At 47.6% G+C, this 144,179-nt stretch overlaps 1 protein-coding gene across 1 annotated transcript; it reads left to right on the top strand.

Moving 5' to 3' along the window:
* The first annotated feature begins 79,493 nt into the window (after positions 1 to 79,493).
* Positions 79,494 to 138,164, top strand: APCDD1L (APC down-regulated 1 like). Its single transcript, XM_054467548.2, has 4 exons — positions 79,494 to 80,758; positions 125,797 to 125,935; positions 128,930 to 129,482; positions 135,054 to 138,164. The coding sequence occupies exons 1-4, from the start codon at positions 80,710 to 80,712 to the stop codon at positions 135,816 to 135,818; spliced, it is 1,506 nt and encodes a 501-aa protein (XP_054323523.1). The 5' UTR covers positions 79,494 to 80,709; the 3' UTR covers positions 135,819 to 138,164.
* Positions 138,165 to 144,179: the final 6,015 nt, after the last annotated feature.

The raw sequence follows: 144,179 nt of genomic DNA, 5'->3' as shown, positions 1-144,179 counted from the left end.
GCATGGATCCAGTGGGTGCGAAAGCTGAAAAAATAAAAGCTGGCAGTGTCCTTTTGTTCTCCCTGAATAAAAGCAGAGAATTGCTGACTGACAACAACAATAACAACACCACTCCTCGCTCCTGCAAGACACCGAGTGTGTCTGACAAGCAGATTGGCTGCTTCAGGACAAAGTCAAGGCTGTCCTTCCCAGAACCTGCTGCCGACCAGCCTGGGGCCGAGCCAGCAGCCCGGGCTCGGGCAGCACAGCCCTTTGCGCTGTTCCCATTGGGCACCCCACTGCCAGGAGAAGGTTCCTTCCTCCTCACAACAACCTCCCGCAGGAAGAGTTTTCCCACCAGCCTGATCTGCCAAACCCATCCTGGAAATATGAACTCCATAGCTTATATATTGGAGAAAACGACCGAATCTACACTCCTTTGGGGAATTTGCAAAGCGTGTTGGCATAGCAAAGGCTCTGAGAAGTCCTGTCAGAGGGAAACCTGTTTAACTTTGTTGAACACCATCATTTCCCAAATTATTCCACAGGAAGCACCGCCCCCCGCTCCCAGTCCCTTTTTAACATTTCTCAAATAACACCTGTGAATGTCTGGCAGAACTGCTAATCCATGGAATATGCTTTAGAAAATGCCAGCCATGGAACATAACCTCTCCAAGACCATTTGAGCTACAGAAAAGACCAGAGCTCACTCTTCGTCTCCTATCCATTCATTCATTCATCACACACATGTTGACTCCATCCATCCATCCATCCATCCCTTCTTCATCCTTCCATCATTCATTCATCAACACAGGTTCTCAAAGCCAAGCACCGCACAGGAGCAGAGGCAAACCTGAGTGCCTCTCTGTTTTTGCCAAGCTTCCCAGGTGGCAGGGAAGATAAGAAATGCCCCCGGGTTACAGAATATAAAAGGCGCCTACATGGCGTTCCTGGATGTCAAAGGCCCAACTTCCAAAGATGTTTTTCGAAAATTATTAAGGAGATGACAATTTTGAAAGACTACTAAAAAGTGTCAACATGTAGGCAGTCAAGAACAAGCTTCCCCAGTGTGAAGAAGAAGGCTGGAAGGAAGTAGAAGGCTGAAGGGTGGAGGGGGTGGGACCTTAGCTGTCTCTTCATTCCCACACTGTGGTCCGGAGTTGGTTTTGTGCCTGGCACTGCAGTAAGACCTGCATCTACCCCTGTGCCTCCTTCATTCAGCAAACATCTAGAAGGTACTTCCCATGAGCCAGGTGCTGGGGACACCATGGTAAACATGACCTCGCTTGCATCCAGATGACCCGAGAGACCGAATCTCCCCCAGTAACCCTCAAGGAGGGCTCACGGCTGCCAGAGTGAGGCTGAGAGGCTTGCTCCAAGCCACAAAGCTAGAAGACAGAGCTGAGACTACAATGCAGGTCCCCCTGGCTCCCAAGCCTGTTCTCTGTCTGTTTAACCAGGGGGCAAAGAGACAATTGGTTTGAAGCACCACCAATCCCACTAGGAAATCAATGACATGCCCAAGAAAAAATGACGTTTGCAGTGGGCAAGCTAAATGCTGTGGTGGATGCAAAGGTGGAAAAGCAGGTACGGTGAGGGAGACAGAGAAGACTGCAGGGACAGGGGCTCATCTCCTGATGTGCCATCTTCCCTCATCTCACCCCGGGGCCCACTCATTTCATCACTGTCCACCCCTCCCAGCGCACTGACTGCTAATGAGTGCCATCCAGCCAGCAGCCCCCTCTGTCCTCCTGGCTCTTCAAAGGGAAGCTTTGAGCAGCTCTAGGCGAGACCCTTGTTCTTCACTGGTTTCTCTGCCTCCTTTTTCACATAGCCGCCGTGGCTTTGTCACTCTGGAAGTGCACAGGGTGGAAGGTGGTGCTGCGGGCAGTTTCTGCTGCTGTTAGCTGCTGGCCGGTGCCGTTAAACCAGCAGACAGGGCTCGAATCAGGACAGTGGCTCCACCATGGCCCCAGAGATGCCAGCTCAGCCCAGGTAGCCACAGTTTGCATCCTCACGCCTACTGCTCCTCCAGCAGCCCTGGAAGCATAGTGGAAAACGTGCCCTGTGGTGTCACAGCTTGGCATTAGTTTTGCAAATGGAGTTTGTATTCGTTTCCTCTTGCTGATGTAACAAATTTCCACAAACCGGATGGCCTAAAGCAGTACAAATTCCTTTTCTGACAGTTCCAGAAGTCAGAAATCCTGAACTAAGATGTCCACAAGGCCACTTTCCTTGGGGACGCTCTAGGGGAGAATCCATCTCCTTGCCGTTCCCAGCTTCCAGAGGTCCCTGCATTCCTCAGCTGCTGGCCCCTTCCTCCACCTTTGGAGTCGGCAGTGTCAACCCTGACAGAATCTACTTTTCTGATTGTGACCTCCTGCCTCCTTCACATTAGCATGGCGCTGAGCCCACCAGATCATCCAAATGATCCCTGTCTCAACATTCAGATGACATCTGAGAGCCTCTTTTGCCCTGTAAGATGACACATTCACAGGCTCCGGATGTTACCTGTGGACGTCACTGGGGTTCCATTACCTAGACAACTACAGAGTCTCCGCTTCAGGCCTCTGGACCTGTCTGGCATCTCTGTCTGACTGCTGTGGACACTAACAGGGTCTGGGGGTCTGGAGGGCTGCAGGCTGACAGTGGGGTGCCTTGGAAAGTGAGAGAGGAAGCTGCACCTTGCTCTCCAGCCCCCACACAGTACATGGAGAGCTCCTCCTGGCCACGAAGCACTGAATCAGTCCACCTGGTTGTGCTGGCCTTGGTCTCAGTTTCTCATGTACAAATGAGGCTCGTAATAGCACCTACCTCGAGTGGCTGTTGGGAGGATGGAATGATGCAAGCTCAGGGAGTGGTAGAAGCACAATTCAAGTCGGGTGAATGAACAAGTTGTTCTATGCTAAGTGCTTATTGCAGGCTGGAGCACAGCACTTCCTTTGCAAGCCTCTCTGTCCTCCTCTGTAAAATGGGTGTACTCCCTGCAGCCCCCCACTTCAGAGGGCTGCTGGAGTTCCACAACCACAGACATTGCAGAGGTGTGGAAGCAAGGCCCCTTGATGAGCACGAAGTGTGAGTGCTGGCTGTGATAGCACAGCCGGAGAAGCCCAGCCCTTTCTTCATTTCCTGAACCACCACCAAAGCCCATCCTTAGCCCTTAATGACAACAGCCACAGCACAGCTGATGGTCGTTTTTGAGCCTTTGATAATTTGCCCTGTGCTGGGCACTTGGCTAAGCACTTTACAAAACATCTCAGTTCTCGGCCCAGCCTGGGAGGGGTGGCAGTGTCTTCCCCTTTTCCCACACAAGGGTATCAGGGGTGAAGAGACACAGCAGTGAAGTGACCCACCTGGGATTTCAGTGCAAGTTGCTTCGAGTTCCAAGCCTTTGGTTTTAATGCATATTTAATGCTCCAGCTTAGCGCGGTGACCAGCAGCTGCCTGGCACAGGTACAACTCATTCATTCATATATTCATTCACTCATTCATTCCACACATAGTTAGTGAAAGCTACTATTGAAAGCTAGGGTCTGGGTTTGCACAGTAGTCATTAACTTTTGGAGGGAATGGGGGAAGGGAGTGCGACAATTAAAACCTGCAAAGTGCCTACTAAGCTCTCAGCATCAAGATGCCAGGTGCTGTGAGCACCCTGCGTTGGGCACCGGGGTCGCTGACCCATTTTACAGATGAAGATGTGTTCCTTCCAATAACAGTAACCACAGCAACTGAGCACATGGAGGCACTGGCAAGGGATATGCCTTGCCCCGTGGCCCATGCTGAGAGCCAGGGTTTCTGCCCAGCTCTCTTTTCTTTCCACCTCCACGAAGACATCCCACGGACGCCTCGGGCAGCTCTGCGGGCCATTTCTGCCCCTTTCCAGACTCAAGCTGCATAAACACTGCGGGCTCCCAAAGACCAATCGATTCTGTCCACAGCCCTTTGCCTAGCAACCCAGGCGGAACAGATTGTCTCTTGCAGGCTGTGTTGATTCTCTGGCTGCCCAGAAACCTGCTCTCTCATTCATCTTCTCTCTCTCTCTCTCTCTTTCTCTCTCTTGTCCCAATAGTCTCAACTGGCATCTTTTTGTAAAAAAGAAATCACCCTTTTTTTCCACCAGGCTTGGACCCTTCTTGCTGTATTTCTCTTCCAGTGTTACTGTGAGACAAAGCTAGGCCTCACGCACCTCTCCAGGGAGATACCGTCAGATTGAAGGGTTTGTCCCCAGGGCTTTGGGCAGTTTTTCATCTATTCACTCGTCCCATAGACACTTTTTGCACACTGGCTCTGTATTCAGCATCTGCTAGGCACTGGGGCTATGGTACAAACCAGGAGGACAGGATCCCCAGCTCCACAGTTTACAGCTCTGGGCAGGGAGGGCGATTTGACGCCAGTCCCCAGAGCTCCAAATGCTTTCTCTTGGCCTCAGGATGAGCACATGTAGACAAAGAGCTCAGAGCTGAGCCCTACAGTTAGCTCCACAGATGTTCTGCCATGCAGCAAGGGCCTCTGGAGTGTCTTGGACCTCATTCCCCTACCCTACCAGTAGTCCTGGGGCATATGGGAATTGTGCCCTGAAGTTTAGAGAGGTTAAGTAATTCGCCTGAGGCCACACAGCTAGTACATGGTAATGCTGAGACTCCATGCCAGGTTGCCCAATTCCAGAAGCTCCTGGTCTTATTATACCACTTGGTATATGGCCCACAGCTGACCCAGAGAGGAAAGACTTGGGTCCTGCCACAGTCCAGGGACCAAACAAGTCAGGAGACCCGGAACAGAGGGGCTGTTTGGCAACAGAGAGACCCCAAAAGGTTCAAAGTAAAAGGTGGGTGATGGCCCTCCAGGTGGCAAGAGGGAGCTGAGTAGGGTTGCGATGTGAGCACTAGACAACAATCACAGGGGTGCCCATCACGAGGCTGGACATCGCTGCTGAGAGTGCTCCCGCCCAGTCTGTGCTGCCAGGGCAAAGCCACAAGCTAACAGGACCCTCACCACCCGCCTCTGCCACAGCTTCTGTTTCCACATCTATTTCTCAAACAGAATTCAAGGTAAAAACAATTCAATGGAGGTCACTGTTTTTTGAAGAAAGTTACCACTCAATGTGAAGATCCATCAAAAATGTTTTTTAAAATATGAAAAACATCTTTTAAAGACACCTAATCTTTGACCCAGCCCTTCTGCTTCCAAGAATTGGTTCTAAAGAAATCATTGTCGACGTTCCCAAGGGCCCATAAACAGGGATATTCATTGCGGCATTGTTTACAATAATGAAAAATTGGAAACAACTTAAACGTCCCAAGGAAAATAGGTTAAACAAATGAGAATACATTCATACAATGTAATACTGTGCAGGCAGTAAAAATGGTGGCATAGGAGGCTCATATTTATTGACAAGGAACAGTGATTATAATGAATTGTCAGGGGAAAGCAGAAAATCATGAAACAGTACGTTTAGAAGAATCTCATTTTCATATAAAATAGATAGCGTATAGAAGATAGATAATTGACAGATAAGTGATAGGAAAAGATAGATAATAGATTATTATTTATTTATTTTATTTATTTTTTTGAGATGGAGTCTCACTCTGTCGCTTAGGCTGGAGTGCAGTGGTATGATCTCGGCTCACTGCAAGCTCCACCTCCCGGGTTCAAGTGATTCTTCTGCCTCAGCATCCTGAGTAGCTGGGATTACAGGCACATGCCACCACGCCTGGCTAATTTTCGTATTTTTAGTAGAGATGGGTTTCACCATGTAGTCCAGGCTGGTCTTGAACTCCTGGCCTCAAGTGATCTGCCTGCTTCGGCCTCCCAAAGTGCTGGGATTATAGGCATGAGCCACTGCACCCGGCCTGGATAATAGATTATTGGTATATGATAGAGAGATAGAAACATAGGTGACAGATGGATGACAGTAGGTAGATGGTAGATAGACAGATAAATGATAGGTAGATAAAGGGTAGATAGACAGTACATAGATGACAGGTAGAGGATTGATATATAAATGATAGATAATAGGTGACTGATAGATGATAGAAAGATAAATAGATGGTAGATAAATCAATGATAGATGGTAGACAGAGTAGATAGATGATAGATGATTGATAGATACATGATAGATAATAGATAACTGACAGACGATAGAGAGATAGAAAGATAGATGGTAGACAGTAGATAGATGGTAGATAGAGAAATGATGGAGAGATGGTAGATAGGAGATAGATGATTGATAGATGATAGATAATAGATGATGGAAAGGTGATAGATAGATAGATGGAAATTCAAAAAATATTTATTGTGCCTCTCCTCTGCACCAGGCACTGTCCTGTCCTATGTCTCGAGGATACAGCTCTCATGGAGCTTACATTCTCGTAGAGAGATTTTCTAGAGAGATTTTATTATCTGTGCCAGGATAGCAGAATCTTTGGAGTGCACGTTCTGAGAGACACTGACTGAACTATTTTCTAGAGAAATGCTGTGAGGTCTGGGATGGGCTCCCGACCATGTGGGCCGAGAAGACCCCGGCATGGCAGGTATGGATGGCTGTCACAGATAGGTGCTGGTGCAGGGAGCCTCGTCGGACGATTCCATCTCCTTTTACATATGTTTAAGACTTTCTGAAATAAACATGGGGACAAGCTGGGCAGGGGGAGATGACCTCCGGAGTGAGACTCTCCGGTTTCCAACATGGCCCCCAACTTTGTGAGCTGGGTGAGTGCTTAGCTCTTCCTGGTGCCCGTGTCCCTCTTTCAGAGCTGTGGTGGAGACACAGCCACAGCCCTCAGTGAATGGGGGCTGGAATGTTGTGCCCATTAGTGTAGCAAAAGCCAAGAACATAAGCATGGCTGCTGTGCAAGGAGTTCGGGTGATTTTGATTTGTGACCTGTACCTTCAATGTTGTTGTCAATGACCACGAATAATTTGGATAATACATTGTAACTGGGAGTGAAATGATGCTTGTCCCAGATCCTCCGTTCCCCCCACCATCCCACCATACACACTCAGAGTAGCTGCCCGGGGAGGTCCAGGATGGGGTGAGGAGCGGGAGGGCTTCAGCAAGAGGTCCTTCTCCATGTCTACAGCCCGAGGGGAGACGTGGACCGGGGCATGGCCAGAGCCCAGCCCGGGGGCAGCACTTGGTCCCTCAAACCTTCCAACCTCACTCAGCAAGCACCTACTGGCCTGGGGTCTGGGCATGGAAAGACTGGAGACCCAGTTGCCTCCCAGGCTGGTGGCTTACAAGTGAACTGATAGGTGCAGTGTCCCAAGAATGGCTGTGACGGGCACATTGGGAGCCACAGAGGCATCTGCTGCAGACTCCAGGCCTGGGGAGGTGGGGTTGTTGACGGTGTGGGCTTTGGAGTCCAAAGACCCACATCTGAATTCCAAATGCCAACTTTCTGTTTACTCTCTGTGACCTTGGCCATAGAGGCTCTTCCCAGAGCTCCAGCCCACAGCCCACCATGCAGCACAGTATCCCAAGGATGCTCTATGTGTGGATGTGGGGGGTGGTCCTCCCTGGAGGTGCTCCAGGGTGACCGCCATCTCTGGGCAGATAACTATGCACACCATGCCGCCTCCTACTACCTCCTCTTGGAGCACCGCCATGCATACATAGAATCAACGCTCTGACAAGTCCTGCAGCACAGCCAGCTGTCTAACTTTGCTTAAGGCTGCATTTAATACTTGGCCTGAGGCATCACTGTCTATAGTTGAGTCCCCAGAAGCAAGCCCTGAGATGAGAATGGTGGGAGAGTGCTTTGGGAGGCAGCCCTTATGGAAGGGACCAGAAGGGGAGTGGGAAACGGGCCTGGGAGAGGAAGGGGGATGAGCAAGAAGGCTGTAACAAACCAAGTTCCATGGAGAGCAGCATTGGCTCGCCACTGTGGCGGGCTCTGGAAACACTCCCATCAGGGCAAGGGAGCTGAGGTATTTATACCCTCACACCCACATTCCCTAGTTATTGGTTAAAGCTGCCCCAAGGCAGGGGATGTGAATTTCCAGACACTTCCTGCTCATCATGTTGGCAGACGAAATCAATTCTGGAAGCATGAGAGCAGCCTTTAGCAAAGAGACCCAGGTGCAGGATCCTGGGAGTGAAAGCTCCCGGGAACAGATATGGAAGTGCTAAAGGGACTTGAGACATGAGTGGAGCACGGGCAGTGTCAAAGCTCTGACAAGTCCTGCAGGACAGGCAGCTTTCGAACTTGGATTAATCCAGCTCATCTGGCCACCATTCCTCTTCTGTTCAGCCTCTATCAACCACTTCTGGAAGGAATATTCCACAGTACAGGCACGCAGGTTTTTGTGGACAACACAATCTGCTCTCCTTTATTTTTAACTTTTCGGTTTATGCTAATATTATCTGCTCCACTGCGAGTGCCTTACAGGCAGAAATGATGACCTCTTCCTTCCTTCTCGTGTCCTCCAGGCCTGACTCCCCCGCAGAGGAGAAGCAAAACAATCTCTTAGAAGCAAATGAATCAATTCACCATTTCTTGAAGCTGCAGAGTTCTATAGCTGGCTTAGGGCAGGTGGGAAAAGAAGAACTCTTCTCCCATTGGAAAATGTAAGGCATACATAAATTTAATGAAGTACAAACTTTCTGTACAGATGGAGCATAAACAAATGATGTCACTAGATCCACCAGCCATTCATTCAAGCTGTGGACAGAGCCCAGTGGCCGCAGCACCGGACAACTGAGTGCTTGGGGAGGCTTGGCCCTGACAGCCCCTGCACAGCCCAAATCAGTTGGCAGGTCACAGAGGTGAGGCCACCAAGGGCTTCTGACCCTTATGGCCCTCCCAGGGCTACCCTCCTTGAGTCCATCCTTCTGGTCAACCAGCTTGGGAGCCTTAGTGAGTGGCAGGGTTGTTGCTAGAGAGAAAGCCCTGGAGTCTTCTCTGCTCTAATGACTTAAAATAAAGTCCAAACTCCTCACCAGGCTCCCTGGATTCCACAGGATTTGGCCCCTGCCTGCATTTCCCACCTCGCCGCCGTCTTCTCTACCCCTGGGTCAGCTCACTCCAGCATCCGTTCTGTTCCTTGAAACCACCGAACTCATTCCTGCCTCAGGGCCTTGGCACTGGCCACTCCTCTACCTGGAAGGCTGCGTCTCAGCTTTCCTGGCTAGCTCCTTCTTGTCATTTGGGCTCCAACATCCCCGCCTGGGGTGGCCTTCTCAACCAGCACTCCCACCCCCTCACAACCTAGCCTCTCAAGCTCATTTATTTTCTTCTTAACACTTTCATTTTCTGACATTCTTTTTGTTCATTTGTTTCCTTAAACAAAGCCTGGAATGTGGCCTCCAAGAGAGCAGGGACTGCATCTGTCTTTGCTCACGACTGTATCCCTTGATACCAAGAACAAAGTAAGTGCTCAACAAACACTTGGAAGGAAGGAAGGAAAGAAGGGAGGGAGGAAGGAAGGAAGGAAGAAAAGAAGGGAGGGAGGGAGGGAGGGAGGAGAGAGGGAAGAAAGGAGGAGGGAAGAAAGGAGGAGGGAAGGAAGGGAGGAGGGACAGGAGGGAGGGAGGGAGGAAGGGAGGGAAGAAGGGAGGGAGGGAGGAGAGAGGATAGAAGGGAGGAGGGAAGGAAGGGAGGAGGGAAGGTAGGGAGGGAGAAGAGAGGAAGGACAGATGGGCGGATGGATCATACCTCCTGTGACCTTGCCTCCATTGAATGATGTGAGCTTCTTGGGTGAGCCAGGGATAAGGAGTTGAAATTGTAAAAACGATCTATATTGGTGTGTATATGTGTGTGTGTTCCCCAAAAGTACAGAACCATAGCAAAGATGAAGTTCTTACAATATGCCAGGTACCATTCTGAGCGTTTTTGATATGCTTTAATAACTCAAATAATCAACAACCCTCTTAAGTAGGTGTTACTGTCCACCCACTGCACAGATGAGGAAGCTGAAGCTCAGAGAGGTTGGGTATCTTGCCTGAGGTCACACAGCCCAGGGCAGCCTACTGCATTGCCAGCAGGGCAGACTGCCCTCGGCACCTGTACCCTAACCTGCTTACGCTGCCTGGCACCAGGATGGCCCAGCCATGGCTCCTCCACACGGGTGCCTCCGCCACTGCCACACTTTGAGACTCTGAGCTGGCAAGTGCAAGGCCTACATTCATAGCTCAGTGACTAGGAGTGAGCTATTTTATACATCTCTGGGGACCTGTGAAAGGTGAGCAGCCCCCCAGAGCTCGCTGATGCACCGGGCCACAACTCTGGCATCATTTCTGCAGGGTTTTATGACCTGGCGTGTGGACTGCATCTGTGGCACTGTGGAGGTGTGAGGCCTGCATGGTTTGTAAAAGAGAAGGACAAGGAAAGGCCAGCTCGAGTGGGCACATGTTGAACCATGACATGGGGCAACCGTGGGAAGGAATGAATTCCCAGGAGGGTGGGGGGCATCACCCCACTTTCTTCAGCAGCTCGACCCCTCTGAGGGCTGCGTGGTCGTCCACCTGTGCTAGGCTCCTGGTCCCAGCACATGGGGCCAAGCCCCCAGACACAGCACTCCAAGGGTTAAGCCCCTTCCCAGCTGCTCCCACCGCCCCCCTCCCGCTCCACTGGGGTAATGAGGGAAATGTCAGCAGAAGCGATTGCTGGGAGCCCTACAGAGAAACTGCCCTATTGAATTTTTTAAATTAAATCTATTTATAATTTATACCCTGCCTGCTTCAAAAAAGGATTTGAGGTGGTTTACGATAAACGACACATAAACTGGAAAGGCTGTTAAATAGAAAGAGAAAAATCAAGAACACCACACAGAAGGAGGGGGAGAAAAGCTCCCAAATCCCCGGGTTTAGGGAAACGGTAACAGATTAGATACGAATTAGATACGATAGTTTGGCTCCCTGCGTCCTGGCAGCTGAGGCAAAAAGGGAAATCATCACAATGGGCCATGTAACTCTGCCTGGGTGACTCGCGGAAACTCAACACACTTTCACAGTGACAAGCAGGCAGCCTCACTGGCTGCGGGGAGAGGTACAGGGCATCTGGCTCTGCAGTCGGCTGACTGCCCCTTCCCAAACATTTCTACACTGCCCCTCGGTCATTTCCAGCAAATGGACGCCACCCCCCGGCCCTGCTGGCCCCAGCCTTTCCTCCTCACTGTTGGTATCATCTTCCAGATCCTGGGTCAGTCCTTAAAGGGAATACTGCCCAGCACCCAGTCCCCCTTCTTCTGAAAAGCAACCCAATTTTACCATTCTCACCCGCTCACAGCACACACACTTTGGATCTTTATTAGTCCATTTTCATGCTGCTGATAAAGACATACCTAAGACTGGGTAATTGATAAAGAGGTTTAATGGACTCAGTTCCATGTGGCTGGGAAGGCCTCACAATCATGGTGGAAGGTGAAAGACACGTCTTACATGGCAGCAGACAAGAGACAATGAGAGCCAAATGAAAGGGGAAACCCCTTATCAAACCATCAGATCTTGTGAGGCTTATTCACTACTACAAGAACAGTATGGGGGAAACTGCCCCCATGATTCAAATATCTCCTACTGGGTCCCTCCCACAACATGTAGGAATTATGGGAACTACAATTCAAGATGAGATTTGGGTGGGGACACAGCCAAACCATATCAGATCACACTCCCTGACCCCCGGCTCTGGGAACGGGCATATGACCCAAGACAGTCCAATCAAATTCAACCCCAGGACTTCCACGGAAACTTTTAACAAAGTGATCTCTGCCCAGGGGCTTGCTGACCTGAGGAACGCAGGCAACGAGCTGCTTCCAGCCATATTTCCACCACTTGGGGAGAGACTGACTGAGAATGAGGCTAACATAGAAGAAAGCAGAACAGAGAGAAGGCAAAGGGAGCCAAGCCCTGATGACATCACTTGAGTGCCTGGATTCAACCATTCCTGAAACCATCATTCCTGGTCTTTTCTGGTTAAGGAGCCAACAGTGTCCCTCTTCCTAGCATACACCTACTTGAGTTGGGTTCTATTTCTTTGTAAACAAAAGCAACCTGGCTAACCTACACTTTCCATTTCCACCGCTTTGAGACCTCTCCATCCCATATTCTGCCATCAACTTGGTTTCAGCTAAACGTCCCAGTGGGCCACCTATCTGTCCCCCAACCCCAGGCCTCTTGGCTCTTTGGCCTTTTGCCCAATGACCCTCCTTTCCCTGTTCCTCCACTTCTCATCCCCTCACTCCCTTTGCTACTCATTGGATCCTGAATTGCTTCATCTTGCAGCCTCCAAATCCCCCCTCTCTCTCTGTCTTGTCTCTCTCTCTTTCTCTCTCTCTCTTTCTCTCTCTCCATAGCCTCCTTCTTCCTTTGCTTCCAGGAAACATGCTTTTTCACCTCAAGAGACCCCCTGACCCTGACTCTTCCACTTTCTCCCAATTCATCAGCTCCACTTTGGCCTTCCTTCTCTCTAAACTGAGCCCCATGGAAATGATGTGACACATGACAATTCAGCTCACGCACCATACCCTGCCTGGTACTAAGCATGTGCCACACATCGTCTCATATGGTTCTCATCACAAGCCTAAGAGTAAGAGTTCTTCTTGTCCTCGGTTCACAGGGGAGGAGCCTGAGGACTGGGGAGGTGGAGGCAGCCGAGGCCACATGGCTGAGCAAGCAGCAGGGCTGAGATTTGATGCAGGGGGTCTGGCTCCCCAGCCAGCACCTTGTTCTCTTGTCCCACCCTATATCTCCCGTGAGCCTTCATCTCTGAAATGTCCCATAATCATCTCTTCTGTACATGGGTGTCAGGACACACCTGGGAAGCTGAACAATCGCACGGACTGGCCTGTTTCTAACTTGCAAGGTGATGCTTGAGCACTCCACCTCTCCAACCTCTCCACAGCCAGCCCCTTGAGCAATACTGAGCACTTTGCTATTCCTCCCGTCTCTTTACTCCCATAGTTGCCTCTTTCTGGAAGACTCTTTTCTTCCTTCTTACCTGACTAATTCCTACTCCTTTAAATGTATGAGATCAAATTAAGGCCGGGCATGGTGGCTCACGCCTGTAATCCCAGCACTGTGGCAGGCCGAGGCGGTCGGATCACCTGAGGTCAGGAATTCAAGACCATCCTGGCCAACATGGTGAAACCCCATCTCTACTAAAAATAGAAAAATTAGCCAGGTCTGGTGGCGGGAGCCTATAATCCCAGCTACTCGGGAGGCTGAGGCAGGAAGATTGCTTGAATCTGGGAGGTGGAGGTTGCAGTGGGCCGAGATGGCACCACTGCACTCCAGCCTGGGTGACAGAATGAGACTCCATCTCAAAAACAAAACAAAAAACACATTAAAATGACAAGGCAGTGGCACTCTGCACCCATGAGATTGGCAAGGAGCTGTCAATGTCGATAATACCTGGTGTGGACAAAGAAGAGTGGGGAAGACATCTCACTGCTTCTTTCTGGGGTCATACATCCCACTAGCCGTCATGGAGCAGTGTAACAAAATCCAGGAAAACTTGAAACGTGTACTTACTGCAGCCCAGCAGTTGTGGGTCCACAGAGGTATCCCAGAGAAGCATTCGAGTGGGTGCCCGAAGAATCAGAAGCTCCAGCTTAGCGGTTCCTCCCCCAGGCAAGTTTGGGGAGCCCCACCATCAGCCTCCCAGCAACTGTGCCCCCTCCTGCTGCCACAGGAGGCTCCTCCCTCTCTGCTCCTAGCAAGACAGTTTACCTGCCCATTCACAGCCATGGTTCTCCACACACCCCACCAGGGCCCTGGGGTTGCCTCCATTTTGCATTGGCTTTCCTGGCCTCTGGTTCCAGAGGGGCACTTGAAAAATATTAATGCCCCAAGTTGGAAAACTCTGGAGACAGATGAGGGGCCTCTGCATCAAAGCCAGACCACCCTCCTCAACAGGGACCAATAACTTGGAGCTGGAAGTGAGTTGCGTTCAGGAAATAAGCGTGATGTTGGATCCAAGCTGCCAATTAGCCTGCAGTCCCGGCCCCTGCTGGCGGGCCTGTTTGCTCAAGGTGATGGTTGGCTTGTGGAGGCTGTGAGCTTTTTATGTGCCAACCTGCGCCCTCTTGGCCCCTTCACTGGGCCATTTAGCCATCTAAATCAAGACATCTCAGTCCACAGTGACTGTTAGGTATTCACGCGCGGGGCCGCCTTTCCTCCCCTTGTAATCTAAATCTAATTTATTGGCCCAGGGACATAGGGAGCAGCCTACGCACGTAGCTGGTGTGCAGTGAAGAATATAATATACAACCTTCCGGTGTAATAAGGCTCTTTATAGAAGATATTATGTAGGGTCTGGCTTGGAGCACCAACGAAGCCGTGATTAATTCCTGCCTGGAAAATATCCACGTTGCAGCCCTCAGAAGGCTCCGTGGGGACGGGAAGGGGGCCTGGCATCTCTGAATTCTCACGCTGGTTTTAGATCTGGGTGGTTTACAAGATTAGATGTGCTTAAGCTCCCTGAGGGCAGGAGCCCTGTTTTATGGGCACCACATACCCGTCCAGCCATGATGAAAGGTGTTCAATAAACTCTCGCTAAATTAATCTGGATGGAATTAAAGTGAAAAGTTATTCTTTATGCACTATGACTTTGAGGGCTGGCTTCCTCAGCCGATGAGGAATGGTGCCCACCTGCTTCTAAAGCCCTGCTAAGCAAGCTGGCACCTCACTGAATTGCTGTTGCCAGTTGGCCAGAGACAAACTCTTGATTTGTTGGGGCTTCAGTTTCCACTTATGTGCTGTGGGACAGTGGTGTCCCCAGGGTGAGAGTAAGGGCCACTCAGAGGACATTCATGCAACATTCATGGTACTCACTGCCAGGTGCCCATCTTCCCTGCCAAACACTCAGGGGCACACACCTGACTCAGTCATTCACTCATTCATTCATTCACTCAACAAATATCACATCTCCTTGATTCTAAGGTGCACAGTTTTTTTTACATCACGTGTCTGAAACCAGGACGTCCCGTAACATTGACATCCATGGCATACGCCAAAGTCATAAACCGAGGTCCGTAGCCCAAATTCTACCTATCACCTGTGTTTATAAATAAAGTTTTATTGAAATGCAACCACGCCCATTGGTTTATGGACAGTCTCTGGCTGACTGCATGGCAGCAGCGGGGTTAAGGGTTCCAGCAGAGATAGCACGGCCGCAAAGCCAGGAGTACTGATACCCTGGTCCTTGAGATCACCTGGTGGTTAAGTCCCTGCAGTGGGATCTGTCAGGGTGGTGGTTACAACCAGTACGGTGGCTTCAGGCACAGGCAGGGCTGGATTTCAATCCTACTTCCACCTCCCACCAGCTACCTATCCTCTGGCAAGCTACTGTCTGAGTCCCAGGCTCCGAATCTGTAAATGGGGATGTGGAGAAGAGGAAATAAAAGCATAGACAGGAAGCACTGAGTATGGCGCCTGGCACGTGGGAAGCAGTCAGCATGGCAGTCGTCTCCTCTATTATTATTATTATTACTATTGTTTATTATTATTAATGCAGGCCAGGCACTGGGCTGTAAGGGGTGGGGAGAGAAAGCGTGAACAAAACCACCTCTCTGCTTACACGGTGAACTTGACAACCCAGAGCACAAGACAGGGAAGCAGGAAAGTGAAATACGGAGAGGTAGATCCCGTGTAGAGGATCCCAGGGGCGGCCACTGACCCAGCTGACAGGTAAGTCAGGGAGGGCTTCTTGGAGGAGGTGAGGTCTGCACTCAAATTGAGGGATTCCTAGGGAGGAGCCAGTGTTTGAGCTGAGGGTAGGGGTCTTGAGAACATGCCAGTCCTGGGTTTCAATCCCCATTCCAGTGCTTCCTGGCTGTGCAATCTGAACTAAGTCCCTTATCCACTCTGTACTTCTGTTTCCTCAATTATAAAACACAGGTGACCACTACAACGATGACAGCTTCTGCTACTACTAGGAATAAGAATAACAATGCCTCCCTCCTGAGAGGGCTCAGCAGCAGTTACTGCACAAACAGCTATCTGTCATTTTGTATTTGCCTGGCTCTGGGGACAAAGGAGGAAACAGACATATGCCTCGTCTTCAGGAAGGGAAAAAGAGCAAATAAATGAGTAAAGAAATGCACAATCATACGTTTGGGTAAATGCTCTGAAGAACAGACGGAGTACGGTGATAGAGTGTGGGGGAGGCAGGATGGGGTGGGATTGAAGACAACAGATGAGGGTGTGAAAACACTCGGAATGGTGCTGGGCACAAGCGGCAGGTTTAGCTCGGCGGTGCCCTTGTCTACCACCCCCTGCCTCCGAGCCCTGGAGAGCGAGTCCAGCTTGGTCCCTTACACTCGTTCATCGTATCGCTCCCACTGACCAGAGGTGCCAAACCAGCAGCTCAAGAGTGATGTCCCCCGCACAGACAAATTTCATTTGTCTTGCTTGCAAATTGTTTTCATTTCAGAAGTTTGACTTCACCGCTAAAATTTAAAATCAGGAGAGAGCTCATAAAAACCCCCAATTTCCAGCTTTTGCCTAAAAAATGGGAAGATCTGGCCATTCTGGACCTCTTTCTCTCCTGGCATGAGCAATCTAGTTTGCCACACTCCCCACCCTTCCCTTATCTCACACACCTGTCTGGCGCCCCTCATTTATATTAACTACTTACCTGGCCCCTTTAGGTCCCTGAGTTTGCAGCCCCTACACCAGATGCTGGAAACTCCACCGGAGCTGACCTGTGCTGGGTACGCCCCATGGCCACTCACATCCACGTCCGCACTTCTCTACTTTCTCTGGGCCCCAGGAGGCCACTCCGTATGGACCATTAGCAGGCCCCTATGCCTTCTGGCCAGAAGAGGCACCTGCGGGAGACCTGGGGGGATTTAGTCTCCTGGCTGTCTTCTGGCCGGATGGCACTGGCTCCGGGTTGCTTTGCTAAAGGCCGCAGCCCCTCCAAACACTCCTGCCATGGAGCCACCTTCCCAGGGCTTTGGCCATGGCTCCACCCCTGCCTTATGTCCCTGGAGTGGGAACTGCTCCCCCCGTGATCAGTCCTCCGGGACTGCACCATCCCTTCAATGCTTTTTCTAAGTCCTACCCACATCTGCACACCTTTAATCAAATCTCCTCAAACAACGCCACTCCTCCCTGGCCTCTGATCGCGGCCCACCAGCCCCGGGATGGGGTACACGTAAGATTGGGCGCGTGGGCGGTGCTCAGCACACGGGGCGGAATGAAGGGATGGACTGCTGCAACCATGCTGTCTGGGTTTCTCCTAAGACTGTGTCCTCCATCAAGGAGCTAGTCACCTATAAACCTGAGCCCTCACCAACAATCCCCCCACCACCTCAGACTCAGGGCGGGGTCCCTAGAAACGTCTCCTATCCAAGAAATTGCATCCTTCCTTTCCCCAAATTCGCTGGACCACTTTAAATGCACGTCTCATCTGCTCTGAGAGTGCGTAAACAAAGCCCGTTTTCAATCATGTCGGGGACATGGTGCCAGCCCTCATTACCAGGTCTCCAGGAGGGAATTACAGCTGGCATTAGTGTTTCAGCACGGTCACAGAAAGCCCGTGGCAGGCGCAGGCAACGTCGTGGCCTGCCTTGTGCAGCCTTTGCTAACAAGCTATCACAGAGGCAGTGAGGCCTGGCCGCCTAGCCTGGATGAACAATTTCCTACACTTTTGAGGACAGAAATAGATAAAAGAGCACCCCCCTTCCCCTGAAGCCCCCTGGGTGTCAGGTGTCCGCCGAGCCTTGTTCCCCAGCCAGTGCTGTGTCCTCCCAGAGGCCGAGCAGCCTTTAAGCAAGTCATGGTGGTGATAAACCTCGGCGTGTCCAGTGCCTACTGCATAGGGTTTGGTGCGAGTTGTCTCCATTTTACAGAAGGACTGAGGCTGGAGTCCACACGGCTCACTCCGAATCACAGAGCTATCCAGAGGAAGATCAGCGGTTGAGACTCCCCAGCCTGCAACTGTGACCCACGCTGGCGATGATTCCCTTGACACCTGAGGGAACCAGCCCAGAACTGCCTGGCAGGGCCTCTGGGAGCTTGGGGCTCTTCTTGGAGACCCTGCCTGTCCCACTGATGCTGACGAAGAGGCCAGACTGTAAGGCGGTGAGGCGTGAAGCTCAATACCCATCCACGGGTCACACAAGCCATCTGCAGATATCTGCTTCCATGAGGCTCCTTGGCTGGCCTTGGGGAGTTGATGGAGGTAGAGACGAGGGCAGCCTGGTGTGGGGCGAGATGAAATTCCGACACTAAATAACCCAAGCAGAGCAGCTGCTCCATTTCTGCAGGAGCAGGATGTGAAATGAAGCATGAGCTCGGGGACGGCTCCTCCAAGGCGCCTTGTGAAGGACATTAACCACGCTGGAGCCCATGCACTCGTCCCCACACAGCACACTATTGAGCACATACTAAATGCTAGCCTGTGCTAGGTGCTGGGACTAGAGACAAGCAGACAGAGGCCCTGCCCTCAGAAAGCTCTCAGTTGAGCAAGGGAGCGCGGACAATAAAGATAAGGTCTTGTCCATGCCAGGGCGACCTGTGCATGATAAAGGTTGTGATGGCCGAACCTGGTGTTCCAAGCTCCAGAAGGAGACAGTCCAAGATGCACATCCCAAACAGCAAACACGCCTTAGAGAAAGCAAAGGGAATGCCACTCTTTCACTGGCGTCTTTTGATAGACAACAGTAAAAGCAGCATCCAAGGGAGCCCAATTCACAACACAGAAAAACATTTTTTACACCCTATTTTCTCCTCTCCCCCAACTCTGCCATCCCGCATTTCCCCGAGACTCTTATTTGCTTAAACTCCATCCCCAAAACTCACTCTTGCCCCAGCACTCCACAGCTCTTTCTTTTTCCTCTTTACTTTCTCTCCTAGCTCTTTCTGTTTCCTCTTTACTTTCTCTCCTAGCTCTTTTTTTTTTTTTTTTTTTTGAGATGCAGTCTCACTCTGTCACCCAGGCTGGAGTGCAGTGGCATGATCTCGGCTCCCTGCAACCTCCGCCTCCCTAGTTCCAGCAATTCTCCTGCCCCAGCCTCCTGAGTAGCTGGGACTATAGGCGTGCGCCACCACCTCTAGCTAATTTTTGTATTTTTTAGTAGAGATGGGATTTCACCATATTGGCCAGGCTGGTCTCGAACTCCTGACCTCGTGATCTGCCCACCTCGGCCTCCCAAAGTGCTGGGATTACAGGCGTGAGCCACCACACCCAGCCTTCCCCTAGTTCTTTTAAATGTAGGTTTGCAGGTTCTCCCCAAGGAAAGGAAGGGGCACCTCTCTCCTCCTTGCCCCTTTCTCAGCTCATGCTGTGAACCTTGGCTTGTAGGAGGTAGCCATGCAGCTCAGTTTACCTGGCCAGTCCTGGCATGCACCTGGTGCCCTGACAAAATGTTTAATAGCTCCTCCTCTCACTCCCCAAAATGCCCCAGTTTGATCAATAAATTATATAGTCCCTCTATCAGTATATCACCTCCTGGTGAGGCGCATCACCTCCATATATGTCTCCTGATATCATCCTCTTTCAAGACAGCCTACTCTTCCTCCCTCAGGGGGCTTCTTACTTTGAAATTTATTGTTTTGTTTGAGGGCAGGAAATCTGTTTCCTTTTTCACCTACACTGGGACCTACACAGTGCTTGGGACATTGTAACCACTAAATACATATTAGTGGGTGGGTGGATGGATGGATGGATGGATGGATGGATGGATGGATGGATGGAGAGATAGATGGAGGAAGGGAATGAGGGAGGGAGAGAAAGATAAGTGGCAGGATGGTGAGTGGTGAGATGGATGTGTGGTGGGAGAAATGGTAGAAGGGATAGATAAACGAATGGGTTTTAGGGAAACCAGTCAGGAAGCTAGTACAGTCATCCAAGGAAGACAAGGTGGTGACCTGGGAGGAGTTGAAGATGGAGATAAGTGGGCGATTTTGACACGTCTTCTGGAGATGGACTCAAATGGACTTGGCCATGCTCGGTGAAGAATAGACATGAACTCAGGCTTCCTGCTTGGATCCTGACCACAGCCTTCACTCCCCAAGCACCTTACCTGAGAGGTAAAATCCCTGCTGTTGCTGTTTCTTGAGGTAGCAGCTTACTGTCATGAAAATAGTTTCAGGGGCAAACTGGAATGAGTGACCCACACCAGTTCCAGGAAGCAGGACCTGTGGGCTGGAAGAGGCAGGCCTCCGGAACGGCCTCCACCGGCCTTGCAGGCGTCTCTCAATCACACCTCCGTAAAAGCACAAGAACCCTTGCTGGTTAATAAAGAGTCCTTAAAACCCTCCAAAGGTGGAACACCACTCCCATGACACATCATCAAAAGTTAAATGGAAAATCTGGGATCCCATCTATCAGCACAGAGCTCAAGCACCTTCTGTTCGGAGTGAAGTGAGCGGCCACTCTGAGCTTCAGTTTGCTTCTGTGTAATACAGAGATCATAGCAGTACCTGTCTCCCTAACTGGTTGGAAGATAATGTGAGAACATGGTCACATAAGGCTCCGAGCAGTGCCTCCCCGACCCGTGTGGCGACTGCTGTTTGTGCTGGGGCTTTATACACACATTTAAGGACATATTTATTTTATTCCCATAACCAGCCTCCAGGCCGGTCTTTCTCTTTCCAGTTTGCTGATGAGGAAACTTATACTTGGAGCACCCCAGCCTCTCTCCAGTTTTGTGCAGCCAGCGGAAGTGGTCACTGTAGGCCCCACATGGATGGGCCAGGTTGCTGTGCCCAGCCCGAACAGAATCCAGTGTGTTTTACTTTCTGTGTTGATCCAGGACAGGAGCCAGCACACTTTTCCTGCAAAAGACCAAACAGTAAACGTTTTCGGCTTTGTAAGCCGTACAGTCTCCGTGGTAACTATCAAACCCTGCCCTTGTCCCACAGAAGCAGCCATGAGCAAGACATCCACAAATGAGCGTGGGTGCATTCCAATAAAACTTTATCTACAAAAACAAGCCCAGGCCAACCCCTGCTCTAGCACAGAGAATGAAAATTCTTTAGGTGTACATTTTGCTTCAGATATCAGTTGTCAGGTTTGTATGCATCCAAGGGTTAGAAGTGGGCAGTGAAAGCAGCCCAGGTCCCAGTGTTTTCTGTGAGAAGGCGTATAGGGAATTCCTCCCTGACATTTCTCCTGGGGAGGATGCTGAAGTGGGTTTTCTGGTTGACTGTTAAGCTCTCCAAATTGCTATGTCCGTAGAGATATTTTCTTCCTTCCCTCTCTCAGCATCTTTTAGGAAGCACAAACCACTCTTTCTTTGTTGGTGGGCGGTAAAGGCAGCAGGCCAGGGGACTGAGAGGTCACCTCCCAGAATTACTCAGTGGCCACCATCTTGGAACCACTTTCTCCTGGGAATACATAGATGATGTGAATAAACGTGATTTTCAGTAGGAAGAAAGTTCAAATGTGTTCTCTAAAGGGGCATGTTACTTCTGGATGCCAACTTGCTTCTTAGAAATGTTTCTTCTGGCTGGGCATGGTGGCTCACACCTCTAAATTCCAGCACTTTGGGAGGCCAAGGCAGGTGGATCGCCTGAGATCAGGAGTTCAAGACCAGCCTGGCCAACATGGTGAAACCCCGTCTCTACTAAAAATGCAAAAATTAGCCAGGTGTGGTGGTGGGTGCCTGTAATCCCAGCTACTCAAGAGGCTGAGACAGGAGAATCACTTGAACCCAGGAGGCGGAGGCTGCAGTGAGCCAAGATTGTGCCACCACACTCCAGCCTGAGTGAGTGACAGAGCTAGACTCCATCTAAAAAAAAAAAAAAAAAAAAATGTTTTTTCCAGAAGGTAGGGCTAGGGGGTGGTGAGGCTGTGACTAAACCTTAGGTCTTCTGTCTTCTTTCCACTGAACTAGTGGCTTCCAAAGCCATCATGCATAGGTAGCAGGAAGGAATGGGGTGGAGGAGGGGAGCTGAAAACGGATTTTTTGGAACTCTGGGCACATTTATAACAGAATTGTAACTGTATAATGTTATGGTATCACTTAGCTGACATGTCTACTTTGGAATGTTTATAACTACCGTAAATCAAGAGGCCACCAAGCCAGGGCAGCGGCCACACGTAGACATTCCAAGGAAAAAGTATAAAATAAATAAAATAATCACACAGTATCAACATTCCATTCCCAGCTAGAAAACGGAAAATGTAACTGCCCCTGCAAAAATGCAAGCGCCCAGAGATGAATGTGCTCGGAGCCGAGGCAGCTGGGGCCTCCTCACGAGTGCTCAATAAAGATGTCAAGTGGGAAAAGGTTAGGAAGTCAGTAAGAACAAAATGTTTGACCCAATCGAGCAGTCCTGCCCTGCTACCTTGGTTTGCAAGACCCTAACATCGGCATTCCTCCTTATGGTCTATGGGCGGCTGTGATTTTCTGCGTTGCGGGGGCATAGTCAGAACAGTTTTTGTGACTTCCCTCTTTATGACTTCTGTCCAACCTACATTATCTAAAGAAAAATAAAGGTTTGTTATCCCCAAGGCATAAAATTCTATGGATTTACAAACTGTTGGATTTCTGACCTTAGTGATTGTTTTTGGGCTTAAACTACTTTTCTTTCTTGACCAGTGGCTTGTAAAGTACACATCAAAATGAATTCTGGCTAGATAAACATCTGGTCATTAAAACTGTGCAGGTCTTTGGTTTGAAGGCAGCCGCCGTAGCATTCTTAGGACACCTGGTACTTTTCTTCACTCCAGACTCTGGGTGCATGACAGCAGAGGCACAGCCATGAATCCTAAAACTGTAGGGGGTTTTTTTGTGTTTTTTTAAGTGGTAGCAAAACTCTTTTGAGCCGTCTGTCTTGTCTTAGAGCCTTTGAGGTATGTACAAGCTTGGGTAATAAAAACTACCAAAAGTTAAAAATTAATAACCACAGGGACTCATCACATCTTGGAGGACTTTGAAGCAGTCTTTCTTTCTCCCAGGAGAGGATCTTTGCTTTCTGACAGCACTGGAAGAAGATGACCCAGTCATTTCCCCTAAAATTAAGAAGACTGTTCTGAGGTATTTTGTAGACATTCCACTTTTGTCTTTTTGAGTTTAATGTTTCTTTGTTCATCGAATGAGGAAAATGGACAAACTCTGGATTCTTCAGAGCTTGGATTTGGGGTAGGGAAATGCATTTTTTTCCTCTGATGGCCTGAAAAAAGGTTTAGAAAATTTAAAGTTACTAAAGCCCCCAAACCCACAAAAAAGAGAATTTCCAAGGAGGGCGGTGAGAGTGGCAGAGACAGGGCACATCCCAACCATTTCAGCCTATAGGTGAGCTGAGCTTCCTTCCCCCTGGACCTTAATTTGAGAAGAAAAAAAGAAAAAAGTCTTCAATCTCATGATCTAGAATTCATATTTTTAGCCCAGGACAGAAATGCAAAGGATAAGTGTGACTATTCGACCAAGTCTCCCGTCTTTCTTGGTGCTTTTCAAACCACGCTGGTTCTGAGAGTTCTTTCCGCATCTCTGTGGGCTTGGGTTGTAAATGCCTGGCTCCTGGGACTGTCAGTGGCCGGCGGGGGGTGGGGGAGGGGGGCTGGGGTCTGACTGATGACCCTTACCCTTGGGGCTTCTCAAATGAGGGTTCCATCCACGATCAGCAGACGGCAGGGCTCTCTCCCCTCTGGCCCTCCCCTGAACGCTTTGCTCCCTGTCCACGAACGGGAAAGAAAGTATGCCTGCCGAGCACTCCATTTCCAAACAGAACAGGCAGGGATGTCGCTTGCAGAATTCCAAATGTTGGTATTTGTATTACTGGATCATAATTACATTTCACAAAAATTACTGCAAAGAAAAAGAAATGACTGCTCCCTAGAAGTGAGATTTATTGTCCGTTTCTGTCCTTTGCCTGCCTCCTCGCATGGCCTCATCTCTCACTGGGTCTCTGGTGATTTATTATTTCGGGGACCCCAGAGGGGACACAGCACTACCTTTCTGTAAAGGTCATGCGGTGAAAGCAGGCTTTATCCGGGTCAGAAATTGCCCTCAGACACCAAGGGGAAACCCTGGATGAAGTTAATCAACATCCACCCCATGGCAGGTCAGTGAGCCCACGCCGGGCGGGAGAAGATTGACCTCGTGGTGGTCGGATCTTTGCACCACCTACTCCTCTCCAGATGAAGACACTGATGTTTTCATATCATTTGTGGTTCTGATCTGATCTCCCCTCCCAGAAGAAAGCCTAAAAACTTAATGCTCTATGGAATGAAGCTTTAAAAAAAAAGTCATTTCGCTTAGGCCTTTGTTTTTCTCCCATAGATGAGGGGAGGGGGGACCTCACATTTCTCCATAGCCAGCCCCTGATCTGCAAGCTGAGGTCCCAGGGGTGCCCAAGTGGGTGTTCAGGGCCTGTTTAGCATGACCACCACGTGGCCAAATGGCAACTCCGACTTGCCCCGCGCTTCCGGTTACCAGGCAAGTGTCCTAAGGCCACCAAGGCACCTGCAGGGGTTGTCTGAGGTGACACTTCTAAGCTTTGGCAGCCTTGAAACCCACTGCCATACCAGCCATATCTGTGAGGCGACTACATGACCTTGGAGGAGGGAGGGAGTTTCATACACACTGCGACGGCCAGGACCCACATGCACACGCTTCATGTTAACCAGCCCACAGCACTACAGGGAGCATCTGCAGGAAGACTTTATTCCGAGTCAGAGGGCCCCCAACCCCCCCAAACTTCCCTTTTTCTCCAGTTAAAGGGACACAACCAGGTGGATAGAGCTGCCCAGGAAAAGCCTCTTACGCAATGACAGGAGGGAAGTGGTGTGAGCAGTAGAGGGTTCTTGCAAATCGTCCTTAATTCCATTAATAAATGCCCACAAACCCCAAACGCAGCGTTGCCCCTTCCTCGGCTTAGGAAAAAGAGTTAAGAAAGATCATCAGCAGAAATGTGCTGGCCTGTGTGGGTCTGGGTCTGGGACTGGGTACCTGGGGCCGGGGCTGGCAGCCTTTCATGGAACTCAGCTGGAGGCCCCAACCCCCGGGCACCCTGGATGAAGCTCTCCTGCGGCTCCCAGCGCCCCAACGGCATGGGCAGAGGAACACGCCGGGATCAGTACAATTATGGTGACTGACTGTCTGCAGCTCGATATTAATCTTTCAAAAAGGCTCTGCTTTGTAGGGAAGGTATTAGGTGGCTCTGACAACTTCTTAAAAACGTTCCTCTTTCTTTACAGAATGTCAAGTGAGATTTCAAGGGGGAATACTTCATAACCGAGGTATGTTTTCCTTAGGGCAATAAACCACTATTGAATTTACACGCCTGCCCCCCAGACCTCTGGATTTCTAGCCAAAACCTTCATCTGTTTTTCAGAAAGAAAAAAAAAAAAAAAGGTTGGGGGAGGTGTTTTCTTCAAATGCAGGGAAGGCCTCTCCTGGGTGGCAGAAGGAAAGTTAGGCAAACTTTATAAATCTAGCGGGAGAGCTGTTTTTGGCAGTGCTGGAAAGTGGAGTGGTGTTTTTCTATCGGCCTCTCTTAAAACATCACCAAGTGGGCCCCCCGACGGCCCCGGTGTGCGGAGGGGTGGGTGGGCACCCATGTGTGGAGGAGGCAGGCTGGCTCTGGCTCTGGACGGCCACCATCCTGTCTAAGCCCCCACAAGGAGGGTAGGGTGGGACAGGGTGGGACTGTATGAGGAGGGAATGCTGGAGTTAAGTAAGGAGCAACAGCTGCAGTCCTGGGGAACAAAACGAGGCAGGCCCCAGTGGATTTCTCAACTGTGTGGGAGTCATTGGCAAAGGGAGGTGTCCACACACCCCCAGCTCGACCCCCTCCTGCAGCAGCACCAGCAGGGAGACCCCACAAGTGCGGCAAGCTCGGTGCAGAGATGACCCCCATCCATGGCTGGTGGCCAGGAGGGTGGCAGGTGAGGGCTTTCTGGGGGAGGAACGGATATCTTGGGAGACCACAGCTGTGCAGCTGGGAGGAACAGCCAGGGGCCGGCGCCTGCTTTCTGCTGAGCAGTGGGACTTGCCCAAGGTCACAAAGTGAGTTAGGAAGAAATAATCAGCTCCTGGCTCTGGCCCTAACAAGCAGAATCCTATAAAAAAAAAAGAAGAAAATGACTCTGGGGATTTGAACAAAGAAGCCAGGCTATAAATCCACTCTCCACACAGCTGCCGGTTGATCTTCCTAAAATGCAAATCGGATGCGGCCCCACGGCCCCGAGATGCCCTTCAGAGGCATCCCAGGACCCTCGGGAGAAAGACCTGAATCCTTATCCATGGCCACAGGGCCAGATGGTTCTCGGCCCCAGACATCTGGACCCACTGCCAACCCCGCTATGTCTATACCCCAGGCATGAGGCCCCCTTGGAGTTCTCTGTTTTTGTCTGTCTCTCTCCGTCTCTCTCTCTCTCTCTCTCTGTTTCTCTCAGCCAGTAACTCATTTATTTATGCAAAAAAGATTTCTCAAGCCTGGCCTTGATACCTGGCCTCATGCTGAACACCCAGGATACGATGGTGCACACAGAGTCCCTGTCCTCATGGGGCTTCCAGTGACGTGAGGGAGGACATTCACCAAATCATCACACACATATTTTAAATGTAAATGTATGGGCCAGTGCAGAAAGGTGCAGGGGAACTGAAGGGCATGGTAAGAAGAGGCCCTTCTTTAGAAAGGGGTGGGGGAGATCTCTGGGAGCCGCAGGGTGGCTACAGGAGGCAGGAGGCGCAGGTGAGTCCGAGCCTGGAGCCTGAGGAAGATGGCCCCAGTCCAAGGGGAACAGTGCAGAGCAAGGCATGATGTCTCCCGGTATCCAGGCTCCCGGCCTTCCCCGCCGTGGGTGCCACCCACTGCCCCACTTGACACTCGCCTTCCCAACAGCCCTAAGGCTCAAGTCTAGGCTGGGGCTGTGAGACATGATGGACCATGACAGGTCACAGGCGCCAAGCCCTTCGAGGGCAGCTGCCCCTCTTCCCTGCCCCCTTCATTCCCTCCACAACCCGTGAGGCAGGTGCTGGGAAACTGAGGACAGGAGAAGCTCAGAAACGTGCCCAAAGTTACAAATCTAGTAAACAGCAGAGCTGGGATTTGAACTGGAGGGTGTGGGGCTTCTGAGGCTTCTTTCCCCGCCCTCTCCTGCCTTTCATCCCTGCATCCCAGCACCTGTGCACTGGCCAGCCCACAACACTGGAGAGAATGAGAGGAAGCGAATGAATGAATGAGCCACTGAGGAAATACAGTCGGCTCACACTTCTCTGGGTGATGGCTGGGCCTCTGTTCACAGGGCCCGTGGTGTCCCCAGGCTGAGAGGTGGAGACGGAGTCTCCCGGAGGGGCAGCAAGGAAGCGGATGCAGTCAAAGCCGTAGAAGAAACAGTGTCTTAGCTAATTGCCTGGCCTCCTGAGAAGTCGCACAGACACGACCAGCCCGGTGGTTGAGCTCTGCACTGAAGAAGAAATGTTGATCAGCTCTTAGGGATATGAAAGGATGCCCTGAAACCCACTGACAGGCTCAACAGAGGCATGGGCTGGTATTGATCTGGACGAAATCTATTGTTTTGGAGGAGGGCATAGTTAGAGGAAAGACAATGTGTTAAGACTGTAAATTTGGGGGTGAGGAATGCATGAATAGGAAGAGAAATTGGCGGAGAATGGAGAATACACATCTTCACCCGTCAAGAGCAAGGCAAGCCAGGACCCAGCCAGGTTTGACCAAATGAGCTGGGTGCTAAAAGGCTCCATGCCCAGGTGCATGGGGTGTTCAGTGCTGCCAGAACGCAAATAGCCACAGGTAGATGGAGGCCCCACAACTAGAGGCAGGGCCCTCTGAGGTCCAGCCAGCCTCCCCTGCAGGATGGAATGAAGCCAGGCACAGGAACAGGGGCGGCTTCACGGGCACATGGCTATGCAGCCACACAGTGCCCCATGCTGAGCAGAGGCCCACATTTGGTTTAATATTTTTTGAAGGAGCAACCTTGCATTTTTATTTTGCACTCAGCCCTGCAAGTTCTGTAGCCAGTCCTGCTTGGGAGGAAAAGGCAGTGGACAAGGAGGACATCTCCAGGGATGGATGACAACGGTGTGCTCAGGCATATGTGGGTTCTGCCACCTGCTTTATGCCTTCCCGCTGCAGCCATGGGACGAAGATTCACTGGGTGTGCGTGATTTCACATTGCCTCGCCAACTCACTGCGAAGGGGGAGCACCTGGGAGACAGTGAGGCACATCTGCCCGTAGCTTGGGTCACCTGTCTAAACTTAATACTAGTCGTGGCCACTTAATCTCAGTGAGGAAGGCTGAGTCCCCTCAAAGGTAAGCAGAGAGGCAGAAAATAGCATGGGGCTTCAGAGGACCCCTTATCTCCTGGGAAAGGCAGAACGCCCCTGGACAACAGCAGGAAAGCTGGAAAATCCATCCTTTGTCCACTGCCTGAGCTTGGAGCCTTACCCTGCCCCTCCTGCAAAGGAAGGTAGCTGAGATCTCACGTCGAATGGCCAATAGTCGGCACAGCCTCCATTGCGTGAGCTGCTTGCGTCCCAAGATCACTGGCATGAGTTCCCTAGCCAGGGCACTTGGGCATGGTGCCTTCCAGTGCCCACTCACATGATCAAACCCAATGCTTGCCCTGGCATTCAAGGCCCTGCATAATCTAGCACCGCATTCATCTTCCAGCTAGCACTCTCCCCTCGTCCCCCAGGTCATCACTGGGCTGGTCCCCTTGAGCACTTCTCACTGGGCTTGTGGCTTTTCTCTACTGGCCAGAACCTCCAGGTTGGGATCTTGTTCCACCTCCTCTGGGAAGCCTACCTGCCCCCGCAGCTCTCTCCCCCACCCTCCCCCTGTTCGTTTCTGTCTGTGGGCAACATAGTGTCAACTTCTGAATTCCCTTCATGCTGTCAGCTCCATGATCAAAGAACACACTGGAGTCAAAACTACTTGAATCCCAGCGCTGTGCCAGAGCTGACGACCAGTGGTAAATGAGAGTGACAGTCCCTCCCCAGCAGACAAAATGAGGTAATGCTGGCAAAAGGCATAAAGAAATGAAGGTAAGACAACAGTAAGAATGATAGTCAGTGTCCTTGCTGGTATGAAAAGCATAGCAGATCAAAGGCACCATTAAAGAAAGGCAGCTACAGGCCAGGCACAGTGGCTAACGCCTGTAATCCTAGCACTTTGGGAGGCCGAGGCGGGCGGATCACGAGGTCAGGAGATCGAGACCGCTCTGGCTAACACGGTGAAACCCCGTCTCTACTAAAAATACAAAAAATTAGCTGGGCATGGTGGCGGGTGCCTGTAGTCCCAGCTACTCAGGAGGCTGAGGCAGGAGAATGGCGTGAACCTGGGAGGCGGAGCTTGCAGTGAGCCAAGATCGCACCACTGCACTCCAGCCTGGGAGACAGAGCGAGACTCCATCTCAATAAATAAATAAATAAATAAAGGCAGCTACAGCCGGTGCAGTGGCTCACGCCTGTAATCCCAGCACTTTGGGAAGCTAGGGTGGGTGGATCACCTGAGGTCAGGAGTTCAAGACAAGCCTGGCCAACATGGCAAAACCCCATCTCTACAAAAAGACAAAAATTAGCCAGGCATGGTGGCGTGTGCCTGTAATCCCAGCTACTCAGGAGGCTGAGGCACGAGAATCACTTGAACCAGGGAGGCAGAGGTTGCAGTGAGCCAAGATCACGACACTGCACTCCAGCCTGGGTAACAGAGTGAGACTCCATCTCAAAGAAAAAGAACAAGAAAGGCAGCAGCTATAGATAGAAACATTGACAAAAAATTATTCTGACAGCCTGCTGTCAGACAAGCTAGAAAAACTGCCTAAACTGGACACAAGCACATAAAAAGACACAGCAACCTGAGACCATGAAAGACCAACACAGCCATAGACCCTGAAGGGACCAGTGTGGCCACAGCAGACCCACAAGTACAATGGAGTTTATGACCAGCAGTTCTCTAACTGCCTTCCATAGTGGCGCGTACACCATGCAGGATGCTGAGTCAAATGACAAGAATATATTTAGCTTGTTAAGAAACTGCTGACTTCTTTTCCAACCAGCAATGTAGGAAAACTCCAGCCCTTGGCCAGGCATGCTGGCTCATGCCTGTAATCCTAGCACTTTGGGAGGCCAAGGCGGGTGGATCACCTGAGGTCAGGAGGTCAGGAGTTCGAGACCAGCCTGGACAACATGGTGAAACCCTATCTCTACTAAAAATACAAAAATTAGCCGGGTGTGGTGGTGCATACCTGTAATCCCAGCTATTCGGGAGGCTGAGGTGGGAGAATTGCTTGAACCCAGGAGGCAAAGGTTGCAGTGAGCTAAGATTGCACCACTGCACTCCAGCCTGGGCAACAGAGCAAGACTCTGTCTCAAAAAAAAAAAAAAAAAAAGAAAAGAAAATTCCAGTCCTTCCACATCCTCGCCAACACTTAGTGTTGTCTATCTTTTTAATTTTAGCCATTCCGGCAAGCACAGTGGTATCTCATTGTGCCTTTAATATTCATTTTCCTGATGATTAATGATGCCAAACAACTTTACATGAATCGTTTATTACTAATTAGCTATCCATATGTCTTTTTTGGTAGAATGTCTTTTCAAATCCTTTGCCCATTTTAAATATGGGTTATTTGTCTTTTTATTACTGAATAGTATAAGTTACTTATATATTCGATATAAAAGTCCTTTACAGAAATGTGCATTCAAATATGTTCCCCCACTCTGTGTCTTGTCTTTTGGTTTTCTTAACCATGTCAGCAGTCCTTTTTTTTCCCCCAAAAAGTTCCTTCATGCCCCTTTTTAATCAGTCCCCTTTCTCCACCCCCTATGTGTTTACCTTTTCTGGAATGTAAATATCATGTAAATGGAGTCATACATTTTGTAGCCTTATAAGCCCAGCTTCATTCATTCATCATAATACTTTTCATATTCATCGGAGTTGTGTGTATCAGCCTTTCATTCCTCTCTAACATTGAGTAGTTCCAGTAGGAATTCCATCATATGGCTGTGGCACGGTTTCTTTACCCATCCATCAGCTGATGGATATTTGGGTTGTTTCCAGTTTTTTGCGATTATAAATAAAGCCACTGTAAACATCCACATATATGTTTTTGTGCACATATGTTTTCATTTCCTTTGGGTAAGTACATAGAAGTGGGATGCTAGGTGTTATGGTAGATATATATTTAACTTTATAAGAAACTGCCAGGCCAGGGCGCAGTGGCTCACACCTGTAATCCCAGCACTTTGGGAGGCCAAGGCAGGAGAATTTCTTGAGGCCAGGAGTTCAGGACCAGCCTGGGCAACGTGGCAAAACCCTGTCTCTACAAAAAATACACACACACACATACAATTAGCCAGGTGCAGTGGTGCATGCCTGTAGTCTCAGGTACTTGGGGGGCTGAGGAGGAAGGATTCCATGAGCCCTGGAGGTCAAGGCTGCAAAAAGAAGAAAAAAAAAAAAAAACTACCAAACTACTTTCCAAAATGGCTGCATCATTCAGCCTTCCCATCCACAACGTAGCTGAGGTCGAGTGGCTCTGCCTACTCACCAGCACTTGATAATGTCAGGGTTTTTGTTTCCATTTTTAAGCTATGATCTATCTTGGTGACTAGTCCACATATGCTCTAAAAGGAAGTGTGTTCTGCTGCTGTTGGGTGGAATGATACTTAAAATGTTCATTAAACCAAGTTGGTTGATAACATTGATCAGGTCTTTTACATCTTTACGGATTTTCTTTCTACGTTTATCAATCCAGGGATGTTGAAATTTCCAACTGTATTGTTAGATTTGTCTATTTCTCATTCCAGTTCGGTTGTTTTTGTTTCAAGTATTTTGAATCTCTGTTATTTATATGCATACATTTAGGAATGTTATGTCTCCTTGTGAATTGACCCCTTCATCATTATAGAATTTCTCTTTTTAACTCTGATAATATTTCTTGTTTTTAATCCTCCTTGATTAATACAGCCACTCCGAGCCCACTTTTAATTAGTGTTTGCATAGTATATCTTCTCCTATCATTGAACTTTATATCTTCATAGTTACTATGGGTTTCTTGAAGATAGCATATCTTGTTTTTACACCCAATTTGATCATGTCTGTCTTTTATAATTGGAGTGTTCTGAGTATTTGTATTTAATGTTACTGATATGATTGGATTTATAGCTACCCTCTTGCTAATGGTATAAAGCATTTTAATGATTCCATTTCATTTCCACTGTCAACTCAGAAATTAGACCTCTTGTTTAATTTTACTTTTACAAAATTGCATCTTTAATTACATAGTCTTCCTTCAAATAATATTACGCTACTTTCGTACAATGTAGGAAATAATAGATTTCCATTTTGCCCTCTCATTCTTCCTGCCTCTGTGGTCATACCTTTCACTTGTTATACATCCCACTTCACATTGCTATTGTTTATGTTTTAAACAGCCAAATCTGTTTTAAATTAATTTAAAAATGAAAAAGCATATTTACGTACATATTTGTTATTCTTTCCTTTCTTTTGTAGATCTAAATTTCTATCTGGCATTATTTTCTTTCTGCTCTAAGAACTTCCTTTAATGCTTCTTGTGGTGCCAGGTTTCTTCTGACAGATTCTATCACCTTTTTTTTCTTGTCAAAAAAAGTCATTATTTGGCTCTCACCTGCAAAATATCTTTGATAGGTATAGAATTCTAGGTTGACAAGTTTTTTTTTTTTCTTTCAGAACTTTGACAATGTCATTCCACTGTCTCCTGGCTTACATTTTCCCTCTGGCTATATAAAAATTTTTCTCTTCATCACTGGTTTTCAGTAATTCAACTAGGCTTTATGTTACTGTGTGGTATGGTGTGGGTGTGTGTGTGAATCTTGTTTGTGGCTAGTTGAGCCTCTTGGATCTTAGGGTTTATAGCATTCAACAAATTTGGAAAATATTCAATCAGTATTTCTTCTCATTTCTTTTCCTGCCTTCTCCCCCCACTTCTTACCTTGAGACTCAAACTACACATGTTTGATACTGTCCCACAGGTCACTGAAAGTCTATTCATTTTTTTTTTAGTCTTGTTTTTTCTGTTTCATTTTGAATCATTTCTATTGCTATGTCTTAACATTCACTTCTCCTTTCACCCTATTTCCAAATCTGCTGTTAATCCCATTATATTTTTCATTTCTCATATTGTAGTTTTCTTCTCTGGAAATTCCATTTGGTGCTTTTTATCTCCTAAATTCCTCTCTTCGCTATGTTTATGTTTTAAAAATAATTGAATATGCATTTAATAATTGTTTTAATGTCCTCGTTTGCTAATTCTATCATCCTTGTCATTTCTGACTGTTTCTCTTGACTGATTGTCTCACATTGTTCAACTTAACATATTGAGTAATTTTTGTTTGGATGCTGAACATTATGATAATTACATTACACATCCCACTACACATTGCTTTTGTTTCTGTTTTAAATGGCCAGATCTATTTTAAATTAATTTAAAAATTAAAAATATCATATTTACATGCATATTTGTTATTGTTATTCTTTCATTTCTTTTGTAGATCTAAATTTCTATCTGGCATCATTTTCTTTCTGCTCTAAGAACATTTAGACACTTCAATGTTGAGTGTCTAAAATTTTGTTGTCTTCCTTTAGAGTGTTGGGCTTTGCTTTGGTAGGCAGATAATTATAAAATAAAGACTTTTGGGGGCAAAAACTTTTTCAGACAAATCAAACTGGTGGTTCAGTTTGACCCTTTGGAGACTTGTTTATAATCTTGGTTCGGGTGGGTCTAATGTAGCACTTACTGTAGGAATAATTTAGGCCCACTACTAAGGTATGGCTCTTCTGGTTTCTCTAGTGAATGCTCTCATTGATCTATAAGGACTCCTCATTCTGGTTAATCTGAACTCAAATGCCTCTGTATCTTTTGCTTGGACCACACAAGTCTCCTAACTGATCGTGGCCCTGGCCCAGCTTTGCCTTTCTGTACTGCAGCCAGGGTGAGCCTTCAAACACCTAGGACTGGCCATGTCATCCCCCAGTTAAAACCCTTATGAGACTTCCTGTCACCACTCGGGGAAACAAAAAAGGCAGAAGGGACAGATACAATATTTGACCTTCATGATCTGTCTTATCTACCCCTCCACATCACGTCTCATACTTGATCATCCACTGGCATCAAGCAACTTGCAGCCTCCAAACTCCCATGTGACTGCAGACCTCTGTGCCTGCACCCAGGCTGTCCTTGCTGCACCACGAAACACAGATGTGCCTCTGAGGAAGTAGAGTGTGTGCTGGCGTTTCCAAAACCATTTGGAGTGAGAAAAGATCAGATAAATGATGGAGGTTAGAATTCGCAACCAGAGAGCCCGAGACATCTTCTCTTCCCTGGATCACTCCCCTAGTGTTCATGGGTCCGGAGTTGTTTGCCCATCACTGGAGAAGACCTTCGGTCAGCAGTGCAGCCATGGGTCCTCATTTGGCCCCTGCCAGTACACAGTATACATCTGTGACTTGGCTATCCAGAGAAGTCTGACCCCCCAGGAGCTGGTGTCAGGGCCTGGGAAACAGCATTTTGACAAGCACTCTGATTTTGATGTGTACCAAAGTGAGAGAACAGCCATTCTCTCTGTTACAGGCAAGGACTCTGGAGCCAGGCCTGGCTTCTGGTGCCAGCTTTCAGGTCACCTTGCCCTTCCTGGTCTCAGGGCCTTACTCTGTACAATGGGCTCATGCCTCCTCTGGAAGGTGGTAAAGTGTAGAGCCCAGGTCCAGCAGGCTTTCAACCCAGCCCACCCCTCTCTCTTCCCTTTTGACTCTTCCCAAGGCACATTTGCTCTGGCCTCCATGGCTGTCTCTTCCCTATCAGGGGCTAGCAGGGGCTTCCTTGCCAGCTCGCAGGAAGCAGTCAACAGCAATCACTGCACAGATGCTTCATATATTCCGTGAGGCGGATGGGGTGTCTTGCTTTGTGGCAACACGTGGACCGAGCTCACACAGCAATTTAAGGAAATCAGGTTGATAGTCCCGCTCTGATAATGCAAGCAAAGGCCTGATCTAGGAGCAGATTGTAGGTGGGCCAGCCCCTATACCCTCTCCCTGTACCAGCGAGGAAGAGGAGAGCCGTTTAAGGCAGCGTGGGCCGTGTGCTCATGTGCAGAACTGGAAACCCTCCCTGCCTGCTGTGTCCTGCTGCTGTTCTACTGCTTTAGAAAAAGCCATCCAATGAAATCAATATGACCTGTGGCAGGGGTTGACCTTCCCAGCCCTGGCGAAGGTTCCAGATGACCGGACAGGTTCCTGGCAAATCAGAATTTCTCCTGCACCCAGTGAGGGCAGGTTTGGAGATGAAAAAGCCATAAACTACTGTGATCCCTTCAAAAAAATGAGGCGATGCGCTCAAGTGATGCCAGCTGTGAAGCAGTCTTGAGGGGTGGCTGAACTGCTCTTCCTTGGAAGCCTCAGGGTTGCGAGCCACACAGATGGCCTGAAAGTTTACGGGGTGGAGGCAGGGGACTTCATCACACAACCCTTGGACTCCAGGGAACTTTTCCTCGAAGCAAATGATAACTTAATGAGGTGAAAAACTTGAGCGGTTTTGAAATTCAAGCACAAGGGTTGCCCCCATCCCCTCTTCACCTCTCCCCACCCTCATTGAGCCAAGGGCACTTCCACGGGTCTATGAGGGTTACTGCCCAGCGGTTGATGCTTAATTCAGCCACTATGGAGGGCTGGCCATGGGGGTTGGGAGGCCGTGGAGAACAGCAACAGAGGTGGATTTCTCCTGAATGACGGCAGCGGCCGGCCACATGGCTGTGACTCAGGTCCAGTTTCTCCCTCTCCGCCTCTTGCCTTGGATAAACTCCATGCAGGCGACACCAGAGTGATTACCTGGCTGCCATTTGAAGGCGCTGTGACCTGTAAGGAGCCACTCAAACCGTAAGTCAACATTTATTTGTAAGGAGCCACATTCTGCACATCCAGAAAAGGCGAATTTTCCAGATGAGAAGGACCTTGAAGATTTTCTACTCTGGCAGTTTCCATCCTCACTGCTGAGTGCCACTTTTGTTCTTTTCCCCACCAGGCCTCATGTTTTCAAAGATTTTGTCGCCCAAACTGCCTTTGTTAAGTAACAATTTGTTTTCCAATTGTTTAATTAATCAAAGATATAAATAACTGCCAACCTGAGCTTTTAATCAGTCTAGGGGGTAGAGAGGCCAAAAGCTGATACTTATTAAGCACCTGCCACGCACCAGCCGCTGCCCCCGCACCCTTCACGCTGTCCTCCCACAACCCCTCCATGCCAGGACATGGAGGGACAAAGAAGCAGGTCTCCTTCACCAAAGTCACACGGGCAGCCAGAGGCAAAGCCAGGACCAGCTCCTGAGTCTGCCCAGTGCTGAAGGTCCACTCTTTCTACAGCTGGCTACCACCTTTTGTCTTGCCACCCTGGGGTGATGCAATTCCAGCCCAAGGCAAAGGAAAGGCATTTATATCCGCCTGAAATACTGAAAATGCCTCCTGTGTTGAGCCAAGACTCTTTCCACTGCAGACAACAGAAGCCCGACTCAAATGGACTCGGATAAAACAAAGGATGTGGGGCTGGTTGGCTCACATAACTGGAGTCCAAGGTGGGTCAAGCTTCAGGCATGGTTGGATCCGGGAGTTCACACAGAGCTGTGCACTCTCCCCTCCATCCTGCTATCGCTTGACTCTGGTTCTGCTTCTCTTTGCCTTGGTCTCCATTCTCCCCTGCTTCAGATTTCCCCCACCAAGTCCAGATATATATGCAACTGCCTCCATGATAGCTAAGATGCATCTTTCACACAACATGGCCGCAACAGAATTCTTTGGCTTTCCCTGTCCCCAAACCTGTTTCTCCCCGACCTTCCTGCAGCCCAGGAGTAGAGCCACATCTCCCAGCTACTCAAGCCCCGTTTGGAGTGGTCCTTCTTTCTCCTCTTTCTCCCACATCTCCCAGCTACTCAAGCCCCATTTGGAGTGGTCCTTCTTTCTCCTCTTTCTCCCACAGCCACATTCAATCCAGCAGTAGGTCCTGCCGGCTCCACCTCCACACCAGATCCCCAACCCTCCGCTTCCCTCCAGCTCCTGGCTGCTCCACCCCTGATCTGGTCCCTCCATGACTGTGCCAGCCCCTCACAGTTCTCCCAGCTTCTGCACTCACCCCAACACCCTCCCTCCACTCAGCAGCCAGAGCAAGGATTTCAAAATGAAACACAAAATCACTCACCTACCTAAACCTTCCCCTTGCTTTTCACTGCACTTAAAATAAAACTGAAACTCCTTCCTGTGGCCACAGGCCCCAGTGGTTGGACCCCTGCCCACCTTACCAGTGACTTTCTTTACCACTCCCCATCTTGCTCAACAGCCTCTATCTGCACTGGCCTTTCTGTCTCTCAAAATATGTCACCTCCTGTTAACCTCGGGGTCTTGTCACCAGCTTTACCTCCCTAGCTCTTACTTCACCTGGCTCCTTCTTGCCATTCATCTGAGTTCAAATGTCGCGTCCTTAGGAAGCCTGTCCTGACCACCCTGTCTAAAACTGTCTTCCAGCACATCAGCCTATCGCCCCCAAGTATTTAGCACGGTGTGTCATTGTCTTATTTACTTATTTGGCACTTACTGTCTGTCTTCCCCCATTAGAATGTAACCTCTAGGGGCAGGGTGCCTGGCTGGTGGGCCAGCCCCTATACCCCAAGCTCAGGACCCGGGTCCCCCTACGTAGCCCACAGCCATGTTGAGTGTTGAGCACACTGCCCTATTAGGCAAACAGGTGGTTTCTCTGCAGAGCCCCAAGGATCTCATCTCTTTCTGATTATGTATAGAGATCTTGCCAGCTCTGTTGCCCTGTGGTAGAATATCCTGGGAAGTCAGCATCTGGGGCCACAGGTGAATGGTGCTTAATACTGGACAGTGGTTACTTTTCAGCCCCAGTGCAGCCAAGGACAAGTTCTCAGGGCCTCATCTGTGGGCACTGTGAAGCAAAACACATTTCAGCCTCTGATTCTAAATGGAACTAAATGTTTCTGAAGCCAGCACCTAAGGAAAGGCATGCCGATGGAAGAATTAAGCCTCGTTAGGGATGTTCTTGCCAGTAATGTGGCAGCTGAACAGCAGCCTTTTATCGGTGCTGTAGTCGCTACTCAGCCAGGCAGAGACTCAAAGAAGGGGGGCAGGATGGCTCCCCCAGCATGCCCTTGTCGAACCTCTGGCCCTCTGCTCTCACTGGTCCCCTGCTGGGATCCCTGGTCTCCAGCTTCCAGGGTTTAATGTCCAAATCCCTTTTCCCGGGAAAAATGCCCTCAAGGACTCACCTAAGGAGAGGAGCTTTCCCCGTTTCTTAGCTTCTAGAATTTCATTTTCTCAAAGACAAAAATCACTTTTCACCCAGAAATCTGGTTATTTGTGTATGGGAGGTAGTCTTATATTAGACTAGAAGCTCCCTGAAAACATCTAGTCTTGGGTCTGCCAAAGTCCTAGTATTGTGTACAGGGTATGGAAAGCCTGGATGGCTGCCTGCTTATATGTACAGATGATAGGTATATGGATGGATGGATGGATGGATGGATGGATAGATGGATGGATGAGTGAATGGATGGATGGATGGATGGCAGACTGAATGAATAAACAGATGATTATTTGAACAAGTGGTTGGATATGTAGTTGATTGGATGAATGGATGGTTGCTCACTGCCATTTTTAAAGCTGTTCTTGATGACAACAAAGGTAAAAGGGTAATCATATCAGGTTAAAGCATTGTATCCCAAACCGATTTCCACAAAATCCCCTGCCTATAAGATGTACCTTAAAATAAGCACTCATCCTTAAGTAGATTTGAGAAAGGCTACATACTTTAGCCTCCTTACGGGGTGGTCATAATGCCCATTAGCATGTTAGCCCTGAGAATTCCTTCAAAGAGGGAATGTGTTTGGCTCAAGGTATTTTGTTCAATGTTGGCTTCTTGTCTTCATAATGAACTCATCACAGAGCATCCCTCATCCAAGCTCTTTTAAACTGGTTAATATTCCAAACAGGTGAATGAGATGGTGAAGACCCCAGGCTGGGTAGCTGGATGTCTGCTAAGTGGAGATCGGGGCTGGGCAAGAGGAAGGCACTGGCTTCTGCCCATCTTCCTCCTTCCCTGTACCAAGGCTGGCAGGGGGAGGTGGTTGTCTCACTTTCCTGAGCTTTCACGACCCAAGACTGAGTCATCCCACTTTATTTTCCCTTTGTTACATTGGCAAGCATTCAGACGGTGTTAGCTGTAGCTATGACACAATGCCGCAATAATAAAATACTGCCTATTCTCCTTGGAACAAGAGGTCAGGAGGAATCTGATCATTTTTCCTGAAGAAATCATCTTACATTTCAAACTAAAGATTCTCCAACCTCTTCAATGACTACAGAATACAAAATCTTAAGATGCAAAGACATAGAAATAGAAGAAGTCTACCTGTTGGCCCCTTCCCTACTCCCATGAAGGGGGAGAGGTGGGCTCTATAGACCCTCTTGGGGCAAGGTCTACACTGTGGATCTTGTTGGGGACCATTCCTGGTGCAAAAGTGAAGCTGGCCTCCCAGCTCTTTCTGCCTCCCTTTCAGAATGTTTCCCCTGCTTCCATCCCTCCTGAGGCAGGAACCTTCTGCTGACTTCTGGAATGCCCCAGAGGCCTCAGCACATGCCACCCTTTCTGTCTAGCACGCCTTTCCCACGCTTGCAGGGCAGCCTCTGGGCCTCCTGTGGAGTCAGCTCAGCTGCCCTCCAAAGCCCAGTACCTCTCACCACCCTTGTCTGCTTCCCTCTTTCTCTCATGGAGTGGATTCCAATCTGGAGTTGTTATATCTGTCTATTGCTTTCTCCTTGCAGACTATGCAGTCACAGCGGACAGGCAGGGTTCACCATCCTCACCGGTCCCTGACACAGTGCCTGGCACGTGGTGTGTGCTTAGTAAAGATTCGCTGAACTAGTGACTCCCAAAGAGTGGCATTTTCAGGCATAATCGCAGGGCTATATGTTTTAAGTGGTGCCACCATCACCTCTCAGAAATCTACCAGCCCATAGTACCATTCAGGTCATTCATGAGGCTGGATGAAGTCTTTGGAGTGATAACCTATCTTTCTTCTTTCCTTCCTTCTAACCAGCCGTGGAGCTGGTAGATCTGAACATTTATTCCAGAAAGAATCTTGCTTCTCTCCTGAGAAAGAAAACGCCTCTTGCAAGAGCCAAGATGAACAGCTAGAGCAGAATGCTGCACTCGGGTCTTCCCTCTGAAATACCCCAGCACGCAGCATGGGCTTCCAGTGACACTGTCCAGAGCCCACTGCATTATCCTAGGAAGAGAAGGGCCACACTGGGTTGTGGCCTCAGGGCCTGTGGTTGCAGATATTTTAGTTCTATGGTTTAGACGCTGAAGCCTCATCCCACTCCTGTGACCGATCCCCACTGCCCAGTGGGTGACGTCACACTTGGAGAAGCCTGCTCTGTAATCAGACCCTCTCGTGGGGCCGGATGGAGACATTTCAGAATTCTCTCTTGCTACTTCAAAGCCTTGGGGCTCCCCTCACCCCTTCCTTAATTAGAAAATAACAGAGGGAGTCAGTTACACAATTTCAACAGCATAATCCTTTTCTGCTTGTGGCTTTGCTCTCACTCCTTGGAGAATCCATTGTTAGCTTCCAAAGACCCTAAAGCAATGAGCAGTTCCCTAACTTCCAGTAAAATCTTGCCCCAGGAAAAGTCTACCTTGTGCGTGCCTGACAGACAGGGGTGGTGGAGGAGCTGCGAACCGTGATGCTTCTTCCGGCTGCCTCTGCTTTCCGAACTAGCCGCACATCCTGCCATCAGCCACTCTGCAAGTCAGATTGTTCTCTGGATACACGGTCCCCAATCCCAACTCTGAGCCTTTGCACATACTGCTTCCATTCCCAGAATGAGCTTCCACCCTTAGTGAACTCAAGGACTCCTACACATCCACCAAAACCCAGCCTCAATATCCCCCTTCCAAGAAGCCTTCCCTGACTGCCCCAGCAGATTCTGGCATCCTTCTCTGGGCTTCCACAGCCCAATGTGCATAGGCCAAATTGTCCTCCAGCCCAGCAATGTGGCAAGATCATCTGTACAACCCCTGCATCAGGCCACATCTTAGGGGTTCCTGGAACATCATGGGCACCACCAGCTCCTACTCCCCTCTGGCCGTGCACGGCATTTGGAGTTTTGGGATTAAGACCTGAATTTGGCACTGATTCCCTGCCCAACTCTAGGCAAGCCACTCCACTTATTGGGCCCCTGAATTTTTTACCAGTAAAATGAGGGACATGAATCTGCCTCACAGGACTGTGATGGGGGTTGAGAGAAACTCTGAGTGTGGAAGTAAGGAAGAAGGGGCACCTTCACCTTTTTAATAATGAATCAAATAAGAGGCTAGTTATTCCTGCTATCTCTCCCTTTCTTCCTGTTCTCTTCCCATCTCCTCTGATCCTTTCCACTCCCTGCATCAAACAAATGGGTTCTGTGGGAAAATTTCACCAGTCCACCAAGAGAAGCACTGGTTTGAAATCCCCAAAGCCACATGGCTGTGAGGGTTGAGCCTCCCTCTGGGTGAGGCTCTGCTGGAGTTAGCAACAGAGTCGCTGCACCGTTTCACCACTCTGTTAAGACCCAATCGATCTCTCCAGCAAAACCTCCTGCAACAGCAAAACTGTGGCAAACAGATTATAGGAGGATTAATCACCCCTGCCCCCGCACTCCCACAGCATTTTGTACCTACCTCCTCTAAGTACAGTTAATCAAACGATGTACAGAGGGCCTCCCCCACCCCCAGGGTGACTTCGCTTTGTGCTGTAAGACACCACTCAGGCGTTACCTCTGGGGGAACCTCTGCCAGGCCCCCTCTCCTGGGCACCTGCTCAGGGCCAGCCAAGCTCCTCCGCAACCCCCATTGTCACACTGTCTCATTGGCCTTGTCTGTTAATGTCTCTGTACTCCTGGGGGCGTAGGTGTCCAGGTATCAGGGTGCTGTGGCTTGGAGACCAGTTTCACAGCTTCTCCAGGGCCTCCTAGAACTACTCAAGAGACTTGTATTGGAAAATTCAAGTCCAGGAACACTATGTTTCTTGAACCCCAGAGGCATTTACAGAAGAACTGAGCCTTCTGTGGAGAATATGAGATACTTCATTGACCCTCTCTGAGCCTCAGTTTCCTCATCTGCTCAGTGAGGGCCATGACTCTCTGCCTCACAGGGTCCATATGAGCTGTTGTATGTAAAGCCCAAACATAGGGCCTGGCCCCTCTGAAAGCTCAAAAAAATCCGAGGGAATCTTGTCGCTGTTATCAAAACAAACGCACATCCAAGCATTCCATGGGACAAAACAGGAGTCCCAGTGGGGGAAGAGAGAAAGCTATTCTATTCTGATGGATGAAATACAGTAGCATTCAACTATTACCATCATTTTAAGGGGAGTGAGAGAGGGATAAAGAGCTAAAGAAGTAGTTGCCCTTGGGGGGAATTTCCATAGCTCAGACCCTCACTAACACTTGAGTTGGATTCCCCTCCAGTGGAAGGTTATCAGCAGGGAGCCCGTGGCAGCGTTCACCCCATGTGACCAATGAGGAATCTGAAGACCAGAAAGGGCCTGCCCTGAAAGGGAATGGAACCCTGACGCAGGCCACAGTGCAGAAGGACCTTGAAAACACGGCGCTAAGTGAGAAAAGCCGGACGCAAAACGCTGCATCCCCTATGAGTCCATTCAAAGGAAATGTCCAGAACAGGCAAATCTGTAGAGACAAAGCAGACAGAGACTGCTCAGGGCTAGAGGGAACAGGGGGATAGGGGATGATTGCTAAAGGGTAAGGGGTTTCTTTTTTGAGGTGATGAAAATGTTCCAAAATGGACAGTGGTGATGGTTACACAACTCTGTGAATACACTAAGAACTTTTGAGTTCTACACTTCAAATAGTTGCATTGTGTGGAACGTGGATTGTATCTCAATAAAGCCTTTTTAAAAAGAAAGATAGGCCGGGCGCAGTGGCTCAAACCTGTAATCCCAGCACTCTGGAGGCTGAGGCGGGCAGATCAGCTGAGGTCAGGAGTTTGAGACCAGCCTGGCCAACATGGTAAAACCCGTCTCTACTGAAAATACAAAAATTAGCTGGGGGTGGTGGTGTGTGCCTATAATCCCAGCTACCCAGGAGGCTGAGGCAGGAGAATCACTTGAATCGAGGAGGCAGAGGTTGCAGTGAGCTGAGATCGAGCCACTGCACTTCAGCCTGGGTGACAGAGTGAGACTCTGCCTCAAATAAATAAATAAATAAATAAATAAAAGGAAGGGCATTTGCTCAAGTTCAAACAGGCAAAACGTCTGATAGGCAGGACTCAGTCCCAATCCACCTATCCTCATTCATGCCCCTGGTGCCTGTCCTCCAGCTCCAGTCCTATTTCTTCAGCCCCCAGACTTCACAAACAACTCTCAGGTCTGAGCACTTGGAGAACCTCTATCCCGAGAACACAACCCAACTCCCCACAGCTCTCACCCCACCGGGCCCTGTTTCCAAAAGTGTGAGTCAATGATCCGTTTTCTGATCACATCCACAGTCTGCGGCTGTGAGTTTCCAATGGATGGTACATTCTAGAAGCTCCCCCCCCCCGCCCCACCTCTGTGAGCACTAGCTTATCTGATCTGGCGCAGACAACTATAAATAAACAGTTAGAGACTGCCCTGTCTGATGAGCCATTTTCTGAGATCATATGAACTTGCTTTTAAGTAGCAGCTTTTCACAGATCGGTTGCTATGAGGCACTTTATTAAAAACCACCCATTTGCAGCTAAAATCCAGCTCCAACCAAATCCAATTTTCGTATCTACTGCTTTTTTAGACATAATGATCAGGACATCGTTTCTGTTTCTATGGGGAAGAATGGATTCAAAGGGCTGTTTTTCTGTGTGTTTTCTCTTTCCTAACAAGCAAGTAGACTATGCATGTTTAAGGCTGCTGTGTGCCATGGCCCTGGAGACCTTCAATAGAGACCAAATATTTATGCTTTGTTAGCGCATACAGACTTCCCCGGTAATGCTGATTAGTGCTAGAGGCTTATCCAACCAAGGTCAGGGGCTTGTGCCCCCCTAAACCGGGCCCATTAGCTTCTCTTAGAAGTAAAGCTTCTGCTTCATTGCTGCCTGGCTGCAGCCCGCACACCAGCCCCTCTCCCGCTAACAAATATTACTGATCATGCTGGAGATTGAATGAAAGACAATGATGGGCGGATGGTGCTGTGTACTGGGGCCAAAACAAAGAACATGCCCTTTTCATAATGGGTCCTCCCCAGGACCTTTGTATCATTCAACCTTTTTAGAAGCCCAGAGACAACATGCATGGTGGTGAGAGTCAGGGACTCAGCATCCCCCAGGATGGACTCTTGCTGGGCTCAGGCAGCCCCTGGCTGGGTGATGGCGGGTGTGGCTTTCAGAGCCTCCATGGCTTCATCTCCACTGAGGGTGAGAGCAGGCCTGTTTCAGAGGATTGGGGCAGGGGTAAAAAAGGGAACAGGCACAGAGCACTCAGCACAGTGTTTGGCACAGAATAGACGCTCAATCCACAGCCGCCACATGGTGACGATAATGATTACTAATACATTTCCAAGGTGGCCTATGTTTATTGAGTGTCTTTTCAGCACTTCGTTTTTCAGTCATCATTAGGTTGAATAATATGCAATTCACTTTAAAATTCGTTAAGAGGGTAGATCTCATGTTGAGTGTTCTTACCATAATAAAATAAAAAAGAACTGATTGGAGTTGGAAGCTATTTCTTGGAAGACTTCTGTTTATCAAATCTTCCCTCTGATCTTTCTCCCCTATCTCCTGGGTTTGAATACAGGCACACTCATTTAATAAATATTTGTAGAGACCTACTGTGCAACAAACCCTGCAGGGAAAGGGGAAATTCAAATGAGCAGGATCCAGACCATGCCCTGGGAACCCCAGCAGCTACTCAAAGAATCAGACAGAAACCGAATCCCGAGACCAAATATATGTATAGCCAGAATGTACATTGAGCAGGTCCACAGGAAGGGAAGTGGGGAAGGAAGGAGAGGCCCCTGCAGAAGAACAAAGGCTTACACCATAGAGAAGAGTTGTCCATGGGGACAAGTGAGGGGACGGATGCATGGCAGGAGAAGCAGATGACAAGAAGTCCGGGGGTGGAACTGGAGCTCAGATGTGAAACCCGGAGTTAGAGAGCAGGGGGCCACTGTGATCTGCAAATGATGGGAGGGGATGCTCAGTCAGGTAGTGTGGGCCACTAGGGAAGAGCTAACAGGAGCTCCACATGTAAGGGAATGAGGAGGAAGTACTAGGGAGGGCAGCATCCCGGGACAGGGATCCTTCCAGAGGGGACCCTAAACTCCATATGCAGAAGGTCAAGGGAGCTCTCCCTGCAGGCTTCATTGCCATATGCCAATTCCATTACTCACTCTGTGTTTTGTAGGGGTGGCTTGTGCTAGTCCTGATGTTTTCCTGTAGGGAGCCCTTACGGTTCTCTACACCCCTTCCTACCAACCAGCACCAGCACCTGGGCCCCTTGCAACAACCTTCTCCCAGAAAGTGGCCTCTGGACTTCAGTGTTTGGGGGAGGGGGTTGGAGGGATGATAGCTCACTACTTAAAAAAATTAAAAGACACAGCAATTGGGCTGAAATGAAACTCTCACCTCTGCCAACAACATCAAAGTAGAGATTAAAGGCTGATTTTAAGATTTAAAGGCACTGTGCCGATGGCTTTGGGTGGGACCCTGTTTCTGCAGAATTACTGGTAATAGCAATTCTAGAAACAGGTTACAATAACAGCACTTACCAGAGATACACTATGTACTAAGGTCTCTGGATGATAAAGTGGATGGAAATAGCTCATTTCCATCCCCAAATTCACTAACAGAGAGAGCAGTTAGCCAGGGCAGACCATGGGTAATGATGCTCGGTTGTCTGTGAATTAAATTCTGGACAGTACTGCCAGGAGCTAATGCATTTTTCAGTGAAGAGGAGCTTCAAGAAATCTTAATGCTAGTGTGGATTGGTTAATCATTATATTTACATCATCTCGGTGGGGTGAGGGGCCAGCTGGGGTTAATGGACATTTTGGAAGATGTGAGAACGCAGCCTTGGCAGGAGACAGATAGGAAGCCATCCATTCCACCCTGGGGCTGAGAAACTCTGCCTGTCCTCAGGACTGCTGAATTGCTGTGCGGTCATTTCGGAATTAAAGATGGATCTACTTTCTGATTAGCAGAGTTCAGCTTCTTTTGTGAAACTTCTCAAACAGTTTTATTCCCTGGTTACCTTCACATTTATTCTCGAATCTCTACTTCGTGGAGAGGTTGGTGTCAGGGCAGAAATGATCCAGCAGCTTACCGTTAACGTGATTTATCAATAGCAGTGTGAGATCATATACAAATGTGGCTTATCATTTTGATGTATTGGCCATGCTTGATGATAAGGTATGCATTACTATAAAAATAAACTTACTGTGGGTCCTGAATGCCTTTGTTTTCCTTTTGGCTGCACAGCATTCCCGGGAAATGATTAATAAGATGTTTCATTTAAGTACCAAGCAATCCAGAAACCGAGCAGGAACACAGGCACCTGGATGCAGGAAAGCTTGAAATTAACAGGCAGCCATAGAAAGTATGAGATTAATTTCGTTTTCTTTTCTTATCTTATGCTCTCTTTTATGTCTTTCCCTACGTAAAGGGGGAGATTAATTAATCCAGGAATGATCTTTTTGTTGGCAATTTTATATTATGTTTGACTACTTAAGAGAAATCTGAGCTACAGCGAGGCAGGATGCAGAAAGCGTATCCCGAAGGAGGAGAGGGAGAAGTCATTTTGAGCACAGGAGGCAGATTCCACAGCCAGTGTCAAAGCTGGGAGCGGGAAGAGTAAAGCAAACACCACAAGACATTCATTCATTCATCTATTCATTCATTCCACAGACATTTTCCCATAACAGCCACAGAGCCAGGCTGGGGAGCCTCCCTCATCCAGCCTGCTCCTTTGGGCTGCACCTAATCAAGTTTTTAGGGTGATTTGGAACCAAAATGAAATTCAGTACAATTCAGAACATATTTATTGAGCAGCAGCCATATGTTCAGCATCATCCCAGCTGCGTGGGGAATATCAAAAGGGGGGAGACATGGTGGCTGTCACCAAGGATCTCAGATCTAATTGGGGAGATAAGATATACACACACAATACAAGGCAATTATGGTAATAGCGTGCATTTAAATACCACTCTCCTGTTTACCCACATTTCATATCAGCCTCTCGACATTGTTGGAGCCTCTCAACAACTTGGGGAGGGAGGAGGGCAGATACGATAAGTCTCATTTTGCAAATGAGGGATCCGAGGCTCAGCGGGGTCGGGAGGCTTGCCTCAAATCACCCAGCCATAAACAACAGCCCAGGACGCCAGCCAGGGTCGCAGGCTCCCAGCCTGTGGTGTGTTTCAACTAATCAGCTACACTGATTAAATGCCCGGTGGGGGTGGGTGGGGGGCAGCTGCCGGGGCTGGAGAGCTGGCCCTAGCCAGGCCTCCAGCGGCTCCTTTCTGGGGAAGTACAGGTCATGTCAGCCTTGCTTTGAATCCTGCCCCAGTTTTCCACCAAGGAGCCTGATGGCAGCAATGAAGGAGAGCCCCCTTCTCTTATCACCCTACTCCTGTAAGAATCCTATTCCACCCAGAGGGAAAAGAATAGGCAGTGAGTCCACTCAGGTCATCTTGAAGGCAACCCAGGGAATAGGTGGCTGACTCAAGAACCCTGGACATCACAAATTGGTGCCGATCACATGCAGACCACCATTTTACCATCAGGGCAAGCATCAATTTTAGGGTACCATGTTAACAAGGGCACAGATGATGCCAGAACCCAGCTGTCCCCAAAATCCTGGCACAAGGCAGAGCAAGCTGGGGCACACAGTGGGCACTACAGATGAGAACCTGAAGGAATGAGCCAGGCCCGCCCTGGCTCTCCAAAGGGTGGCCTTCTCGGGCGATCGGCCCAATTTTGCTCGATTTCTCCTTCTGCCTCTTGTGCTAAGTTAGAAGGACAGATGACATCATTCCTCCTCAGGCCCATTAACCACATGGATCGATGGCAAGAAATAAAATTTGGATTTTTCAAAAATCTCCACAGCAGATGGCCCCAGGAGACCAATTGCAACAAGATTCCTAATTAAATATAATTAAATAAGCATTAAGAGAGAGACTGATGCTCCCCTCTCCACATTACACCACTCTGTGCCAAAGAGTACAAAATTGAGAACGTCATTGTCCGCAAAAAAGCCACAAAGACCATTCAACTCCAGCCTCTGATGACCGAGCTGGGAAAACTGAGACCGGAGGGGCTACAAATTCAACCAAAGTCTGCAGGGATTTAGGGCCGGTGACAAAAAGCTGACTGAGAAACTGACTCATGCACAAGTGCCCATTCTGGGGTCATGCTGTTAGCATCTAAAAGGCCCGGACACTTGCATACTGGGCGGCCTTGGGCAAGATCCTTTAAGTCTCTGGGCCTCTTTCTTTCTTTCTTTCTTTTTTTAAACTGAGTCTCACTGTGTCACCCACGCTGGAGTGCAGTGACGTGATCTTAGCTCACTGCAACCTCCGCCTCCCAGGTTCAAGCAATTCTCCTGACTCAGCCTCCTAAGTAGCATGCCACCAGGCCCGCTAATTTTTGCATTTTTAGTAGAGATGGGGTTTCATCATGTTGTCCAGGCTGGTCTCAAACTCCTGACCTCAGGTGATCCGCCCACTTTGGCCTCCCAGAGTGCTGGGATTACAGGTCTGTGAGTCTTTTCTTCTTCTAGATCAGTGCCTTATAACAGAAGTATAATGTGAATCACATCCGTAATTTTGTATTTCCTAGCCACATGTTCAAAAAGTAAAAACAAATGGGTACAAAATCAAAAGAATACAACTTTCATTATACATTTTATATCACCCAAATCCCAGCATGTAATCAATATAAAAGTTATTAATTGAGTAGTTAACACTTTTTTTTTTCACCTTAAGTCTGAAATCTGGTGAATGCTTGACATTTACAACTTGTCTCTGCATGGACTGGCCACATTTCAAGCGCAGTAATGAATGGTGACCATATTGGCCAGTGCAGGTCCAGAAGATGGGCCTGAGATAGTCTCTCACAGGTTGTTGTGAGTCGGGTTTTGTTTTTGTTTGTTTGTTTGTTTGTTTTAAATAAACACGATGTGGCTGGGCATGGTAGCTCAGGCCTATAATCCCAGCACTTTGGAAGGCCAAGGTGGGTGACTTGCTTGAGCCTAGGAGTTCAAGACCAGCCTGGGCAACATGGGGAGACCCCATCTCTACAAAACTACAAAAAATACAAAAAAAATTTAGCCAGGCGTGGTGGCAGGTGCCTGTGTTCCCAGCTACCCGGGAGGCTGAGGTGGGAAGATTGCTTGAGCCCTTTCAAAGGCAGAGGCTGCAGTGAGTGGTGATTGCACCACTGCACTCCAGCCTGGGCAACAGAGTGAGAGTCTGTCTCAAAAAAAATAATAAAATAAAATAAATAATTAAGAAGATAAACATGATGTGAAATGTGCTTAGCAGCATCCCCACGTGTCATTAGCACCCAGTAAATATTAGCTACGATGATTATCAGAAAGCCAATGTCCAAACAGTTCATCCAGAAAGCATGACAGTCCATGACTCCTATTTACCAAATCTTCTCTTTCAATTCCCTTCCACAAACACAACCCCGAACAGAACAACTGTGGGGGGAGGGATTTCTTTAGTCTCTGGGTAAAGCTATTAAAAACAAATGGTGGCTTCTCGAGCTCACCCTTAAAGCAATCGGTGGATCCCAAGATTAAAATTCAACTGCAGCCAAATTGTGTTATAAACGGCTTCACTCCACCTGGGGTCTGGACGCCGGGCAGATGTAATCCCCTCTCCTGGGCATACACTGATGGAAACCCCGCCTCACTGCACCAGCCAAAGCCTTTAAATCAGCCGTTATTCCCGGCCTGACATGAGAGTTACAACAGGGTTTTACAAGCCCTCTGCAGGGCTCTCTAAATTTTGTGTCCGTAGCTTCCTAAGGCTTGTTCTTACCCAGCAATCCAAATAAAAATAGTGCTATTGATCACAAAGGCATCAATAACGTCAGCCCTATAGCTACTTGTGCACATTTCTAATTGTCCTGGCCTTTTTGTGTCTTTAAATATTACCATAAGCAACTGAGAGATTCGCTACCTCTGGTTGGGAAGAAGGAAATCACCCCCTCCGCTCAGTCCCAGGCATTGGAAAGCAGTGGGGAGGAAAACTCACGCGCTAGGAATAATTGTGAAGTCCCTTTTTGTAAAAAAGAAAATAAAACACTAGCTCCCATGTTGAGCTCGGCATTATAGCTCGTCAGGAAATGCCGCCCAATTATGCCTAATTTCTTATTGTTTTTCCGACCGGTTTGCGTCCCAGCAATTACGCTTCGTTTGCAGTAAGAGAAAAGTAAAATGCCCAGCTGGTAGACTGATCAGAAAGCCGACAGCCAACAAATTAATCAAGAAATAAGGAATGAATGCTGTGTTTGATGTTTGCAAATCACACCTGTGGCTCTCCAGATGTTTGGACTTAATTTTTACCACCACAAAAACCAAGAAAGAGGAAACTGGGAGTGACTCCAGCAGCTAAGCAAATCCTCCCCAGCAAAGTGACTGTTCAGCTGCCTCTGGAATCTTCTCACCTTCAGCATACTGCCAAGAGAAAAGAGCACCCCCCCACCCACAAACCCCCAAGAGCCTTAGGCATGAACCTTTCTGGGGTCCATGCAAGTGTGTGCAATGTGAAGACAATTATGGGCTCCAAAATTCAACAAGAAAGCCACAAAATCAAAATTAATAAATGCTTCATTAAACGCCTGCCAACTACAGCAGTGCAGCCTCCTCACTGCTTGCTGGATGCAGTATTGATGATGTCGTCGTCATAAAAACTGCATTACGTTTGAGAAAACCATTGCAAGAATGCCTAAGGATGCCTATTGGTTGTGGGGCAAATCACAGGTAATTGCAACTTTGATGAATTACCTGCCGCCAGATAATTTAAGAAGCAAAACCATTAAACTCCTTTCAAATATTTTTATGCAAACAAACTATAATTAGTGTGGGCGTATTTTAATTCTTTTGATATGATGGGGAGCAAGGCTGCTAAATAAAACACCCCCCTGGACCTAACAAGAGGCCAAGGTGTGTGCAGGTTTAGGCCACTCTTCAGGTGCCCCCCGTGGCTGGGGGCCCGCTCCCTCACACAGGTAGCTCAGGTAGCCCTAGCCATCTGCAGGGATCCGGCGGCTGTGTTCCAGTAAAGGCCAGTAAAACATGTCCAGTCTCCAAAGGGGATGGACACCATCATCTTTGGCATTCATGTCACGCTTCAAAAGCCAGAGTCCCCCGCTCCCCCTCCTGCAATGAGCCACCCGTTTCTGCCGCTGCTCTCCTGCGTGTCCACGGCTGAGGGTGCGAGCTGGTAATTACATGCTCACTTAGGCAGGGACGCTTCCAAGCAGTGCTGGAGAGCTGATTAACCACCTGGTTTGTGGGCACAATTCAAAGGGGCACCTGGGAGGCAGGCCACAATGACTCGTAGCACGGTTGCCAGGTGGACCTGTGCACAAGGGAAAAAAATGCTCACATGTCAGGACAGCTCCATGCTCTGCCTTCCCAAGGTCTCACCCACCCAGCCAAAGGCCCTGGCACTTCAAATTTTCCCTGTGGACATGAAGGCACCCTGGAAAGGGCTGTGGGACCAACAGCTCCATGAATTGCCACCAGGGTGATTTTGCACCCCCTCACCCACAAGCATTTGGCAATGTCTGGAGACATTTTTCGTTGTCGCAACGGGAGAAGGGGCTGCTCACAGAATCCAGTGGGTGGGAGCAGGAAGGATGCTAAACCTCCTGTGATGCACAGGTCAGTCCCCACCACCCCAGTGACTCAGCCTCAAATGTCAGTTGCACATCGGTTGAGAAACTCTGACTTAGAGAACCATCCAGACCCAAGCAGCCTGCCTCTTGAAGAGTCTTTCCTGGGGACTACTTACAACTCAGGAGGGCAGGAGAACTGAAGGTGGGGGCCCTGACAGTACACCCAGGTCTCCAGGCTGGAGGAGAAACTGTGTGGGGTCTCTTGGGTTAGAGAAAACCTCCTTTTTTGGCAGCCCTTGGAGCTGGATGTATTTTTGATGGAATCAGACCTCAAATGAGGTTGTGAATCACCAACTTCAAGAAGAAAGAGCTCTCCCGTTATGCCCATAAATTAAAGACGAGGCACCTTAGTGCTCTCCTCAGGAGCCTCAAACCTCCAGCGATGGGTTCCCTGTCTTTTCTCTCCGTGAGCAACATTCTGTCCTTTCATGTAGATTTCCCTTTTAAGGAGAGTTGGTTCTGTCTGGGGCCAGTTTAGATTATTTTTTCAAATAAAAGAACATCAGAAAAGATTAATCATAGCCTGAAATGGAAAGGGACGAAGCTGCAGCCTGTCGTGACCTTCTTGTTTGCTTCGTGATAGCCTGCCCAGCCTTGGATGGAGGCCGGGACTGCAGTGGGTGGTGATTTTTTCCAAGTGGCCCTCAGCTCTGAACCTCACTCACTGCAGTGGCTGTGATAACTTCTTGGATTTATGAATAAAGTGGCAACCTTAAAAGTATTAGTTTCGAGTTTCACAATGGAAGTAGTGATGATCAACACATTCTGCCACTATGTGATCAGATATAATTTGTGGGCTGTTGGTGGAATTGCTTTGTGTTGGCAAAGGTATGAGATTAGCACTCTGAAAAAACAATAACTAATTCCTGTGTTCCTAGGAGCAGAGTAGATATTAACTCTATTTTCCAGGAGATGAAACTAACATAGAAAGGTTAGGCAAGGTTTGCCCTGCTCCACAGAGAACTGGCCCTGGAGTGGAAATTAGGACCCCAATGTTGCAGGCACCAAACAAGGGATCAAACCTTCATCTACATGATAAATTACAGCTTGAAAAATCCCTTCATCAGTGCTCATGCCTGACAGCACCCCAGAACCACTGATTCGAATGGAAATAAGGATGGAGAAGAGAGGAGAGGGCTGCAGAGGAGAGGGTGGGAGTGGGGAGGGCCCGGATTCCCAGCAGGCATGAGAGTGTGGAGCTGCACTGAGAATTTCCCCTGACGCGAACCTCCAGCTTTTTTCTAGTTCCAAACACCCTCCTTGTAAATAGGAGGATCTGAGAAACATCTTTGGAAGCAAAGCCCCATCAGCCAATTCCAGGGCTTACAGCTCAGCTGCAAGATGCAAAGAAGAGCCACGACGGATGATTCTTAACGGTGGGAGAGGAGTTCTGAAAAATGACCCTTTGCTTTCTTTCATAACTTTTCAGGAAACGCTGCACAATTATCCTTCTCTTTCCTTGCTTAAAAGTTGAACTGAGCCATTAACCTCAGCAAATGAACGCAGGAACAGAAAACCAAATGCCGGATGTTCTCACTTGTAAATGGGAGCTGAACAATGAGAACACATGGACACAGGGAGGGGAACAACACACACTGGGGCCTGTGTGGGGGGATGGTGGGGGAGAGCATCATGATAAATAGCTAATGCATGTGGGGTTTAATACCTAGGTGATGGGCTGATGGGGGCAGCAAACCACCATGGCACACGTTTACCCATGTAACAAACCTGCACATCCTGCACATGGATCCCGAAACTTAAAATTAAAAAAAAAAATTGAACTGAAATTGATTTTTTTAAAAACGAGCTAGTTGTAAAAGAAAACCATAATGTCCCACCAGTGGGTAATTTCTTCTTGATTAAAGATGGGGGCTATTGATAAAGCTGATGCCCACTAACCTCATAACAAATGGAGATCCATGTCTCATGCTCTTTTATGACTTGAGCCTCGTCTGGATGGGTTTTCCATGCAAGGAGGGAACATTTCAGGATGTGATTTTTCTTGTAAGAAAGTGGAACAAAGTAAACAGGAGTGGGGTCACTGGGAATTGGGGGGTGGGGGTGGGTACCGTGGATGAAGGTGGGTACCATGGTGGATCAGGCTGGCAAACCCCAAAACCTCTGAGGAAGCATCACGTGGAATGAGGCAGTACAAGTATACAATGACAACTCTGATGAATTCTTGCCAAAAAAAATCAAATATGAACATCATCAAACTTCTAGATCTTACTGAGAGCTAGCTACAGGTTTGCAGGACACACAGGGGACAAAGGAACATATCAAAAGACACCATCCCATCAGCAAAATCGAGATTATGGCAAAGGATACGGGATGGGTGATACGGTTTCCAACAGAAAAATAAGAAAATAAAAAAGGCAATGGAGATTCACTAAATATTTCCAATACCAAATCAACCAAATGTAATATGTGGATCTTCTTTGGATCTTAATTTGAACAAAGCATTTATGAGGCCATCAATGGAATTGCAACATTGACTGGGTATTATATGATATTTAAAAATGACTGTCCATTTTTGAGGCACAGTAATGGTATTACATTGTAGTGAATGACTTGAGAATGAAATGATAGGATGTGTTTACTTTAAAATAGTGGTGGGGAGAGAATGTGGGAATTCACTGAAACAAGATTGGCATGTTGATAACTGTTTAAGCTGGGAGATGGGTACATGAGAGTTTGCTATATGATTCTATTTTTTATAGACTCAAAAATTTCTGCAATGAAATATGGGAATTCGATGAAACAAGATTGGCATGTTGATAACTGTGGAAGCTGGGAGACGGATAGATAAATTTCTGCAGTGAAAAATTAAAAGAAGAAAAGGTATCTAGAGATGGCAGGATAAAGAGACCAGAATCTATTCTCCAATGATTGACTGCTAGACACCAAACTTCTCAAATGTCTGCAAGGGGCAAGTGACAGAAACAGGGATAGAGCAGTCAACAGTTCCAATAGGGCCCTGCCCTTGTGAAATTCAGTCTGGTGGGAGACATAGACAATAATCAAATAGTCACACAAACACATGACTGCACACTAGTGTGTGTTAGAAAGGTAAAATAGACAAAGCACACAATAGCATGGCCTAACTCAGTTTGGGGTTCAGGCAAATTGTCATTAGTCATTGGTGCAACCCTCCAAATATCTCAGTTCTCTCTCCTTCTGAGTACAAGGTGGGACTGAACTTCCTGGCCCCTGCGGTCAGTGTGGCCTGTGACTAGTTCTGGCGAGAGTGGGAGAGACATGAGTCATTCCTGGTGAGCATTAATCCCCTGTGTGAAACCTGCCAGAGCCTTTTTTCCCTCTACCACTGCCTATTGACCGTCCAGGTAGTGGCTGGTCCATGGATGAGGTTCTGGAGCAAAGATCCAAAAGCATCATGGTGGCAGATCCCCTAGCCACCCGACAGGGAACATGTGGCAGAAAATATGTTCTGATGGTTTAAAGCAACTGCAAGTTTGAGGCTGTTCATTACTGCAAGTCAACTAAGCTTGTGCTGACTGACACAGAAGGCTTCCCTGAAGACATGATTTTGGAGCTGAGACTTATAGGGTAGGTAGGAATTAGCCAGGGGTGATTAGAATCATAGGGGATGAAAGGAAAGGACATTTCCAAAAGCAGAACCTCAATGAACATAAATGATGATAAAAAAAATATTCACGCTCACTCCCCCCCTTGCCATGTGCTCAGCACTCTTCTAAGGACTTCACACTAACTCCTCACAACTCTTGAGGGGGGATTATTATTATTGTCAGCACCATTTGACACTTGAGCAGTGAGACCAGGCAGTCTGGCTCCAGAGTCTGTGCCCTTAGCTCTGAGTCACACTGCCCTGTGTCAGATTCCAGGACAAGGAGAAGGACACTCTAGAGGCTCTAGTATAGCTGAAGGAGAAGCCATAGAATAGGGTGGCCCAAAGACAGGCCAGAGAACTCAAAGGCCTGAGTACCAGAACCTCTCAAAGATGCTGCCCTATGAAGACGGGGATGCCAGGAGAGTGACAAGATCAGATTCCTGAACAGATTCTCTTTCATAACTAAATCACAGACAAATGACAGAGGAGTCATATCCAGACCTGTAAGAAACTATTACAAGTCCAGAGAGAATACAAACACACCAATATAAAAATGGGCAAAAGACTTGAACAGGCACACTTCACAAAAAGATGTCCAAATAATCAGTGAGCACATGAAAAGAGGCTCAACCTAATTAGCCATCAGATAAATGCAAATTAAAAGCACAGTAAAGTACTCTACACACCCAGAGAATGGAAAAACTAAAGGAACAAAAATAAAACAAACAGAAGACCCCCAGACAATGGCACATAATCCAAGGGTATAGAACAGCTAGAATTCTCATACACTGCAGCTGAGAATGTGGACTAGGACCACTGCTTTGGAAAACTGGTGGTATCTATAGAAACTGAACCTATGTATACTCCATAACACAGAAAATCTGCTTCTGTCCAACAGCGGTGTATACACGGACAGGAATGTTCATACATGTGCTGTTTGTAGTAGCCCCCAAAAAGGAAACAATTCAAATATCCATCAACAGCAAAATAGATAAATAATTTATAGCATATTTATAAACAGAATATTGTACAACAAAAATAACAGCAGAGCTATACCCACACACAACTACATGGTTGTGTCTCACTTTAAAAAGTTATGCAAAAGGAGCAAGACACAACAGAATATAATCTGAGTTACTCCATTGAAAGACAATTCAAATGCAGGTAAAATGAAATAATAATGTGAGATGTCAAAACAGTGGTTCTCTTGCTGGGGGTGAGGGGGACACAGTTTCTGAGATGGGACAAGGAAGCAACTTCTTGATCTGGGTTGAGGTTCCATAGAAGTGTGCTATATGACCATTTTTATTTTATTTTAAAAATTGTTATAGCTTTAGGGGATACAAGTGCCATCGTTACCTCCATATACTGCATGGCAGTGAAGTCTGGGCTTTCAGTGTACCTGAATCACCTGAAGAGTGCACTTTGTACCCCATAGGTAACTTGTCAACACTCAACCCTCTCCCACTGATATGGTTTGGCTGTGTCCCCACCCAAATCTCATCTTGAATTGTAACTCACATAATCTGCATGTGTCATGGGAGGGACCTGGTGGGAGGTAATTGAATCATGGTGGTGGATTTTTCCCCTTCTTGTGACGGTGAATAAGTCTCACTCAATCTGATGGTTCTATAAAGGGCAGTTCCCCTGCACATGCCCTCTTGCCTGCTGCCATGTAAGACCTCCCTTTGCTCCTCCTTTGCCTTCTGCCATGATTGTGAGGCCTCTCCAGCCATGTGGAACTGTGAGCTCATTAAGCCTCTTTTTCTTTATAAATTACTCAGTCTCCAGTACTTGTTTATTAGCAGAGTGAGAACAGACTAATACACCCACCCTCCTACCTGCTGGAGTCTCTAGTGTCTATTACCCTCCTCTGTATGCCCATGTGGACCCACTGTTTAGCCCCCACTTATAAGTGAGAACATGCAGTGACTTGACTTTCTGCTTCTGACTCATTTCACTTAGGCAATGGCCTCCCATTCTGTCCATGACTTTGGGACAATTCTTTGAACCCCTTTTCAGTGTGATATTACAGTTCAATTTGGAAAAGAAATCACTCTGGCTGCCAAATACAAAAGGATAAGGCTAGGGCACAGGGTAGAGTGGGAGCAGGGAGACCATTTTGTAAGCTGTGACAGTTATCAGGTGAGAGACAATGTTGGCCTGGAACTGAGATGGCAAGGGGGATGCGGAGCGCATGTGTATCCTGACCTGACCAGACGAACCAATCACGACACTCAGGTTTACGCATGCTGAACAACCTTGTCCTTGTTGCTTTCAAGAGGATATCTCATTTTTCACCTAGGTGATCTGGCCTTTAAGGAAAGGTTAGCCACCTCCTGGTTTCCCCAGTCAGAGATGAATCATTTCAGATGATTTTAAAATACACAGATAGGGACGCACAGCCCTAGTGAGACAAGAACTGCAAAGAAATCTGGAGCTGTTTTTAGGAATAATCATATTGTTAGCAATAATGTTGGTATGTTATTTTTAAAATAGATTGATAGATGGATATGGCCAATAAGCAATTTTTTAAATTATTTTCAGACCAAGAGAGAAAAAAAATGCCAATACAAAATCAAAGCAGGGCCAGGCATGGTGGCTCACACCTGTAATCCCAGCACTTTGGAAGGTCGAGGAGGGCAGATCACCTGAAGTCAGGAGTTCGAGACCAGCCTGGCCAACATGGTGAAAACCCATCTCTACTAAAAATACAAAAATTAGCCAGGCATGGTGGTGGGTGCCTGCAATCCCAGGAGGCTGAGGCAGGAGAATCGCTTGAACCCAGGAGGCGGAAGTTGCAGTGAGCCGAGATCATGCCATCATACTCCAGCCTGGGTGACAGAGTGAGACTCCATCTCAAAAAAATAAAAATAAATAAAATCAAATCAAAGCAATCAAGTATCCATAGTCAGGATCTGATATGCAGGGTTTGGCTGGGACCCACCCCACCACACTAGGACCCTGCCCAGGGGCCGACGCTTGTGCCTGTCCTAGCTGCGGTGGGCTTCCACAGCCCCGCCCCTCCAGCCACCACCCCTTCCCCAGGAAACTTGCTCATCCTGCAAACCTCCACTCCCGAAGTCCTCAGACTCTAGATCCTTCATAAGTCCTCATCCTATGAAGTCACCACTTGTCATCAACCATGTGTGTGTGTGAGTATGATTGTATGAGTGTGTGTATGTGTATGGGTGTGAGTATGCAAGTGTGTGTGAGACTGTGTGTGTGAGTGTGCATGAGAAGACTTGCTACCATAGGCCCCAGTCAGTGCCCTCACCACCATCACAGCCCTGACATTAATGATGCATATTGAGTGAAATTTTGAAGACATAATAATCGCTAATGTTTACCACTTACCATACACGGGGCCATTTGTGAGTCTTCTCTCTGCATCCTCACAGCAATAAGAACAGCTCATATTTATTGAGTCCACACTGTGTTCTGGGTCCCAGCCTGCAAACTTTACATGTGGTACCTCATACTCTTCACATCACTTCTACACCATCTGTGCTGGTCAGTTCAATGTGTCAACTTGGCTAGGCTCTAGCACCTAGTTATTCCACCAAGCACTAATGCAGGTGCTGCTGTGACAGTATTATAGTTATCATGGGTTAACGTCTACAGTCAGGGACTTTAAGTAACAATTGTCCTTAATAATCTGGGGACCTCATCCAATCAGTGGAAAGACCTCAACAGCAAAACTGAGGTTCACAGAGGAAAATGAAATTTTGCCCCTGGTCTAGTCCACAGCATCAGCTCCTGCCTGCAGGCCTCTAGTCTGTCAGCCTGCCCTGCAGATTTCAGACTTACTAGGCCGGACTCCACAGTCCCACAACCAATTCCTTAAAATATACATATTTAAATTCCTGATTCTGTTTATCTGGTATAACCCTAGCAATGCACCATATAAATTTATAAATGGAGATTCTGAGGCAGGGGCAGATTTCTAGAACTCGCCCAAGGTCAGTATATGCTGGAGCTGGGATTCAAACCCAGGCATTCAAGCTCCAGAACTGGCCCCCTTAATGACCCACAGCACTTGGTCTCCAGCAGTGAGATCTTCCTTCTGTGCTGCTCTTCTTGATTAAAGAGAGGTGCCACGACAGGGAGGGAGGGTGCAGAGAGGATTGTAGTGGAGGAAGTGCAGTTCTACTACAGCAAAAGTTGAGTTAGAAATTCCTGCCGCAGTTGGATACGGGTTGAGTTGGGTCAAGGGTGGCAATCAATAAGGTTAATAAAGCATAACTTGAGTTTTTATTCCCCCTGTCATGATGGATGAGGCCTTTGAAACAACTAGCAGAGGCCTCACCCTGAGCATCCAAGAAAGATTTGTGGGCACATTTATATGAAGGATCTCCTTCCAGCTCCCATGAGTGTTTAAGTTGACTTGCTTCAAACCAAGATCAAAGAATAGGCTGGAGATATTGTTTCACCGATTTGTATAAATCAGCCAGACAAACTGTGGCCTCGACAACTACTGATGTTTCTCCAGTTGGAGGTAAGTTGTTAAGAAACATGTCAGGCAGCTGCAAAAATCTGAGTGCCTCCTTGGGAAAGAAACATCGAGAGGCATTGATCACTTGCCGCCTGACTTTACCTTAACTATTTCTGAAGCCATAATTGAGAAGGCCTCAAGGTCCACTTTTCATGTATCCTTCAACCTTTCAGAATGGGTTTGAGTGATCATTTTTAACACTAATACCTGATATGTTTGTAGAGTTTCCAAATGGTCACAGACAGGGTCTTGTTTCCGCCTTACAACAATCATAGGAGGTGAGGGAGGGCAGCAGAGATTTCTGCCATCTTGCTAATGAGAAATTGAGGTTCAGGGGTGTCAAGGGTCGAGCCCAAGGTCACCCAGACACACAGCTATTGGTTCACATGCAAGGACTAAGCTGTGGGGGCATCTATTCCAAGCCATACATACTTCTCCCATCTGTACATTCCCTCCTCACTTTGTTGATGTTTCCTGGGGGCTTTCTCCATGCCTGGTCTTGGGCTGGATATTTTCACTGTCTCTCACACTCTGTAAATATTTCCTTCTTTTCTCTTAGAGTATGCTTTGAATGGTGGTAGTAGTGGCAGAAGCTACTTCAGAGAATTCTACCAGTGAACATTCTCCTAAACACACAGACACACTTATGCCAGCCAGAGTACAGGAGATTTGGGAATCACACAGAGAAGAATCACCTCATTTCCCAACTGCATCTGGGACTGTCTTCCACACCGCAGAGATGGTCTTTAAATCCATGTAAAGTAATAACATCTGTTAATTTTATCAATTTAGTGGAGCACTTAACATCAGCCAAGCACTTTTCATATACTAGCTCTTTTAATTCTTCGGATAATATTCGATCTCCATTGTACAGACCAGGAAACAGAAACTGATGCTCAAGGTCCAGTACCTTCTGCAAAGTCACACAGAAAATATGAGACAGAATGCTGACTCCAAAGCCCTGTTGTAGGTGCTTTGTATGATTAACTTTGCTTCATAGTATTTGCTTTGCTTCATGTCATTAATATATTAAAGGACACATTATTTTTACTGGAGAAAGTTTATTTTTAAAAGAAGTTGAACTGCTTCAGATGTAAAATGCTGGAAAGACTATCACTCCCATTCTTACTACTCCAATAGAAAACCAAGCCAGATAATTTGAAATTTTGCAACTTTTCTTTAATCCAGCAGAGATCTGAGTTACAAGGCAACCAGCAAACATGAAATGTAAGGAAAGATAGGTACCTCTAAGGAGAGCCAGGACTGGAATACTTGCTTATCTGGAGTAGATGCCATCAGATGCTGGCAGGAAAAAAAATAGCTAGAATATTGAACAAATTGCTAAAGGCTGAGCATGGGCTGCTGAGACTATATGGCACTTCTGAGAGCCACAGACATAAGATGAATTCACTCTATATGCAGGCTTGTTTCCACTGCTGAACTGAGTGCTCACAAAAAAGATAGGAAAGGGCAAGATGAGAATACCGAGAAAGCATCCCTTGCAGCATAGGACTGGGGAAGGGGGACAGAAACCACTGCAGAAAAAGCACAAATCCTCACCTGGATCTCCCTAAAACATCTAGGGGAAGGGCAATGAAACCTACTGCCATGAGGGCACTAATGAAAATTATTGAAGCTGACTGAAGGAAACTACAACAACAGCAAACCCCCCTCACACTATCCTGGTGTATAGTAGGGTGGGCAGGAATGCATCCTAGGCCCAGACCAATAGCTGGGAGCTAAACAGAACCATGAAGTGCCTGGCTAAGACTGAGACAAAATAAGCACAACAGAGAATATTCCCCAACCCCTATTACCAGGCAAACAGATATGGAGTAGCAGGTAACAGTGGTCTGTTCCCGGGAGAGAAACAAGAGACAGGAGAGAGACTCAATCAATGGCAAAGCACAAAGGAAGACTAAAAGCTGAGGGTGCAGCAAAGGCTGAAAAAAATACTCTGGCAAACCAGCCCCCAACTTAAACTCAGACTAACATAAAAGGACTTTGAAGCTGGCAGCACACTGGGAGCAACTATAGCCAACAATGAAATCTAACACATCTGAATTCCTAAATAGACCAACTCAACTGCCCATACTCAAGTCCTAGCAGATATAAAGACATGCTCCATTCCCAGATGTTAAAACCTCAGTATCTATTGTCCTACATAAGATGTCTGGCTTTCAATAAAAAAATGTGAGGCATTCAAAGAAGTGAGGGAAAAAAAAACAACACACTGTCAAGAGACAAAAGAATCAACAGAATTAGACACAGCTATGATACAGATGATGGAATTATTAGATAGGAATTTTAAATAACTGATTAAAATGTTATAGACTCTAGTGGAAATGAGAACACCATGAGTTATCAAATGGGTAAGTTCAGCGGAGGAGTGAAATGATAAGAAAAAAAATCAAATGGAAATTCTTGAAATAAAAATCACACTCATAAAGATAATGATTTTTATAGACTCATTAGTAAATTTAACACAGGTAAGAAAAGAATCAACTAACTTAAGCATAGGTCAGTAGAAATTATTCAGGCTCAAAGAGGAAAAGGAGTTTTAAAAATAAGCAGAGTATCCAAGAATTGTGAGACAATAACAAATGGTCTAGCAGAACAGTAACTGGAATTCCAGAATGAGAAGACAGAACGAGGCAGAAAAAAATATTTGAAGAAATAATTATCTAATTGACATTTATAGAACACTCCACCCAAGTACACAAGAAGTATTAACCAAAGCAAATCATTTTATGGGCCATGAAACCAATATTAATACATTAAAATACAAAAGATGTACATTAATACATTAAAATAGTTGAAATTATACAAAAAGCATTTTTCAAAACTAATGACAGACACCAAACCACAGATCCAAAAAGTTGAGAGTACACCAACCAGGATAAATTAAACAAAAACAAACACCTGGAAAGAGCTTATTCAAACTGCTGAACACTAAAGATAAAGACAAAATCATAAAGGTAGACAGAGAAAAATAATAGGTGCAGAGGAACAAAGATAAGAATTACATCAGACTTCCCCTGAGATGTCAGGCAAGCCACAAGATAATAAAAGTGCTAAAACAACAACAACAACAAAAACTATCAACTCAAAATGTATCCCAGCCTGTGGGCCAAATCTAGCCCACCGCTTGTTTTTGTAAATAAAGGTTTTTACTGGACCAAAGCCACACGAGTTCATGTGTGTATTGTCTATGGCTGCTTTTACACTATGACAGGGTCCAGAATTTGTGGCCTACAAGACCTAAAATATTTACTATTTGACCCTTTACAGAAAAAATTTGTCAACTCCTAATCTAAAAGATAACTGACTTTCAAAAAAGTAGTAGCAAAAACAAAAGTAGTAACAAGCTGTTGTGTACTCATAGCATACATAAAAATAAAATATTAATATATGACACCAGTGACACAAAAGTGTTGGAGAAAAGAATAATTAGCATATTTTGTAAGTTTCTTAGACTAGATATAAAGTAGTATCATATTATTTGAGGTTAGAATTTTTAATTAAAGATGCATGTGATAAAACTTGGGTCAACAACTAAAAATTTTTAAAGAGACATAAATAATAATAAGCCATTAGTGAAGATGAAACAATCATAAACAAAAGAAAGGAAATGATGAAGATAAGAGTAGACATTAATGAAATTGAGAAAAGAAAATAATGAAGCCGATAGCTGCTGCTTTGAAAAAAAAATAATAAAACAGATAAACCTCTATCAGGACTGACCAGTGGAAAAGGACAACACAAATGATCAATATCAGGAATGGAAGATTGAACATTGAACATCACCTTACAAAGAATAGATAATCCTATATCTATTAAGGAAATTTAAATGCATAATTAAAACTTTTTTTTTGAGATGGAGTCTCATTCTGTGACCCAGGCTGTAGTGCAGTGGCATGATCTCAGCTCACTGCAACCTCCCGGGTTCAAGCGATTCTGCCTCAGCCTCCTGAGTAGCTGGAATTACAGTCACCTGCCACCACACCCAGCTAATTTTTGTATTTTTAGTAGAGACAGGGTTTCACCATGTTGGCCAGGCTGGTCTCGAACTCCTGTCCTCAGGTGATCCACCCACCTTGGTCTCCCAAAGTGTTGGAATTACAGGTGTGAGCCACCTGGCCAAAACTTTCTAAAAAGAAACCTCACTAGCAGTCAGCGCTTGTGGAAAAAAAAGGAAGGAAGGAAGGAAGGAAGAGGAAGGAAGGAAGGAAAAAAAAAAAACCAACTCCAGGCCCAAATGGCTCCACTGGTTATTTCTACTGAATATTTAAGAAAGAAATAATATCAATTTTACACAATTTCTCCCAGAATACAAAAAAAGGAGGGTGCATGTCCCAACTAATTTTATGGGATCAGTGTAACCCTGATATCTAAACCAGACAAATACATTATAATAAAAGAAAACTACAGACCAATAATCCTCATGAATATAAATAATATCCTTAACAAAATGCAGGCAAATAAAAAGTATATATAAAAAGGATAGTACACTACAGCCAACTGGAGTTTATTTAAAGAATGCAAGGATAGTTTGACATTCAAAAAACTCAATCAATGTAACTCTCTGTAATATCAATATTCAATGTAATATCATCAAACTGAAGACTAAAAATCAAATAATCATCAGAAGAGATACAGAAAAAGCATTTTCTAAACACGTATTCATGATAAAAAAAATCTCAGGAAACAAAGACTAGAGGGGAACAATCTCAACCTGATAAAGGACATTACAAGAAAACTTACAACTCTAATGTCATACATAATAGTGAAAGACAATGCTTTTCCCCTAAGATTGAGAACAAGGGATGATATTAGCTCTCATTCCTCCTGTCTAATACTGTATCAGTACAATAAGGCAAGGGAAAAAAAGACATCCACATTGGAAAGGTAGAAACACAATGGATAGAAATTTAAAATAACTATGAATAATATGTTACAGACTCTACTGGAAATGAGAACATCATGAATTATCACATGCATAATTTCAGCAGAGGAATGAAACTATAAGAAAAAAATCAATTGAAAATGCTGGAAGTAAAAACAACACTCACACAGATAAAGAATAATTTTGATAGACTCATTAGTAAACTCAACAAAGGTAAGAAAAGAATCAACTAACCTGAGGATAGGTCAATAGAAATTATTCAAACTCTATTGCTAGATGACATGATAATCTACATATAAATTTCAAATAGTCTATTAAAAAGCTACTAAAACTAAAAAGTGAGTTTGGCAAGCTCACATTAATAAGATCCATATTCAAAAATTAATTGTATTTCTGTATACTTGGCAATGAAAATTGAAATTTTTTAAGATACCACTTACAATGGCACCAAAACCTATAAAATACTTAGGTATGGATCTTATAAGAGACATGCAAGCTCTATATGCTGAAAACCAAAAAAACAATGATAAAGGAAATCAAAGACCTAAATAAATAGAAAGACATGCCATGTTGACAAAGAAAATATTGTGAAGATGTGAATTCTTCCAAACTGATTTATACAGTCAGCATAATTCTAATCAAAACCCAGGGGGGGCTGGATCTGGTGGCTCACATATGTAACCCCAGCACTTTGGGAGGCTGAGGCAGGAGGATCCCTTGAGCCCAGGAGGTCAAAGCTGCTGTAAGCCATGATCATGCCACTGCACTCCAGCCTGGCAGCAAAGCAAGACCCTGCCTTAAAAATAATGCAGAATTTTTTTGTAGAAATCAACAAGCAGATTCTAAAATTTTTATGAAAAGACAAAGAAAAAATAACCAAAGTGATCTTGAAAAAGAAGAATAAAGTTAGAATAGAAATATATATATATTTATATATAAAATATTTTTTGGAGACAAGGTCTTACTCTGTTGCCCAGGCTGGAATCCAGTAGCACAATCATAGCTCACTGCAGCCCCAAACTCCTGGGCTCAAACAATCCTCCCACCTCAGCCCTTTAAGTAGCTGGGACTACAGACCTATGTCACCATGCTCAGTTAATTTTTAAAAAATTATTTTTTGTAGAGATGGGGGTCTCCCTATGATGCCCAGGCTGTTCGCGAAGTCCTGGCCTCAACCAGTTCTCCCACCTTGGCCTCCCAGAGTGCTGGGATTACAGATGTGACCCACCACAGCTGGCCAGAAGAATATATTTTAAAAAAAAGTCACCCTACCTGATTTAGTACAAAGGTAAGATATTCAAGAGAATGTGGAATTAGAGTAAGGGCAGACGTATAGACCAACAGAACAGACTATAAAGTCCAGATACAGGCCTATACAGAGAGGGTCAATTGATGTAGGACACAGTTGCAAAGGCAATTAAGTAGAGAAAAAGTAGTCTTCTCAACCAATAGTGTTGGAATAATTGGATATTTATTTTTAAAATGAACCTCCATTCATATATCATACTATATCAAAATATTAGCTCAAAATAGATAATAGACTTCAATGTAAAACTTTAAACTATAAAACCTTCGGGAGAAAACATAGAAGGTAATCTTTGTGACCCTAGATTAAGTAAATATTTCTCAGATATGGCCCCAAAAATATAATCCACAAAAGAAAAAATTGATAAATTATACTTGATCAAAATTAACAACCTATGATCTCTGATATGGTTTGGCTGTGTTCCCACCCAAATCTCATCTTGAAGTGTAGTTCCCAAAATCTCCACATGTCATGGGAAGGATCTGGTGGGAGGTAATTGAATCATGGGGGCAGTTACCTCCATGCTGCTGTTCTTGTGATAGTGAGTGAGTTCTCACGAGACCTGATGGTTTTATAAGGGGCTTTTCCCCCTTTTCCTTGGCATTTCTCCTTCCTGCTGCCATGTGAAGAAAGACATATTTGCTTCCCCTTCCTCCATGATTGTACATTTCCTGAGGCTCCCCCAGCCATGCTGAACTGTGAGTCAATTAAACCTCTTTCCTTTATAAATTACTCAGTCTCAGGTATGTCTTTATCAGCAGCATGAGAACAGACTAAGTAATACAATCTCCAAGAGACATCAATAAGAAAATTAATAAGAAAGCTACCAGAATAATTTGCTAATAACATATTTAGAAAAGAACTTGTATCCAGAATATGTAAATACTCAATAATAAGTTCAATAATAAAACACAAACAATTCAAATTTTAAAATGGGCAAAAGATTTGAAATCTTCAACAAAGAAAATATAGTGATTTCAAATAAGCCCATAAAAAGGTGTTAAACATCATTAGTCGTCAGGAAAATACAAACTAAAACCACAATGAGATACTAGTACATACCCATTAGACTAACAAAAACAAAAAAAAATCTGACAACATCAAGTGCTGATGAGGATATGGAGCACCTGGAACTCTCATACATTGCTGGTAGGAATGCAAAATAGTATAGCCACTCCAAAAAACAGCTTGGCCGTTTCTTACAAAGTTAAACATGCATGTGTTAGACAACATAGCAATCCTACTTATCGGTACTTACCCAAGAGAAATGAAAACCCATGCTCATGAAAAACTTTTACGTTAATGTTTATAGGGGCTTTATTTGTAACTGCCAAATCTGGAAACAATCCTAATGTCCCTCTACAAATTATAGTGTAGCCCTACAGCTGAACACCACTCATTATTAAAAATGAATGAACTACTGATACAGGCACAACGTGAATGGATATCAGATGCATTCTGCTAAGTGAGAGAAAAGACTCAAAAGGCTACGTGCTATGAGATTCCATTTATGGGACATGCTAGAAAAGACAAAACTATAGGAAAAGAAAACAGATTATTAGTTGCAAAGGACTAAGGGTGAAGAGAGGTTGTCATCCCCAAGGAAGGATTTAGGGGTGAAGGAACCCTTCTATATCATGATGTGATGGTTGCACACTGGATACATTTATCGAAATTCCACAGAACTGTACACTAAAAAGACTAGACTTTACTGCATGCAAATTACACCTTAATGAAAAATGGGTAAAAAACAGAAATGGGAAGCAGTATCTTTCATGGCAAATGGAAGATAACCATCTTTTGTTTTAAAGACAATGAAAACAAAGCATCAAAATAAAATTTTGGCTAGATACTGCTCCCTGGTCACAAGCTCTGAGCCTGAGGACTGCTTTACCTCAGTAAAGGAGAGCTTGACAAGCGTTAAGTGGTGTTGAAGATACACCAGCACCCAACAGAGACTTTTTCTTTCACAATACAACCAAGAAAAGATTCAATGATAGTTCGTGGCTTATCTACATAGCACCTGAAATCATTTCTGCCATCTCTGGTGGGAAACACCACACCTCAGGCTGGGCCTCCAAGGGAAGCAGCCTGGCTAGGTCCCCAACAGCTTTTTGCTAGCCTTCCCTGCCCCCTTCCCAGAGCATGCACACTTTGCAGCCTCCTTCCTGGTCTCCTTCCCCGGAGTCTGTACATTTTACTGCCCCCAAAGTTGAGAAAGCATCACTGCCTGGCAGGGCCCTAAGCTTCACTCCTCAGGAAATCTGCACTTTCACTGGCTTTTGGAGTAAGAACACTTCAGAGGTTCTTCCTCTCCTGGTACAGCTGCTGATGACTGAGAACAGACTTCTGAATCTTGAGGATGCTCAAAGCCCTCCGTCAGCCTTCATCACACCCAGAGAAAGTCCACGGCTTCACCCCATTTCCACCAGGGGCTCATCCCCCACCCTTCCCAATAGGCATTTGTTGAATGAATGACTGTGTGATGGGCTTTTCTGGTTTCTAGTTTTCTGTAATAAGACTGTATTTTACCTTGTAATAAGTAAAAAGAGAGGAAAGAAACCTGCACCCGAGATGACGGAAAGTTGTAGGGTTGAAAAGGAGAGTGTATGGCTTCTCACAGCTGAAGACCATGCTGGACACTGTTCATCTCCCTTCAATGTGCCCGGGATGTTGAATGGGTGAACCATCTGGGTCCAGATGGAGAGAGGCTTGCTGAGATCATACTGGTGGATGGTGGTTCAGCAGCACTGGAGCCTGGAATCCTCACCCATGGCATCCTGCCTCCTCCTTCCCCTCATCACCACGAGTCAGCATTATCCAGCCTGGCCCTGTGCCAGGCTCTGGTCTTGGGGACTTTACCCACATCATCCCATTTACTCAGAACAGCCGTCCAAGACTGGTTCATGTGGTACAACAAATGTACAAACATCAAAATCATACATGATGGTGAGCCACCCCCACGGACCTGTGTTCCCCCAGGGAGCAGCAGGGCCTGGCCCCTGTCCCATGTCCACACTACAGCAGACCTTACTGTGGGGACAGGATCACCAGCACTGGTTTCTTTGTTCCCGTCTCCTGCCCCTTTTACATTTTTTGTAGAATATAGATATTGAAATCCACCATACACTCTCTTTTTCAATAAGCCACGCAGCCCTGGAGGCACAGCTGGACCCTGTGGATTTGGTGAGATGCAGGAGTGGGCCATCCAGAGCCACCTTGAGGACTGGCTTCCAAGGAGATGCCCACTGGTTCTCGCCAACGCATGCAGACACCCACCGGCTTCCCACAACGTCCAGGCTAAGGTCTGGGCCATGGCGCCCCAAAAATGCTTTCTGTTCACCTTTGGCACCACCAGGCCACAAACATCTAAGCTATGATAAATATGGTAGCAAAGAAGACACAGGGAGGCCTGTCACGCACACCATCCTGTATCACCCAAGCTCTCTTCCTGCTTCATGGCTCCTCCACGACCCGCAGAGTCCACAGAAAGGGCCAGGGGCACTCACACCCCTCATGGTCCTTGGCCTTTGGTGGGAGATCTGCTTTTACTTTGTTTAAATTGTTTGCTAAAACTAATGTCATGTTTCTTAATTTCCTGGAGCTTGGGGAAAACGGACCACAAAAAAAAAATCAGCCTCTGATTCATTTTCTCCCTTCCTTCCCCAAATGAAAGAGAAAACTGAATGAATGCCTGTGGTTGATAGATGTGAGTATCTTAAATCAAAGTCCTGCTTCCCCCTGTGGTGTAGAGTCTTGGAGGAGTCTTCGAAGCTAGCTCCTTTCAACAAGTTTCAATACAAGTGCCCTGCTGTCAACAAAGGCACAAGCAAATCTCAGCCCCATCAAATCCAAGCGTTTGTCACCCTGAAGCCTGGTGGGAAGGCTCTTGGGGCGGGGGAACCAACGGGAGGCCGGGGGTGGAAGGAACAATATCTTGTTAACCTTTTTTCTTAGGGGCAGTTTGCAACTTCACTACCACCCCAACTTTGGCCTGAAGAATTGGGACGTTCTGCAGTAAGGTCCATAAATTCCTTTTTTAAGCTAGCGTGAGCCAAATATAACAAGTAGCTGTCCAGACCTGTTTAAAAAGAATAAACCCCAGCTAAGTGCATAAATAACAGCCCACTGCCTTTTATCATATAAACATGGCGGGAGAGCCAAATGCGCTACAGAGCCTAAACACAGATTCTCATTGTTATCTCATTAAGTCCATTAAATAAGCAGGAAGGAAAATGCTTTCACATCTTGAGCCTGCTTTAAACTATCAGGGAACAGATTAGAGTTAATTAATGCTGTGAACTCTGAAACTGCCAGCCCTGGGTAGGGGGTGGCGGGGGTGCTCCCAGTGGAGTCCAGGTCTGCACCTGTCACAGACATGAGTTCAGAAAATCTAAGTGGACTCTGACTTGCACCTCCTTCCCTCCCCAGGCCCTACGCATCCCCGGTGCTGGAAGCTTCAGTGCTCACGAATCAGGATCAAGAGATAAACCCCCGCCTCTGAGACAGAGAGTCGGTAGACTCCAAGCAGAAACTGTGCAAAAGTCTCTTGCTGGTGCTCCGGAAATTGCCAGGGGTTCCAGGCCACAAGGCAAGATGGCTAAGTTGCTTCTGGCAAGTTGGAAAGAGCTTATCAATTATTCATGCAACTGGATAAACATGGATTTTATCTTGTAGCATGAATCAAGAGATAAAAATTCCATTTCAAGAGGGAGGGGTGGAGACTAAACCCTGAGTGTTAATTGTAAAATGAAAAAAAAAAGAAGAGGGAAGGAAGGGAAAAATAAGGTCTTCGGCTTGGGTTGTGTTGTGAGCACTAGTAAGATCCCCGCCCCCAAATTTTGCTTCTCCAATTCCCCAAGACCCCAAACTAGGCAGACAGCCAGAAGAGAAACAGAGAATGCCGTCTGTTCACCTTGAATTTAGCTAACCTGCTCCCTGGGTGATACACCAAGCCTCTTACTGGTGTAACGTGCCAGCCGGAACAGAACCACTTGCAAGCTGATGGTGGGGGGATTGTAAGCCCCCAAACGACACCTCTTTTAAGGTATTTCTGTTTAAAATCAATGTGCTGCTTCCAGACTGAAATCCAAAGCAGAGGAAAGTGTACAAACAGCTGTCTAACAAGGCGGAAGGCTCAAAGCAAAACAAAACAAAACAAAACGAAGGCAAATCCAACATGCAGGATATTTTGGCCAAAAAATAAGATTTCTTTTTTGTGTCCCTCCCCTACTACCTGTAGCCTTGCATCTAACAGTTCCTTAAAGGCTAGGAAATTAATCCAAAAGATGAAATTGAGGAATTAGTGGTTTATTAAGGCAATTTGACTGTAGATGAGAATATTTATATGTATATGTAAAATTCATCCATCCGAGTGTTAGCAGGAGTTATCCCTGGGTTGAAGGACGGTGCATGACTTTCATTTTTCTTCTTTCCACTTTGTATTTTCCAAATAGCATATTAGGACCACGTTAATTTTACAATGAGAGAGAAATAATAAACTTAGTGCTTTTAAAATCCTATATGAGGAGCATATATTGATTTTTATACTGGGAGCTAACAATAAACTTTATAACTGACATAATTTGAAGCCACACATGTTCCCTAACTTTTCTTTTTCCCCCCTTTGACAAAAGCCTCTCAAAACAAGGAACCTGTCACAATAGCTTTTGTCTTTTCTTGCGACCCAGCTGATGGATGGGAGCGGGAGGCCGATGGGTATGGAAAGGTGAGACCCTGCTCCAAGCAGCTCTTCTGCACACACGAGCAGACATCAGAGAATGGGGACCGAACCATGCTCTTCTGCAAGCCCTGGTGGATCTACATCACTCCAGACTGTCAGTGCCACGGCCAGAGGGACCTGAGTGTCTGGATGACACCCAACCACCATTTTGGCCATCCCCCTCCCCCTTGCTGTGCCTCAGTCTCTCCATAGTCTCTTTTGCTTATCATACTTTTTGGACCGCAGACACAGAAAGTTGCATTTAACATTACTGAGTTCATGGCACGCCAACAACGTTGGTCTATGTTGGGACCCTTATCTGTCTTATTTTCTTATTGTATAAATTTTTCCCTTTGCCCCCCTCCTATCTCCACACCCATTTCCTTCCTTCTTCCTCCTGAAAGACATCCCCTGGAGTATGTCTGATGGATTGCCTTAGATACACACAAGTTAAATGCATGCAACACTTGCGTGCAGGTTTGTGTTCTAGGCTTACACGAGTGTGCTCTTTTGCTCAGATGTGCTTTCCAGATCTATGTCATCGCGTAACTCATTGCTTCGACAGCCATGGATCCCTCTTTGCAGTCTTCACATTTGATAGACACTTAAAGGCCACCACTTCCCACCCCATGAAGAGCACTATGGTGACCCTGAGATGACACGGGGGAGGAGAAGGCTCAGAGACTGGCCTCTCTGCCTCCCTTCCTTGTCCTCTCCTCTCTAGGTGGCTCCCAAGAGGCCATTTGAAAATGAGCGGACCTGGTCTGCAGAGGCCTCCCAGCTCCAACACCCTGCAGTGCTGAGCCCAACATGGGGTCTTAGGTGATGTGAGCCACTCATCCACAAACCTACCCAGTCCCCTCGGAAATAATGGTGACATCTGCCCTCTTACCAAGGACCTGCAGCCCACCAGGCCCCAGGCTGAGGGCTTTACTTGTGTCATCTCATTGCATTCTCCCCAAAACCTCAGGATTCTCCCTTTGCAGATGAGCAACACAAAGCTCAGAAGGCTGCGCCCACAGGCCCAAAGTCATGTACCTCATGAAGGGTGGCACCAAGACATGAGCCCCATTAGACGCCCAAAGCCTTCCTTCTGCCATGAGTAGGGCAGCCTCTCCTCCATCCTGCATCAACAGAAGCCCTCGCTCAGGCTGAATTTTCTTGCCTCCCAAGTAAAATGAACCAGGCCAGCCCATTCTTTCTACAGACTGTCTGCAAGCCCTGGTGGGTCTACATAGCATCAAACGGTCAGCTCCTTGACCAGAGGGACCTGACTGTCTGGGTGTCATGTTGATGAAGCTATTGGTGCCAGACCCAACTGCTCAGCTGCCATTCCACAGCCTGCTATGAGTGGCCCTGGCATCAATGAGGGATATGAGCTGGGCTGGGGACCCAGAAATTTAACAAAAACAAATCCCCAAACCTCCCAGGCAAAGAAGGCTGGCCACATAAGAGCAGGCATTTGCTCTTCGCTCAACAGCACCTGCCTGTCACGCTGGTGCTATGGCTGTTCACAGGAAGAACACAAGGCCCCGCCTTTGTGGGAAAGCACCTCTTAAGTGCAGGGATTAAGATGTGTCTCCACAGCTTGAGTTAACACATTAATGAATTTTTACTAATAAATTAACAAACCATTCCGTGTGAGCACCACCCAGAGCAACAATTATGGCAACTGGAATGTTAGTCATCCACCCACCCACCCATCCACCCGCCCACCCATACACTCACCCTCTCACACACCCATCCACTCATTAGCCTACCCATCTACCCATCCATCACCTATCCATGCACTCACCCATTCACCTATCCATCCACCCACCCACCTGCCTATCCACCCTCCCACCTATCCACCCACCCACCTATCCATCTTCCCACCTATCCACCCACACACCTATCCACCCTCCTATCTATCCACCCACCCACCCACCCCTATACTCACCGTCTCACACACCCATCCACTCATTAGCCCACCCACCTACCCATCCATCACTTATCTATCCACTCACCCATTCACCTATCCATCCACCCACCCACCCACCTGCCTACCCACCCACCCACCTGCCTATCCACCCATCTGCCTATCCACCCTCCCACCTATCCACCTACCCACCTATCCACCCTCCCACCTATCCACCCACCCATCCACCTTCCCACCTATCCACCCACACATCTATCCACCCTCCCATCTATCCACCCACCCACCCACCCATACACTCACCGTTTCACACACCCATCCACTCATTAGCCCACCCACCTACCCATCCATCACCTATCTATCCACTCACCCATTCACCTATCCATCCACCCACCCACCTGCCTATCCACCCACCCACCTATCCACCCACCTGACTATCCACCCTCCCACTTATCCACCCACCCATCCACCTTCCCACCTATCCACCCACACACCTATCCACCCTTCCATCTATCCACCCACCCACCCACCCATACACTCACCCTCTCACACACCCATCCACTCATTAGCCCACCCACCTACCCATCTGTCACCTATCCATCCACTCACCCATTCACCTATCCATACACCCACCCACCCACCCACCCGCCTATCCGCCCCCCCACCTATCCACCCTCCTACCTATCCACCCACCCACCTATCCACCCTCCCACCTATCCACCCACCCACCTACCCACCCACACACCTATCCACCCTCCCATCTATCCACCCACCCACTCACTCACTCACTCCCTCATCTACCTATCCATTCACTCACTCATTAACCCACCCACCTATCCACCCACCTACCCACTCACTCATCCACCCATCCACCCACCCACCCATTTACTCACCCATTCACTCAACCATCCACCCGTTAACTCACCCACCTGCCCACCCATTCATCCATCTATCCATTTACCCACCCACTCATCCACCCATTAATCCACCAACTCATCCACCCACTGACCCATCCACCCATTCATCCACCCATCCACCCACTCATCCACTCATCCATCCACCCATCCATCTCACTCCCATCCACCTACCCATCCTCCTACCCTTCCATTCACCCACTCACTCATCCATCCATCTATCCATCCACCCACCCATTCACCCATCCATCCATCTATCCATCCACCCACCCATTCACCCATCCATCCATCTATCCATCCACCCACCCATTCACCCATCCATCCATCTATCCATCCACCCACCCATTCACCCATCCATCCATCTATCCATCCATCCACCCATTCACCCATCCATCCATCTATCCATCCACCCACCCATTCACCCATCCATCCATCTATCCATCCACCCACCCATTCACCCATCCATCCAGCTATCCATCCACCCCCCCACTCATCCACCCATTAACCCATTCACCCACTTACCACCCATCCGCTCATCCACCCACCCATCCATGCATCCATCCACCCACCTATCCACCCATCCACCCATTCATCTATTCATCCATCCATCCATCCATCCATCCATCTCGCTCTTCATCCACCTATCCATCTATTCACGCATTCATCCATCCATCTACCCACCCATCCATCCACCCATTAGCCCATCCACCCATCCACTCACCCACTCACACATCTATCCACCTACCCACGAACCCATCCATTTATCCACCCACCCACCCACTCATCCATTCATCTACCGAATTCATACATTCATTCAAAATATATTCACTTAACATTTATGTGCCAAGTGCTAGGTTAAGCCCTCCAATGCCATCATCCCCCAGCCCCCACCATACACACAATAGCCAGATAGAGCAAGAATACCTATACAGGTTTAAGGGCTGGAGGGTGAGTTCCCAAACAGCCCAAGGTATTTCCACAACCTGCCTTCCCAGAGGCAGGTGAACAAGATGCCATTCAAGACTTAGGTAGTTTAGGTTCAGGCTGAGGAGCCAGTCTTTCCAGCCCAGACCAGGTTTCCATCCAGGCTGTATTGCATACCAGCTGTGTGACCTTCAACTTCTCACCATGTGGATTCAGGGCCTGAGAAGACTGGATCCTGCACCCAGTGCTCAATTCCTGGACATGGTCTTCTAATTCCTACAGGGTGGCACAGCTTCATCCTATTTTACAGAGGAAGAAACAGATGCAAAGGGAATTGCAGGGCCAGGACTAGGGGGAGGCACTCAGGGCTCAAACTATGAGAAGGCATTCACCTGGAGGGGCTATCTGCACCTATGCCCACCCAACAGTGAGTGCCCATTACATGGTGAGCCCCGGGAACCAGTTTGCCTCCCTCTAGCACCGGCCACGGTGAGTGGCTAAGTGGTAGCATTATGATTTGAAGTCAGGTCTTCTGATAAACCCAGTGCTCATTCTGTGATAGTTCATTTGTTCTCTCATTAATTCACTCAGCAAACGTGTAGCATGCCCCTACTATGCACAAGTCATGTGCTAGGCTCAGGGTTGCACCAGGCACTTCTGAAGGACAGAGACTTGGTTTCCCTGCCTCAGTTTCTTAGTCTGTAACATGCAGGTTGTTGTAAGGATCTGGTTGACTCTGGGCCGAGCCAGCATGCTCACTCTGGAGGCAGAAATGGTCACCAAGAGGGGCCCAGCTCACCCCGGCCTATCCCCTGCTTCATCCAGAGCTGCCCCCGCCTACCTTTCTTGGCCTAGGAGGCTGCCTGGATGTTTATTTGGTTATTAGATAACCAGGCCTGGGCACCATTTCTTTGATCAGATACCCCTGATAACAAGCAGAGGAAACAGACCATTTTATAGCAAGATTTTGTGGGTGATCTTATCATCCCATGGTGTTTTTAACAGGGACGAGGATGAAAAGGTAGGCGTTTGGAGGGGAGGGGGAAGGAAAAGAGGCCCTGCTCTGCAATACTTTCCTCCTGATTCCCCCTGCACTTTGATTCTGGGGGAAGGGGTGGTGTGGGAGATAAACATGGAGCAAGAAGGCTGGCTCCCACTCACGGACATCTGACTCGAGGCTGCTTCCCTCACACCCAGCAAGACCCCCTGAATCCTCCCAAAACCTCACCCCCAGCAGCTCTGACCACCCAGCGAGGGCCCCTGCAGTTAACAGCCCAGGAAAGCCCAGCTACGGAGGCCAAGATGCGATAATGCCCACAGACGTGACTCATGGCCAACACAGAGCTGAGGCTTCTCCCCAAAACAGCCTTATGATTGCTGCCGTTTCAAAAGCTCTCAAGCGATTACTCAGTAAGAAAGAGGTCAGGAACCAAGCGTATATCACCCTTCCTTGAGCAAAATGCAAGATCTGGACAACATAACTTTTTTCTTTTTTTGATTAAAAGTTAATATATGTTTGAAGACAATAAATGAGTTTTAGCTTCTGTTCCTTCTTTTGCTCTTGTTTGACCTCCTTGTGAGTTGAGGAGAGTCTTGTTCAAACACTATTTGTCCATTTTCTTTGCTTTTTTTCTATTTGTGGGGTAAAATCTGTGTTACCTCAACAGGGTCAGCTCACCTGCATTGTGCTTCTGTTTCCTCACCTGGAAAGTGAGGAACGCTGGATCTGTCAGCCTCCAGTGCCCTTTACAGCTGCCCACATCCTCCCAAGTGTCGCCCCATCGCAAGGGTGAGGATGCAGCAGGCGCAGGGCCCACCTGTAACTCTCAGCCCCAACAGCTGGAGTTTAGCTAGGATCTAGAAAAAGCACTTTTTTTTTTTGAGACAAGGTCTTGCTCTGTCAGCCAGGCTGGAATGCAGTGGCACAATCATAGCTCACTGCAGCCTCGACCACCCAGGCTCAAGAGATCCTCCCACCTCAGCCTCCCGAGTAGCTGGGACCACAGGCATGTGCCACTACACCTGGAGGATTTTTGTATTTTTTGTAGAGATGGTGTTTTGCCATGTTGCCCAGGCTGAAGAGAAAAAGTATTTTGGAGTCGTGTTTCCTCCATTATTCACACACCTCTTTGAAAAGAAGCCGTTATCATAAAACAGGCCTTCTCTTTTGGGGTCCTCAGATTTGGAAAGGAGCAAACAACCCAGTGAGACAGGACATGTCCTGGAGACACAGCATGGTGGTTGGAAGCAGGGATCTGGGAGTTCTGCCACCTTCCAGCTGCCTGGCCTCAGGACAGTGGTCCAAACTCTCTGAACTTGGTTGCCCCAGTTTGTAAAATGGCCTGACCATAATTCCCACTTCTTGTCAATTTGTTCAGATATAAAGTACATGCATATAAAGTACTCAACCCACCTAGCGCCTGGCCCATGCCACAGTCTCAATAATTATCAGCAAATCCTCTCATTTATAAATAAGCCAATACAACTATTAATACACAAGCACCATACTTTGTGGAAAAGTTCATACCTCTAACAGCAGTACAATAAGTTCTGAAAATACTGAATTACGACCCTACGTAGGACATCAATGTAACACCCATTCTCCCCAGAAAAAGCCACTAATGCTTGAACCCCCATCAGCCGCCTGGGACTTTGAAATACCCACATCCAGAAAGCCCAGAGACTGAAGTCTCAAATGATTTGGCCAGAATAGCATGTAGTTTTAATTTTTTTTTTTTTTTTTTTTGAGATGGAGTTTCACTCTTGTCACACAGGCTGGAGTGCAATGGCACGATCTCAGCTCACTGCAACCTCCGCCTCCCAGGTTCAAGTGATTCTCCTGCCTCAGCCACTGGAGTAGCTAGGATTACAGACGCCCGCCGCCATGCCCAGCTAATTTTTGTATTTTTAGTAGAGCTGGGGTTTCACCATGTTGGCCAGGCTGCTCTTGAACTCCTGACCTCAGGTCATCCACCCACCTGGCTCTCCCAAAGAGCTGGGATTACAGGTGTGCACCACGGTGCCCGGCCTTAGCATGTAGTTTTTAAACTACCCATAATTGTAAATTTTTTACATTGAAAGACACATAATTGCCACAAATAATCACAATTATGCAATTATAAATAGTCACCCTGCACAAGTCTCCTCTTGCCCACAAAGTTATCCCTTTCATGAGAATTTAATATGTGACAATGGCCATTGTCTGCCAGGGAAAGCTCATACTGATTTCAGTTTCAGCAGGGCCACCTCGAGTCTCATAGAAACCAGAAAAAAAAAATGTCATTTTCAGGAAGCAAATTGATCGTTTTCCTCGCATTTCCATTTGCGTAAGATCATGCTGTGGCCTTGCTCTGGACTTTTTTCTATTTCCTGTTGCCTCTGGAGAGGAGGAAAGCTAAGGACGGCTGGTGGGCCCACATCGGGGGTCCCTGGGTGGATTGAAGGGCTCTTGTGGCTCCTGGAAGCCTCAGCCAAGTTTCTGGTAAGAAATCAAAAGGTGAGGTGGTGTCCCCTGCTCCCCTGTGGGATGATCAGCCCACAAAAGTGGGACAAATGAATCTATAAAACGCTTCAGAGGGGCAGGTGGACTGTTCACTCGTGAGTCCCGGGAAACGGGCCTGGCCCAGTTCTCCAAACCTTTCCCCAAGGAGACCGCATCTCGGTCTTCTCTCTTCTTCTCTCTTCTCTCTCTTCTCTCTTCTCTCTCTCTTCTCTCTTCTCTCTCTCTTCTCTCTTCTCCTCTCTTCTCTCTTCTCTCTCTCTCCCCCCCCTCCTTCCTGGTTCTCTTTTTTTCTGTTGATTTCACTCCCTCCTTCCTTTTCCCTCTCTCTTCCCTCCCCTTTCTCTCTCTTTCTCTGCCTGTTTCCCCTTTTCCTCACTTTCATTTCTTTTTCTGTCTCTTTCTTTCTCTCCCTCTCTCAGGTCTCTCTTCTCTGTCTCTCTTCATCCTCTCTTTTCCCCTCTCTCCCCTCTTACTTTCTTTCCCTTTTTCCTTTTTCTTTCCATCTTCTTCCTCTGCCTCTCTGGGTTTGTGGCAACACAAGGAAACCGCACATCCCCAGCCCGCAGCCTCGCCCCCTCGGTCCCACTGCAGTTACCCGGTGATCCATGCAGGTGGGAACAATCCAGTTAACTTTTCCCCTCCGAGTGATTCTTTCTCTTCTTCATTCATAAATGCCATAACTCTCCCGGTCCTCCTTTCCAAGGCTCGTGCACTTGACTTCAAGGCTTGCCTGCCACCCAGGGTGCCACCAGAGTCCCAGTGCCTGGGGTGGGGGCCGGAGCGGACCCTTTGGGATCCCCCAGCCTGTCCTCCGCCTCACGGCTGCCTCGCCTCTGAGCTGCCACCCTCAGCTGACTCACTCAGATGAGATTTGCGGGGGAGAGGGGTAGGAGGAGGAGTTGGGAGGAGGAGGAAAACCCGCCTGGTCGGCTCCACACTTTGCCTAGATGCGTTTGGGTGTGGTGGGGAGGGGGTGACGGCCTCATTTACAGACAGACGCCAGGGCTGGCTTCTAGGCGACCGGGTTGGCCACTTTCACTGCGCTTCTGGGTTTGCTGGGATCCAAGTTGACGCGACTTTTCCAGGAGTAGCTGGAAGACCTGAATAGAAACTTCAGGGGTCCCAGGACTGGCAGGGCTTAGAGGAACTCCCCGCCCCGCTTGCCCTTCCAGGGAACGGCCTGGCTAGGGGTGCGCTTCGACGCAAGGAGCGCATCGCTCTGGCTTGGCCGGGACCAGAGCTTGGGGGAGGCCTCCTTGCCCACTGCGAAGACCTTGGGGAAGGCGACGGCCAGGGGACGGACATCCGGGGGAGGGCTGGGGGTCTGAATGGCAGGAGCTGCACCAGGGGGCTGTGCGCGCTGCGCGGGTGTGCGCGCCTCGCCGGGGGCTGTCTCCACCTCTTCTGGCGAGTTGGACCTATGAGTGCGCAGCTCCGCTTACAACTATCAACAGCCGGGAAGGCTGAGCGCGTGTGAGCGCCGAGCGGGGCGCAGGACCCTCGCAACTTCTTCGCAGGACCCCAGCCTGGCCGTCGGCGCCTGCAGCCGTCCGAGAGCCCTGCGCCCGCGCCTCCCCTTGCGCACCGTGGCGGCGCCCGGCGGGCGGTCCTGCCAGCCCCGACGGGATGCCCGCAGCCATGCTCCCCTACGCTTGCGTCCTGGTGTTTTTGGGAGGTAGGTGCCACCCTCCCCCACCCGGCAAACTGGCTGAGTTCGGAAGGGAGAGAGCTCGCCGTCTAATGTCCCCTAAGGGCCCTTGGGGACTACGGCCCTGGCCCGGCGCACGCGGCTGCTATGCTGCGCCCTGCTCGCCCTTCTCCAGTCTCACCTAGCCGGCACCTGCGCGCCTCCAGGAGCTTCCTGGGCCCAGCGGGAGGGAGTCGTGTCACTGCGCAATGTGAGGGCCCCTGCACGCTCTGCGCCAGTCGGGATCTGGCCTGTAGGTACCCAGAGCTGCCCTTTGTGCCGGGCCCAGTGGGACTGGGGCCTCCAAGAAGATGCAGGAGGATCCCAGGCCCACTGAGACCCCCATGGTGCGGGACAAGCCCGGCTAGGCAGACCAAGGTTACTGGGGTTGTTTTTGCCCATGGAATCCTGACCTGTGCGGGATCGGGACTTCGTCCTGCAGCAGGACTCGGGGAGAAGCTAGGAAGCGCACAGTGACCCCAGGCTCGAGTTGTGCCCAATAGGCCTGACGAAGGGAGCCAAGGGGCTTCAGGAACCCCTGGTAGAGTAGTCAATGCCTTCTCCAGGACTAAGGGTTCCCTGGTGGCTCTTCGTGGTGGTAGGGAGTAGGGTAGACAAAACTGTACAAAGGCCAGCTGACTGGAGTGTGCCATCACAGGGGCCCAGTCACCACTGACAAAAATGACAGTAACCACAGTTGAAGTGTGCCCAGTTGGGGGCTCATCCCCAAGCACCCTCACATTATGAAGGGCTAAGAATTCTGGCCCTGGAGTTAGACCACCTGGCTGGGAAGCCCAGATCAACATCGTATCAACCCATCTGGCTTTGGGTAAGCATGGCCATCGGCTCTCTCAGCCTTGACTTTCTTTCCTGTCAAATGGGCTCACAAAATCCCCTCCTCCGTCTGGGATGATTGTGAAGATTACGAGAGCACGTGCAGGAGGGGCACTCCACTTGCTGCCTGGCACTGAGCTCGTGTTCAGGGAATGGCAGCCGAGAACCCCGGGGTGACGAGGGGCTGCGCAGTCCCACAGAGCACGCTCTGCTCCATGTATAGGCGAGGAGCAAAGTCTAAGTCACCTCGAGGAGCTCTTCAATCACAGTCTTTTCTTCCCAGCCCCCACATTTCTAAGCAAGCTGTTTTGAGAAGAACTGGCAGGGGTCTGAAGGAGGGTCAAGAGAGGGTGCCTCCGCAGTTTGAAGAGTTGCAGATGCACCTGTCGAAAGGGACATTCATCCAGGGGCCGCTTCCCCTGCCAGTTTGGGAACGAGAGGTCACACAGCTGTCCTTGGCCACAGAGTTAGTTGATCATCAGCATGAAAATAGACCACCTCAGCCCTGCTGGTTCTTTAGAAAGGGCAGGAAAACGCGAACTGTAAAGGGTGACAAGGGGCCAGCTGTGGAAGCGCGCCTCTGCTGAGTACTGAGATAGGGAGGACAGGATGGGGAAACCGGGCGTCCATCTGCTCTCATCCGCCTCCTCCAGGCCGTTGCACCCAGTGGGAATGGAACAGTCTAGAGTGGTGGGACACATGCCCCAGGAACCTGCAGTCTCAGTCACAGCACAGGGCTGTTGTCTTTGGCAGGCCCAAGCTTCCCGTCATGCCAATGAAATCACTGTGAGTATAGAGCCGTGGCTGGCTCTTGGGGAGTCTTGCTGCCCAGCTCCTCGGTGACCTTTCACCATAGCAAGTCAGACAGATTCAACAGCAGAGAAGCCAAGAGTGCCCGGGGGGTGCTGACGAGAGAGGGGGGCACAGCCTGCCCTCAATTCAGACACAGCCACCAGACAGGGGGAGGATGCCGTTCAGCCTGCCACTGCAGCTCCCAGCTCTACAACGGGCACTATTTTCCACTGAACCCTTCTTTGAAAAGCTCTTTTCACCACTGGCTACATCACCAGGTGATGAGATCCTTTTGCTTTAGTAAAAGGAAACAGGACCCAGTTAATCCTTCAGCTACTTACATAATTTAGGTGCCTGAGCTGGGCATGCCTGAACTTCATGTCTCCAGGTTCCAGAAACTATATGTATAATGGTACACCAGCCACCCCACAAAGGGAATTCAGATTAAGTACACACGTTAGGGGTTCTTAACCTCGCCGCTGTTGACATTTGGCACCAGATGATTCTTTGTGGGGGATGAGGGGCCCGTCCTATGCATTTTGGGGTGCTTAGCAGCATCCCTGCCCTCTTCCTACAGATGCCAGTTGCACCTCCTCCTAGTTATGATAACTGAAAATGTCTCCAGATATGACCACATGTCTCCAGGGGATAAAGTGGCCCCCAGTTGACAATCACTGGTATGAACAGATCACACCCAACAGGTAGCTTTTCAGACGAATCTGTCAAAATCACTGGGTTAGACGGATTTTGTTATTCTTGCTCTGAACGATCAGGAAATCAAAGGCACAGTGGGGCCCCAAGAAAAACAACATAGCTTAGGTAGTTTCTAATTTGGACGTTGATTTTTCCCATTTGCTCTCCCTCCCTCTTGTATCTGAACATGTCCGCATGGTGGCCGCAGGAGCCAGGCTGCGGTATGGGTAGTCGCCCACTACAGCGAACCTTCCTTCAAACCCTGTCAGGCCAGATGTGTCTGGTGCCAGTTTTCCAGCTGCCAGTGTTGGTTCACTCCACAGCAATTTCTGGCTTTTAAAAATCTCATTACTCAACAATTTATGCTGGAGGGGGAAAATGAGAAACCATAGCTGCTGCTTTTTTTTCGCACTTGTGTTTTTTTTTTTGTAATTTCAGCTCTGCTTTTATCTCTCGCCATATACTTTGCGATGGCAAGTTATCATTTAGAGTCAGATTAACTAGGTCAAAATCACAGGCTATTCCATAATAAATTAGTTGTTGATATGGAGCTCTGCTTTGAAACCCAGAATAAAAACTAAGAAGAAAATTACTTAAATACACTCATCCAAAAATCTAAAGTGAATAGAGACCCGTAATCATATTAGCGATTTAAAACAAACAAAAAAAATTATCAGTGGAGACTTCCTCTTGCTGCTGTGTGATGTGCTCCTCGAAGACGAATCATTGTGGCCAGCTGTGCCACTTGTCTTCTGACCAAGGCTGTAATCTCAAAATTCAAAACAACCAGCTCCAGGCAAATACAGCAGCTTCCTTGATTTCAAAACCATCTGGATGGCAAAGCAGTTAGAAGCTACATGTGAAGAAATATTTTTGCAATGTATTGGAAGTTAACTATGCTAATGAAAGCTTAAAGCCAGAATGAGCCCCTGATAAAACTTCCAAGATACAGTGGTTCACTGCCAAAACCAGCCTGGAAAATGAAGATCAATAGCCCAATGCAAAGGGAAGGAGAAGCCATTAACATTGGTTTGAGCTTCAGGGCAGCTAAGCTGAGTTGGGGGGCTCTTGAGAAGGAAGTGAATTCTGAAGTTGGCACAGAAGGTGGTTTTGGAATTAGGCAGACCTGGTTCCCACCCTGGCTTTGTTACCTTCCTGTTCTGTCACCTGGACCCACACAGCCTCCCTGGGCATGTGGCCCAATCAGTGTGTTGGGAATGGTGATAGCTGTGACCTCAGGGAGTGCTGGAAGTGTTCAACAAGATGGTATATGGCCAGGACTTAGCACTGAGAACCTGGTGAACCCTCTGTGCTGTCCCTGCAGGGAGTCAGATGCTGCTGTAAAGTCCCCAGACCTGGGGAAGAAAGTGTCAGGGCCCCTGCTCTCAGGAAGTTGCCGTTTCAGCTTGAGCTTGGACACGTCACTTAACATCTGTCTCCTTTTGGCAGGTGCTGTATTTTCTTCCCCATGAGAACACCTTGACTATTAAAATGATACCAACAGCAACAAAATTCATAATTGTTTGGGTTTAACCCTGACACCATGCAGGGCCAGGCTCCACCCTTCTTGCTGCTGTCTCCTGTCATTCTGCCCCAGCCCTGCTGCCAGTGCTACCATCATCAATTTCCTTATCTGTAGAATGGAGATGATGACAACGCTCACTGCTGGAGTAGGGTGAGCTTGCTAAAAGGAAGAATTGGGCCGGGTATGGTGGCTCACACCTTTAATCCCAGCACTTTGGGAGGTCGAAGTGGGCAGATCACCTGAGGTCAGGAATTCAAGACCAGCCTGACCAACATGGTGAAACTCTGTCTCTACTAAAAATAAAAAATCAGCTGGGCGTGGTGTCAGGCACCTGTAATCCCAGCTACTTGGGAGGCTGAGGCAGGAGAATTGCTTGAACCCGGGAGGCGGATGTTGCAGTGGGCCAAGATTGTGCCAATGCACTCCAGCTTGGGCAACAGAGCGAGACAAAAAAAAGAGGAAGAATTGTCTAGCAGAGAGGCACTGACAGAGTCTCAATTCAGTGGACGTGTATTGTGTGCCCTCCTGTGTATGTGCTACTCACTGGTGTGAGGTGCAGAAGACAGAAGGACCAATCAGACAGCTCCCCACCTTCATGGAAAATAGGGCAATTAAATCTTAAATGAGCAACTAATTACAAGATTGATGAGCACCTTACTAAGCAGTTTTAGGGGTATCTAGCCCAGGCTGGGAGGTTCAAGAAGGCCTCCCTAAAAAGGTGATATGTAACCTGGAACTTGAAAAAAGGGGAGGGGCTAACTGAATGAGGAGGAGGCAGAATAGACAGAATTCCCGGCAGAAGGACTAGTATGTGCAAAGCTTAGATGCAAAAGAAAAGAGAGTAAGGGACCAAGGTGTGGACAGTGGACAAGGTCAGGGGTTGGCAGGGGCTGGTTCCTGGAGGGTTGTGGGGCCTCAGAAAAGAGTTGGACTTTATATTAAGAGCAATGGAGTGTTCACTGAAGGATGTAAAGCAGGGTAAGAATGAGATGCCTCTAGAAGTAGTGAATTCCCGATCACTGGAGGCATCCAAGAATCTAGCTGGATGATGCGAGTAGCACTGGCTAGGAGTTGGCCCGGATTTGCTTCCAGCCCTGAAAGGCTCTAATAGTAAGCCAGCACATGTGCCATCAATGGCTGTTTTGGTCCCTCACTTCTCCCTGCCCCCATTCAGAGCCTGGTAATAATGACAGTGACAGTGATGGGCTATACTTACTGAGCCTTCTCTGTGTCCACCAGGGCCCAGGCTCAGCTCCTGACTTACAGCAGCATTTGAGGTGAGTTGTTAGTCCCATCTTACAACACTCTTGGAAGGTGGAGGTTTTCACTCCCATTTGACAGATGAAGAAACTGAGGCCCAGAGAAGTAGGTGACTTGCCCAAGAAGAGCTAGGCAGGGGTATAGCTAAGACTCATTTGCAAACTGGAAATTTTGACAGGCAAAGCTAGAGGTACCGTCTGTGCCCATTGATATCATAGTGTTGTCTTCAGTTTCATCATCAGGGAAACGAGAAGAATTTTAGTACCCCTGAGTAAAGTCCAATCCAAAGGCCCTGACATGGTCCACAGCACCCTGCCCGCCCTGGTCCTGCCTGCTTCCTCACTCGGCACCAACTACCTGGGCAGCTCCTGGCTTGGCCTCCACATAGGCAGCACGACTCCTTCGGGGCCTTCACGCCCTCTTCCCTCTGCCTGGAACATTCTTCTGGCTCCTTCTTCCACTCAGGTATCTACTCAGATGTTACCTTCTCTGAGAGGCCTTCCCGGAAGGCTAAAGGAAGGCTAAAATTGACTCATTGACTCCCCTCACACACACACACACACACGCATGCATGCACATGCACACACACGTGTGCACACAGACACACACACTCACACACACTCACCCACACTCACGCATGTGCACAGTCTTTCCCAGTACCCTGCTCTGCCTTTCTGCATGGCACCCCTCACTCTCCATACACCGTGGCCTATCATTACCTGTTTCCCTGTTTACAGTCTGTTCCTCACTACAAAGTAGGCTGCACAAGAAGAAGGCCTGGCCTGTTTTATCGACAGTTCTTTCCCTGGTCCCTAGAACAGTGCCTGGCACATAGTAGGTACTCAGTAATCTCTCATATATCCAACATAGTGTAAGCAGCAGCAGACGGGAACCCCAGTCACAACTGCACTGAAGGGCCCTGCCGCTGAGGCCCTCCTCAGCTCCTCCAGGGCCTCCCCAGCCACCTCCCCTCCGCCAGTCCTCTGCTCTGTTGTCCTCATCTCTTCCCCCCCACCACCAATGCCAACATCTAATTGAGGATGTCAACCACTTCAGGGGGCATTTTGAGATTTAAAACCCTTGCATGCTGTCAAGATGTAAAGCACATAAGCTGGAGTCTCTCTTGATTTATGGACACAGTCTCAGCCATGTTCACTCTCTCTGTGCTCTCCCCTCCCCGTGCCCCTTGATTCCCATGTGACAGTTGTCTCCACACACTTCACAGATAACCTCTCTTTCTTCTTAGGGAGGATGGTGGCTGCTGGGCTGGAAGCACCACCATGAAGCAGTCACTCAGAGCCCACCAGCCTGTCCATCAGCTGCATTCCTTCCCACCACAACCTCCACATGCACGCATAGGCTGTTTCTTCTGCCTAGAACTCTGTTCCCTGCTGCCCGCCTCCCGTTCACCTGCAGATTTTAGTGGAAATGCCTAGCAGTGGAATTGCTATGGCAAAGTGTGTTTGCTAAATTCTCCCACCAGTTTTTTTTCCAAATGAGTTGCACTAGCACCACCCACATGGGTGACCTAGGAGAGCACTCATTTCTTACATCTTCACTAACCCTTGCTATTATTACTTCTTAAAAATCATGCCAGTGGCAATGCTTGGTGGTTTTGATTTGGATTTCTATAACTATGAGCAAGGAGAAGCAAGTATTTGTGTTTTATAGACCTCTCATATTGCTCTTCCAATGAACTGCCTGGTCACATCTTTCTGCTGTCATCATATTGGACATTCAAACCATTTTTCTTATTGATTTGTAAGTGCTCTTTATATTCAGAAAAGTAGCTGTCTCTTGTATATGTTGCAGTTTTTTTTTCAGCTTGCTGTTTGTTCACTCAAGCTTCCTGAAACAGAAGTTGCTGTTTCTAGGCTGGGCGTGGTGGCTCACGCCTGTAATCCCAGCACTTTGGGAGGCCGAGGCGGGTGGATCACGAGGTCAGGAGATCGAGACCATCCTGGCTAACATGGTAAAACCCCGTCTCTACTAAAAATACAAAAAATTAGCCAGGTGTAGTGGTGGGCGCCTGTAGTCCCAGCTACTCGGGAGGCTGAGGCAGGAGAATGGCATGAACCCCAGGAGGTGGAGCTTGTAGTGAGCCAAAATGGTGCCACTGCACTCCAGCCTGGGCAACAGGGCAAGACTCCGTCTCAAAAAAAAAAAAAAAAGAAGTTGCTGTTTCTCTTCTCTTTCATGTTCACTCCATTGAAACCTGTGCAAGGGTGCATGGGCTATTAGCAAGTGTATATATTCCCCAGAGGGGAGAACAGATGGTCAGATATTCCTACCATTAATTACCACTTTGTGTGTGCATTGGGGGTGTGTGTGTGTGGGTGTGGGTGTGTGTATGTGGTAGAGGGAGAGGGAAAGGGAGAAGGAGAGGAAGGGAAAGAGTCAGGGAGAGGGAGAAAGACCAACTTACCTCAGAGAAAAAAGACAGCTAGAACACTGTGCTAGCACATTACTTCATTTCATCCTCACAACCTCTCTATGCCATGGACATTGTATTACCCCATTTTCACCCTGCTGATAAAGGCATACCCGAGACTGAGCTATTTACAAAAGAAAGAGGTTTAATGGACTTACAGTTCCACATGGCTGGGGGGGCCTCACAATCGTGGTGGAAAGCAAGGAGGAGCAAGTCACGTCTTACAAGGATGGCAGCAGGCAAAGAGAGAGAACTTGTGCAGGGAAACTCCTTTTATTAAAAACTATCAGATCTCATGAGACTTGTTCACTATCTCAAGAACAGCACAGGAAAGACCTGCCCCCATGATTCAATTATCTCCCACTGGGCTCTTCCCATGATGCCTGGGAATTGTGGGAGTTACAATTCAAGATGAGATTTGAGTGGGGACACAGCCAAACCATCTCAGATACCAGGCACTCAAGTCATCCAGCCAGCAAGCCCAGCAACCCAGATTTGTGGACCACCAAGCTTCATGCCTCAACTGCCACCCTTCAGTGAAAGTTCAGCTCCAAGTTCATGCAAATACCTCCCTGCCCTGATGCCTTTGAAAGCACCAGGAATTAAAGCAAAATCTGGGCACCAGGAGACACACACACTCTGAGGCATCTGAGCTGACTGTTTATATAACATGGCTTAATCGGGAAGATTGCAATAGGAGACCACAGACATGCTAACAAGAACAGCTTTTTAAAACCCCAATTAAATGTTAATCTGAGAGTCACTGAAGAGAGAAAGATCCTAATTGTTCATCTGCAAAGACTGCAGAATGGGCTGGGCTCCGGAATTCAATTGCCCAGGCTCACATTCCAGCTGCTCCATTGACTGGCCCACCACTTAATCCCTCCACACCTCAGTTTCCTCCTTTGCAAAATGATGTTTAACCCATGGGGCTGCTTGAGTAGATAAGAGTGTCCATGTGGGAAGCTCACTGCAGAGCAGACACAGAGCAAGTCCTCAGCAAATGTCACTCATACCATTTATGAAGGTAACAGGACACTGCCCTATGGATTCCAGCCTTTGGACCTGCTACATTGCTTCTTCTGGGTGGCTACAAGGCCACGTTCTCCTTCTGGGATATCAGGAGCTTGGCTGGGGAGAAAGAGACAGAAATGGTGTCTGGATGGGTTAGAGGAAGATGGGGGTATACAGAAGGGTAAAGAGGTGAGAAGCCCAAATTCCTGCTTCCAGAGGTGCAAGGGGACTCAGGTTGCTTTTGCCTGGGGATGTATCCAAAGGGCCATCCTCTGGTGGCTAGGATGGTACTAGGTGTTTCTGGGAAGTGGGGATTTGGGGAGTTTGTGTTTGTTTCCTGGGGCTGTCATAACAAAGTACTATAAAGTGGGGGGCTTGGAACAACAGACATCCAAAATCAAGGTATCAGTGGGGCCATGCTCCCTCTGAAGCCTGTAGGAGGGAATCTTCTTTGCCTCTTCCAGCTTCTGGTATTTGCCAGCAGTCCTTGGCATTCCCTGGCTTTAAACTCATCACTTCAGTTCCTACCTCCATTGCCATGTGGACCTCTTCTCCCTGTGTGTCTCTATCACTGTGTCTCATCTCCTTTTCTAATAAGTACACCAGTCATATCGGATTTAGGGCTCACCCTGCTCCAGTAGGACCTCATTTTAATTAGTTACACCTGCAGTGACCTTATTTCCAAATAAGGTCACAATCTGAGGTACTAGAGTTAGGACTTCAGCATATATTTTGCAGGGTTGCAATTCTGCCCAAAATGCCTAGTGTTGTATCCAAAGGGCCCACTCTGGTGGGTGGGATGGCACCAGGTGTTTCTGGGAAATGGCATTTGAGAAGTAATGTGATCATCCAACAGTTGAAAGGTGAGTGGCACAGGGCCAAATCATATCCAGGTTTCCAGAGAAGGAAGGGAGGTCAGGAGGCCAAAATTTAAATACCCAACAATAGGCAATGACTTAAATACATCTTGAGGGAATTATGCATACATAAAAAAATATATATCCAAAAAAAATTGACTGACATGGGAGGATATTTATGACATGATGTTAGAACAAGAAACACAATGAGCCAGGCACAGTGGCCCATGCCTGTAATCCCAGCACTTTGGGAGGCCAAAGTGGGAGAATCACTTGAGTTCAGAAGTTCAAGATGAGCCTGGGCAACAAAGGAAACCCTGTCTCTACAAAAAATAAAAATAATAATAATTTGTAACAAATTTAAAAAGAAACACAATATAGTATATTTGATTCTAATTATGTTTTCATGGAGGAGGCATCCTTTTCTTAAATAAAAAAAGAAAATATATGAAATGAGCAGTTATCTCTGGGAGGGGGAATTATGAGAAAATTCTTTCTTTGTCTCTATGTTTTTCTCTGTATTTTCTATAGGATCAGTTCCATCTGAGGCTGGGGGTTCAAGGAAAAGAGCTGGGTTTGCAGCTTCACAGTTTTGTAACCTCCTGAATTTGCTAGGACTTCAGCAAGAGCGGCTGGTTAGAAATGTAACAGAGGTTGAGGTTGGAGAAGTGAAACCTGACCTGGCTGCAGGACTTGGTCCTGGTGTCAGAAGTGGGATCACCTACAGAACTGGGGGTCCTGGGTAGTCCAGATGCTCTTAGGCAGACCAATGTTCCTGGGAATGGATTTGGGGAACATCAGGGCCCCAAACATCCAGATGTTTAGAAAAAGCCCTGTGCCCTCCCTGCTGTGAGGAGGGGTGCTTGCCAAAGGTGCCCTCAGTCTTGTGGATGGGGCTTCAGAACAGGGAACTGGAACCCCACTAGGGTGACTGAGGCTACACTGTAGCTGTGGGTGGATCAATGTCAGCAATACCTAACGTCCATTGGTCACTTGCCCTTATGAAACACTGTAGGAGCATTATATTATTTCTACACAACTGTCTTGTGGTTTAGGTACTGCTATTTATCACCACTTGATACCTGAGGAAATGGATGCCACTGGGCTAGGGTGCTTCTGAAGAAGCAGAAGCCTGGGAAGACTGCTGCCTGGTGGACTCATGGCTGCTCAGGAACCATCCAGAATGCGTGAAAGGCCAGACCCAATAAGCCCAGAACTCACTGCTCCCTGGGGGCCCTGAGGTGCTAACAGTCTGTTCACATGGTTGTCTCAGAGGCAAGAAGACCTCTTGCTCATCACAGAGAAGAGCCAGGGAAGGTTGGATCCTTTACCAAAGCAAGGGAGATGCATTGGGCTACTTGTTGGTACCATTAGCCATGGAGCCTTTGCCCTGAGCAATCTGCTCTCTCCTCTCCCCCATCTCAAGTCCTTCTCTGCTAGAAACAAAATTGCAGTGGATAGGTACCAGTTTTGCCTGCCTGGGCTCCATTCCTCCTTCTTTTGCTATAGCAGAATTTCATTGACTCCAGTCCTAGAGGACTTGTCAGTCAAGGTGCTTCATCTCCACCTGAGGTGTGAGTCGGCAGATAGGCTCATGGGATGCTTGCTCCAGGACTTTGAACTTTAAGGGCAGTGACCAGAAGCTAAGCACATTCTGCCCACGGAGTGTCCTGGAGAAAGTGCAGAGTGGTTCCCACCACCTGCACTCCCAGAGCATCCCTTGGATCCATGCCCATCTAAGAAGTCCCTTTTTAGCTTACATGAGTCAGATGTTGCTTCTGTTGCTTACAATCAAAGCAGCTAACCTATATGCCTACAAAGTTTGAGACCATGCCCTCTGAACAGTTAGCTAAATAGTGTATGTGCTGTACGCCCCTGTTGTTCACTACCCCTAGAGCTCAATGTGTGTTAAAAACAAAATCTGAGCTGTCTTCCCCAAGCCTCAATATTAAATCATATAGAAAGAGGGAGGAAAAGCAATAGTTCACATCCAACCCTACTCTTTTCCAAAAGTATGTGTAGATACAGGAGAGCACGACATGGCTGTATTTAGCCTGAAATTACCAGTGACCACAGTAAAACAAAATTACTTGTTCTTTGAAATGTACAATTAGAGTTGCTTTAACATGTGTTTTTCGTAATTGGGTGTGGTTTCTAGATAGTTTGAAACTGAAGTCTACTGTTTGGCCCATCAGCTTTAACCAAATTCTGATGGACTCCAGTTTCCTTAACAGCAACCCACAGACTGAAATTAAAACCAACCTGCCAGTGAGTGAAAGTACCTGGGCTTTTATGATGATCAGCATCTGGATTTGTTGTTTCTCCCACAGTCTTGCAATACTTTTGCATTTCTGTCTGCCTCTCGCAGGAAATCACTTCAAGGTAACCATCAAAATCTCCGAGAAGATCATAACCTACATGATTGAGTGGCAGGCTGTATTTTGCTAGGAAACCCCACCCCCAACCTTTCAGGGACTGTAAATGCTGCGTTAGGGAAATTCAGAGATGCGCATTTCTGCCTCTGATGGTGGTTAGGGGAAGCCTGACTTCCGGAAAAGTCGGAATTCCGGTCCCATATAAAGAGTCATGTCCACTGCAACGCAGGACATTCATTATTGTTGCTGACGGGGACCTAAGGAAGAGAGGTTGGGCCCCTGAGTCTCTAGAGCCCTGTAAGAGCTTCAACAAGAACGTGGAATAATTTGTAATTTGCATATTTATTGCTAAAGAGCTTCTAAGAGTGTTTGAGACCAGAGCTGCTGGACTTCATTATTAAGTGGGTGAAACATATTCCCTGTTTACATAGATAATTTGCTTAGAAAGTTCTTTTCTTTTTTTTTTTTTTTTTGTTCTGCTTAAATACAAAGACAAACTTCTTTCTCTCTCTACTTCAAATTCTAATTTAGGAGAGCTTAAATGAGTAAGCATATCTTTACTACGTTTGTAGATAACGTCCTATAACTTCAACTCAGTGGTGAGAATGTCTCTTCATTTAAGTATTCAGTTCTTCAACAAGCATTCAGTGGGTGCCGACTACGTGCCTGGCACTGTTCTACACCCCAGGGATATAACAGGGAACAAAATGAGCCTGTCATGGACCTCATGGGATTTGCAATCTAGTTGGTGGGATGGGGCAGAGGTAGGACATACAGATTAGAAAACAAATACACCAAAGGCCAGATGCGGTGGCTCACGCCTGTAATCCCAGCACTTTGGAAGGCCAAGGCAGGTGGATCACTTGAGGTCAGGAGTTCAAGACCAGCCTGGCCAACATGGTGAAACCCATTTCTACTAAAAATACAAAAATTAGCCTGGCATGGTGGTGGGTGCCTGTAATCTTAGCTACTTGGGAGGCTGAGGCAGGAGAATCACTCCAACCCTGGAGACAGGCTCCAGTGAGCCGAGATCACACCACTGTACTCCATCCTGGGGGACAGAGTGAGATTCTGACTCAAAACAAAACAAAACAAAACAAAACAAAACAAAACAAAAAAACACAAGACAATGGCAGATGGTGACAAGCACTGTGAGAGGAGAGGAGAAAGAGTGTAGGGAGAGTGACCAAGGAGGTGGGCTATTAGATGGGGCATATCTGGAAGGCTTCTCCAAGTAGGCCACATTGCAACCCAGTCCTAAGAGATGAAAAGGAGCCAGCACTAGAAGATCCAGGATGAGAGGAACCAACTGAAGGAAAGTTGGGATGGCTGCTAGAGGGTAACGGGACAAGAGGATGGGATGAGCAGGCCACGAAGAGGGTCACAGCCAAGCTTAAGGGCTTTGGAAAGCCAGGGGCAGGTTTTCGGGCTCAAAAAGGCTCTCTGGTTGCTGAGTGGAAATGCATCCATGGGAGGTGGTGACAGTGGCTTGGTTATATCTGTAGGGTTAGAGAGAGGTGAGACCTTTCCCCTGTGCATGTGGAGGTGGAACTGTCAGGACTTGGAGATGAACTGGATGGGGGGGGTCTGTATTTGCTTTCTATGGCTGCCATAACAAAGAACACAGACTGTCTGGCTTCACACAAGTCGGAAATTCTTTCTTGCCCAGCTCTGGAGGCTGGAAGTCAGAGATCAAGGTGTCTGCAGGGTTGGTTTCTGCAGAGCCTGCCCTCCCTGGCTTGTAGGTGGTCGTCTTGTAGCTGTGCCCTCTATGGCCATTATTCTGTGGGTACACATCAGTGGTGTCTCTCTGTGTGTCCAAATTTCCTCTTCTTACAGGGACACCAGTCGGACTGGATTAGGGCCCACTCTAATGGCCTCATTTTGACTTAATCACCTCCTTAAAAGCCCTGTCTCCAAATACAGTCATGCTCTGAGGTACAGGGGGTTACAGCTTTAACATATGAATTTGGGGAGAATACAGTTCAGCCACCAACAGAGGCTCTTACAAACAAGAAAAGAAATATATTTAAAGGTAGACACTGTAGACTATCTCGTCCATCATAATCATTCAAGGGAATGACTTGCCCAAACTTCAGGACTAAAGTTACCTCTGGGGATGGGACAGGAGGTTTCAATAAGACTGGTAGTATTCCAGATCTTAGCCTCAAGGAGGGGTTCCCAGGGGTTCATCTTTAAAGTGGGCATGTCACATGTCGCACTGTGGGGTACCTGGCAGAGTGCTAACCCTCAGGGAGGCCGGGTAGCAGTGGCCAGGATTGATGGCTTCACCCAAAGCTGGGGTGCATCTGGAGGAGTGGGAGGGCTGGGGGAAGTGGACAGCTTGGAGAGCCCACAAAACGCAAAACTCCCTGGACTGGGCAACTGGCTAGTGGGGAGTGCAGCGAAGGGTTTTCCTGGTGGACGGTGGCTTCCTTAGCCAGGATGAATGTCCAGGGGTAGTCAAAGGTGTGGCCTGGAGGAAGGATGGGATGTCCTCAGAGCATGGGTGGCTGTGGGGAGGGTGTGAGCCGAAAGGAAAGCCATTGGGTGGACAGGGAGAGACAAGGGGCTTTGGTGTCCCCTCCTGTAAAGCGAGGGCATGACACTTCTCTATATCAAAACACTAAAACACTGCCAAAAGGATTAAATGAAAGAATATAGCAAGTAGCTTGTGAAGCTTCATTCTCAAGCATTTCCGAGGACCTGCTACGGGCCAGGTGCAGGACTGGGGCTGGGGATAGAGAGGTGAACACAAACAGAGCCATCAGGATGCCCTTGGCCCACAGCGGGCCGGATATGACCCCCGGGATCCCACTGGTGACGTTCATGCTTGGGGTGGGAGGGTAGCAAATGCCAGGAGCCCCAGCATGCCCCTCATTAGATGCTGACTGAATCCGTTGTGATGCATCCACAGATGGGAACATATTACAGCCAGAAAAAGAACGTAGTAGAAAGATGATTTTGTGTCAATGGGAAACTGTCTCTACAAATTAAGTGAAAAAATCAAAACAGAGTGCTTTAAATTCACATATGCATTTTCCCCCAGAAAAAATGCTGAAAAATCTGATGATAATTTTTGCTTTGGGAGGGAGGGACTAGGGTAGAAGGAGAAAGAAGCTTCACCTTATGCCGTTCAGTGTAGAGCACTTTGGAATTTGTTTTTGTTTTTCTAGGCTCCAGCTCTATTTAAAAACTAAAATATTTACATGTGTTTTTTTTAAAAAAACAGTCTTGGTGTGAGATGGAAGTGTCCGGTCTATAGTAGGCACACATACAAAATATCTGTTGAAAGACAGTCTTGGTGTGAGATGGAAGTGTCCGGTCTGTAGTAGGCACACATATGAAATATCTGTTGAAAGACAGTCTTGGTGTGAGATGGAAGTGTCCGGTCTGTAGTAGGCACACATACCACATATCTGTTGAAAGACAGTCTTGGTGTGAGATGGAAGTGTCCGGTCTGTAGTAGGCACACATACAACATATCTGTTGAAAGACAGTCTTGGTGTGAGATGGAAGTGTCTGGTCTGTAGTAGGCACACATACAACATATCTGTTCAAAGACAGTCTTGGTGTGAGATGGAAGTGTCCGGTCTGTAGTAGGCACACATACAACATATCTGTTGAAAGACAGTCTTGGTGTGAGATGGAAGTGTCCGGTCTGTAGTAGGCACGCATACAAAATATCTGTTGAAAGAGTAAATGAACAAAGGGAGGCCAGGGAGGGTGAGAGACGGTGGAGCAGGTTTGCATACTTATGGGAGAAAAAAAAGAGGTTGAAGACTCAAGAGAGACAGAGAGGGAGATGGGGCTAGGGAGGGAAGCCGGAGAGAGGAGAGACAGGGATGGGCGGGGTGTTTGGCACAGGGGTGCCCTCCCACTGAGGGTGCAGTTCCATTGTCCCGGGGCGGAAGCAGGGTGTGAGGGGGCATTGCCCACAGAGCAGGAGCAGGTAGGGGCCAGGAGCCCCTTCCTATGAACGTGCTTGGGAAGGGCACTGAGGTGGATGGAGGGAAGAAGGAGCCACAGCTTGTCCAAGGGCAGTTCTGGTGCCCAATCCAACAGCTCTTGAGGGCAAGGAAATGGGATGGGGTGATTGACATTTTTGAGACCAAATTGCAGAGGTAAGGCCAGCATGAGAAGAGACTGAGAAACTGGAGGCTGAGGGTTATTGCAGGAGAAAATTCCTCCTAGACAGGTGTCGCCATAGGTGTGGTCAACTGAGGGGAGGTGTGGGGATGCTGCAGGCTTCCCCTGGGTTCCATTCCCCTCCTCTTTCACTGTGGCGAAGCCCTGTCTTAGCTGGGCATGTGGCCGTCCAGAGGTGGTGGAAGGTTTCGCCACCTCCCTTGCAGCTAGGTGTGGCCAGCAGTGTGGCCACCAGGAGGACACACAGCCCCTGTTTTCCTTCCCCTGGTAGAAATACAGACCTGCTGTGAGCTCAGTTGGACCATGCCAATGAAGGTCACACCTAGGGATGGGGCAGAGCCACACACCAGAAGGAACCTGGGCAGAGCCATCACACTGGCCCCAGCTGCCCCTCCCACAGAAGAAAAGTCAACCTCCACCTCATTGCAGTGACTGTTACTGTGGGTCTGCATCAGAGCAGCCAAAATTGTGTCCTCGTTATTGGAATGAAATGAGAAGTTAAAGGGTTCTGCAGCCAAGGTGGGAACCAGCCACCCACAGATGTGGGATGGAGGTGAGACGCCAAGAAGGGAGGAAGAGATGTGAGGCAGGTGCCCATGGCCTCAGGGGGCCAAAAGCAGCACCAGGGGCTGCAGATGATGCCCGCCAGGAGGGCACATGGGGACGTGTCTCCAATGACAGAGGAGCTTTTGGACAGAGGAGGAGGAGGCATGTTCTAGAGATGGCTCTAGCTCAGCATCTGCAACCAGGGAGGCTGACTGCAGGTGGAGACGAAGGTTATCAGGCTGGGAGGGGTGGCTTCAGCTGGTCTCAAGGTCCAAACAGAACTCAGGTGGCCAGGCCAGACAGACTCTCCCGGACCTCCTCCCTCTGCCCTGCCGGGCCCTCAACACCCTCTTCCCACCCAAGTGTGTCCCTATCAGCTTCCCCCCAGGCCAGCAGCCCCTGGCCTTTCTTCCTGTACAAGGGCCGATTCAGGAAAACCAACGATATTAACAGAATCCTTTTTTTCTTTCTTTCTTCAAGAAATTATATCCTTGTTAATCAGGAAATGCAATATCTGAAACTGCATTTAAGCTCCTTTAATAGGTTCTCAATTACCGAAGGGGTTCATTTTGGAGGCTGAAATTTCAGCAACGCCACAACCAGCCTACCCCACGGCTCGGATTAGAATGCTGCCCTTCCGAACAAATTTCACTCTTGAGCAAGATGCTTTTGAAGCTAGCTTACATTGTCTTTGCTTGGCTGACCTTGTACCCTACTGAATTGGAAAATGTGGTTTGTATTGTAAGGCCTCTTAATAATGTATTTTTTTGAAACAAGGGACTTTTCCATTGCAAATGAGACAAAGAACGCCATAGTTAGCATGAAAACGCCTCAGTCTGTTTTGAAACATAATTTTCATTAGCCAGGTTTTTCATCATAACAGGGATTTGAATTTTATTTTAAAAACAGCCCGCCACTGCACTCCTCCTCGGGACATATATTTATGCATATGCCCCCACAGGAAAAGATCTGGAGAGATGTACAAACCGATAATGGTCGTTGCTGCCGAGAAGGGAGAGAAATGATTGAGGTGTGTGTACAGGGAATTCTGCTTCTCTGCATGAGACTTCTCTTTTAATATGAGAATCTATTAATAGAGGCTGCACAAGGTCCCTTCTCCACCAGCCATGTGATCTTCAATAAGTTCTGCCGGTTGAATTGTGTCCCCTACCCAAATCCATATGTTGAAGTCCTGACCCCCAGGGCCTCAGCATGTGTGACCTCATTTGGAGACAGGGTCTTTGCAGAGGTCACCAAGTTAAAATGAGGCCTTTCAGGTGGGCCCTCATCCAGCATGACTAGTATCCTCATAGAAAGGGGACATTTGGACACAGACCTGCGTCGAAGGAAAACGATGTGAAGAGACGCAGGGAGAAGGTGGCCATCTACAAGCCACAAGAAAGGCCTGGAACAATCTCGGCCCAGCCTCAGAAGGAACCAACCCAGCCTGCACCTTGAGCCCAGACTCATGGCCTCCAGCAGGATGAGAATGTAAATTCCTCTTGTTTTAGCACCCCATCTGCGGACATGATGTAAGGCGTCTGTTCCCTGGGCCTCCTAGTGGGCCCTCTCCCCATGGCAGGGAGACTCCCCCAGGGAGAACCCACTTTCCAGGGCAGCTGTGGCCAGGCCTAAGCCTTCGGTCCTGCTACAGCTTCCTTCCCTGAAACCCGCATCTGCCCCTCAGCCTCCACCCGCTGCATGCCCCCTCACCCCCAGGAGGCCCCATTCACCAGCTCCCATAGGCCCGCCAACCCCCTCCTCATCCCCTATCCTGTGACCTCTGGTGTCCAGGCTGCTGACCCTGGAGCCCTGTCTTTCTCGAGCTGTCCCCTGCATGGCCTCACTCCTCAAAGGGCCCCTGTCACTGGCTAGTGTCTGCAAGTTCAGACCTTCTAATATACATATGCAAATTTGCATCGTGACTTTTCTTTTTTACATAGTTTGAGTTACTTGTTTTTTATTTCACTGGACACTGGCCAGAGTCTAACTGACCACTCTTCCTCAGCACCGCTCATAGGGGGTCCCTTTACTCCATGCCAGGCTCAGGCCTCACCCACCCTGGCCTGGCCCCCTAAGGGGCATCCCCTCGGGGTCTCCCTGGCCCTCCTGCACTCTCCTATGCACAGTTCCACTCTTCCTTGCAGCTTCTGCCTGTAACACCCCAAGGGCTTCTGGTGTCAGGATAAAGACCAAATCGCCCGGCTCACCTGAGCCTCAGGGCCTGCTCTGGCCCCTGCACCCTCCCAGCCTGTCTGCCCCAAGCTGACCCCCGACATTAGCTCCGTGTCTTCCTCGGCCATGTGGAGCCCACTCACCTCGGGACCCTTGCACCTGCTGTTGCTCAGGTCCACGGGGCCCACCTTTCTCTCCCCTGTCGCTTCCCAGGTGGGCTTTCTGAGCTCCCAGCCTCAGGCAGCCCCCTGGCTGGGCTTCCTCCAAGCACTGAGTCAGTATTTGTCATTCTGTTTTCATCCATGAGATGATTTGAGCAATGTCTGTCCCCCTGCCTGGCCTGGGGGCAGGCGCCAGGCTGTCCCGTTGGGCCACAATCCTGCCCCAGCCTGGCACCTGCCCGTGAGGGGCTGCTACAGCCTCTGGCAAGCACAGCAGGTGCCCCATGGCACCCACAGGACCATTTGCCTGGGGCCTGGCTCCCCGCCCACTGCAAGCCCCTCTGACCCCACTGTCACAGTCCCTCCCCAGCCTCTCCCACAGCTGACCCAGGCTGGGCACAGGTTATGGCTGAATAAAGCAGTTGCTGTGCACACAAAAAGGCCTTTTTAGGATTCAGAAAACCAACTTGAACTCATTAACCCTAGGAAAAGTGGACTGAATAGAAACGCCCCTGCTCTCATCTGCTCATAAAAATTATCCTAAAGACGGTATGTCATTGACCCTCAATGGGGTAGGGCCTCAAGCGCAGCCACCGCCCCCTCTGTCACTCAGGCCAAGGATGGGGGATGTGGGCACAGGGGCCCAGCCTGGAGAGGGGGACCCGGGGCCCTCAAGGCTGGAGGGTGGGGAGGCTGGGTCCCACTCCGCTGATGGCCCTGGCAGCAGCTGGGGAGACAAGGGCATGTGGGGACCCCAGCCGGGTGCTGGGCCACGGCGAAGTGTGGCAGGCACAGGTTTCTGGTTCTGTGTTGCTATAGGAAGTGGTGTTGGCACGGGTCACACCTTCTGGTGTGTGCGACCCCCGGTGAGGCTCTCAACCCACCTCACCCCTTTTCCCCCAACATGTCTCTGACCCCGCCACAGACGAGGGCACTGAGGCTTGTTACCCAAAGCCACCTCACTCAGAAGGGGCAGGGCCTGAGTTCCAGCCTAGACGTGTTGGATTCAGCTTGGGCTTCAACCTCCGGAGGATGCAGTCGAGGTCCCTGCCCTCGGGGCACAGCGGGGTTGAAGAGCAAGTGTCGCTGGGGCTCAAGGAGGCAGCTCAGCCTAGACGGTCAGGCCCATTCAGACTAAGGCCACGCCACTGTGGACCCCAGCCCTGCAGCGTTTGATAAGGCTTCTATCTGGCCCCAAGGGCCAGCTTCCTGGGCACCCCATCCGTGCAGTCAGGCACACGGTCCCACACTCAGAAGGGCCCCACACTGGCCTTAACACTCTGCCATCATCGTCTTGAAATTCTTAAAACTTTTTGAACAAGGGGCCATGTATTTTCAATTTGGACTGGGCTCTCAAACTAGGCCACTGGTCCCAGGGCTGCATATTTGTTGTGTGACTCAGGCAGGTACGGCACTAGGGTTGGCAGATGACAAGTCGAGGGAGACAGAGGTGTCCTCAGCCCTCCCTTCGGCTGAAGGAGGCATGTGAGCACTAAGCGTCCAATCTGCACCAGTTGGGGCCAGTGTCCAGCAGGCAGTGACCAGAAAGGACCCCACTATTGTTTATGGAGGAGTGCAGGGGGCAGCAGGCTCCAGGGGACACCAGAGGGCCCACCTTGAGACAAGGCCATGGGGTTGTTCTCACTGAAGAGGAGACGCTTGAGCTGAAGGAGGAGAATGAGCCAGAAGGCCCAAAAAGAGCATTCCTGGCAGACAGACCGGCAAGTGCACAGGCCCCAGGGTGGGTACAAGTGGGGCGTGGCCAAGGGACTGCCAGGCGCTCAGTGGGTGCAGAATGCCAGGAGAAGATCGTGATACAGGAATCCCAGGCAAAGTACGGGGCTAGTAGGACTTCGGAATGGAAGGGGCTTTCAACAGGACTGACTTGATCAAATGTGCATTTTTATTAGATATTTGAGGACTACAAAGTATATGTATACTTTGAAACACAATTGACAGCCAGGCGCAGTGGCTCACACCTATAATCCCAACACTTTGGGAGGCCGAGCCAAGAGGATCACTGAGCCCAGGAGTTTGAGACCAGATTGGGCAACATAGCCAGACCCCATCTCTACCAAAAAATAAATTAAAAATTAGCTGAGTGTGGCAGTGGTGCACACCTGTAGTCCCAGCTACTCAGGAGGCTGAGGCCAGAGGATGGCTTGTGCCCGGGAGTTTGAGGCTGCAGTGAGCCAATCCCATTGTACTCTAGCCTATGCAACAGAATGAAACCCTGACTCAAAAAAAAAAAAGGAAAGAAAAGAAAGGAAAGGAAAAGAAAAGAAAAGAAGAGAAGAGAAGAGAAAAGAAAAGAAAAGTAAAAAAAGAAAACAAAAGAAAAAAGAAACACAGTTGACCCTTAAACCACATGAGTTTCACCTGCCCAGGTCCACTTATCCCCAGATTTTCTTCTGCCTCTGCTGCCCCTGAGACAGCAAGACCAGCCCCTCCTCTTCCTCCTCCTCCTCCTCCTCCTCAGCCTACTCAACGTGAAGATGATGAGGATGAAGACCTTTATGATGATCCACTTCCACCTAATGAATACTAAATATGTTTTCTCTTCCTTGTGATTTTGTCAGTAACCTTTTCTCTAGCTCACTTTATTGTAAGAATATAGTATATAATACATATTGTATATAAAATATGTGTGAATTGACTATGTTATCAGTAAGGCTTCTGGTTAACCGTAGACTATTAGTAGTTACGTTTTGGGGGAGTTGAAAGTTACCGGTAGATTTTCAACTGTGTGGGGCATTGGTGCCCCTAACTCTGGTGTCGTGTTGTTAAAGGTCAGCTGTGGACACCCGTGAGCCCAGCCCTCATCCCAAAAACCACAGCGTTGCCCATGTCTTTATCCACTCACCTGTTCTCCCTTTCTGAATTTTGTGTTTATCTTATCCTTGTTTTTTTTTCAGGGTACAGGTGCCCCCTAAACAGGGTATTTTTTTTTTAGCTGTGCTTGTTGCTGAGGTTGATGAAAGTCATAGCTCCCTGTATGTATTCTTCTGTGTTTGCTTTTGGCACTCGATATTATGTTTCTAAGGTGTGAGCACACTATTAGGTGTGGCTGTAGTTCCTCCATTTTCACTTCTGGATAATATTCCAATGTGTGAGGAAGCTGCAAGTTATTTTTCTCTTCTTCTATCTACCATCATCTCGTTTGTCTCTAGCTTTTGGCTTTTACAAATAAGGCTCTTAGGAACCTTCTTGGACTTGTTGCTGCATGTAAATGTGCAAGAGTTACCAAAATCTTAGTCATGATCTCTTAATGGCTCATGACTCACATTAGTGGGGCCCAACCAGTGTCCTTTCTTAATGAACGAGAAGAGAATACTTGGGAGTGGATGTCTCATAGTAAGAGCCAATATTGTTTCCTGAAACTTTTGTTTCCATTATGTGCATGTTTATGTGCCTGTGTGCATGCACTGTGAGTGCATACATATGTGTGTGCATGCTTGCATTGTGCATGAGTGCATGTGTATGTGTGTATGCATGCTTGCATTGTGTGTGAGTGCATCTGTATGTGTGTGTGCATGCTTGCATTGTGTGTGAATGCGTGTATGCATGTATGCATGCTTGCATTGTGCATGAGTGCATGTGTATGTGTGTATGCATGCTTGCATTGTGCATGAGTGCATCTGTATGCATGTGTGCATGCTTGCATTGTGTGTGAGTGCATGTGTATGTGTGTGCATGCTTGCATTGTGCATGAGTGCATGTGTATGTGTGTATGCATGCTTGCATTGTGTGTGAGTGCGTGTATGCATGTATGCATGCTTGCATTGTGTGTGAGTGCATCTGTATGTGTGTGTGCATGCTTGCATTGTGTGTGAATACGTGTATGCATGTATGCATGCTTGCATTGTGCATGAGTGCATGTGTATGTGTGTATGCATGCTTGCATTGTGTGTGAGTGCATGTGTATGCATGTGTGCATGCTTGCATTGTGTGTAGGTGCATGTGTATGTGTATGCTTGCATTGTGTGTGAGTGCATGTGTATGTGTTTGTGCATGTTTGTGCATGTTTGCATTGTGTATGTATGTGTCAGTGCATGTGTGTGCACAGGCGTATATGTCAGATGGTGATGTAAGATGTATTTCTGATTGTGATTCACAGAAAGTGTTTGTAAACCACTGATCTCATGCTGTAAATGCCTATAAAGTTAACTTACAAAAGTTATTTTACTAAGTACTCATCCCAATGTATGCTCCCATGGGCAGGGTTCCCATTGGTCCTCACCTACTCTTGCTATTTTTGCAATTCATAAATTTTGCTAATCCAGTGTGTACAGAATATAACCTCATTGGGTCTTAATTTGCATGGCCCTGACTATTAATGCATTTGACATCTCTATATATCTTTATTTACCATTCTCATTTCCTCTTTTGTGAAATACCAGCTTGTGTCTTAACATCTATTTTTCTCTGGTATGATTTATCTTCTCCTTAAGATTTGGAGGACTTCTTTACACATCCTGTATCTTAATCCTCTGTTGGTCATGTGTGTTGTAGATGTCTTTTCATTCTCTTTATGATATCTTTTGAATAACAGAAGTTCCTCATTTTAATAGGATCGCATTTACCAGCTTGTCTTTCTGTGCTTTCTGCATTTGCGCATTTTAAGAAATCCTTTGCTAGCTCGCGGTCATAAGATATTCTTCTGCATTTTCTTCTAAAAGCTTTAGCATTTTACCTTTTTGTACATTTAAGTATCCCCCCCACCCCCCACTGGAAGTTGATTTGGGTGTATGAACCGACTTCTTTTCCTTTCCACAGGGATAACCAATTTTCCTGGCTCTATTTCTTGACCAGCCCTCTCTTCTCCACTTAGCAGCAATCCCGTCATCTAGCAAGCCTCTGTAAATTTCAGGAGTCACCATCTGAGCTCTCTGTTCTATTGTTTGGTCAATGTGTTTATCTTTTCACAGAATATACAATGCTACAGTTACTCGAGTTTTCAATAAATCTTGTAAGAGCTCTGATACAACACGTCCCTATATCTTACTGTTTTTCAATTCCTGACACCTTTGCTCTTTCATATACATTTTATAACCATCTTCTCAAGATCCCAAAAAAATAAGATAACCTGTTGGGATTTTGAATGGAATCTATTATACCTGTGAGCCAGTTTGTAGAAGGTAGACATCTCTTAATATTGTCTATCCTTGAATATATCTCACTTCATTTATTTATATCTTTAATGTCTTTCAAGAAATTTTAATGATTTTCTCCAAACACATCTTGCATATTTTTATAAAATTTATTCCTGGGTATCTTATATTTTTTACTACTGTTGTAAATGATATATTCCCTCCCCACAACTATGTGCTGTTACAAAATGTAATTGATTCTTACATATTGATTTCTTTTATCCAGCCATCTTTCTAAACACTCTCATTATTTCTAATAATTTGTCTGTAGATTTTGAGTTTTTACATAGACAATCATATCATCTACAAATAGTGATCATTTTTTTCTTTTAAAATACTCATACCTTTTATTTCTTTTTCTTGTTTTGCTGCAAGGACTGTCAGTAAAACATTGAAAGTCATTCTCATTCATTGTGATGGAGGCATCTTTGTCTTATTTATTCCTGATCTCAGAAGTTCAGAATTTCATCACTAAGAAATATCATTTAGAATAGGTTTTTTTGGTACAAAATGCCCTTAATCAGCATAGACACATATCAAACTATTTCTCATTTTTAAATTATGAATGGGTTTGGAATTTTATCAAATGCATTTTCTGCATCTTTGGAAAGATCTTGTAATCTGTGAACGTGTCAAAGATATTTACAGATTTTTCTAATGTTAATGAGTTGCATTATTAGGATAGACCCAACATGGACATAATGTGTTATCTTTACATTCCATTTACTCATGTTTTATTTACGACTTTCGCAACCATGTCCATATATGCGATTGGCCTATAACTTTCCTCCCTCGTACTGTCCTTAATTTTTCTTTTTCACACTGCCCTCAAAAGGATTCAGGGTCTCTGTCTTGCAAGAGTGCTTTCCAAAACCCGGAAGGGTATAGAGTGCGAGAACCCTAGCAATGTGTTCACGTGGACTTCAGTTTTTGAAAACATAGCATATTTCCACATTGATCAGTGAAGAGACAGTCTCTTCCCACACTGTCTTTCGCTGGTTCTTTCACTGGTTCTTCACACTCTGCCTTTTGCTGTGAATGTTGAAGTGACCGCTGGCACCTGGGGGATCAGCTTACGGGACATTGAGTTGGGAATTCTTTTAGTTAGTGCCGTAAGTTTGTGTGTTATGCAGCCACTTCCATGTGTCGTTAAGTTCTCGCTAGCGAGGTCAGTGTGGGACAGGCTTCCCCGAATACCCCTGCTTCTCACTGTCCTACCTGTCCACTGTCATGGCGTGAAGGTGCACCATGAATGTGTCCTCAGCACCAATCACTAGAACCATGGGGAAGTGGAGAGACAGGCGTGAAATGTGCAGAACCAGAAGCTGGTCTAGGGAAAGTTGTTGCAAATCTCATAGCTTATACATGAAAGAAACTTCATAGAAGTTTTCCAAATTTGATAATCCTAAAAACTTATGACATTATAATAATGAGTTGTTAAGCTGAAAAAGAAACTTTCTGAATGATTGGTAACAAAAAATATTTTTAATCAACAAAGAAAGAAGAAAGAATAAGTGGCCTTTCAACTCTTGCCATAGAAAATGAAAATATGAAATCTTTGTCATATGAAGAGGCAAAGCCAACCCAATCTAAAACATGTAGGAAAACATTATCATAGAAGACTCAAGTTATTGAGTAATAAAAGTAATATACGAGTTCTCTGAATTTTGTTGTGTTTGTGGTACGTGTCAGCTTTATAAAATTTGTAATTTATTGTTATTTTTCCCATTCTAAATATTTACTTTTATGCCAATTTTTAATTTTTGTATGAATTTCCATTCTTTTTCTTAAGAGGGCCCCCAAAATTGAATAAACTTCAGGCTCTACAAAACCTAGATCTGCCGTTCATACTAAGAGCTCACAGAATGAGTTGGAGATTGCACCCTTTTTCTATTTTCTGGACGAGTTTATGTAAAATTGGAGTGATTGTGTTCTTTTCTTTTTTTTTCCACACAAAGTTTCACTCTTGTTGCCCAGGCTGGAGTGCAGTGGCGCGATCTCGGCTCACTGCAACCTCTGCCTCCCGGGTTCAAGCGATTGTCCTGCTTCAGCCTCCAAAGTAGCTGGGATTACAGGTGCCCGCCACCACACCTGGCTAATTTTTTTGTATTTTTAGTAGAGACAGGGTTTCACCATGCTGGCCAGGCTGATCTCAAACTCCTGACCTCGTGATCCACCTGCCTCGGCCTCCTAAAGTGCTGGGATTACAGGTGTGAGCCACCGTGCCTGACCCTAATTTTTTTTTGTTTTTGTTTTTTGTAGAGATGGGTTTTCTCCATGTTGCCCAGGCTGGAGTCTCGAACTCCTGGATTCAAGCAATCCGCCCGCCTCAGCCTACCAGAGTGCTGGGATTACAGATGTGAGCCACTGCACCTGGCCTGCCTGGTTTTGTTTGTTTGTTTGTTTTGGTTTGTTTTTTTGTTGTTTGGTGTTGGTTTGGGTTATGTTTGGGGTGGGGGGCAGATTTTTAAATTACTCCTCAATTCCTTCAACAGTTATGGAACTATTCAGGTTATAAACACAGACATTGGATCATAAACTTCTTTTTTTATAAAAGCCTGCTGGATCTGTAGTTTTGTCCCTTTTTCATTCTCAATAGTATTAATCTCTCCTCTCCTCTTTTCCCCCTACTCACCCACTCTTCTTTCCTTTCCTTTCTTTCTTTTATTTGATCAGTCTTAGCAGAGGTTGATCTAATCTCTCAGGGGTTTCACAGAAGCAATTTGGACCTTGTTTTCTATTTTATTAGCGTCTGCTTTTTTCTTCTCCTTTATTTGGGCTTACTCGATTTTTCTTTTTCTAACTTCTTAAATTGGATGGTTATCTTCAATTCTTAGGCTTTCTTCTTTTAACAATATGCTCATAAGCCTATAGGTTTACCTCAAAGTATTGATTTATCTGCATTCCATGAGTTTTGATGTGTACTATTTTCACTCTTTGCTTAGTTCTAAGATCTATGTTCTTTTGATTTTGATTTTGATTTTGATTTCTCCATTGATGCCTGACTGTTTGGGAAGTGTTTCTTAATTTCCAAATGCATAGAAATGTTTGAAATATTTTTATTACTGGCTTTTAATTTATTTGCATTTCAATCAGAACTGTAGCCTCTATAATACCAATTATTTGAATTTGTTGAGACATTGTATGGCCTAGTATGGGGTCAGTTTTTGTAAATGTTGCACATGTGTTTGAAAAGAATGTTCACACTCTAATTGTTGGACACAGTAATATATATGTATGTGTGTGTGAGTGTGTGTGTACATTAGTCCCCCCTTATCCTCAGGGGAAGCATTCCACGACCCCCAGTGGGTGTCTCAGACTGTGGATAATACCAAATCCTATGTATACTACGTTTTTTCCTATTATTGCATTGTATAGGGCAGGTAGTGTATATGTGGATACACTAGACAAAAAGGGGGTTCACATCCAGGGTGGGACGCAGCAGGATGGTGCAAGATTTCATCACGCTACTCAGAACAGCACTCAATTTAAAATGTATAAGTTGTTTATTTCTGGAATTTTCCATTTAATATTTCCAGATCATGGTTGACTGCAGGTAACTGAAACCACGGAAAGCAAAACCGCACATGGGGGGACCACTGTATACACTGTGCTTACACAACACACATGCATACACACACACACACACACACACACAGAGATGCACACATGGGCACGCACATATATATGAAAGGAAATAAACTTGTTCATTGTGTTTTTTAAGCTTTTGTGTCATTACTGATCTTTTGTCTACTTGGTCTATAAATAATCAGAAGAGTTGTGCAAAACTATGCCATTATAATGATGGATTTGTCAACATTTCCCTCTAGCTATAGCAATGTTTGCTTTGTGTGTTCTGATATGGCCATCTTTTCCTGGCAGGTTGGACCTTTTGTGGAGTGACCACCTTTATCCCTAATAGTGCTTTTTATTGCATATCCTACTCTACCTGATTTTGATGTAGCCACCCAGTTTCCTTTTACTTAGTATTTGGCAAGTTTTATGAATTATTCTACTTTCATACTTTCTGTGTCCCTATAATTCAAGTATGTCTGTTATAAATAACACATAGCTAGGGGTTTCAAAATCCAATTAGATAATCTCTGTTGATTGGTAATTAAATCCATTTACATTTTTTCATATTTGTTTTTAACCATCTTTTATCTCCCACAAACTATACTTTTTATGCTCTTTTCCTCCTTTCTTGCTTTTTTTTTAATATTTAAGGAATTAGCTTATTTATACTTACTCCTATTACTTTATCTTTCTTTCTTCTGGTTTGGAAGTTACACAATGCTTCTATTATTTTAGCAGCTAACTCTTGAAATTATAATATCTTAACTCTTTTCCTGATTAATGCAAGAAATTTAGAACACTAACCTAATCATTTATCTTCCAAATTACATACTTCTGTTTTCCAGTATTTTTGTTCTGTCCTTTTCCTCTTTTCTTAACCCCACAAAATTAGAGGGTATCATTTTATTTCTTTATTTAAAGAATTACATTTTCCAATTCTTTGCTTGTTATTTCTTCTTAAAACTAAGACCTTCCCAGCCTGGCCAACATGGTGAAACCTCGTCTCTACTGAAAATACAAAAATTAGCCAGGCGTGATGGTGTGTGCCTGTAATCCCAGCTACTCGGGAGGCTGAGGCAGGAGAATTGCTTGAACCTGGGAGGTGAAGGTTGCAGTGAGCCAAGATTGTGCCACTGCACTCCAGCCTGGGTGGCAGAGCAAGACTTCATCTCAAAAAAAACAAAAAAAACAAAAAACCTTCCCTCCAGTAAATTTTCCTTCTTAATAAATTCCTTTGTTTAGAAGGTCATTTAATAGAGTGTAGAGTGATAAACACTTTCAGTATTGTTTATTTGAAAATGTCTTTGTTTTGCCCTTGTTGTTGAAAGAGTATTTTGATGGGTACACAAATCTAGGTTGGTGGCTACTTTCTCTTTGGTGGTTTGCATGGTCAAGTGTTTATTTCTTTGGATTTTTCTTAATCCCACTTGGTACTCACTGTGCTTCTAGTAGTTTGGTGTCTTTTATCACTTCTGGAAGACTATTAGATGTTCTTCTTCACTGACTGCATCTCCTCTACCTTTTCTTTTTTTTTTTTTTTTTTTTGTCTTTATGGAAGACATTAGTTAGGCTTTCTCATGATAGCTCCTATGTCTCTTAACCTCTTTGTCTTAGTTTGCATCCCCTCTCTTTTTGTCCTAAATTTTGGGTAATTTCTTTACATCTATTTTCCACTTCACTAATCTCCTTTTCAACAGTGTCTAATCTGCTCCCTGAACCAGCTACTAAGTTCTTATTTCAACAACGTTATTTTTGTTTCTCAAAGTTTTATTTGTTCATTTTCCAGATCTACTTGGTCATTTTTACAGGCTCATGCTGTTTGCTCAATTTTTAAATCCCATGTTTTATTTTATTAAACATTTCATGTATATTATTCTATATTCTGTGATAGATAATTCCAACATCTGATATTCATGAGATGTTCATTTTTTGCTTCTGCCAACTCTTAACACCACAGTGGATTGTTTACTTGTGTATTGGGGGACCTTTGAGAACTCATATTATTTTGATCTTGATCTGCGAAAAATCCTAGAATTGAAAATAATAACGCTTTCTTCTAGGGATTATTTATATTTGCTTCTCCCAGGAGCCAGGGGCATCAGCAGCTTGGAACCACTCTAGTCCCTGGTCTGCCCAACCTCATGCCACAGTCAAAGAAGACATTGACATCTGTCCTCAGGAGGGGCTCTACAGGCCCCCCTTAAGCTCACTTTGGGAGCCAGAGAACTCAGAGGCTTCCCTACTTTATGAAAAAGTATAATTTATACCAAATCTAGTTAGGCACAGTGGGGAAGGCCCTCAGAATATTCAGATAAGCTATATTGCAGAAGCAGAATGCTGATTTGCATTTTTTAAAGATCATGCTTGCTGCTCCGTGGAGAATGAATTACAGGGGCCAGAGTGAGTGCCAGGGAAACAGCGAGAGGCCCCTGTCAGCCTTTCATCTGAAAAATGATGGTGACTTGAGCCAGAGTGATGGCAGTGAAAATAAACAGAAGGGTATGAATCCAAGTTAATGGAGTATATGCTGATTAACTTGTACCCCTTGTTTATTTGTAGGCACAAAAATGTGTGATTAACCACAAACCTTCATTAACTTGTCATTTCCCTTCCAATATTCTTATGTTAGACTTCTAAAAATGAAAACTTTGCTTTCTATATTTGCTAATATCCAGTGTGGCCCAAGATCTAAGGACACAGGCACTCTTGTACATCACTGATGGAAGACAAATTGAAACAGTATTTTTGGAGGAGAATCTGGCCAAATCTATTGACATGTCAATGCACATTCAATTTTTCTGTTAAGAATTTCTCCAGTGCAGACCCACAATATTTATGCCAAGACATATTTAAAAGGATGTCCAATGTATTGTTGTTTTGATAATTGTGTGTGTGTGTGTGTGTGTGTGTGTACCACAACCTAAATGACCATTAACAGAGGCTTGCTTAGCTACATCAAGATTCATCTAAATAATGGAATACTATTTTGTCTTTTCCATAAGAGATAAGTCTGAGATGGAAAACTATCTCTGACAATTTAAGTGTAAAAAGCAAAATGCAAAACGATGTGGATAGAAAGATTGCATTCATAAAAAAAAAAAAAAACTTTAATAGCAGAGATCGGCATGAAACCATTTTCTGGGAGGATGCACAAGGAACTGTTAAAGTGATTCTGTTTGAAGGAAGCAACCAAGGCTTCGGGGTGGGAAGAGACTTGCAGTTTTCATTTTACACCTTTTTTTATACATTTTGAAAATTCCACCGCAAGCCACGTATTTCTTTTGTTTGAAGAGTTTAGCCTGTTTTTATTGGACTCTTCTTGATTAGGGCACTGGCCTCCCTGAGATATTACATCTCCTGCTTCTGCCCCTGCATCATCTCTGATTCCTCTGCTGCAGACTGTGAATGTGTGAATGTGTGTTAGTCCCCACAGTCTTAAAAAAAAAAAATCAACCTTCCACAAAGATCGCTAAACCTATTATTAAGTTAAAACAATAGATTTCAAATAATAGGTATAGGAAGACCCCATTTTATAAAAATGATAATTGGATAAATGCAGGTATGTACGTATAAGAAAAAAAAAGCCTAGAAAGATTTATGTATTCATTCAACAAAAATGTATTGCCCGCCTACCATGGGCCAGGCATTGTTGTAGAGACAGAAGTTCAGAGGGGACCAGAGTCCCTGTGCTGTGCCTTTTGGCATCCCCAGACTCTAGAAGCTGGAGGGTAATGTATACCAGCAGGTTAATGGCAGTTCACTCTGGGTTAGGTGACTGTGGACGCACTTTTAAACCATCTTTGTGCTTTTCTGCATTTTCTGATTTTTTTTTTTTTTTGCCCTGTGTATGGCATAAAAGAACTTACATAAAAATAATAATTAAACCATTAAGCACAATCTATCTCACACATCTCCCTGGTTTTGACTCTCTTCTCTGTCCATAGCCAAATTGCTACACTTATCCATGCAATATTAGGGACACACAGATGCTAAAATGTTTTTTGTTGTGTGTATGGAAATCAGATTTAACTGGGCATCCTGCATTTTATCTGCAACCCTGCTTATCAAACAACTTGCTCCCCATTCTGACTGTGCCCCCTCCCCTGGCCTCTGCCTCAGCCTTCTCCCTAGAGCCACTTCCCTGGGGACTCTGCCTCTCCAGAGGCCGGATTCTCCAGCCCATTATCGTCCCTGGGTGCTGTGTGGACAGGTGACTGGGCCCAGCTGGGTGCCCTCTCTAGATGCTCAAAATGTACCCCCTAAACGTGGCACTCCTCCCCAGTTCTCTATCTCCGACACCTGCACCCCATCCTTCCCATGTTCCAGGCTGAGGAGCTGCACCCCACTTCACCTTACAAGGTGGCCTCCCCATCTTTGGCCCCAGCCTCACCTCCTCGCTCATGAATTGAATTGGTACCCACAGGCCCTCTCAAGTCCCTCCTTCCCCAGCCCTCAAATGTGCACGACATCATCCTTAACACGAGCCAGCGGGGGCCTTAGAGCCTGGGCCTCCAACCACCTGTCACCAGGTGCCATTCCGGCCATTTGGCCACATCTGATTATTACTGTTCTGTAATTGAGTCAACATTTCTCTCCACATCAACTAGCTCATTCTCACTTAACTTATTTTTAAAAATAATCTATCCCTCTGTGCCTTAGCCTCATCCTAACAGCAACCCAGGATTGATGTGTCAGTTATTGAATTGAGTCAAAATGGACATGAAATTAATCCAGTGTAAAATGTCCACCATGGATCCCTGGAATGGTGGGCAGTGCCACCCAGGAGGCACAGCCAGCGTAGAAAACACTGCTTTTCAAAGCATACACCTGATCTCACCCCCTGCAAGCTCCCTGCCCACCTCCTGGAGAACATTCCAGCCCCAAGAAGCAGCGGCAAGGCCTCCCTCCGCACCAGCCGTTCTGTGCTTCTCTAGCTCTCCCCATAACAACCCTCTCCACGGCGCCACCATCACACACGGACTAATTACATCCTCCTCCATCTCTCTCTGCTGGTTCACACCTCCCTGCTACCTTTACAGCTCCTGCCTGGAGTGCCCATTACAGCTCTCTCCATCTGTCAAGCAGCTTCTTGTCTTGCAAGACCTCAAGGCACACATAGGCAGTGGGGCCCCTCTGGGGGCCCCTCTTCTCTTTGAGCTCCCTTTGGTAAACTGAACCAGTACTGGGCAAAATAATTGGCTTGGAATGTCAGACCCTGAGCCCTTGTAGATGCCTCTCTGCTCTGCAACCCCATGGCCAAGCACACAGTAGGTGCTCAATAAATGTTGAGCCAAGATCAGGGGCTGTAAGTGCAGATGGAAGGAGGCTAGGGGTTTACAGTTACCGGACCCGGTTTTGAATTTGGGCCTCTCCACCTGTGGGTTGTGTGACAGAAGCAAGATACTGTCAGGCTTTCCCTTCTGAGCCTCTGTTTTGGGGTCTGTAAGATGGGGGCAGTCATCACCCCTATCTGGAAGGTTTGTGATAAGGGTCAAGCAGATCCATGAATGTGGGCTTTGAAGACTCCAGAGCTTTACCAAAAACGTGCGTCTTGTTATTGTGGTGGTAACCATGATACTCTGATGACTCACCCGCTGTGGTCATCCAATTAGCACCGCTTTGTCCCCTTCCTGAGCTACGTGCGCTCTTCCGAGGGTAAGAGCCCAGCTGGGCCAGGGTCCTGAGGGAAGGTGAGAATTACAGGCCTGTTTATTTAACATTTAGGAAGCCAACACATTTTCCTGTACCTCGTCTGCAACACTTAAGCCAATATTTGGGTCTTTGGGATTCTATTTGTATGGTAATTTAAAAATAGGGTTCGGACTTATAGCCGGTCTTTCTCCTGAAACTCTGAAAGCACATTAATTTTGTACACGGTAAAATAGTGCAATAATTAAATATTACCATCTATCTTAAAAACTGGTAACTCCTAGCAAAATGGGTTTTTCGAAACATGATGTAGGTTTTCCAACAAAATTGCACTCTAGGGAAATACCTTATTTTGAATGTATGAAAGAGACCATGAACTTAATCTCAAAACAATGTAAGAAAAATTGATTTGTTAAATCATAATAATTTTCTTGCATTTAAAATCTCAGTGCTTCCTGTTGCAGCTGACCCAAAGGCCTCCGTATATGTGTCTTTGGGGAGAGGCCCAAGGAGCCGAGATGTCTTGTTTCATTGTTTATGAAGCTTCCCACATGCCCTTTTATGTGGTTCCAACTGGAGCTTTTGTTGCGTTGTTGCAAACTTCTCTGAAAGAGGCAAGTCTTGGTGACCCTTCAACCTTGCCTTCAGTCTCTAAATACGTTCTCTGAGCGAGTGGAAAGGAAGATCTCCCACGTGGAAGAAAGTTTGGGCACCAGAGCTGGCCTTGGTGGGCTCCTTCTTCCGCAAGGACTGGGTGGAACGAGGGAGGCTGGGTGACCCTCAGCTGGAGGCCGAAGCTGGAGCCGGCGGGGTGAGGGTTCCCCACTGGCTCCCAATCGCCCCAACCAAAGCTCAAGAGGGCCCCCTTGTGGAAGCTCCCAAGAACAGCTCGGTGAGTGGTGTGCTTCCCCCCATGCTGGGGTTCCTCCCAGTCACCCCCAACATCTTTGGGCAGGTCTCAGATCCAAGGACACTCAATGGAAACCACCATCCTCCATCCCTCTCTCCTCAAAACCTAAATATTTCTGCGGTCGGACAAGATTCTTGGCCCCTCTGGGGAAGATCTGGTGGAGAACCAGTTGCCAAGGCCATGAAGAGTTCAGCCGCTCAAGCTGGCATCCCAGGAGTCCCCCTCAGGCACCCTTTCTGGGTTCTGAGGGGTCTTCACTGTGATGTGTACAAACACCTTCGTTCTTATTGAATGTGTCAAAACCTTGTGATTATCTTGCCAAAGTCCTGTTCTATAGAACAATGAAAGCTTCAGCCTTCTGCCAGGAGAGCTAATAAATGTTCAGTCCAACGGGAGACTCCCAGATACACATTCTGTTTGGCAAATGCTGACTCCTAACTACACCCCTTAGGGCAGGCAACAGGACATTCGGTGAGATCTGGGCACGTTCAGAACCCCTTCTACACAGCGATGCTACAAGCTATCATCATCCCCTCACCGGCTCCTCCAAGCACCAGGTGGGATGTTGGCATCAGTGGACAGCATTGGCCAAGTTTGGTATAAATAATGTCTACAGACCAACGTGCAAGCTGGGAACGCAGGTGCTAAAGTCAAGTTAACGAGGCCTTGTCTCCAAGACACCGGAACATCTGGGTGAAAAGGGAAACGCTTCCATCCGTCACCCTGCTTCCTTGGCTCTTTGGAAGCAGCTGGCCTGTGGCTGGGATGTTCCAGTTTCCAACTGGGTGGGAACTCCAGCCAGAGCGAGAATAATTAGCATTATCATGAGGCCAAGGGAGAGTTTTCATGTGCACAGTTTTCATTCTGGAACATTCCTAAACGAACAAACAGAAAAACCTAGCTTATGAGCCAGGCTTGGTAGGCCAGAACTCGTCTCCCCAGGCCCCCATTCCTTTCCCATTCTGTGAACTGTGCACTTCCTTTCCCTCAGCAGGAGAGGCTAAGCAGAGGCCTCAGGGAGTTATCCTCAGTGGCCAGCCGCTTCCTCATACACAGCGTTTTCCTTTGTGGCTTAAGCACACGTCATACAAACATGAAGCAGTCACCTTCTCCAGGTGGTACCAAGCAAGGCCCACCTTTGTCCTCCATCCTGTGGTCCAGCCTGACCTGAAACTTTTCATGGAGAACTGGGGGGCCAGTAGCTAACCAAACCCTGTCCCTTTGATTGCCTGTCAACCCGCGGCTTCTTAATCCAAAGGCCCTCCTGCTTCTCACATCCTCAGACCTGCTCTGCCAGGTACCCAGTTCCTCTTTACTTTCTCGGGCAGCCTTCAACTCTCTGAGTGCACTGAGCAGAGGAGGGCACATTCCAAAGGGCTGGGATGCTGAAGGCTGCGGGGAGTGGAGGGTGCTTTTTTTAGAGCATATCATTTCTGTGTTTCCCAAGATAGCAAAGTCCAACCCACTCCCCAACCTGCCTCCCAGCCCTGAACACAAAGCTTCTTGGATTAGGTGGATCAGGAGATTCCATTATAGCCAAATGAGAGACATGTGAGGTATCTGAGGACCAGCCATTCACACCAGAGGTTGGGGGTGGGCTCCTTAGAATGCAAAGTGTGTCTTCATATTTCTGTGTTTGCTGATGCAGCATCCAGTCATAGCATCCAATCTGCAGCCTTCTGGGGGAGTTCCGGCGCAAACCCTGTATACCTTTTGTGCAGTGACTTTATTGGAAAGTACATCTTTGGCTGTAGCAGTGCTGTGATGGGTCCATTTCCACAGCCGGTCTCTGAAGCTTACTGGCCACGCAGCCGGGGCCACCGTTGTAGCCAGCATATCTCCATTTGTAAAAGGCAGCCTCCTCTAATCAAGAGAGGTTATTTTTTGGGTGAGGAGCCATTGCTGAAATTTTTATTTAAAATATGTGTAAGCTTCCTCCAAGTCCAAACATTCTAGGTGAATTACCTCAAGCTGATGGTTTTGAAATAAACTAGAGGGTTTCAGACATTTTAAGAAAAAAAAAAAAAAAAGCAAATCTTAATCCAAACCTCAGTATATAAAACAGAGCAACAGATAGGGACTGTTTGGGCTAAAGCTGGGTCAAAGACTACATCCTACCCACTGAGTTGCCCTATCTGTTTCAAAAATAACCCCAGGGGTCTTCAGAAGCCAACTTGAAAACCTCTGATACAGCAAAATGTGACATGCATGCTCCATCCTTGAGCTAGAGCTCAGCTGTCTAATCTGGCCACATGTAGTCACAGGGCACCTGAAATATGGCCTGTCTAAATTGAGTTGTGCTATAAGTATAAAATATACACCAAGTTCTGTAGACTTGGTATGGGGGGAAAAAAGCACATAAAATATCTCATTAATCGTTGTATTTGTTACATGTTGAAATATATAGTACTTGGAGCCGGATAAAATATATCATTAAAATTGATTTTACCTGTCTCTTTTTAGTTTTTTTAACGTGGCTACTAGAAAACAGACACCAGTAAAATCACGTGCAGGGCTGACATTTATGGCTTGCATTATGTGCCTATGGAGCTAGCGGAGCCTTCCTGGGGTGTGCAGGACCATGTCAGGATCCTGGTTTCACTAGGGCAGGTTCCAAGGGTGAAAAGAGGCTTTAAAGCAAAGCACCTGGCATTTGCTTCTTAGGCCAGATCCAGCCCATCTAAGCCTGTGACATGATCTGATGCTCACACATCTGATGCTCACCAACCTCCCTTCACCTACTTCTCTTTCCTCTCTACCTGCTTCGATCAGCCTGGGCCCCCAGCCTGCTGGGAACTCCCTGACTGATCACCCTTTTGCCCTCAGCCAGATTCTTCACAATCCCAACAGCTGTAAACCTTCTCTTTCTCCTCTGCTTCTTCAAGCCTGACTCTAATGGCCACATCCTGAGGGATGGGAGAAGGGTCAACAAGGAACTCACACACGTGCTGCTATGGACCACAAGCCATTCATTCATTCAACGAAAAGTAGTCATTATAAATAGCATTTATTGAGCACTTAGTATATGAAGGCATTGTCCTAAGCACTTTCCTTGACTTAACACAACAAATATGTATTGGGCATCCATGAGGCATTGTGCCAGGTGCTGGAGAATCAGCAGTGAGCAAGAGAGATGAGGACCCAGCCCTCATGAGGCTGGCAGAGTAGTGGAGTCACAGGGAGAGGAAGGGAGAAATGAGGGAAGGGAAGGGAAAGGAAGGGAAGTGGAAGAGGGAAGGAAGGAAGGAGGAAGAAAGGAAGGAGGGAAGGAAGGAGGGAAGAAAGGAAGGAAGGAGGGAAGGAAGGAAGGAGAAAAGAAAAAGTTAAGAAGCCTAAAGTGACAGCCCACTAGCAGTGAGCACACCTAGCACCCAGATCTTGGTTTCTAAACACCATTTTCCCATAAAAGGAATCAGAGCTCCTTGGAGAAATGGTCAGTTTCAGGGATGGGACTGAAAAAAATACAAAATGATCCTGGAAGATCCTCTGGCACCAGGAAATGAGGAAGTACTCCCCCCAAAATGACAAAGACATACAGAAAGGACACAGGAGATTAACTGGAGGAGCTCCCAATGGCCAAATCAGGGACAATTTGAGCAACAAAATAAATAATGATAGTAATGTGTTATAACCAATAAAGTAAAATAAATATTCAGGAGTTCATAGTAATATAAATAATTGAATAAAAAGATAAATGGGAGAGAAGGGACAGTACATCTTTATAGCACAATTACAGTTAATAAACTCAGAAAGAGCTGGGCATAGTGGCTCATGCCTGAAATCCCAGCACTTTGGGAGGCTGAGACAGGCAGATCTCTTGAGCTCAGGAGTTCAAGACCAGCCTGGGCAACATAGTGAGACCCTGTCTCTAAAAACAAAAGTAAACTCAGAAAGAGTGATGGAACTAGAGAATTGGTGGTTTGGAAAACACCACCAATAATAATTGTAGGCAAGAATCATTGACAGTTATCAATAGATGCTAAAATTAGTGGGGGAATGTATAGTGAAGTACAAGATATTTCCATTATCTCTGAGTATATCCCCATAAGGTAATTATTAATCACAGAGAGAAAAGTAGTAATTTAATAGTGGAGAAACATGGTACATGCCTCCTTAAGCAAGTGATCACAGTCAAGATCACCAGGAATGGGATGATTGCCATGGTGTGCCTCCTGAGATGATGCACTGGGAAAGGTACACCATCACTTCCACAACATTCTTAACAGAAACACATGAGCAGAATTTACTCACGAGGAAACATCAGACCATCCCAAACTAAGGACACTACAAAATAAGAGCCACTACTCTTCAAAAGTGTCAAAGTCGTAGAAGACAAAAAGAAAAGATATGTCTCAGATTGAAGGAGACATGACAGTTAATGCAATGTGGGATCCTGGACTGGATGCTGCACCAGAAAGGGGACATTAATGGGACAATGGGTGAAACTTGAATTAGGTCTGTAGACTCGTTAAGAACTCTGTATCGATGTTAACGTCCTGGTTCTGATAATTGCACAATGTCTGTGTAAGATGTTAACCTGTAGAGAAACTGAACAAAGCATACACTAGAACTCTTTCTACCACTTTTGCAACATTTTTGTAAGTCTGAAATTATTTCAGAATGAAAAGTCAAAAAAGTAAACCGAAGTAAGAAAGCAGATAATAAATGCCAGATGTGATGAGCGCTGCACAGGAGAGAAGAGAATGGAGTGAACAGAGGAGGGGTGCCTGGAAAGGATGCACTGCCAGGAAATGCCATTTATGCTGAGATCTCCGCGAAGATGGAGAGCCCAGCACAGAGCAGAGGATGCAACAGCACAGGCAATAGCCTCAAGGCAGCCAAAGGTTTGCCCTTTCAACACTAGGGACTCACAGTGGAAAAGCACAGTGGGATGGGGTGGATGATCTGGTGGTAAAAAGGCACCCAGTTTCAAAGGGCTTCAGAGGCTACACAAGAAAGCTTGGATGTTGAACCAAGTGCACTGGGAAATCTTTGAAATTGTTGGCCATTGTTTAAATTTCCATCAAGACACTTGGGATGGTTTGAAGTTATACTCTGATGTGAGCCTATTTGATTAATGCCAGTCTCTCCAGGAGAACAGGAATTCTGACCATCATGTGCAGCCATATAGACCCAGAGTCCATTTCAGTTCCAGGCATACAACAGGCATTCAATAAATATTTGGGGCAGGGCGCAGTGGCTCACTCCTGTAATCCCAGAACTTTGGGAAGCCAAGGTGGGTGGATCACGAGGTCCGGAGATCAAGATCATCCTGGCTAACATGGTGAAACCCTGTCTCTACTAAAAATACAAAAATTAGCAGGGCATGGTGGCATGCGCCTGTAGTCCCAGCTGCTCAGGAGGCTGAGGCAGGAGAATTGCTTGAACCTGGGAGGTGGAGGTTGTAGTGAGCCGAGATTGAACCACTGCACTCCAGCCTGGGTGACAGAGCAAGACTCCGTCTCAAAATAAATAAATAAATAAATAAAAATAAGTGTTTGTGTTGGGGAGAAGAAATGAATGAATTGAGGTCACCTGGGGGACCTCAATTTTGGATGGCCCTTGTTATCTGCTGTGGGTTGAATGTAACCCCCCAAAAAAGATATGTTCAAGTCCTAACCCCCAGTACCTGGGAATAGGACCTTATTTGGATATAGGGTCTTTGCAGATGTAATCAAGTTAGAATGAAGTCATACTGGATTAGGATTAGGGTGGGCTCTAATCCAGGGATTGGTGCCTTTATAAAAGAAAGGAGAGGGAGATTTGGACACAGGTGCAGACCGAGGAAACACACAAATAGAGATGAAGGCCATGGGAAGACGGGGGTCTCTAAGACTGGCGTGATGCAGCCACAAGCCAAGGGACACCTGGAGCCACCAGGTGCTGGGAGAGGCCCTACCCACACCTTGATTTCAAACTTCAGATTTGGAGACTCCAGACTGGGAAAGGATCAACTCCTGTTGCTTCAGCCACTCAGTGTGTGGTCTTTGTCGTGGCAGCCCTGAGATGCCCAGATGATCTCCTTTCGCGTGCCTCAGGTGAGGTGACGAGTTCGCCTTGAACTGCTCCTCCCTCCGTCTTCCGTGCACCACCCTCAGGCCATTTACCACACCCACGAGTCCCTTGTACATCTCCTTATTAAATATGATTTTATTAAAATATTAAAAGAAAATAATTAAAATAAAATACCTAATATTTTAATATCAAGTTCAGATCAATCCCCTTTTAAGACTCAGTCCTCAGAAAAACGGGCCGTGCAAGTACAAGGTTGTTATGATAACTACCGCCACTTTTAACACCCTCTAAAATCAATGCGTGACTGTTGGAATACGAAGTGCTCGCATCGCACCTAAAATCACCTCGCACCCCACCCTGTGTTCTTCGTTCGTGCCTTGCTTCGAGAACCTCAGAACAAGCAGATTACAAGAGAAAAAAGTACTTTGCTTTTGCTTTTTACCCCCAAAAGAAAGGTACCTGAAAAGCTGGTATTTCTCCATCTGCTCTGGCTACAAAGCTCACATCTTTTCTCCACCCTCTTCTCTCTTTGATCCATACCTGTGTTTTTCATGATCTTTGACGAAAACATAAGTTGTGGCCCCAGGAGTGAAGCCTCTCTAAGCCTCCACTGTTCATCTGCAAAATGGAATAACCACACCCATCTAGGAGAATTGCTGGGGAAGGGAGGTAAGAGAAGGGCACAGAGTGTGGGATTCCATCTTTATGAAATATCCAGAATAGGCAAAACCCACAGAGACAGAAAGCGGAACCATTGTTGCCGAGATCTAAGAGGAGAGGGGAGCGGGAGTGACTGCTGATGGGCACAGGGTCCCCTTTTGAGGTGATGACAACATTCTGGCATGAGATCATGTTGGTGGTTGCACGGTATTGTGAATGTACTAATGCCACCAAATTGTTCACTTTAAAATGGTTAAAACGGTGCCTGTTTTGGCTTTTTTTGTTTTTTTTTTTTTTGAGACTGAATCTCACTCTTGTCACCCAGTCTGGAGTGCAATGACATGATCTCGGCCCACTGCAACCTCTGCCTCCTGGGTTCAAGTGATTCTTCTCCCTCAGCCTCCCGAATAGCTGGGATTACAGGTGCGTGCCACCATGCCCAGCTAATTTTTGTACTTTTAGTAGAAACAGGGTTTCACCATGTTGGCCAGGCTGGTCACAAACCCCTGACCTCAGGTGATCCGCCCACCTCAGCCTCCCAAAGTGCTGGGATTACAGGTGTGAGCCACCGTGCCCGGCAAAAATGGTACCTTTTATGTTAGGTGTATTTTACTAGGTGTATTGTTGTGTTTTATTTGGCTAAGAAGCATCTGTCTGTGGAGGAGTGACAATGGCCAAGTCCCTCCACCCCTCTGAACTGCAGTTTCCTCATCAGCAAAATGGGTGCATTGACGGAACCCATGTCACGGGTGGTTGTGTCGATTACACCTGTCAATCCTTTTGGCTCTACCAAGGTACTGACACGCTGCCGCTGGGAGGGCTCAAGGTCATAATGCAGATGAAGCACCTGACCTTGGGCCTCCCAGAATGTGTGCTCAGGAGACGCTGGGCACCATTTGATGATCTCAAGACAATCTTAGCCAAGTGCCCACACTTATGGGTGTGCTCAGTGAGTGTCCTTTCCCTGGAAGGCCCCAGGCAGGTCCATGTGGTATTTATTCATGAGGCCTGTTTCTGGTGCTCTGATTCAGGATAACACATCGGCCTCAAGCAGGTCATATTTTAAGCTCCGGTAGCCTGGTCTGAGCAATTGGAAACTCTAGATTTAATTCTGCAGGTAATTTGAACGATGCTATCTAATTTCAAATGTCCCTGCTCTTATGAATGCAAAAGCAGCATAATTTTTAATTAGTGGGTAAACAGTAAATAATGAATGACAGTAAGTGGACACCACTGTTAATTAAAAATCCATGGTTGATAAAAGTCAATTTGGTCCATGCATTTAACTCCGTCTATCACTTCCCTGCAAAAAGTTGTGTAACCCAACCCACCGCACCATCTGCTTTCAGCTGTTATTTCTTTAGTTAAGATTTTTTGGAGGAAGAGAAGGAGTGGGGGGGGAAGCAAAGAAAATCCAACATCTACCCCAAGAGCTGTGTTGAGAAAATGTCATGGAATCATTTATAATTGGTTAATTTTGTTTTTGCAACCTTGAAGGTGAGACTTCATGCATGACCAAGAGGCGACATGATGCTCCTCAAGAGGTGCGTCTTGAGGAGCTCTTCGCATTTGTGTGTACATGTTCCGAATGCAGCAACACTTCGCTGTATCTCAGGGTCTCCCAACATAATTAAATCCCGATTCCTCACAGAAAAACAAGATAAACTAAAATGCACTTGGCAGAAACACAGGATCTGAGGATTCGTGACAAAAGGGCCATCTAGTCTCAGTGACTTCAGGGAGGGTGCAGAGAAAAAAAAAAAAAAAAGCCTTGTTTCCTTTTGAACAGAAAAACATTTCCTCAAGAGCCCGAGTTTTGTGGAAACAATGACAAGATAATTTGCAGGGCCCCTTCACTATTTTACTCTGAAATGCAAGCTTGATTTTCCTACCAGGCAAATATTGCTGACCCCTTTTGATCCTTTTCCTCACTCTGTTTTCATCCATTCCCCCAAATCAACACTTTTGGACAGGTTTCATTGACACTGAAGATGTTCAAATTAACCTGCAGAATTGAATCCAGGAAACCCAGTGTCTTCTGAAGAAGCAGATTGCAGAAGCCCCACATGCACGAGGTGTTGACGCTGACGTGCACCCGTCAGCTCAGGACTCCTGGCGAGTTGTATGGGGATCTGGCCCAACTTTGGTGCCTACCTACCCACTACAATGTCCTGCCACAAATTCCTGCAAAGTAGACGTGGCAAGATGAGACAAAACAACCACAGCCTCTCTCTTTCAAGATCCCACTGGCATTTCATTCACTTGGCAGCGTGGCCCTGAGTGCTGATGAGTCGGTTTGGGGACACCTTGGCCCTGGCTGGGTGGCTATTTGTTTTCATTTCTCCTATTTGGCTAATTAAAGCCAATAAATCGGTTGCAGGATGAACCAAGATTACAACAGGGACCTAGGGCTACATCAGCACTTGTACTCATGACTTCGTTTATTCAGTCGGCCAATGTTTGTTGACTGCCCTGCGTTTTACCCCATCTCCAAGTCAGCCCCTTTTGTGTTCTCTGGGGATGTAAGACAAGCACCAGTGAGGCCGTCACACCCCGAAGTCCAACAACCTGGGCTCACATCCTGGCTTTGCCACATCCGGGTGGCACGTGCCCCGTGGAGGCTGAGCCCATCTCTGAGCTGAGCCTGTTTCTCTGCCCATGAGAGGAAGATAATGCTAACACTGACTCCAGGGTTATTGCAAAGATCAGATGGGAATAATGTACAGAAGAGCAAGGGGTCCACACCCAGTTAACGGGTGCCGTCATCCCCCTCGTCATCATCAGCGTCACTCTTGCCTTCTCAGCTGATCACTGGGGACCCCAAAAGTCTCCAGATACAACCCCCAACCTCAAGGGAACTGAGGAATCCACTCTGCCTCGTTTTCCTAAAATATCCCTGGGGCACAGAGAGTTTGGGGTCAGGCAGCTCTGAGGGGGCAGTGGGGGGCCCTCAGCTCTCCTGAACCCCTGCTGGGAAGGTCTGCCTGCGAGGCCAGGAAAGGGACAGAACACGCCATCTGCTCACTTCTCAACTCAGCCCCCAACCCCTCCCAAGGCCTCCTGAAGTTACAGCCAGGCCCCCACATCCCCTGGACTGGAGCCCTAAGACTCAGCCCCTCCTGACCCACTCCAGCCCCAGACTGGGTGGGAAGAGCCATGCTTGGAAGCATCGCCGCAGGAGCTGGGCCTCCAGGGCCAGGCCGGCGCCCCTGAGCACAGCCCGTGGCTGGAGTATTTGGACATAGCTCACTGCCGAGCTTCCCACAGCATCCCGTCATCTGGGCCGTCTCAAGCCCATCAGCCCTGAGTGGAGATGACAGTTTCTGGGAGAGCTGCTGCTCTTTAGCAGCTGAAGGTCTTGGCACTCTCGCCTCTGAGCAGCCCGAAAAGAGATCGTGAACAGCCCCACGCCCAGGCTTCACTTGTCTCCAGGCCCAGCCAAGCTCATCTAGGGGTCACTCCAGAGGACCTGGAGCTTGTGCTGCAGCGCCTGCTTCCCATGTCCATCTTCCAGTCACCTTCTGTCCTGAGCCCAATTCCTCCCCTGGTGTCCGGGCTTAGGGCCGGAGCCCTGAAGGGCAGGGCCTGCATTGTTTGGCCTCATACCTCGGCCCGGGCCTCTGCAGCGTCCATGCATTCTTTCACTTGCCACACGCTCATTGAGTACCAAGTAGATAGCAGGTGCCTAGCACAGGTGAGACCTGAAGCGAGTGGCCTTGAGGGGCCTGCTCTGTGCTGGGAGAGGCCAAGCAGCCCCCAGGGCTCCTTGGTGGAGAGGAGTGGTCTACTCTGGGGATGGGCTAGGGCCCCACTGTCCCCAGCACCTTGGGTCCTGAGTCCAGAGTGCCCTTTGTCCAGGAGCGTGGGTCCTTCAGCCACCAGCGGGCAGGACCCGGCCAAGGCTGATGAACCTGTGGAAGGTCTGGGCTTCTAAGAGTCTGCTCCACGTGTACAATTCTCAGAGGCCTCCCAGCCCCAGAATCTGGGACAGGCTCCATCTAGGAGGCTTGGATTCCAGGGTGATCACATCTGGGAACCCAGGAGGAGATGCGTCGGGGAGGCTGATTCTAGGATCCTCAATATGGGGAACCCATCACTGTCTCCAGAACTGGGGCACTCTGGGGACGGGGCTGTGATGGAGGTTTCGGGACAGCCCTGCCTGGCTCTCTGTGTCCACAGTGGGGTTGGGAGGGCAGATGGGGTGGGTGTTTCTGGGGCATGCTGGGGTCTTACCCAGGTCTGTCTGCTTTGCAGCCCACACCGCACCGGCGGCTGGGGAGGCCGGGGGCAGCCGCCTGCGCTGGGAACCCCACTGCCAGCAGCCCTTGCCAGATAGAGCACCCAGCACTGCGATCCTGCCCCCACGCCTTAATGGACCTTGGATCTCCACAGGGTAAGACTTCAGGTTATCCTGACCATGGGCCGCTGGACTGGGAGACTTCTACCTCGGGGACTCGGCATCCAATCTTTGAAATGGGCATAATTCACATAGTTATCCAAGAGGCCTTCTACCTGCCAAGCTGCTGGCAATTCTTGCCTCCCCTCCCAGAGTGCAATGGGAGGTAGGGATTGTGTTGGGCATCACGTCCATGGGCAAAATCCATTCAACACTTTGAGCACCTATTATACAAACCTATTACGAGCTAAGTGCCCGGGGTCAGCAGTGGGACATGCACTCAACATGCGAACACACGAATGAATAATATAAACTTGAGACTGCACTAAGCTCTTCAATGAAGGAAATAAAACCAAAGATGTGATAGCTAGTGACCTGGAGGGTTCTTTAGAGAGTGATCAGGGGAGGCTTCTTGGAGGTGGTGACACCAGCTGAGAGCTAAAAGGAGAGGAATCAGCCATCTAGAGAGCCAGGGAAGAGCCAGGCAGAGGGGGCAGCTGGTGAAAGGCCCTGGGGCGGGAAGTGGCAGGCCAGGGAGAGCCTGGGTGCACCCACCTAATTCTGTCTAACATGACAGGCTCACTCGACATTTCAGAGGCTCAGTCGCTGCTTTGCGGCCAATGGACTTTGCATTCTCTCCTCATCTGTGGTGCACAAACCCTACAGCAGCCAGCTGAGTCCCCACTCCTGGGGCAGGGATGGGGGAAAAGGGAGGCTGTGGCCCCCTTCACACCCGGCATATTCCTCCTTCCCCCGACATCCCCTCCAGGCCAGTCCCATTCTGGAGTCAAGGACTGGCCTCTCCGTGTCCTTCCTGTACCTCCTGAGGTCAGGGAGAAACTCCCGACTGCCAAACATCTGCTAGCGCTTTGGGTGGAGGAAGGGGACGTGAGTCCTTCAAGGCCACTTTGAATGCATTTGCAGGCTCAGCCAGGCTGCACACAGCCCCCACGCCCACGGCACAGTCCAGGGGGGATCCAGGCATCCACTCACCAGGGTCACCCAGACAGAACTGGGGTACAGGAAGGGGGGATGCTGGTTGTAGGCTGCTTCTGCCCCCAAGACAGTAACATTCTGGAGCAATTCTTTTAAGAAATTTCTTCTAGAACTTTCTTCCTTGAAAGTTCCCTGCCATGCTCTCCAGACTGACCTTGCTGCTTCCTGGGAGAAGAGTGGGAAAGGGCCCAGAGCCTGGGAACCATCAAGAGGTCCAGTGTGACCTGCTGTGTCCTCCTGGCAAATCTCCCCTCTCCAGGCCTTGTCTGAGACCCTCAGGGGTGTGGCTCACCCCTCCCTATTTTTAAGTACCTATACTAGTATTTACTTATCATTTTCTGTAAACCAACTTGCTTTTATTTACTAAAATATATTCGTTTATTTTTACAGCTTTATTGAGATATAATTGGCATACATTGACAGTGTAATGTGATTATTTTTAAAGAAAACGTAATATTATCCTGGATATGGGGACCAGAGCCACTTGTCATAAATTAAAGGTAACTGTAAAATTAAATTCCATGAAAACAAAACAACATAAATCCTCTCTAGATCTGTTGCCAACCCGAAGCTCTAAGTTGCTCTCTCTGGGAGAACAGGGAGGTTGGCATTAAAGACACATTAGCTCTGACCAGAGAATTTCCCCTCAACATTATCAAAAAGATGGAAGAAAAGAAAAGGGAATTATTTCCTTGCTGGGTGATAACATGTTTCCTCTGCTCCAACAGCCCTGGTACAAAAAAATATCAAGAAAATAGGCTGGGATCACGCCTGTAATCCCAGCACTTTGGGAGGCCGAGATGGGCAGATTGATTGAGGTCAGGAGTTCAAAACCAGCCTGGCCAACATGACGAAACTCCATCTCTACTAAAAATACAAAAATTGGCCAGGCATGGTGGCACATGCCTGTAATTGCAGCTACTCGGGAGACTGAGGCAGGAGAATTGCTTGAACCCAGGAGGCAGAAGTTGCAGCGAGCCGAGATTGCACCAGTGCATTCCAGCCTAGGTGACAAAGTGAAATTCTGTCTCAAAAAAAAAAAAAAGAAAGAAACTAGCAGTACAAGAGGGTACCTGGTTAGAGTAAAATCGTGAGGAAGGTGCCTGCTATTTTTCCTGCCTGACTTCATCCACCGTCCACCCCACCTGCGCCCTCAGTAGGAAGTCCCAGAGGCCTCCTCTGCCCCATCCCCGAGTTGACCATTGGTCTAGGAGTCATTTCTCTTTCTTCTCCCTCCAACCCCTTCCCCTGGATCTGTTTGCATCACCAGCAAATGGAGTCCGGGGCCAAGTCCAGCCCACTTCCCATTTTTGTAAACAAAGTTTTATTGGCACACAACCACGCCCATCCATGTACATATCATCCATAGCTGCATTAGCTCTACAATGGCAACTTTGAGTAGTTGCAGCAGAAACCACCCAGCCCACAAAAACAAAAATATTTATTATCCAGCCCTTTACAGAAAAAGTTTGCCGACTCCTGGTTTATATCTTCAAGCCCTGTCACAGGCAAGGATGAGACCTGGTCAGGGCAGTGATCCTAGAGAAGGGGGAGACAGGACGGGCCACCGTCATTCCTGGTCACTACTCTCCCCTCCCTCCATTCACTCAGCAAGGACGGGGGAGGGTGCGGGGCGGGCTCTGGGCCAGGTGCCCAGAGTCCAGAGTGGGAGGAAGCAGGCAGGGCATCCCGGAGCTCCCAGGCCAGTGGGTCCCCAGATGGTTGCAAAAGGGCCTCCAGTAGGGCAATTCGGATTGAAGGAAAGGAGAATGAACTAGAAGGCTTGTGTCGGGGCCACGAGGCATCCAGTGCAAAGCCCCAGCCCCAAGGGTGGCTGACCGCGAGCCGTGAGGGGAACTGAGGCTGGAGTGGCCCAGGCCTGAGCTGAGGACTAAGAGGGGAGCTGGGGGTAGAAAGGAGCCCAGCCCAGAGGGGAGAGGGGCTCGCGGCGCGGTGTTCCCTCTGCACCCAGCCCATCTCCTTCCACCCCTGCAGCTGCGAGGTGCGCCCAGGACCGGAGTTCCTGACCCGCGCCTACACCTTCTACCCCACCCGGCTCTTTCGAGCCCACCAGTTCTACTACGAGGACCCCTTCTGCGGGGAACCTGCCTACTCGCTGCTCGTCAGGGGCAAAGTCCGCCTGCGCCGGGCCTCCTGGGTCACCCGGGGAGCCACCGAGGCCGACTACCACCTGCACAAGGTGGGCATCGTCTTCCACAGCCGCCGGGCCCTGGTCGACGTCACCGGACGCCTCAACCAGACCCGCGCCGGCCGGGACTGCGCGCAGCGGCTGCCTCCGGCCCGGGCCTGGCTGCCTGGGGCGCTGTACGAGCTGCGGAGCGCCAGCGCTCAGGGGGACTGCCTGGAGGCGCTGGGCCTCACCATGCACGAGCTCAGCCTGGTCCGCGTGCAGCGCCGCCTGCAGCCGCAGCCCCGGGCGTCGCCCCGGCTGGTGGAGGAGCTGTACCTGGGGGACATCCACACCGACCCGGCCGAGAGGCGGCACTACCGGCCCACCGGCTACCAGCGCCCGCTGCAGAGCGCACTGGTGAGTGTGTGTGTTGGGGTGTGGTGGGGGGGTGGTCTCGGGGAGGCGAGCTCGGAGCCCAGCCCCGCAGCTTTGCAAGATCTGGGCCTGCCCAGGGCTCTGGCTGCCCGGCTCTCATCACTGCCCCTTCTCACTCTGGTCCGCGTGCCTCAGGACATTTGCGCACCCTGTTCACGCTGCTGGAGACATCTTTTTTCAGCCTTTACAAGGCTGGCGGGCCTCTGGTCGGCCTTCCCAAGCTGGTCCTCCCCAGCCCCTGTCCTCGTGGGCACTGCAGGATCTCATTTCTGCCCCTGCTGGGCACAGAGGCTTGGGTGGGTGTCCCCCTCCCTTAGTTCTCGGCTGAAATATCCGCTCCAGTCCCCATTCTACTGTTCCCCGTTTCCCGCGGGTGACCTTGCCAGCTCTCAGCCCGCTCTGAAGGTCTGTTGGCGACTTGTTTATTGCCTCTCCCTCTGGCGCTAGGTCCTTCACAAGGGTGGGGCCACAGCGGGCACCTAGCACGGGTCAGGCCGACCATCAGGACCAATAAATGTGGATGGATGAATTAGGGAGAGGGCAGCTTTCCTCCAGGACGCCGCTGGGGCCGCGCACACCAGCCCAGATGCCACACCCTCGAAATCTCAGTGCGAGCCTCACGCTGACCTGGCCGCACAGCCACTGGGGCGCCGCCCTCGCCCACTCCCAAACCAGACGGCGAAGCCTCGTGGCCTGGGCTTCTTGTGAGAGGGTCGAAAGGGATCCGTCAGGTCTGGGTGGAGCCCGGGGTTCTGCATTTCCAGCAAGCTGTCCGGGGTGTGGGGAGGCTGCAGGCTAAAGGAAACTGCCCCCTCTTTAGCATGTTCCCCCTTGACTCCAACACGAATTTCATTTAAGCTGACTAACCTAGATTTTAGATGAAGCCATTGCACGCATACCATCCTAATTTGGGGAGGATCTAGCAGTCCTCCAACACAGTTTTTTTTTTTTGTTTGTTTGTTTGTTTTGCCAGGTGAGCAAACAGGCAGAAAGAAACATAACTTTACTGTGTAATGGCTCCTGGCACATAGCTCACAGCCTGGCTCCTACAAGGGTGTGGACCTAGGACCTTCCCAGTGTCAGAGACCCCTCTGGTGGCTGGTGAAGCCTAAGGACCACCCCCCCCACCTCAGAAAACCTGTTTTTAAAAAAAGCATAAGAGAAAATACGTGGGATTTAAATGAAAACCAGTTCTATTAAAACAGTTACCCAAGTTTTAAAACATTAGTTTGTGATATAGAGAAACGATAAATGTGAAATCTTCATTTGCCCTCATTTCAAAGCAGGGATGACTGCAAACCATGTTTCCAGTACCTGCAGCGGTGTTAGTGTCATACAAAGTCAGAGGTTCTGCTGACGCTACTGGGGCTCGTTGCCTCCATTTACAATGAGAAGAAATGTTAACTTTTATTAGTGAAAGGTTAGTGAAAATGAAGTTGAGGTTAGCATTCGAGGTGAAAAACTTCTGTACAAGGCACCCAATGCGTATTTCTTGAGTGCACAAACGAGCAGATGGAGGGAGGATGGATGAATGGGTGTGGATGGATGGATGTGTTCAGCATCCCCATGAAGTCCTCTTGGAGCTCTTAGGCCACCTTCACATCATTCAGCATGTATTTGTTGCCTACTGGTACTAGATACTCAAGGAACTAAACCAGATGAGGCAACTTCTAACCCCTGGTAGTACCCACTCGTCACTGCCCCAACGCGGGAGCACTGTGGATGAGACAGACCAGAAGCCTGCCTTCCTCCCCTTCCCCCACCCCCTCCTCCAAACTGAGGATCTGGGTAGCAGAGGAGGAGCATGACACGAAGTTCTCATAATCAGAAAATTAGCCTCAGATTTCTTTTTATGACCTCGAAATTATTCCCTTTTTGGCAACCAATGTTCTAGGCTGCTCTGGCGTTAATCCTACTTAGTTCAGAGAAGGTGCTAGCGGAGAGCTGATTACAGGCCGCCACCACCTCATTAGGAGGGGAAACTGCTCTGAATGCAGAGAGGACAGATCCCCGGGGGCTGTGGGGGCTCGCAATTTTGTGCATCCCCAGGCAGAACTCTGGGGCCATGGCTGTCCCTGCCCTCCCTGCTGCGCGGCCAACCTGGGTGGCCAATCCAGCCTGAAATGTGATTGAGAAGCAAAACACATAGAAATGTATGCAGAGATGAACAGTGCCAGATGTACAGACATTAAATTAAAGGTCTGCTCACCAATGGCCCCTCTCCTTGGGGGAAAAAAAAAAAAAAAGAAAGAAAAGACAGATAATTTCAAAGAAGGAATTGCTGCAGAGAAATCCCCAAGAAACGAATCAGTTGTTGCCTTAAGCTCTCTGGGGCCCATGCCTTGCCCACGACCCAAACCAGATGGTAAACATTAACATTTTTAGAAGTTAATTTAAAACCAATTTGATCCCCAAATTCATTGCCTGGATATAGAATCCTAATCAATCAGCCAACACTGGACCAAAATTATCTGAGCCTGGTGTCACCTCTGGGGGTTAATTAGAAACTGTTTTGTGCTGTTTGAGAAATAACTTTATGTAACAGGCTTAAACGAGTAAGAGTTTGGTTTCTCTACAAGTGCGAATTCTGCCGGCTGGGGGCCTTGTTTATTAACGCATGAGACTTCAGACCTCTGCAGAAAGATGCCCGAAAGATTTCCCATGGAGCCGCGAACCTTGTTTCACCAGCTTCAAAAGCACCATAGAAGAAAATGCTTTTTCTCATCCCTCTTTCACCTTAAAAGTTTGGTGGTTCTCAATTTGTTTCTGCTCTGCAGAAAACTGCTCACCCCAGATTACCAACTAGCATCCTTAAATGTCCTATCTGCAGAGAATATCTCTTGTTTGTCTTTTGTGGTGGGTAAGGACAGCTCTGGGATTATGTTGCTGTAATGCATTATGTCTTCTCAATATATATTAGTGTGACAAGTCAGAATGTGGGTTAAAATGCCAAAATTAGAGTCGACTCTTATCAGCCGGCATCCCAATCACCAACACTCCAGCTAACTATCAAGCTTTCTTGCTCCCATCACAAACATTTTTGCAGCCATTTGCTAGCATTTCAGAGAACCATCAAGCTCTCTGGGCCCAAATCCCCATAAGCAAAGCCAATATGGTCTCCGATATTATATAAATCAAGGAAACTTAAGGTTCATTATAGAAATAAAAAAAACAGCTTATAAAATGTGACGCCCCCCCCCCAAAAAAAAAACTGTTCTCAATCATCCAATATTTTCTTTCTAAACCAGAACTTCTAAGTGCCACTTGTCTGGCATGAAACTCACTCAGCAGTGCTATGTGGAAATCTTTTGGGATTTTTGCAAGAAAAAATATATTGGAGCTAATTTCCCAGCTGGGCCCTCAAAATGCCCCCTTCCTGGGGCTGTCCTACCTGGACTGCAACTCTAAGTTTCCTTCTGGAATGGCCACAGCAGGAGATGTTTGCTTGTTCTCACATCAGCTTTGACAAGTTCCAAGGCCATTTACTTTCCAGAACGGTGCTTTGGCCTACAGTCTGGGCAGCAGCTTCTTTTTTAGAAATAAAATAGGAGAAGGAGAAGAAGGAGAAAGAAGGAAGAAGAAATCTGTATCTCATTCCTTTTTAGTGTCTGCTGAGCTTTTTCACTCCAAAATGCAGACTACTCCCACGCAATCTGGTTTAGCATCTGTTTCCTGTTAACATGTTTTACGGTAAACCCAGCTCACGAGAGTTTGTAAGGCAGAGACAACTGTAAATAAGGGCAAAGATAGAGGAAACCAACTCATAGCCTGGGACAAGTGAGGGTGTGGTGGCACCTGAAGACCCAAGTGTGGCCGGTTTTCCCTATAACAAATAATACGAGAATGAACATCTTTGAGCCACAGCTCTTTACGAGATTTCAACTATCTCCTTCGCACAGACTTAAGCAATGGGCTTCCAAATACATAATTTTTTTTTTTTTTTTTTTTTTGTAGGATGGAGTCTTGCTCTGTCATCCAGGCTGGAGTGCAGTGGTGCGATCTCAGCTCACTGCAGCCTCTGCCTCCTGGATTCAAGCAATTGTCCTACATCAGTCTCCTGAATAACTAGGATCACAGGCATGCACCACCACACCTGGCTAATTTTTGTATTTTTTGTAGAGATGGCATTTCGCCATGTTGGCCAGGATGGTCCTGATCTCCTGACCTCGTGATCTATCCGCCTTGGCCTCCCAAAGTGCTGGGATTACAGGCATAAGCCACTGCACCTGGCCTATTTTTTTTTTTTTTTTTTTTTTTTTGAGATGGTGTCTCACTCTGTCCCCCAGGCTGGAGTACAATGGTGTGATCTCAGCTCACTACAACTTCCACCTCCCAGGTTCAAGCAATTCTCCTACCTCAGCCTCCTGAGTAGCTGGGATTACAGGCATGTGCCACCACACCTGGCTAATTTTTGTATTTCTAGTAGAGATGAATTTTCACCGTGTTGGCCAGGCTGGTCTTGAACTCCTGACCTCAAGTGATCTGCCCACCTCAGCCTCCCAAAGAGCTGGGATTACAGGTGTGAGCCACTGCACCCGGCTCAGACATATTTTGATGGCTTTTGATCCTTGTTGCCATATTCACTTTCCATGGGGTAGGTAGAGCAAATGATGCGCACCTTCCACTGTGAGATTTCTAAAGACAAAAATCCTCTATTCTCTACCTGTAGGGAAGATGTAACCTGCTATGAGCACAGGAGAGTGGGAGCTCAGACAGCCGGGTGTACGCCAGGCTACATTTCAGCTGGTCTCTGCCACTTCCAGGCTGGACAACCTGGGCAGCCCAGCCGGCCCTCTGGGTCTCAGCTCCCTCAGCTATAACATGTACCAGTTGCCCAGGAAGTACTTAGCATAGTTCCCAGCACTTCGGAAACACCTAGAAGAGTGAGCTAGAAAAAGATCAACTTTCACGGTCAAATTCCAGGACCAAGCAGACTGGGCACGAGCAAGGACAGCTGCTCTCAGGCCCCAAGACGAAGGCCACCTATGCTTCCATTCATTTCTCATTTATTCGTGCAACAAATATGTGCTTGCTGTGAGCCAAGCCCCGTGCGGTGGGGATGGGGTAGCCACAGAGACCGTCCCAGCTTTCTGGGGCTTTTTAGGACTGTAAGGCATGATGCATTCCAGTTTGATGAGGGATGAGGGGTGAGGGGTAGAGAGAAGAGTCTCAGGGGGTGGAATGAGGAAGATAAAAGAGGGTGGCATGACAGCCCTGAGGCCCACCTTACATGGGGCATTTGGGAAAGCTCTCTCTGGTGCCCAGCTGAGACCTAAGAGGTAAGAAGGAGCTGGCGGGGAATTCCAGGTGGAAGAGACAGCAGGAGACCCAAGGCCCGGGGGAGACAGGGGCTGACCTCCATCAAGGAGGTTGTCCTGGCTGAAGCAAGGAGGTCATCCTGACTGAAGGCAGGGAGTGAGGAGAGAGAGGAGAGAGGGACAGGTCGCACCTCACCCTGCCTTGACACCCCTACAGAGCTGGGGTTCCTTTCCAGGCTGCACCCCAACTTCTCCATGTGGGACAACCACCGTTTTTCTGTTTGTCTTTTGCCAGCACCACGTGCAGCCATGCCCAGCCTGTGGCCTTATTGCCCGCTCCGATGTGCACCACCCGCCCGTGCTGCCGCCCCCTCTGACCCTGCCCCTGCACCTGGGCGGCTGGTGGGTCAGCTCCGGGTGCGAGGTGCGCCCAGCGGTCCTGTTCCTCACCCGACTCTTCACTTTCCACGGGCACAGCCACTCCTGGGAAGGGTATTACCACCACTTCTCAGACCCAGCCTGCCGGCAGCCCACCTTCACCGTGTATGCCGCCGGCCGCTACACCAGGGGCATGCCATCCGCCAGGGTCCGCGGCAGCACCGAGCTGGTGTTTGAGGTCACACGGGCCCACGTGACCCCCATGGACCAGGTCACCACGGCCATGCTCAACTTCTGTGAGCCAAGCAGCTGTGGGGGTGCGGGGGCCTGGTCCATGGGCACTGAGCGGGATGTCACAGCCACCAACGGCTGCCTACCGCTGGGCATCCGGCTCCCTCACGTGGAGTACGAGCTTTTCAAGATGGAGCAAGACCCCCTCGGGCAAAGCCTGCTCTTTATCGGACAAAGGCCCACCGATGGGTCAAGTCCCGATACCCCAGAGAAACGTCCCACCTCCTACCAAGCACCCCTGGTGCTCTGTCATGGGGAGGTCCCCGACTTCTCCAGGCCACCGCAGCACAGGCCATCGCTGCAGAAGCACCCCAGCACAGGGGGTCTTCACATAGCCCCCTTCCCACTTCTGCCCCTAGTTCTAGGGCTGGCCTTCCTCCACTGGCTATGACATTGGACTTGACATCAGGATGGCGGCTCTGGACACCCATTCAACCCTTCAGACTCCCTCCTGGCAGCTGTAGGGAAGGAACCATTCTCCTCTGCTGTGTCATGGATGGATGCACAGCCCCACTGCTTCCAAACTCTGCCTGCGTCCCATGTGGCTCAGGGCATGAGCTTAACACCTGCAAAACCTATACCACATCCCGCAGCCCGGGTCCCCACTCACGCACTTGGACGCGGCAGTGATGTTCATCGCTAAGTGAGTTTCTAAAGATCACTCCCAATTTTTCTACTTTCCTCATCCTTGGCAGCTTGCCAACAGGTGCAGTCAGGGGGCCACACGGAACACCCCCCATCCCATGCTCCCCCCAGTTCTTCCCGTCCTGACCCTTGGGATTCCAAGATGGGAGCAAGAGGAGACCCTAAGTCTCTGCCTAGGGACGAGGCCTACTGTTCTGCCATGTCTGTAGGTTGTTGTTTAAAGATTATTAATTCGAATTTAGCAATACGATCTCTAAGTGGTGCCATGAATTAAAGATGCCACTTCGGGCTTTCAGCGCTTCTCAGCTTTTGAGCAAAGGGCTTGTGTCTTCAGGGGCAGCTCAGCTTTCCTGAGTCCTGACTGCTGGCATTCGTCTGCATTTCCCTGTGCTTCTGCAAGTCAGAACTCAAGCTGCCAACACTGCGTGTGGATAAATCCAGTTTTCCCGGGCCAGCATGCAAATGAAGAGGACTCCATCTAAGCTGAGAAGCGTGGCCTCCCCAGAGCAGGCTGCGGCCTCCAAGCCTGCCTGGCCCAAGCAAATGCCAGTGTGCACCAGGCTGGCTGCTGGGGGCAGGTCTTTGGAGGGGAGCAGCGTTTCCAGCCTTCTGAAAGTAGTTAATAGTAATGACAGCCGTAACACTAAAGTGCTCTGCAATTCACCCTGCCCAGCCATCCTCGGTTGCTAAGATTTCCTGTGCTTGCCTGACAAAGGAAGAGAATCTCCGAATGTGTATCTTTGGGCCCACCCTTGGGAGAGGTCGGGGTCGCCAGGCTACATGGCGACATGTGGGCAGCTCCACCTTGCCCAGCCTCCTTGCCATAATCCTAATATATTGGTGTCCTCTGCTCAGAGGGGACTGTCATCATGGTGGGAGCAGGCTGTGCCTCTCCAGGGACTCTGCCTGTGTTCCCAGGGCCTCATCTGTACACTGTGAAATTAACTGGCAGCCTGGTGGGCCCAAGGGTTTTCAGGACTGGGGGCCAATGACTCACCCCCTCCTTCCTCCTCCTGATCCCTATCTCTAGCTCTTATCACAGATTTTGAACAATTGTCTGTGAGGTTAATGATGCTTTCAGAGGGAAGCCCTTTTCCTCCCTGAGACTGTGTGGGGTTCAGTCAGCCTGCTGAAATTGCTCCCACTTATTACCCATTCTTCCTCTTAAAAAAAAAAAAAAGCCCACCAAGTTAGTATTCTCTGTAGGTCTCAGACAGCTACGAGTGTTCCTGGCATATTTACCAAAGTACAAGAAATCATTACATTATTTACGGTCTCAGACTACATCAGGGTGGGGGAAGCTCCTGGTGGGGATGGCAGTGGGTGTCGATGATATGTCCACAGCTGAGCAGGTCTTGTATCTGACGCTTGAAGTAACGATGCCACCATTTATCATCAAATTTGAACCTTTTAATAAAATTAAACAGCCTGAAAAATGTTCTTGCTGGCTATTAAAGTCAACCAAGGGAATTACAGTTCTAAAGAAAGGAAGTGGAGTGTCTTCCAGAAAATGTGTGAAAGAGAATAAAACCAGTGGAGGTAAACCCCAGCTCTCTCAGTTCTGCTTTCATGCCACTGCCTGTCCTGCTGAAAACCCCCCAGGGGCTTCCACTGCACTCAGAATAAAAGCCCGACTTCTGGCTCGCTGTTGCCTGCAAGGCTCAGCCACGCCTCCTCATGCCCCAGCCACACTGGCCTTCTTTCTGTTTCTTGATCACAGGAGCTGTTGCTGCCTTGGGGCCTTTGCACAAGCCCTGATTTCTGCCTAGCCTCTCTTCCCCCAGACCTTCAGAAGTTTAGCACTTTCTTTTCAATCAAGTCTCAGACCAGATGTTATCTCCTGAAGATGTCACCATTCGCATCCCAAAGAGCAGCCCCATTTTCCTGGTCCTTCTGTCAATCCATTGCATCACAGTTGTATGTTCTTTGTCATGAAAACTGATCACTGTCAGAAATGACCTTATTTGCCTAGAATGTAAGCTCCAACGAAAAAGACTCGGCTCTGACTCGCTTCCTGTGATCTTTCCAGAAGGGTCCAGTGTGCCTGGTGCATGGTAGAAAGAACTTCAATAAATATGGCTGACTCAGTAAATGTTGGTTATCCCTGTTGAGCCTCACACTGAGACCCGTGAATGGATCACCTCCATCTACCAGATTCAGCGACCCTCGAAAGGCCCAGCTGAGTCAGTGAGAGGTGTGTGAGTCTCTGCGTCTTGCGTGCAAGGACACTAAGGCACAGAGAGGAGAAGGGGCTGGGCTCCAGAGCCTGAGATCTGGGCCTCTGTCTCACAGCCCACGGGCTTGGGGTGTCCTCCTGACTCTTGGAGGGAATGGGATTCCTTGATTTTATTTGGGGAAGGCAATTTAGTGTTGCTTCGTGGGATGCAGCATGAGCCATCCCTAATGAGAAGGAGTGTGTTGAGCAGGACAGCAGCTTCCTGGATCCCCTCAGTGGGACTTAGTTGCTCTCTGCTCACTGGGGTTTGTTAGTTTGGGGGCAGGTGATGCTGCTCGGAGCTACGAAGGCTGAAGAAAGGGCAACCATCCCTTTTCTCCCAGGCAGGAGGTCAGGGCTTCCAAGACTCTGGGCTGATAAAGGAAGGGGTCATTTCAGAGGCTGAGGGGCTGAGACTCTCTGGGTACAGGGCCAGAGGCCCATGGGCACCAAGCCTTCCTTCCAGCCCTTTGCTCCCGCCCCTTAAGTCTCTGCCCTTCACATAAAACGTGAGAGCGCTCTCATCTACAGATGGGGAGGAAAGCCCAGAGTCCTATTTCCAAATAAAATTAATGTTCTCCATTGCATGTTCAGTCACGTTGAAAGATGGGGGGTGGGTGGGAAGCCCATGCAGTTGATAATTTCATTGTGCAACTCCCAGGAGAGCAAATGAGCTTTTTTTCTTTAATAAAAAGTTGAAATTGTATACAGCTCTCAGAAGTCCATTAACTAACAGATGCTGGTTATCAAAAGAAGCTCTTTGCCTTTCACTAAGCGCATGTTTTTAATCTCCCAGCGGTGCTACCGGGCTGAACAGCAGTGTGTGGCTTGGTGACGCAGGCCCACCAGCACGTGGCCCTGGTCTGTGCATCGTCTCCTGGGGGCACAGGTGACTCAGACACGAGGGACTGGAGCTTTCTGACGCAGAATGTAGCACTGCATCAGGGCCTGGTCAGGGCTGATTCATACCCATTAGCATCGCAGACCGGAGACAAGCAGGGAAGAGCGTTTCCACTTCAAGAGGGGACTTGAACAGTAGCGTGCAGCCTCCTGTCCGCTCCTGATGGTTCTGAGACTGAAAGCCTGCTCCTTCTCACACACACAACCCCCCTTAAATGGATGTCAGCCTGAGCACAAATGACCTGTCGACATTCCCTAAAACCACCCTTCCAAGCTTCCAGACAGACCCTCCTCCTGCTCACCTGACACCTCCAACTTCCATTTCGGCCACAGTGGCCTCCTTGCTCTCCTGCAGTCCCATGGAACCCGGTCCCTCTCAAGGTCTTGGCTCCAGTTCTCCCTCACCTGGAAGGCTCTGCCCACCTCAGCCCTGACCACCCCAAAGATAGCGGCCACCACAGCGCAGTCACTTCATCACAGCATTTGTCAGTGGCCGAAATCTGAAAAAAATCCGGTTTGTTGGTTTTCACCTGTTGTTAGCCCCTCTCCTCTAGAATGAGCTCCTTGCCAGCAGGGTCCTTGTCTGTCTTGTTCTCTGTGGATCCCCAGTGTTAGAATGGTGCCGGGCACATAGTAGGAGGTCAATAAATACCAGTTAAAAGAATACATGTTCCGAGACCTGATTGGAGACTCCGAATTCAAGCAGCAAGATGACACCCACACACTATACCGGCTTGGAATTTTGATGTTGCTGACTTTTTTTCTAATCAGATGAGCAAAGCAGAACCCAGGCCTGTGAACTTGAGGACATCTGTTTTCTAGTAGCCAGGATATATCTAGAAAGGCATTGAAGACCACTGCTGTCCCCAAATAGGAGGCCACAGGGCCTGGTAAGAGGCGCTTTGAGACTCCATCTCAAGCTTCTCATCCCCCAAAGGCCAGGGAGACTGGGAGAGCCTCAGCCTCACACAGGTACCCATGGCTTTCCTTTCTTAGTTTTGGAGCCTCCATCTCCCCCACCCCCCACCCTGCCAGCTTCAGTTTCTTTATCAATAAAATGGGCTGAAACCTGATGGTTCCTGGAGCCAACCAGCCCCAACACCGGTTACGGGAAGACCCAAAATAGTAAGTGATTCAAATGGAATCAATAATGTATTTTGAAAGAAATGGCAAAAAAAAAAAAAAAAAAGGGAAGAAAAAAGAAAAAGCTGGGTGCGGTGGCTCACGCCTGTAATCCCAGCACTTTGGGAGGCTGAGGCGGGCAGATCACGAGGTCAGGAGATCAAGACTATTCTGGCTAACACGGTGAAACTCCACCTCCTAAAAATGCAAAAAATTAGCCAGGCGTGGTGGCAAGCACCTGTAGTCCCAGCTACTCGAGAGGCTGAGGCAGGAGAATCACTTGAACCCGGGAGGTGGAGGTGCAGTGAGGCGAGATCATGCCACTGCACTCCAGCCTGGACAACAGAGCAAGGCTCTGTCTCAAAACAAAACAAAACAAAACAAACTCTTAGTGAGGATGGGTCTTTGTCCTGTGATATAGTATGTATTTCCTAGGGGTTATTAATAACCTACTACCCTCACTCCTGCGTTTGGCATTGTTTTTAATCCCTCAGGAGAAAAAAAAATTACCAAAACTTAGGTGGTCACTACTTCTGGTGAAATCAACTGCCTGTTTAGTAAAAAGACCCACAGACATTTGCTGAGCATCCATCATGTGCCAGGTGCTATGCTGGGTGCCTTGGAAGGAAGGCCTTCCCAACTTCCAGCCAAGATGGGGCAGGCAGACACATGCCTTTAGCTCCACTTCCTTCTGAAGTCCCAACAAATTATGGGAAAGAATTAAAGGGCACAAGATCACAGGAATAAACAGAAAAGGAAATAAGAACATAGCCAACAGGAGATGTCAGCAAAATTCTGGAATCTGGAAAGCTGATGGGTAATTTATCACTGACGGGAGATTACAGAAGGTGGAAAGCAGGTTGGTCAAAGGGCACAGCTCAGAAGCAAGTCCACTTGTGCCATGAATCCCCCTAAGACTTAGGAAATGGTGGCCCTAGGCATGGCAGAAGCCAACAGAACAGTAGGGCTAAAAACAGCAGGAATCTTTGAAATGTTTTACAAGTCTGTAAAAGGAATTCTACTCCTAGATCCCATCCCTAACCAATTTAAGAAACCAAAAGTTTAACCCGAAAATCTTTGGACTTAGGGACAGCCCAGGGCAGAGTATCATGCTAAAAATTTAGATACAGGTTAAGTATCCCCAGTATGAAAATTCAAGATCCAAAATGCTCCAAAATCCACAACCTTTTTTGAGTGGTGACACAATGGTCAAAGGAAATGCTCCCTGAAGCATTTTGAATTTTGGATTTTCAAATTAGGAATGTTTAACTGGGAAGTATAATGTAAATATCCCAAAATCCAAAAAAATCTGAATTATGAAACACTTCTGGTCTCAAGCAGAACAACATACAAAAAATACAGAACAACAACAAAAAAGAACAAAGCAACAAAGAGCTATAATATCCTCAGTGAAAAAAAATATACATACATCTTGGAGCAGGTTGCTGTAACAAATAACTGGAAAAGAAAGATGTCTTGAAAACTATAAATATGTTAGCAGAAAAAAATCAAAAGAAGATTGGAAATTAAAGTTGAAGAATATTCCCAGAAATAAAAAAAGAATTGGGAATTAGAATGGCACTCAATTTCTTAAAGGAAACACTAGAAGTTGGAAATCAGTGGAACAATGCTCCCAAAATCCTCAAAATGATTTAAACCTTGTGTTTTATACCCTGTACAACTATCAATCAAGTGGGAGAGCAGAATGGGACATTTTCAGACATGTAAAGTTCTCAAAAAAATTATGTCCCACATACTCCTTGCTCAGAGACCTGCTAAAGGATGTGCTCCCCCAAAATGGGGTAGTAAAACAAGAGAGAGGAAGCTAGAAATCCAGAAAAGAAGGGATCCAATCCAGAAGAGAGCAAAAGGAGTTCCAAAGATGAGAGTGAGTGAAGGCCCTGGAATGAGAGCTGTGCAGTAGGCTTAGATAGCAGTCAGTCCAGAGAGGAGCAGAACAGAGAGCTCCAGGAGTGACCTAAGAAAACCAGAAAAATCAGATTGCCTGAGGTGTTGTGATTGTGCTGAGATTTACACTTCTATCAGGGTCTGGGCTGAATTTGTGATAGATACATAGGAAACTAAGCAAACAAAACACTAAGACGTAGTAACTCCGGGAAAAAAAAAGACTCCAGATTACACATAAAAGGGAAATATAAGCATAGCACATCCAAGGTACAGCTGTAAACAATATCTCAGTAGTCTTAATCATGCAAAAGTATACTGATGTAGCCAAAAATTATAACATGACTGAGAGGGAGAGAGAAGGAAATCTATGCTTGGGATGTGGTTGGGAGAAAGATTATTAGAGCTAAATCCCTATCTTCCTTAGGAGGAAATCAATAGATAATATACAGAAGTGAAAAATCAAGAAAAAGTAATATAACCACATTATTAGGAAATGTAGATGTTAATATCAGAAGAAACAGTTCAATGTGCTAAACTGGCTACCTCTGGGAAGAGGTAGCCCAGGGCGATATGGGCCTGCTGCTTTTCACTATGAGCCTGTTATAGCTGTTTGGCTTTTTATATTAGGCACACAAAATACTTTGGTATAAAAAAAAAAAACTGAAAACACCACAAAACCAAACCCAACAACAAAAAACCCTTGAACTTCCCCTCAAATTGCTTTCAACCCACTAAAGGGCAGACTGTTAAGAGAGGTTTCGAATGCTCTGGGAGGCGAGAGAGGTGGAGCACCGAGGGCTGAGCAGAGCAGCCAGGCCCACTCATGGGAATAACAGAGCATTTGGGAGTCTGAGCTTCTGGGAAACAAGAGGAAAAGTGGGACCATGCCAGGGCCCTAGCCGTGGGCTGCCAGCCCTTCCTCACACATCAGCTGGATGAATATTCTAGGGTAGTTTTCTCATTACTAATGGAGAGTATTTTCTTTAGTGTGGAGGCACTTTTAGGACCAACAATGTGACTGCAGGGTGGGGTTAAAATATACAGCGGGTCTTGGTTTGACTTAAAAAGCTTCTTGTCTTCCCTACACATTTCTTTAATATTTTTTGAAGTGGCATAAAGGTAACATTTTTCAGAAAGTCCGTAACACTAATTTTGTGTTTCTCCAAATTTTTACTATTTTCTTCTTTGAAGTGATTTTAGCAGTCAAACATTGCTAAGAAAACAGAGGCCAAAGTTCTACTTGGAAAAAAAGAAAACTCTAGACTCTTAAGTGCAATTTCTGAGAGTATTTTCAGTTTCTAATGGGGCATGTCACTCCCATCACTCCTTGGCAAATGATCAGGTAGCAGGTTTTGTCTTCTAATGCACTAACCAGAGATAATGGCAAATCAGTGTGGTCACTTCTTCAAAATAGCTCCTTGTGTTGCTGTTTAGAAAACTCCTTCACAGTTCGGGTTTTAACGCTTCGGGTTTTAACTCTTTAACCACCACCACCATTTTTCAGTCTCTCTTTACAGAAGCTCTCCTTGGTCTGGGATGCTGACATTTGCCTCCCCTGCACCCTCTGTGAAGGCCATGGTTAAAAGGACCCCAGAGATGCAAGAATGACATGAATGCAGCCAGAAGAGAGCAAGTGAGGTGGCTAGTACAGGTCAAGAATCAAAGCTCCAGCAGTTGCCATGAAGGGTTATTTCCCTCTGCCCAATCCACTTCGATACACTTTGCTGCAAGTCCTTTTCCTGTTAGTAAAACAAGGTAGATTCCAATTTCCACATTCATGACTGTGTGCGCTTAGCCTCTTCATTTCTGCTGCTCTGCCATCAGCCCTGTGTGTGATAAACCTTTGCTCCCTTTGACCTTACTTCACTCTGGGTCTTCATTGTGTTTTCAAATGGCCTTTACATACATAAACAACTGCTCAACCTCATGCAAAGAACCACAAACTCAAAGTAAGACACCACG

The sequence above is a fragment of the Pongo pygmaeus genome, chromosome 21 (assembly GCF_028885625.2).
Source record: "Pongo pygmaeus isolate AG05252 chromosome 21, NHGRI_mPonPyg2-v2.0_pri, whole genome shotgun sequence".
Taxonomy (NCBI): Eukaryota; Metazoa; Chordata; class Mammalia; order Primates; family Hominidae; genus Pongo; species Pongo pygmaeus.
The sequence above is the reverse complement of the archived record's forward strand: the minus strand, read 5'-3'. Positions and strand labels throughout refer to the sequence as shown.

What these genes read in the sequence shown, in the direction of transcription:
- APCDD1L (XM_054467548.2), top strand. Translation starts at nt 80,710, where the DNA reads ATGCCCGCAGCCATGCTCCCCTACGCTTGCGTCCTGGTGTTTTTGGGA. An exon ending in CGTCCTGGTGTTTTTGGGAG is followed by an intron (nt 80,759 to 125,796) that starts GTAGGTGCCACC and finishes TCTGCTTTGCAG; the next exon opens with CCCACACCGCACCGGCGGCT. An exon ending in GCCCGCTGCAGAGCGCACTG is followed by an intron (nt 129,483 to 135,053) that starts GTGAGTGTGTGT and finishes GTCTTTTGCCAG; the next exon opens with CACCACGTGCAGCCATGCCC.